Source organism: Lathyrus oleraceus, unplaced genomic scaffold (genome assembly GCF_024323335.1).
Source record: "Lathyrus oleraceus cultivar Zhongwan6 unplaced genomic scaffold, CAAS_Psat_ZW6_1.0 chrUn0011, whole genome shotgun sequence".
NCBI lineage: Eukaryota > Viridiplantae > Streptophyta > Magnoliopsida > Fabales > Fabaceae > Lathyrus > Lathyrus oleraceus.
In genome coordinates, this window is record NW_026112402.1 from 6,745 (window position 1) to 150,923 (window position 144,179).

Consider the following 144,179-nt stretch of genomic DNA (forward strand, 5'->3'; position numbering starts at 1 on the left):
CAAGGATCATAACTTGCTCAATTTTAATGAGATGAAGGTCATCCAAGTTTCATGTTTCAAGATGTCTTCTCCAACTTTTATTCTTTGAGAAATGTCAAATTCAACTTGCAAGGGTGTGTGACAAGAGGAAACATTATAGGTCATTTTGGACCATCATCATTGAACAAGCAATTTTCCTCAGCTTCTAAAATGCATAACTCCCTTATTCCAAATCCAAATGATATGGAATTTGTGACCTAATTGAATCGGGATGAAATAGCTACAACTTTTTTGAAGAAACCATTTTCATTTGGAGCTCATAGCATAAGTTATTCAAGGTGGAGGAAGTGGTGATTTGACTTTGTATTTAGAAAACTTTGCTTGGAAAGTAATTTTTTATGGTGAAAGATTATAGGTCCTTTTGTCGGTGCCCTAGTTAATAGGTCAACTTCCAAGGATCATAACTTGCTGAATTTTTATATGATGAAGGCCATCCAAGTTTTATGTTTCAAGATGTCTTCTCCAACTTTTATTCTTTGAAAAATGTAAAATTCAACTTGCAAGGGCGTGTAACAAGAGGAAACATTATAGGTCATTTTGGACCATCATCATTGAACAAGCAATTTTCCTCAGCTTCTAAAATGCATAACTCCCTTATTCCAAATCCAAATGATGTGGAATTTATGACCTAATTGAATAGGGATGAAATGGCTACAACTTTTTTGAAGAAACCATTTTCATTTGGAGCTCATAGCATAAGTTATTCAAGGTGGAGGAAGTGGTGATTTGACTTTGTACTTAGAAAACTTTGCTTGGAAAGTCATTTTTTATGGTGAAAGATTATAGGTCATTTTGTCGGTGCCCTAGTTAATAGGTCAACTTCCAAGGATCATAACTTGCTCAATTTTTATGAGATGAAGGCCATCCAAGTTTCATGATAAATTTCAAGATGTCTTCTCCAACTTTTATTCTTTGAGAAATGTCAAATTCAACTTGCAAGGGCAAGTGACAAGAGGAAACATCATAGGTCATTTATGACCATCATCATTGAACAAGCAATTTTCCTTAACTTCTAAAATGCATAACTCCCTCATTCCAAATCCAAATGATATTGTGACCCAATTGAATAGGGATGAAATAGCTACAACTTTTATGTTGGAACCATTTTCATTTGGAGCTCATAGCAAAAGTTATTCAAGGTGGGAGAAATGGTCATTTGACTTTGTACTTAGAAAATTTTGCTTGGAAAGTCATTTTTTGTGGTGAAAGATTATAGTTCATTTTGTCATTATAGGTCATTTTGGACCATCATCATTGAACAAGCAATTCTCCTCAGCTTCTAAAATCCATAACTCCCTTATTCCAAATCCAAATGATATGGAATTTGTGACCTAATTGAATCGGGATGAAATAGCTACAACTTTTTTGAAGAAACCATTTTCATTTGGAGCTCATAGAATAAGTTATTCAAGGTGGAGGAAGTGGTGATTTGACTTTGTATTTAGAAAACTTTGCTTGGAAAGTCATTTTTTATGGTGAAAGATTATATGTCATTTTGTTGGTGCCCTAGTTAATAGGTCAACTTCCAAGGATCATAACTTGCTCAATTTTTATATGATGAAGGCCATCCAAGTTTTATGTTTCAAGATGTCTTCTCCGACTTTTATTCTTAGAAAAATGTCAAATTCAACTTGCAAGGGCGTGTGACAAGAGGAAACATTATAGGTCATTTTGGACCATCATCATTGGACACGCAATTTTCCTCAGCTTCTTAAATGCATAACTCCCTTATTCCAAATCCAAATGATGTGGAATTTATGACCTAATTGAATAGGGATGAAATGGATACAACTTTTTTGAAGAAACCATTTTCATTGGGAGCTCATAGAATAAGTTATTCATGGTGGAGGAAGTGGTGATTTGACTTTGTATTTAGAAAACTTTGCTTGGAAAGTCATTTTTTATGGTGAAAGATTATAGGTCATTTTGTCATTATAGGTCATTTTGGACCATCATCATTGAACAAGCAATTCTCCTCAGCTTCTAAAATGCATAACTCCCTTATTCCAAATCCAAATGATATGGAATTTGTGACCTAATCGAATCGGGATGAAATAGCTACAACTTTTTTGGAGAAACCATTTTCATTTGGAGCTCATAGCATAAGTTATTCAAGGTGGAGGAAGTAGTGATTTGACTTTGTATTTAGAAAACTTTGCTTGGAAAGTCATTTTTTATGCTGAAAGATTATAGGTCCCTTTGTCGGTGCCCTAAGTAATAGGTCAACTTCCAAGGATCATAACTTGCTCAATTTTTATATGATGAAGGCCATCCAAGTTTTATGTTTCAAGATGTCTTCTCCAACTTTTATTCTTTGAAAAATGTCAAATTCAACTTGCAAGGGCGTGTGACAAGAGGAAACATTATAGGTCATTTTGGACCATGATCATTGAACACGCAATTTTCCACAGCTTCTTAAATGCATAACTCCCTTATTCCAAATCCAAATGATGTGGAATTTATGACCTAATTGAATAGGGATGAAATGGCTACAACTTTTTTGAAGAAACCATTTTCATCTGGAGCTCATAGCATAAGTTATTCAAGGTGGAGGAAGTGGTGATTTGACTTTGTACTTAGAAAACTTTGCTTGGAAAGTCATTTTTTATGTTGAAAGATTATAGGTCATTTTGTCGGTGCCCTAGTTAATAGGTCAACTTCCAAGGATCATAACTTGCTCAATTTTTATGAGATGAAGGCCATCCAAGTTTCATGATAAATTTCAAGATGTCTTCTCCAACTTTTATTCTTTGAGAAATGTCAAATTCAACTTGCAAGGGCAAGTGACAAGAGGAAACATCATAGGTCATTTTGGACCATCATCATTGAACAAGCAATTTTCCTTAACTTCTAAAATGCATAACTCCCTCATTCCAAATCCAAATGATATTGTGACCCAATTGAATAGGGATGAAATAGCTACAACTTTTATGTTGGAACCATTTTCATTTGGAGCTCATAGCAAAAGTTATTCAAGGTGGGAGAAATGGTCATTTGACTTTGTACTTAGAAAATTTTGCTTGGAAAGTCATTTTTTGTGGTGAAAGATTATAGTTCATTTTGTCATTATAGGTCATTTTGGATCATCATCATTGAACAAGCAATTCTCCTCAGCTTCTAAAATCCATAACTCCCTTATTCCAAATCCAAATGATATGGAATTTGTGACCTAATTGAATCGGGATGAAATAGCTACAACTTTTTTGAAGAAACCATTTTCATTTGGAGCTCATAGAATAAGTTATTCAAGGTGGAGGAAGTGGTGATTTGACTTTGTATTTAGAAAACTTTGCTTGGAAAGTCATTTTTTATGGTGAAAGATTATATGTCATTTTGTTGGTGCCCTAGTTAATAGGTCAACTTCCAAGGATCATAACTTGCTCAATTTTTATATGATGAAGGCCATCCAAGTTTTATGTTTCAAGATGTCTTCTCCGACTTTTATTCTTAGAAAAATGTCAAATTCAACTTGCAAGGGCGTGTGACAAGAGGAAACATTATAGGTCATTTTGGACCATCATCATTGAACACGCAATTTTCCTCAGCTTCTTAAATGCATAACTCCCTTATTCCAAATCCAAATGATGTGGAATTTATGACCTAATTGAATAGGGATGAAATGGATACAACTTTTTTGAAGAAACCATTTTCATTGGGAGCTCATAGAATAAGTTATTCAAGGTGGAGGAAGTGGTGATTTGACTTTGTATTTAGAAAACTTTGCTTGGAAAGTCATTTTTTATGGTGAAAGATTATAGGTCATTTTGTCATTATAGGTCATTTTGGACCATCATCATTGAACAAGCAATTCTCCTCAGCTTCTAAAATGCATAACTCCCTTATTCCAAATCCAAATGATATGGAATTTGTGACCTAATTGAATCGGGATGAAATAGCTACAACTTTTTTGGAGAAACCATTTTCATTTGGAGCTCATAGCATAAGTTATTCAAGGTGGAGGAAGTAGTGATTTGACTTTGTATTTAGAAAACTTTGCTTGGAAAGTCATTTTTTATGCTGAAAGATTATAGGTCCCTTTGTCGGTGCCCTAAGTAATAGGTCAACTTCCAAGGATCATAACTTGCTCAATTTTTATATGATGAAGGCCATCCAAGTTTTATGTTTCAAGATGTCTTCTCCAACTTTTATTCTTTGAAAATGTCAAATTCAACTTGCAAGGGCGTGTGACAAGAGGAAACATTATAGGTCATTTTGGACCATCATCATTGAACAAGCAATTTCCTCAGCTTATAAAATGCATAACTCCCTTATTCCAAATCCAAATGATATGGAATTTGGGCCCTAATTGAATCGGGATGAAATAGCAACAACTTTTTTGAAGAAACCATTTTCATTTGGAGCTCATAGAATAAGTTATTCAAGGTGGAGGAAGTGGTGATTTGACTTTGTATTTAGAAAACTTTGCTTGGAAAGTCATTTTTTATGGTGAAAGATTATAGGTCATTTTGTCGGTGCCCTAGTTAATAGGTCAACTTCCAAGGATCATAACTTGCTCAATTTTTAAATGATGAAGGCCATCCATGTTTTATGTTTCAAGATGTCTTCTCCAACTTTTATTCTTAGAAAAATGTCAAATTCAACTTGCAAGGGCGTGTGACAAGAGGAAACATTATAGGTGATTTTGGACCATCATCATTGAACACGCAATTTTCCTCAGCTTCTTAAATGCATAACTCCCTAATTCCAAATCCAAATGATGTGGAATTTATGACCTAATTGAATAGGGATGAAATGGCTACAACTTTTTTGAAGAAACCATTTTCATTTGGAGCTCATAGAATAAGTTATTCAAGGTGGAGGAAGTGGTGATTTGACTTTGTACTTAGAAAACTTTGCTTGGAAAGTCATTTTTTATGGTGAAAGATTATAGGTCATTTTGTCGGTGCCCTAGTTAATAGGTCAACTTCCAAGGATCATAACTTGCTCAATTTTTATGAGATGAAGGCCATCCAAGTTTCATGATAAATTTCAAGATGTCTTCTCCAACTTTTATTCTTTGAGAAATGTCAAATTCAACTTGCAAGGGCAAGTGACAAGAGGAAACATTATAGGTCATTTTGGACCATCATCATTCAACAAGCAATTTTCCTTAACTTCTAAAATGCATAACTCCCTCATTCCAAATCCAAATGATGTTGTGACCTAATTGAATAGGGATGAAATAGCTACAACTTTTATGAAGGAACCATTTTCATTTGGAGCTCATAGCAAAGTTATTCAAGGTGGGAGAAATGGTCATTTGACATTGTACTTAGAAAATTTTGCTTGGAAAGTCATTTTTTATGGTGAAAGATTATAGGTCATTTTGTCATTATAGGTCATTTTGGCCATCATCATTGAACAAGCAATTTTCCTCAGCTTCTAAAATGCATAACTCCCTTATTCCAAATCCAAATGATATGGAATTTGTGACCTAATTGAATCGGGATGAAATAGCTACAACTTTTTTGAAGAAACCATTTTCATTTGGAGCTCATAGCATAAGTTATTCAAGGTGGAGGAAGTGGTGATTTGACTTTGTATTTAGAAAACTTTGCTTGGAAAGTCATTTTTTATGGTGAAAGATTATAGGTCCTTTTGTCGGTGTCCTAGTTATTAGGTCAACTTCCAAGGATCATAACTTGCTCAATTTTTATATGATGAAGGCCATCCAAGTTTTATGTTTCAAGATGTCTTCTCCAACTTTTATTCTTTGAAAAATGTCAAATTCAACTTGCAAGGGCGTGTGACAAGAGGAAGCATTATAGGTCATTTTGGACCATCATCATTGAACAAGCAATTTTCCTCAGCTTCTTAAATGCATAACTCCGTTATTCCAAATCCAAATGATGTGGAATTTATGACCTAATTGAATAGGGATGAAATGTCTACAACTTTTTTGAAGAAACCATTTTCATTTGGAGCTCATAGCATAAGTTATTCAAGGTGGAGGAAGTGGTGATTTGACTTTGTACTTAGAAAACTTTGCTTGGAAAGTCATTTTTTATGTTGAAAGATTATAGTTCATTTTGTCGGTGCCCTAGTTAATAGGTCAACTTCCAAGGATCATAACTTGCTCAATTTTTATGAGATGAAGGCCATCCAAGTTTCATGATAAATTTCAAGATGTCTTCTCCAACTTTTATTCTTTGAGAAATGTCAAATTCAACTTGCAAGGGCAAGTGACAAGAGGAAACATCATAGGTCATTTATGACCATCATCATTGAACAAGCAATTTTCCTTAACTTCTAAAATGCATAACTCCCTCATTCCAAATCCAAATGATATTGTGACCCAATTGAATAGGGATGAAATAGCTACAACTTTTATGTTGGAACCATTTTCATTTGGAGCTCATAGCAAAAGTTATTCAAGGTGGGAGAAATGGTCATTTGACTTTGTACTTAGAAAATTTTGCTTGGAAAGTCATTTTTTGTGGTGAAAGATTATAGTTCATTTTGTCATTATAGGTCATTTTGGACCATCATCATTGAACAAGCAATTCTCCTCAGCTTCTAAAATCCATAACTCCCTTATTCCAAATCCAAATGATATGGAATTTGTGACCTAATTGAATCGGGATGAAATAGCTACAACTTTTTTGAAGAAACCATTTTCATTTGGAGCTCATAGAATAAGTTATTCAAGGTGGAGGAAGTGGTGATTTGACTTTGTATTTAGAAAACTTTGCTTGGAAAGTCATTTTTTATGGTGAAAGATTATATGTCATTTTGTTGGTGCCCTAGTTAATAGGTCAACTTCCAAGGATCATAACTTGCTCAATTTTTATATGATGAAGGCCATCCAAGTTTTATGTTTCAAGATGTCTTCTCCGACTTTTATTCTTAGAAAAATGTCAAATTCAACTTGCAAGGGCGTGTGACAAGAGGAAACATTATAGGTCATTTTGGACCATCATCATTGGACACGCAATTTTCCTCAGCTTCTTAAATGCATAACTCCCTTATTCCAAATCCAAATGATGTGGAATTTATGACCTAATTGAATAGGGATGAAATGGATACAACTTTTTTGAAGAAACCATTTTCATTGGGAGCTCATAGAATAAGTTATTCATGGTGGAGGAAGTGGTGATTTGACTTTGTATTTAGAAAACATTGCTTGGAAAGTCATTTTTTATGGTGAAAGATTATAGGTCATTTTGTCATTATAGGTCATTTTGGACCATCATCATTGAACAAGCAATTCTCCTCAGCTTCTAAAATGCATAACTCCCTTATTCCAAATCCAAATGATATGGAATTTGTGACCTAATCGAATCGGGATGAAATAGCTACAACTTTTTTGGAGAAACCATTTTCATTTGGAGCTCATAGCATAAGTTATTCAAGGTGGAGGAAGTAGTGATTTGACTTTGTATTTAGAAAACTTTGCTTGGAAAGTCATTTTTTATGCTGAAAGATTATAGGTCCCTTTGTCGGTGCCCTAAGTAATAGGTCAACTTCCAAGGATCATAACTTGCTCAATTTTTATATGATGAAGGCCATCCAAGTTTTATGTTTCAAGATGTCTTCTCCAACTTTTATTCTTTGAAAAATGTCAAATTCAACTTGCAAGGGCGTGTGACAAGAGGAAACATTATAGGTCATTTTGGACCATCATCATTGAACAAGCAATTTTCCTCAGCTTATAAAATGCATAACTCCCTTATTCCAAATCCAAATGATATGGAATTTGGGCCCTAATTGAATCGGGATGAAATAGCAACAACTTTTTTGAAGAAACCATTTTCATTTGGAGCTCATAGAATAAGTTATTCAAGGTGGAGGAAGTGGTGATTTGACTTTGTATTTAGAAAACTTTGCTTGGAAAGTCATTTTTTATGGTGAAAGATTATAGGTCATTTTGTCGGTGCCCTAGTTAATAGGTCAACTTCCAAGGATCATAACTTGCTCAATTTTTAAATGATGAAGGCCATCCATGTTTTATGTTTCAAGATGTCTTCTCCAACTTTTATTCTTAGAAAAATGTCAAATTCAACTTGCAAGGGCGTGTGACAAGAGGAAACATTATAGGTGATTTTGGACCATCATCATTGAACACGCAATTTTCCTCAGCTTCTTAAATGCATAACTCCCTAATTCCAAATCCAAATGATGTGGAATTTATGACCTAATTGAATAGGGATGAAATGGCTACAACTTTTTTGAAGAAACCATTTTCATTTGGAGCTCATAGAATAAGTTATTCAAGGTGGAGGAAGTGGTGATTTGACTTTGTACTTAGAAAACTTTGCTTGGAAAGTCATTTTTTATGGTGAAAGATTATAGGTCATTTTGTCGGTGCCCTAGTTAATAGGTCAACTTCCAAGGATCATAACTTGCTCAATTTTTATGAGATGAAGGCCATCCAAGTTTCATGATAAATTTCAAGATGTCTTCTCCAACTTTTATTCTTTGAGAAATGTCAAATTCAACTTGCAAGGGCAAGTGACAAGAGGAAACATTATAGGTCATTTTGGACCATCATCATTCAACAAGCAATTTTCCTTAACTTCTAAAATGCATAACTCCCTCATTCCAAATCCAAATGATGTTGTGACCTAATTGAATAGGGATGAAATAGCTACAACTTTTATGAAGGAACCATTTTCATTTGGAGCTCATAGCAAAAGTTATTCAAGGTGGGAGAAATGGTCATTTGACATTGTACTTAGAAAATTTTGCTTGGAAAGTCATTTTTTATGGTGAAAGATTATAGGTCATTTTGTCATTATAGGTCATTTTGGCCATCATCATTGAACAAGCAATTTTCCTCAGCTTCTAAAATGCATAACTCCCTTATTCCAAATCCAAATGATATGGAATTTGTGACCTAATTGAATCGGGATGAAATAGCTACAACTTTTTTGAAGAAACCATTTTCATTTGGAGCTCATAGCATAAGTTATTCAAGGTGGAGGAAGTGGTGATTTGACTTTGTATTTAGAAAACTTTGCTTGGAAAGTCATTTTTTATGGTGAAAGATTATAGGTCCTTTTGTCGGTGTCCTAGTTATTAGGTCAACTTCCAAGGATCATAACTTGCTCAATTTTTATATGATGAAGGCCATCCAAGTTTTATGTTTCAAGATGTCTTCTCCAACTTTTATTCTTTGAAAAATGTCAAATTCAACTTGCAAGGGCGTGTGACAAGAGGAAGCATTATAGGTCATTTTGGACCATCATCATTGAACAAGCAATTTTCCTCAGCTTCTTAAATGCATAACTCCGTTATTCCAAATCCAAATGATGTGGAATTTATGACCTAATTGAATAGGGATGAAATGTCTACAACTTTTTTGAAGAAACCATTTTCATTTGGAGCTCATAGCATAAGTTATTCAAGGTGGAGGAAGTGGTGATTTGACTTTGTACTTAGAAAACTTTGCTTGGAAAGTCATTTTTTATGTTGAAAGATTATAGTTCATTTTGTCGGTGCCCTAGTTAATAGGTCAACTTCCAAGGATCATAACTTGCTCAATTTTTATGAGATGAAGGCCATCCAAGTTTCATGATAAATTTCAAGATGTCTTCTCCAACTTTTATTCTTTGAGAAATGTCAAATTCAACTTGCAAGGGCAAGTGACAAGAGGAAACATCATAGGTCATTTATGACCATCATCATTGAACAAGCAATTTTCCTTAACTTCTAAAATGCATAACTCCCTCATTCCAAATCCAAATGATATTGTGACCCAATTGAATAGGGATGAAATAGCTACAACTTTTATGTTGGAACCATTTTCATTTGGAGCTCATAGCAAAAGTTATTCAAGGTGGGAGAAATGGTCATTTGACTTTGTACTTAGAAAATTTTGCTTGGAAAGTCATTTTTTGTGGTGAAAGATTATAGTTCATTTTGTCATTATAGGTCATTTTGGACCATCATCATTGAACAAGCAATTCTCCTCAGCTTCTAAAATCCATAACTCCCTTATTCCAAATCCAAATGATATGGAATTTGTGACCTAATTGAATCGGGATGAAATAGCTACAACTTTTTTGAAGAAACCATTTTCATTTGGAGCTCATAGAATAAGTTATTCAAGGTGGAGGAAGTGGTGATTTGACTTTGTATTTAGAAAACTTTGCTTGGAAAGTCATTTTTTATGGTGAAAGATTATATGTCATTTTGTTGGTGCCCTAGTTAATAGGTCAACTTCCAAGGATCATAACTTGCTCAATTTTTATATGATGAAGGCCATCCAAGTTTTATGTTTCAAGATGTCTTCTCCGACTTTTATTCTTAGAAAAATGTCAAATTCAACTTGCAAGGGCGTGTGACAAGAGGAAACATTATAGGTCATTTTGGACCATCATCATTGGACACGCAATTTTCCTCAGCTTCTTAAATGCATAACTCCCTTATTCCAAATCCAAATGATGTGGAATTTATGACCTAATTGAATAGGGATGAAATGGATACAACTTTTTTGAAGAAACCATTTTCATTGGGAGCTCATAGAATAAGTTATTCATGGTGGAGGAAGTGGTGATTTGACTTTGTATTTAGAAAACATTGCTTGGAAAGTCATTTTTTATGGTGAAAGATTATAGGTCATTTTGTCATTATAGGTCATTTTGGACCATCATCATTGAACAAGCAATTCTCCTCAGCTTCTAAAATGCATAACTCCCTTATTCCAAATCCAAATGATATGGAATTTGTGACCTAATCGAATCGGGATGAAATAGCTACAACTTTTTTGGAGAAACCATTTTCATTTGGAGCTCATAGCATAAGTTATTCAAGGTGGAGGAAGTAGTGATTTGACTTTGTATTTAGAAAACTTTGCTTGGAAAGTCATTTTTTATGCTGAAAGATTATAGGTCCCTTTGTCGGTGCCCTAAGTAATAGGTCAACTTCCAAGGATCATAACTTGCTCAATTTTTATATGATGAAGGCCATCCAAGTTTTATGTTTCAAGATGTCTTCTCCAACTTTTATTCTTTGAAAAATGTCAAATTCAACTTGCAAGGGCGCGTGACAAGAGGAAACATTATAGGTCATTTTGGACCATGATCATTGAACACGCAATTTTCCTCAGCTTCTTAAATGCATAACTCCCTTATTCCAAATCCAAATGATGTGGAATTTATGACCTAATTGAATAGGGATGAAATGGCTACAACTTTTTTGAAGAAACCATTTTCATCTGGAGCTCATAGCATAAGTTATTCAAGGTGGAGGAAGTGGTGATTTGACTTTGTACTTAGAAAACTTTGCTTGGAAAGTCATTTTTTATGTTGAAAGATTATAGGTCATTTTGTCGGTGCCCTAGTTAATAGGTCAACTTCCAAGGATCATAACTTGCTCAATTTTTATGAGATGAAGGCCATCCAAGTTTCATGATAAATTTCAAGATGTCTTCTCCAACTTTTATTCTTTGAGAAATGTCAAATTCAACTTGCAAGGGCAAGTGACAAGAGGAAACATCATAGGTCATTTTGGACCATCATCATTGAACAAGCAATTTTCCTTAACTTCTAAAATGCATAACTCCCTCATTCCAAATCCAAATGATATTGTGACCCAATTGAATAGGGATGAAATAGCTACAACTTTTATGTTGGAACCATTTTCATTTGGAGCTCATAGCAAAAGTTATTCAAGGTGGGAGAAATGGTCATTTGACTTTGTACTTAGAAAATTTTGCTTGGAAAGTCATTTTTTGTGGTGAAAGATTATAGGTCATTTTGTCATTATAGGTCATTTTGGACCATCATCATTGAACAAGCAATTCTCCTCAGCTTCTAAAATGCATAACTCCCTTATTCCAAATCCAAATGATATGGAATTTGTGACCTAATTGAATCGGGATGAAATAGCTACAACTTTTTTGGAGAAACCATTTTCATTTGGAGCTCATAGCATAAGTTATTCAAGGTGGAGGAAGTGGTGATTTGACTTTGTATTTAGAAAACTTTGCTTGGAAACTCATTTTTTATGGTGAAAGATTATAGGTTATTTTGTCGGTGCCCTAGTTAATAGGTAAACTTCCAAGGATCATAACTTGCTCAATTTTTATATGATGAAGGCCATCCAAGTTTTATGTTTCAAGATGTCTTCTCCAACTTTTATTCTTTGAAAAATGTCAAATTCAACTTGCAAGGGCGTGTGACAAGAGGAAACATTATAGGTCATTTTGGACCATCATCATTGAACAAGCAATTCTCCTCAGCTTCTTAAATGCATAACTCCCTTATTCCAAATCCAAATAATGTGGAATTTGGGCCCTAATTGAATCGGGATGAAATAGCTACAACTTTTTTGAAGAAACCATTTTCATTTGGAGCTCATAGAATAAGTTATTCAAGGTGGAGGAAGTGGTGATTTGACTTTGTATTTAGAAAACTTTGCTTGGAAAGTCATTTTTTATGGTGAAAGATTATAGGTCCTTTTGTCGGTGCCCTAGTTAATAGGTCAACTTCCAAGGATCATAACTTGCTCAATTTTAATATGATGAAGGCCATCCAAGTTTTATGTTTCAAGATGTCTTCTCCAACTTTTATTCTTTGAAAAATGTCAAATTCAACTTGCAAGGGCGTGTGACAAGAGGAAACATTATAGGTCATTTTGGACCATCATCATTGAACACGCAATTTTCCTCAGCTTCTTAAATGCATAACTCCCTTATTCCAAATCCAAATGATGTGGAATTTATGACCTAATTGAATAGGGATGAAATGGCTACAACTTTTTTGAAGAAACCATTTTCATTTGGAGCTCATAGCATAAGTTATTCAAGGTGGAGGAAGTGGTGATTTGACTTTGTACTTAGAAAACTTTGCTTGGAAAGTGATTTTTTATGGTGAAAGATTATAGGTCATTTTATCGGTGCCCTAGTTGATAGGTCAACTTCCAAGGATCATAACTTGCTCAATTTTTATGAGATGAAGGCCATCCAAGTTTCATGATAAATTTCAAGATGTCTTCTCCAACTTTTATTGTTTGAGAAATGTCAAATTCAACTTGCAAGGGAAAGTGACAAGAGGAAACATTATAGGTCATTTTGGACCATCATCATTGAACAAGCAATTTTCCTTAACTTCTAAAATGCATAACTCCCTCATTCCAAATCCAAATGATGTTGTGACCCAATTGAATAGGAATGAAATAGCTACAACTTTTATGAAGGAACCATTTTCATTTGGAGCTCATAGCAAAAGTTATTCAAGGTGGGAGAAATGGTCATTTGACTTTGTACTTAGAAAACTTTTCTTGGAAAGTCATTTTTTATGGTGAAAGATTATAGGTTATTTTGTCGGTGCCCTAGTTAATAGGTCAACTTCCAAGGATCATAACTTGCTCAAGTTTTATGAGATGAAGGCCATCCAAGTTTCATGTTTCAAGATGTCTTCTCGAACTTTTATTCTTTGAGAAATGTCAAATTCAACTTGCAAGGGTGTGTGACAAGAGGAAACATTATAGGTCATTTTGGACCATCATCATTGAACAAGCAATTTTCCTCAGCTTCTAAAATGCATAACTCCCTTATTCCAAATCCAAATGATATGGAATTTGGGTGCTAATTGAATCGGGATGAAATAGCTACAACTTTTTTGAAGGAACCATTTTCATTTGGGGCTCATAGAATAAGTTATTCAAGGTGGAGGAAGTGGTGATTTGACTTTGTATTTAGAAAACTTTGCTTGGAAAGTCATTTTTTATGGTGAAAGATTATAGGTCATTTTGTCGGTGCCCTAGTTAATTGGTCAACTTCCCAGAATCATAACTTTCTCAATTTTTATATGATGAAGGCCATCCAAGTTTTATGTTTCAAGATGTCTTCTCCGACTTTTATTCTTAGAAAAATGTCAAATTCAACTTGCAAGGGCGTGTGACAAGAGGAAACATTATAGGTAATTTTGGACCATCATCATTGAACACGCAATTTTCCTCAGCTTCTTAAATGCATAACTCCCTTATTCCAAATCCAAATGATGTGGAATTTATGACCTAATTGAATAGGGATGAAATGGCTACAACTTTTTTGAAGAAACCATTTTCATTTGGAGCTCATAGAATAAGTTATTCAAGGTGGAGGAAGTGGTGATTTGACTTTGTATTTAGAAAACTTTGCTTGGAAAGTCATTTTTTATGGTGAAAGATTATAGGTCATTTTGTCATTATAGGTCATTTTGGACCATCATCATTGAACAAGCAATTCTCCTCAGCTTCTAAAATGCATAACTCCCTTATTCCAAATCCAAATGATATGGAATTTGTGACCTAATTGAATCGGGATGAAATAGCTACAACTTTTTTGGAGAAACCATTTTCATTTGGAGCTCATAGCATAAGTTATTCAAGGTGGAGGAAGTGGTGATTTGACTTTGTATTTAGAAAACTTTGCTTGGAAAGTCATTTTTTATGGTGAAAGATTATAGGTCCTTTTGTCGGTGCCCTAGTTAATAGGTCAACTTCCAAGGATCATAACTTGCTCAATTTTTATATGATGAAGGCCATCCAAGTTTTATGTTTCAAGATGTCTTCTCCAACTTTTATTCTTTGAAAAATATCAAATTCAACTTGCAAGGGCGTGTGACAAGAGGAAACATTATAGGTCATTTTGGACCATCATCATTGAACACGCAATTTTCCTCAGCTTCTTAAATGCATAACTCCCTTATTCCAAATCCAAATGATGTGGAATTTATGACCTAATTGAATAAGGATGAAATGGCTACAACTTTTTTGAAGAAACCATTTTCATTTGGAGCTCATAGCATAAGTTATTCAAGGTGGAGGAAGTGGTGATTTGACTTTGTACTTAGAAAACTTTGCTTGGAAAGTGATTTTTTATGGTGAAAGATTATAGGTCATTTTGTCGGTGCCCTAGTTAATAGGTCAACTTCCAAGGATCATAACTTGCTCAATTTTTATGAGATGAAGGCCATCCAACTTTCATGATAAATTTCAAGATGTCTTCTCCAACTTTTATTGTTTGAGAAATGTCAAATTCAACTTGCAAGGGAAAGTGACAAAAGGAAACATTATAGGTCATTTTGGACCATCATCATTGAACAAGCAATTTTCCTTAACTTCTAAAATGCATAACTCCCTCATTCCAAATCCAAATGATGTTGTGACCCAATTGAATAGGAATGAAATAGCTACAACTTTTATGAAGGAACCATTTTCATTTGGAGCTCATAGCAAAAGTTATTCAAGGTGGGAGAAATGGTCATTTGACTTTGTACTTAGAAAACTTTTCTTGGAAAGTCATTTTTTATGGTGAAAGATGATAGGTTATTTTGTCGGTGCCCTAGTTAATAGGTCAACTTCCAAGGATCATAACTTGCTCAAGTTTTATGAGATGAAGGCCATCCAAGTTTCATGTTTCAAGATGTCTTCTCCAACTTTTATTCTTTGAGAAATGTCAAATTCAACTTGCAAGGGTGTGTGACAAGAGGAAACATTATAGGTCATTTTGGACCATCATCATTGAACAAGCAATTTTCCTCAGCTTCTAAAATGCATAACTCCCTTATTCCAAATCCAAATGATATGGAATTTGGGCGCTAATTGAATCGGGATGAAATAGCTACAACTTTTTTGAAGGAACCATTTTCATTTGGGGCTCATAGAATAAGTTATTCAAGGTGGAGGAAGTGGTGATTTGACTTTGTATTTAGAAAACTTTGCTTGGAAAGTCATTTTTTATGGTGAAAGATTATAGGTCATTTTGTCGGTGCCCTAGTTAATTGGTCAACTTCCCAGAATCATAACTTTCTCAATTTTTATATGATGAAGGCCATCCAAGTTTTATGTTTCAAGATGTCTTCTCCGACTTTTATTCTTAGAAAAATGTCAAATTCAACTTGCAAGGGCGTGTGACAAGAGGAAACATTATAGGTCATTTTGGACCATCATCATTGAACACGCAATTTTCCTCAGCTTCTTAAATGCATAACTCCCTTATTCCAAATCCAAATGATGTGGAATTTATGACCTAATTGAATAGGGATGAAATGGCTACAACTTTTTTGAAGAAACCATTTTCATTTGGAGCTCATAGAATAAGTTATTCAAGGTGGAGGAAGTGGTGATTTGACTTTGTATTTAGAAAACTTTGCTTGGAAAGTCATTTTTTAGGGTGAAAGATTATAGGTCATTTTGTCATTATAGGTCATTTTGGACCATCATCATTGAACAAGCAATTCTCCTCAGCTTCTAAAATGCATAACTCCCTTATTCCAAATCCAAATGATATGGAATTTGTGACCTAATTGAATCGGGATGAAATAGCTACAACTTTTTTGGAGAAACCATTTTCATTTGGAGCTCATAGCATAAGTTATTCAAGGTGGAGGAAGTGGTGATTTGACTTTGTATTTAGAAAACTTTGCTTGGAAAGTCATTTTTTATGGTGAAAGATTATAGGTCCTTTTGTCGGTGCCCTAGTTAATTGGTCAACTTCCCAGAATCATAACTTTCTCAATTTTTATATGATGAAGGCCATCTAAGTTTTATGTTTCAAGATGTCTTCTCCGACTTTTATTCTTAGAAAAATGTCAAATTCAACTTGCAAGGGCGTGTGACAAGAGGAAACATTATAGGTCATTTTGGACCATCATCATTGAACACGCAATTTTCCTCAGCTTCTTAAATGCATAACTCCCTTATTCCAAATCCAAATGATGTGGAATTTATGACCTAATTGAATAGGGATGAAATGGCTACAACTTTTTTGAAGAAACCATTTTCATTTGGAGCTCATAGAATAAGTTATTCAAGGTGGAGGAAGTGGTGATTTGACTTTGTATTTAGAAAACTTTGCTTGGAAAGTCATTTTTTAGGGTGAAAGATTATAGGTCATTTTGTCATTATAGGTCATTTTGGACCATCATCATTGAACAAGCAATTCTCCTCAGCTTCTAAAATGCATAACTCCCTTATTCCAAATCCAAATGATATGGAATTTGTGACCTAATTGAATCGGGATGAAATAGCTACAACTTTTTTGGAGAAACCATTTTCATTTGGAGCTCATAGCATAAGTTATTCAAGGTGGAGGAAGTGGTGATTTAACTTTGTTTTTAGAAAACTTTGCTTGGAAAGTCATTTTTTATGGTGAAAGATTATAGGTCCTTTTGTCGGTGCCCTAGTTAATAGGTCAACTTCCAAGGATCATAACTTGCTCAATTTTTATATGATGAAGGCCATCCAAGTTTTATGTTTCAAGATGTCTTCTCCAACTTTTATTCTTTGAAAAATGTCAAATTCAACTTGCAAGGGCGTGTGACAAGAGGAAACATTATAGGTCATTTTGGACCATCATCATTGAACAAGCAATTCTCCTCAGCTTCTAAAATGCATAACTCCCTTATTCCAAATCCAAATGATATGGAATTTGTGACCTAATTGAATCGGGATGAAATAGCTACAACTTTTTTGGAGAAACCATTTTCATTTGGAGCTCATAGCATAAGTTATTCAAGGTGGAGGAAGTGGTGATTTGACTTTGTTTTTAGAAAACTTTGCTTGGAAAGTCATTTTTTATGGTGAAAGATTATAGGTCCTTTTGTCGGTGCCCTAGTTAATTGGTCAACTTCCCAGAATCATAACTTTCTCAATTTTTATATGATGAAGGCCATCCAAGTTTTATGTTTCAAGATGTCTTCTCCGACTTTTATTCTTAGAAAAATGTCAAATTCAACTTGCAAGGGCGTGTGACAAGAGGAAACATTATAGGTCATTTTGGACCATCATCATTGAACACGCAATTTTCCTCAGCTTCTTAAATGCATAACTCCCTTATTCCAAATCCAAATGATGTGGAATTTATGACCTAATTGAATAGGGATGAAATGGCTACAACTTTTTTGAAGAAACCATTTTAATTTGGAGCTCATAGAATAAGTTATTCAAGGTGGAGGAAGTGGTGATTTGACTTTGTATTTAGAAAACTTTGCTTGGAAAGTCATTTTTTAGGGTGAAAGATTATAGGTCATTTTGTCATTATAGGTCATTTTGGACCATCATCATTGAACAAGCAATTCTCCTCAGCTTCTAAAATGCATAACTCCCTTATTCCAAATCCAAATGATATGGAATTTGTGACCTAATTGAATCGGGATGAAATAGCTACAACTTTTTTGGAGAAACCATTTTCATTTGGAGCTCATAGCATAAGTTATTCAAGGTGGAGGAAGTGGTGATTTGACTTTGTATTTAGAAAACTTTGCTTGGAAAGTCATTTTTTATGGTGAAAGATTATAGGTCCTTTTGTCGGTGCCCTAGTTAATTGGTCAACTTCCCAGAATCATAACTTTCTCAATTTTTATATGATGAAGGCCATCTAAGTTTTATGTTTCAAGATGTCTTCTCCGACTTTTATTCTTAGAAAAATGTCAAATTCAACTTGCAAGGGCGTGTGACAAGAGGAAACATTATAGGTCATTTTGGACCATCATCATTGAACACGCAATTTTCCTCAGCTTCTTAAATGCATAACTCCCTTATTCCAAATCCAAATGATGTGGAATTTATGACCTAATTGAATAGGGATGAAATGGCTACAACTTTTTTGAAGAAACCATTTTCATTTGGAGCTCATAGAATAAGTTATTCAAGGTGGAGGAAGTGGTGATTTGACTTTGTATTTAGAAAACTTTGCTTGGAAAGTCATTTTTTAGGGTGAAAGATTATAGGTCATTTTGTCATTATAGGTCATTTTGGACCATCATCATTGAACAAGCAATTCTCCTCAGCTTCTAAAATGCATAACTCCCTTATTCCAAATCCAAATGATATGGAATTTGTGACCTAATTGAATCGGGATGAAATAGCTACAACTTTTTTGGAGAAACCATTTTCATTTGGAGCTCATAGCATAAGTTATTCAAGGTGGAGGAAGTGGTGATTTAACTTTGTTTTTAGAAAACTTTGCTTGGAAAGTCATTTTTTATGGTGAAAGATTATAGGTCCTTTTGTCGGTGCCCTAGTTAATAGGTCAACTTCCAAGGATCATAACTTGCTCAATTTTTATATGATGAAGGCCATCCAAGTTTTATGTTTCAAGATGTCTTCTCCAACTTTTATTCTTTGAAAAATGTCAAATTCAACTTGCAAGGGCGTGTGACAAGAGGAAACATTATAGGTCATTTTGGACCATCATCATTGAACAAGCAATTCTCCTCAGCTTCTAAAATGCATAACTCCCTTATTCCAAATCCAAATGATATGGAATTTGTGACCTAATTGAATCGGGATGAAATAGCTACAACTTTTTTGGAGAAACCATTTTCATTTGGAGCTCATAGCATAAGTTATTCAAGGTGGAGGAAGTGGTGATTTGACTTTGTTTTTAGAAAACTTTGCTTGGAAAGTCATTTTTTATGGTGAAAGATTATAGGTCCTTTTGTCGGTGCCCTAGTTAATTGGTCAACTTCCCAGAATCATAACTTTCTCAATTTTTATATGATGAAGGCCATCCAAGTTTTATGTTTCAAGATGTCTTCTCCGACTTTTATTCTTAGAAAAATGTCAAATTCAACTTGCAAGGGCGTGTGACAAGAGGAAACATTATAGGTCATTTTGGACCATCATCATTGAACACGCAATTTTCCTCAGCTTCTTAAATGCATAACTCCCTTATTCCAAATCCAAATGATGTGGAATTTATGACCTAATTGAATAGGGATGAAATGGCTACAACTTTTTTGAAGAAACCATTTTAATTTGGAGCTCATAGAATAAGTTATTCAAGGTGGAGGAAGTGGTGATTTGACTTTGTATTTAGAAAACTTTGCTTGGAAAGTCATTTTTTAGGGTGAAAGATTATAGGTCATTTTGTCATTATAGGTCATTTTGGACCATCATCATTGAACAAGCAATTCTCCTCAGCTTCTAAAATGCATAACTCCCTTATTCCAAATCCAAATGATATGGAATTTGTGACCTAATTGAATCGGGATGAAATAGCTACAACTTTTTTGGAGAAACCATTTTCATTTGGAGCTCATAGCATAAGTTATTCAAGGTGGAGGAAGTGGTGATTTGACTTTGTATTTAGAAAACTTTGCTTGGAAAGTCATTTTTTATGGTGAAAGATTATAGGTCCTTTTGTCGGTGCCCTAGTTAATTGGTCAACTTCCCAGAATCATAACTTTCTCAATTTTTATATGATGAAGGCCATCTAAGTTTTATGTTTCAAGATGTCTTCTCCGACTTTTATTCTTAGAAAAATGTCAAATTCAACTTGCAAGGGCGTGTGACAAGAGGAAACATTATAGGTCATTTTGGACCATCATCATTGAACACGCAATTTTCCTCAGCTTCTTAAATGCATAACTCCCTTATTCCAAATCCAAATGATGTGGAATTTATGACCTAATTGAATAGGGATGAAATGGCTACAACTTTTTTGAAGAAACCATTTTCATTTGGAGCTCATAGAATAAGTTATTCAAGGTGGAGGAAGTGGTGATTTGACTTTGTATTTAGAAAACTTTGCTTGGAAAGTCATTTTTTAGGGTGAAAGATTATAGGTCATTTTGTCATTATAGGTCATTTTGGACCATCATCATTGAACAAGCAATTCTCCTCAGCTTCTAAAATGCATAACTCCCTTATTCCAAATCCAAATGATATGGAATTTGTGACCTAATTGAATCGGGATGAAATAGCTACAACTTTTTTGGAGAAACCATTTTCATTTGGAGCTCATAGCATAAGTTATTCAAGGTGGAGGAAGTGGTGATTTAACTTTGTTTTTAGAAAACTTTGCTTGGAAAGTCATTTTTTATGGTGAAAGATTATAGGTCCTTTTGTCGGTGCCCTAGTTAATAGGTCAACTTCCAAGGATCATAACTTGCTCAATTTTTATATGATGAAGGCCATCCAAGTTTTATGTTTCAAGATGTCTTCTCCAACTTTTATTCTTTGAAAAATGTCAAATTCAACTTGCAAGGGCGTGTGACAAGAGGAAACATTATAGGTCATTTTGGACCATCATCATTGAACAAGCAATTCTCCTCAGCTTCTAAAATGCATAACTCCCTTATTCCAAATCCAAATGATATGGAATTTGTGACCTAATTGAATCGGGATGAAATAGCTACAACTTTTTTGGAGAAACCATTTTCATTTGGAGCTCATAGCATAAGTTATTCAAGGTGGAGGAAGTGGTGATTTGACTTTGTTTTTAGAAAACTTTGCTTGGAAAGTCATTTTTTATGGTGAAAGATTATAGGTCCTTTTGTCGGTGCCCTAGTTAATTGGTCAACTTCCCAGAATCATAACTTTCTCAATTTTTATATGATGAAGGCCATCCAAGTTTTATGTTTCAAGATGTCTTCTCCGACTTTTATTCTTAGAAAAATGTCAAATTCAACTTGCAAGGGCGTGTGACAAGAGGAAACATTATAGGTCATTTTGGACCATCATCATTGAACACGCAATTTTCCTCAGCTTCTTAAATGCATAACTCCCTTATTCCAAATCCAAATGATGTGGAATTTATGACCTAATTGAATAGGGATGAAATGGCTACAACTTTTTTGAAGAAACCATTTTCATTTGGAGCTCATAGAATAAGTTATTCAAGGTGGAGGAAGTGGTGATTTGACTTTGTATTTAGAAAACTTTGCTTGGAAAGTCATTTTTTAGGGTGAAAGATTATAGGTCATTTTGTCATTATAGGTCATTTTGGACCATCATCATTGAACAAGCAATTCTCCTCAGCTTCTAAAATGCATAACTCCCTTATTCCAAATCCAAATGATATGGAATTTGTGACCTAATTGAATCGGGATGAAATAGCTACAACTTTTTTGGAGAAACCATTTTCATTTGGAGCTCATAGCATAAGTTATTCAAGGTGGAGGAAGTGGTGATTTAACTTTGTTTTTAGAAAACTTTGCTTGGAAAGTCATTTTTTATGGTGAAAGATTATAGGTCCTTTTGTCGGTGCCCTAGTTAATAGGTCAACTTCCAAGGATCATAACTTGCTCAATTTTTATATGATGAAGGCCATCCAAGTTTTATGTTTCAAGATGTCTTCTCCAACTTTTATTCTTTGAAAAATGTCAAATTCAACTTGCAAGGGCGTGTGACAAGAGGAAACATTATAGGTCATTTTGGACCATCATCATTGAACACGCAATTTTCCTCAGCTTCTTAAATGCATAACTCCCTTATTCCAAATCCAAATGATGTGGAATTTATGACCTAATTGAATAAGGATGAAATGGCTACAACTTTTTTGAAGAAACCATTTTCATTTGGAGCTCATAGCATAAGTTATTCAAGGTGGAGGAAGTGGTGATTTGACTTTGTACTTAGAAAACTTTGCTTGGAAAGTGATTTTTTATGGTGAAAGATTATAGGTCATTTTGTCGGTGCCCTAGTTAATAGGTCAACTTCCAAGGATCATAACTTGCTCAATTTTTATGAGATGAAGGCCATCCAACTTTCATGATAAATTTCAAGATGTCTTCTCCAACTTTTATTGTTTGAGAAATGTCAAATTCAACTTGCAAGGGAAAGTGACAAAAGGAAACATTATAGGTCATTTTGGACCATCATCATTGAACAAGCAATTTTCCTTAACTTCTAAAATGCATAACTCCCTCATTCCAAATCCAAATGATGTTGTGACCCAATTGAATAGGAATGAAATAGCTACAACTTTTATGAAGGAACCATTTTCATTTGGAGCTCATAGCAAAAGTTATTCAAGGTGGGAGAAATGGTCATTTGACTTTGTACTTAGAAAACTTTTCTTGGAAAGTCATTTTTTATGGTGAAAGATGATAGGTTATTTTGTCGGTGCCCTAGTTAATAGGTCAACTTCCAAGGATCATAACTTGCTCAAGTTTTATGAGATGAAGGCCATCCAAGTTTCATGTTTCAAGATGTCTTCTCCAACTTTTATTCTTTGAGAAATGTCAAATTCAACTTGCAAGGGTGTGTGACAAGAGGAAACATTATAGGTCATTTTGGACCATCATCATTGAACAAGCAATTTTCCTCAGCTTCTAAAATGCATAACTCCCTTATTCCAAATCCAAATGATATGGAATTTGGGCGCTAATTGAATCGGGATGAAATAGCTACAACTTTTTTGAAGGAACCATTTTCATTTGGGGCTCATAGAATAAGTTATTCAAGGTGGAGGAAGTGGTGATTTGACTTTGTATTTAGAAAACTTTGCTTGGAAAGTCATTTTTTATGGTGAAAGATTATAGGTCATTTTGTCGGTGCCCTAGTTAATTGGTCAACTTCCCAGAATCATAACTTTCTCAATTTTTATATGATGAAGGCCATCCAAGTTTTATGTTTCAAGATGTCTTCTCCGACTTTTATTCTTAGAAAAATGTCAAATTCAACTTGCAAGGGCGTGTGACAAGAGGAAACATTATAGGTCATTTTGGACCATCATCATTGAACACGCAATTTTCCTCAGCTTCTTAAATGCATAACTCCCTTATTCCAAATCCAAATGATGTGGAATTTATGACCTAATTGAATAGGGATGAAATGGCTACAACTTTTTTGAAGAAACCATTTTCATTTGGAGCTCATAGAATAAGTTATTCAAGGTGGAGGAAGTGGTGATTTGACTTTGTATTTAGAAAACTTTGCTTGGAAAGTCATTTTTTAGGGTGAAAGATTATAGGTCATTTTGTCATTATAGGTCATTTTGGACCATCATCATTGAACAAGCAATTCTCCTCAGCTTCTAAAATGCATAACTCCCTTATTCCAAATCCAAATGATATGGAATTTGTGACCTAATTGAATCGGGATGAAATAGCTACAACTTTTTTGGAGAAACCATTTTCATTTGGAGCTCATAGCATAAGTTATTCAAGGTGGAGGAAGTGGTGATTTAACTTTGTTTTTAGAAAACTTTGCTTGGAAAGTCATTTTTTATGGTGAAAGATTATAGGTCCTTTTGTCGGTGCCCTAGTTAATAGGTCAACTTCCAAGGATCATAACTTGCTCAATTTTTATATGATGAAGGCCATCCAAGTTTTATGTTTCAAGATGTCTTCTCCAACTTTTATTCTTTGAAAAATGTCAAATTCAACTTGCAAGGGCGTGTGACAAGAGGAAACATTATAGGTCATTTTGGACCATCATCATTGAACAAGCAATTCTCCTCAGCTTCTAAAATGCATAACTCCCTTATTCCAAATCCAAATGATATGGAATTTGTGACCTAATTGAATCGGGATGAAATAGCTACAACTTTTTTGGAGAAACCATTTTCATTTGGAGCTCATAGCATAAGTTATTCAAGGTGGAGGAAGTGGTGATTTGACTTTGTTTTTAGAAAACTTTGCTTGGAAAGTCATTTTTTATGGTGAAAGATTATAGGTCCTTTTGTCGGTGCCCTAGTTAATTGGTCAACTTCCCAGAATCATAACTTTCTCAATTTTTATATGATGAAGGCCATCCAAGTTTTATGTTTCAAGATGTCTTCTCCGACTTTTATTCTTAGAAAAATGTCAAATTCAACTTGCAAGGGCGTGTGACAAGAGGAAACATTATAGGTCATTTTGGACCATCATCATTGAACACGCAATTTTCCTCAGCTTCTTAAATGCATAACTCCCTTATTCCAAATCCAAATGATGTGGAATTTATGACCTAATTGAATAGGGATGAAATGGCTACAACTTTTTTGAAGAAACCATTTTCATTTGGAGCTCATAGAATAAGTTATTCAAGGTGGAGGAAGTGGTGATTTGACTTTGTATTTAGAAAACTTTGCTTGGAAAGTCATTTTTTAGGGTGAAAGATTATAGGTCATTTTGTCATTATAGGTCATTTTGGACCATCATCATTGAACAAGCAATTCTCCTCAGCTTCTAAAATGCATAACTCCCTTATTCCAAATCCAAATGATATGGAATTTGTGACCTAATTGAATCGGGATGAAATAGCTACAACTTTTTTGGAGAAACCATTTTCATTTGGAGCTCATAGCATAAGTTATTCAAGGTGGAGGAAGTGGTGATTTGACTTTGTATTTAGAAAACTTTGCTTGGAAAGTCATTTTTTATGGTGAAAGATTATAGGTCCTTTTGTCGGTGCCCTAGTTAATTGGTCAACTTCCCAGAATCATAACTTTCTCAATTTTTATATGATGAAGGCCATCTAAGTTTTATGTTTCAAGATGTCTTCTCCGACTTTTATTCTTAGAAAAATGTCAAATTCAACTTGCAAGGGCGTGTGACAAGAGGAAACATTATAGGTCATTTTGGACCATCATCATTGAACACGCAATTTTCCTCAGCTTCTTAAATGCATAACTCCCTTATTCCAAATCCAAATGATGTGGAATTTATGACCTAATTGAATAGGGATGAAATGGCTACAACTTTTTTGAAGAAACCATTTTCATTTGGAGCTCATAGAATAAGTTATTCAAGGTGGAGGAAGTGGTGATTTGACTTTGTATTTAGAAAACTTTGCTTGGAAAGTCATTTTTTAGGGTGAAAGATTATAGGTCATTTTGTCATTATAGGTCATTTTGGACCATCATCATTGAACAAGCAATTCTCCTCAGCTTCTAAAATGCATAACTCCCTTATTCCAAATCCAAATGATATGGAATTTGTGACCTAATTGAATCGGGATGAAATAGCTACAACTTTTTTGGAGAAACCATTTTCATTTGGAGCTCATAGCATAAGTTATTCAAGGTGGAGGAAGTGGTGATTTAACTTTGTTTTTAGAAAACTTTGCTTGGAAAGTCATTTTTTATGGTGAAAGATTATAGGTCCTTTTGTCGGTGCCCTAGTTAATAGGTCAACTTCCAAGGATCATAACTTGCTCAATTTTTATATGATGAAGGCCATCCAAGTTTTATGTTTCAAGATGTCTTCTCCAACTTTTATTCTTTGAAAAATGTCAAATTCAACTTGCAAGGGCGTGTGACAAGAGGAAACATTATAGGTCATTTTGGACCATCATCATTGAACAAGCAATTCTCCTCAGCTTCTAAAATGCATAACTCCCTTATTCCAAATCCAAATGATATGGAATTTGTGACCTAATTGAATCGGGATGAAATAGCTACAACTTTTTTGGAGAAACCATTTTCATTTGGAGCTCATAGCATAAGTTATTCAAGGTGGAGGAAGTGGTGATTTGACTTTGTTTTTAGAAAACTTTGCTTGGAAAGTCATTTTTTATGGTGAAAGATTATAGGTCCTTTTGTCGGTGCCCTAGTTAATTGGTCCACTTCCCAGAATCATAACTTTCTCAATTTTTATATGATGAAGGCCATCCAAGTTTTATGTTTCAAGATGTCTTCTCCGACTTTTATTCTTAGAAAAATGTCAAATTCAACTTGCAAGGGCGTGTGACAAGAGGAAACATTATAGGTCATTTTGGACCATCATCATTGAACACGCAATTTTCCTCAGCTTCTTAAATGCATAACTCCCTTATTCCAAATCCAAATGATGTGGAATTTATGACCTAATTGAATAGGGATGAAATGGCTACAACTTTTTTGAAGAAACCATTTTCATTTGGAGCTCATAGAATAAGTTATTCAAGGTGGAGGAAGTGGTGATTTGACTTTGTATTTAGAAAACTTTGCTTGGAAAGTCATTTTTTAGGGTGAAAGATTATAGGTCATTTTGTCATTATAGGTCATTTTGGACCATCATCATTGAACAAGCAATTCTCCTCAGCTTCTAAAATGCATAACTCCCTTATTCCAAATCCAAATGATATGGAATTTGTGACCTAATTGAATCGGGATGAAATAGCTACAACTTTTTTGGAGAAACCATTTTCATTTGGAGCTCATAGCATAAGTTATTCAAGGTGGAGGAAGTGGTGATTTAACTTTGTTTTTAGAAAACTTTGCTTGGAAAGTCATTTTTTATGGTGAAAGATTATAGGTCCTTTTGTCGGTGCCCTAGTTAATAGGTCAACTTCCAAGGATCATAACTTGCTCAATTTTTATATGATGAAGGCCATCCAAGTTTTATGTTTCAAGATGTCTTCTCCAACTTTTATTCTTTGAAAAATGTCAAATTCAACTTGCAAGGGCGTGTGACAAGAGGAAACATTATAGGTCATTTTGGACCATCATCATTGAACACGCAATTTTCCTCAGCTTCTTAAATGCATAACTCCCTTATTCCAAATCCAAATGATGTGGAATTTATGACCTAATTGAATAAGGATGAAATGGCTACAACTTTTTTGAAGAAACCATTTTCATTTGGAGCTCATAGCATAAGTTATTCAAGGTGGAGGAAGTGGTGATTTGACTTTGTACTTAGAAAACTTTGCTTGGAAAGTGATTTTTTATGGTGAAAGATTATAGGTCATTTTGTCGGTGCCCTAGTTAATAGGTCAACTTCCAAGGATCATAACTTGCTCAATTTTTATGAGATGAAGGCCATCCAACTTTCATGATAAATTTCAAGATGTCTTCTCCAACTTTTATTGTTTGAGAAATGTCAAATTCAACTTGCAAGGGAAAGTGACAAAAGGAAACATTATAGGTCATTTTGGACCATCATCATTGAACAAGCAATTTTCCTTAACTTCTAAAATGCATAACTCCCTCATTCCAAATCCAAATGATGTTGTGACCCAATTGAATAGGAATGAAATAGCTACAACTTTTATGAAGGAACCATTTTCATTTGGAGCTCATAGCAAAAGTTATTCAAGGTGGGAGAAATGGTCATTTGACTTTGTACTTAGAAAACTTTTCTTGGAAAGTCATTTTTTATGGTGAAAGATGATAGGTTATTTTGTCGGTGCCCTAGTTAATAGGTCAACTTCCAAGGATCATAACTTGCTCAAGTTTTATGAGATGAAGGCCATCCAAGTTTCATGTTTCAAGATGTCTTCTCCAACTTTTATTCTTTGAGAAATGTCAAATTCAACTTGCAAGGGTGTGTGACAAGAGGAAACATTATAGGTCATTTTGGACCATCATCATTGAACAAGCAATTTTCCTCAGCTTCTAAAATGCATAACTCCCTTATTCCAAATCCAAATGATATGGAATTTGGGCGCTAATTGAATCGGGATGAAATAGCTACAACTTTTTTGAAGGAACCATTTTCATTTGGGGCTCATAGAATAAGTTATTCAAGGTGGAGGAAGTGGTGATTTGACTTTGTATTTAGAAAACTTTGCTTGGAAAGTCATTTTTTATGGTGAAAGATTATAGGTCATTTTGTCGGTGCCCTAGTTAATTGGTCAACTTCCCAGAATCATAACTTTCTCAATTTTTATATGATGAAGGCCATCCAAGTTTTATGTTTCAAGATGTCTTCTCCGACTTTTATTCTTAGAAAAATGTCAAATTCAACTTGCAAGGGCGTGTGACAAGAGGAAACATTATAGGTCATTTTGGACCATCATCATTGAACACGCAATTTTCCTCAGCTTCTTAAATGCATAACTCCCTTATTCCAAATCCAAATGATGTGGAATTTATGACCTAATTGAATAGGGATGAAATGGCTACAACTTTTTTGAAGAAACCATTTTCATTTGGAGCTCATAGAATAAGTTATTCAAGGTGGAGGAAGTGGTGATTTGACTTTGTATTTAGAAAACTTTGCTTGGAAAGTCATTTTTTAGGGTGAAAGATTATAGGTCATTTTGTCATTATAGGTCATTTTGGACCATCATCATTGAACAAGCAATTCTCCTCAGCTTCTAAAATGCATAACTCCCTTATTCCAAATCCAAATGATATGGAATTTGTGACCTAATTGAATCGGGATGAAATAGCTACAACTTTTTTGGAGAAACCATTTTCATTTGGAGCTCATAGCATAAGTTATTCAAGGTGGAGGAAGTGGTGATTTGACTTTGTATTTAGAAAACTTTGCTTGGAAAGTCATTTTTTATGGTGAAAGATTATAGGTCCTTTTGTCGGTGCCCTAGTTAATTGGTCAACTTCCCAGAATCATAACTTTCTCAATTTTTATATGATGAAGGCCATCCAAGTTTTATGTTTCAAGATGTCTTCTCCGACTTTTATTCTTAGAAAAATGTCAAATTCAACTTGCAAGGGCGTGTGACAAGAGGAAACATTATAGGTCATTTTGGACCATCATCATTGAACACGCAATTTTCCTCAGCTTCTTAAATGCATAACTCCCTTATTCCAAATCCAAATGATGTGGAATTTATGACCTAATTGAATAGGGATGAAATGCTACAACTTTTTTGAAGAAACCATTTTCATTTGGAGCTCATAGAATAAGTTATTCAAGGTGGAGGAAGTGGTGATTTGACTTTGTATTTAGAAAACTTTGCTTGGAAAGTCATTTTTTAGGGTGAAAGATTATAGGTCATTTTGTCATTATAGGTCATTTTGGACCATCATCATTGAACAAGCAATTCTCCTCAGCTTCTAAAATGCATAACTCCCTTATTCCAAATCCAAATGATATGGAATTTGTGACCTAATTGAATCGGGATGAAATAGCTACAACTTTTTTGGAGAAACCATTTTCATTTGGAGCTCATAGCATAAGTTATTCAAGGTGGAGGAAGTGGTGATTTAACTTTGTTTTTAGAAAACTTTGCTTGGAAAGTCATTTTTTATGGTGAAAGATTATAGGTCCTTTTGTCGGTGCCCTAGTTAATAGGTCAACTTCCAAGGATCATAACTTGCTCAATTTTTATATGATGAAGGCCATCCAAGTTTTATGTTTCAAGATGTCTTCTCCAACTTTTATTCTTTGAAAAATGTCAAATTCAACTTGCAAGGGCGTGTGACAAGAGGAAACATTATAGGTCATTTTGGACCATCATCATTGAACACGCAATTTTCCTCAGCTTCTTAAATGCATAACTCCCTTATTCCAAATCCAAATGATGTGGAATTTATGACCTAATTGAATAAGGATGAAATGGCTACAACTTTTTTGAAGAAACCATTTTCATTTGGAGCTCATAGCATAAGTTATTCAAGGTGGAGGAAGTGGTGATTTGACTTTGTACTTAGAAAACTTTGCTTGGAAAGTGATTTTTTATGGTGAAAGATTATAGGTCATTTTGTCGGTGCCCTAGTTAATAGGTCAACTTCCAAGGATCATAACTTGCTCAATTTTTATGAGATGAAGGCCATCCTACTTTCATGATAAATTTCAAGATGTCTTCTCCAACTTTTATTGTTTGAGAAATGTCAAATTCAACTTGCAAGGGAAAGTGACAAAAGGAAACATTATAGGTCATTTTGGAACATCATCATTGAACAAGCAATTTTCCTTAACTTCTAAAATGCATAACTCCCTCATTCCAAATCCAAATGATGTTGTGACCCAATTGAATAGGAATGAAATAGCTACAACTTTTATGAAGGAACCATTTTCATTTGGAGCTCATAGCAAAAGTTATTCAAGGTGGGAGAAATGGTCATTTGACTTTGTACTTAGAAAACTTTTCTTGGAAAGTCATTTTTTATGGTGAAAGATTATAGGTTATTTTGTCGGTGCCCTAGTTAATAGGTCAACTTCCAAGGATCATAACTTGCTCAATTTTTATGAGATGAAGGACATCCAAGTTTCATGTTTCAAGATGTCTTCTCCAACTTTTATTCTTTGAGAAATGTCAAATTCAACTTGCAAGGGTGTGTGACAAGAGGAAACATTATAGGTCATTTTGGACCATCATCATTGAACAAGCAATTTTCCTCAGCTTCTAAAATGCATAACTCCCTTATTCCAAATCCAAATGATATGGAATTTGGGCGCCAATTGAATCGGGATGAAATAGTTACAACTTTTTTGAAGAAACCATTTTCATTTGGAGCTCATAGAATAAGTTATTCAAGGTGGAGGAAGTGGTGATTTGACTTTGAATTTAGAAAACTTGGCTTGGAAAGTCATTTTTTATGGTGAAAGATTATAGGTCATTTTGTCGGTGCCCTAGTTAATAGGTCAACTTCCAAGGATCATAACTTGCTCAATTTTTATATGATGAAGGCCATCCAAGTTTTATGTTTCAAGATGTCTTCTCCGACTTTTATTCTTAGAAAAATGTCAAATTCAACTTGCAAGGGCATGTGACAAGAGGAAACATTATAGGTCATTTTGGACCATCATCATTGAACACGCAATTTTCCTCAGCTTCTTAAATGCATAACTCCCTTATTCCAAATCCAAATGATGTGGAATTTATGACCTAATTGAATAGGGATGAAATGGCTACAACTTTTTTGAAGAAACCATTTTCATTTGGAGCTCATAGAATAAGTTATTCAAGGTGGAGGAAGTGGTGATTTGACTTTGTATTTAGAAAACTTTGCTTGGAAAGTCATTTTTTATGGTGAAAGATTATAGGTCATTTTGTCATTATAGGTCATTTTGGACCATCATCATTGAACAAGCAATTTTCCTCAGCTTCTAAAATGCATAACTCCCTTATTCCAAATCCAAATGATATGGAATTTGGGCCCTAATTGAATCGGGATGAAATAGCTACAACTTTTTTAAAGAAACCATTTTCATTTGGAGCTCATAGAATAAGTTATTCAAGGTGGAGGAAGTGGTGATTTGACTTTGTATTTAGAAAACTTTGCTTGGAAAGTTATTTTTTATGGTGAAAGATTATAGGTCATTTTGTCGGTGCCCTAGTTAATAGGTCAACTTCCAAGGATCATAACTTGCTCAATTTTTATATGATGAAGGCCATCCAAGTTTTATGTTTCAAGATGTCTTCTCCAACTTTTATTCTTTGAAAAATGTCAAATTCACCTTGCAAGGGCGTGTGACAAGTGGAAACATTATAGGTCATTTTGGACCATCATCATTGAACAAGCAATTTTCCTCAGCTTCTAAAATGCATAACTCCGTTATTCCTAATCAAAATGATGTGGAATTTACGACCTAATTGAATAGGGATGAAATGGCTACAACTTTTTTGAAGAAACCATTTTCATTTGGAGCTCATAGCATATGTTATTCAAGGTGGAGGAAGTGGTGATTAGACTTTGTACTTAGAAAACTTTGCTTGGAAAGTCATTTTTTATGGTGAAAGATTATAGGTCCTTTTGTCGGTGCCCTAGTTAATAGGTCAACTTCCAAGGATCATAACTTGCTCAATTTTTATATGATGAAGGCCATCCAAGTTTTATGTTTCAAGATGTCTTCTCCAACTTTTATTCTTTGAAAAATGTCAAATTCAACTTGCAAGGGCGTGTGACAAGAGGAAACATTATAGGTCATTTTGGACCATCATCATTGAACACGCAATTTTCCTCAGCTTCTTAAATGCATAACTCCCTTATTCCAAATCCAAATGATGTGGAATTTATGACCTAATTGAATAGGGATGAAATGGCTACAACTTCTTTGAAGAAACCATTTTCATTTGGAGCTCATAGCATAAGTTATTCAAGGTGGAGGAAGTGGTGATTTGACTTTGTACTTAGAAAATTTTGCTTGGAAAGTGATTTTTTACGGTGAAAGATTATAGGTCATTTTGTCGGTGCCCTAGTTAATAGGTCAACATCCAAGGATCATAACTTGCTCAATTTTTATGAGATGAAGGCCATCCAACTTTCATGATAAATTTCAAAATGTCTTCTTAAACTTTTATTGTTTGAGAAATGTCAAATTCAACTTGCAAGGGAAAGTGACAAGAGGAAACATTATAGGTCATTTTGGACCATCATCATTGAACACGTAATTTTCCTTAACTTCTAAAATGCATAACTCCCTCATTCCAAATCCAAATGATGTTGTGACCCAATCGAATAGGAATGAAATAGCTACAACTTTTATGAAAGAACCATTTTCATTTGGAGCTCATAGCAAAAGTTATTCAAGGTGGGAGAAATGGTCATTTGACTTTGTACTTAGAAAACTTTTCTTGGAAAGTCATTTTTTATGGTGAAAGATTATAGGTTATTTTGTCGGTGCCCTAGTTAATAGGTTAACTTCCAAGGATCATAACTTGCTCAATTTTTATGAGATGAAGGCCATCCAAGTTTCATGTTTCAAGATGTCTTCTCCAACTTTTATTCTTTGAGAAATGTAAAATTCAACTTGCAAGGGTGTGTGACAAGAGGAAACATTATAGGTCATTTTGGACCATCATCATTGAACAAGCAATTTTCCTCAGCTTCTAAAATGCATAACTCCCTTATTCCAAATCCAAATGATATGGAATTTGGGCCCTAATTGAATCGGGATGAAATAGCTACAACTTTTTTGAAGAAACCATTTTCATTTGGAGCTCATAGAATAAGTTATTCAAGGTGGAGGAAGTGGTGATTTGACTTTGTATTTAGAAAACTTTGCTTGGAAAGTCATTTTTTATGGTGAAAGATTATAGGTCATTTTGTCGGTGCCCTAGTTAATAGGTCAACTTCCAAGGATCATAACCTGCTCAATTTTTATATGATGAAGGCCATCCAAGCTTTATGTTTCAAGATGTCTTCTCCAACTTTTATTCTTTGAAAAATGTCAAATTCAACTTGCAAGGGCGTGTGACAAGAGGAAACATTATAGGTCATTTTGGACCATCATCATTGAACAAGCAATTTTCCTCAGCTTCTAAAATGCATAACTCCATTATTCCTAATCCAAATGATGTGGAATTTATGACCTAATTGAATAGGGACGAAATGGCTACAACTTTTTTGAAGAAACCATTTTCATTTGGAGCTCATAGCATATGTTATTCAAGGTGGATGAAGTGGTGATTAGACTTTGTACATAGAAAACTTTGCTTGGAAAGTCATTTTTTATGGTGAAAGATTATAGGTCATTTTGTCGGTGCCCTAGTTAATAGGTCAACTTTCAAGGATCATAACTTGCTCATGTTTTCTGAGATGAAGGCCAACCAAGTTTCATGATAAATTTCAGGATGTCTTCTCCAACTTTTATTCTTTGAGAAATGTCAAATTCAACTTGCAAGGGCAAGTGACAAGAGGAAACATTATAGGTCATTTTGGACCATCATCATTGAACAAGCAATTTTCCTTAACTTCTAAAATGCATAACTCCCTCATTCCAAATCTAAATGATGTTGTGACCCAATTGAATAGGGATGAAATAGCTACAACTTTTATGAAGGAACCATTTTCATTTGGAGCTCATAGCAAAAGTTATTCAAGGTGGGAGAAATGGTCATTTGACTTTGTACTTAGCAAATTTTGCTTGGAAAGTCATTTTTTATGGTGAAAGATTATAGGTCATTTTGGACCATCATCATTGAACAAGCAATTCTCCTCAGCTTCTAAAATGCATAACTCCCTTATTCCAAATCCAAATGATATGGAATTTGTGACCTAATTGAATCGGGATGAAATGGCTACAACTTTTTTGAAGAAACCATTTTCATTTGGATCTCATAGCATAAGTTATTCAAGGTGGAGGAAGTGGTGATTTGACTTTGTATTTAGAAAACTTTGCTTGGAAAGTCATTTTTTATGGTGAAAGATTATAGGTCCTTTTGTCGGTGCCCTAGTTAATAGGTCAACTTCCAAGGATCATAACTTGCTCAATTTTTATATGATGAAGGCCATCCAAGTTTTATGTTTCAAGATGTCTTCTCCAACTTTTATTCTTTGAAAAATGTCAAATTCAACTTGCAAGGGCGTGTGACAAGAGGAAACATTATAGGTCATTTTGGACCATCATCATTGAACAAGCAATTTTCCTCACCTTCTAAAATGCATAACTCCGTTATTCCAAATCCAAATGATGTGGAATTTATGACATAATTGAATAGGGATGAAATGGCTACAACTTTTTTGAAGAAACCATTTTCATTTGGAGCTCATAGCATATGTTATTCAAGGTGGAGGAAGTGGTGATTAGACTTTGTACTTAGAAAACTTTGCTTGGAAAGTCATTTTTTATGGTGAAAGATTATAGGTCATTTTGTCGGTGCCCTAGTTAATAGGTCAACTTCCAAGGATCATAACTTGCTCAATTTTTATGAGATGAAGGCCATCCATGTTTCATGATAAATTTCAAGATGTCTTCTCCAACTTTTATTCTTTGAGAAATGTCAAATTCAACTTGCAAGGGCAAGTGACAAGAGGAAACATTATAGGTCATTTTGGACCATCATCATTGAACAAGCAATTTTCCTTAACTTCTAAAATGCATAACTCCCTCATTCCAAATCCAAATAATGTCGTGACCCAATTGAATAGGGATGAAATAGCTACAACTTTTATGAAGGAACAATTTTCATTTGGAGCTCATAGCAAAAGTTATTCAAGGTGGGAGAAATGGTCATTTGACTTTGTACTTAGAAAATTTTGCTTGGAAAGTCATTTTTTATGGTGAAAGATTATAGGTCATTTTGTCGGTGCCCTAGTTAATAGGTCAACTTCCAAGGATCATAACTTGCTCTATTTTTATATGATGAAGGCCATCCAAGTTTTATGTTTCAAGATGTCTTCTCCGACTTTTATTCTTAGAAAAACGTCAAATTAAACTTGCAAGGGCGTGTGACAAGAGGAAACATTATAGGTCATTTTGGACCATCATCATTGAACACGCAATTTTCCTCAGCTTCTTAAATGCATAACTCCCTTATTCCAAATCCAAATGATATGGAATTTGGGCCCTAATTGAATCGGGATGAAATAGCTACAACTTTTTTAAAGAAACCATTTTCATTTGGAGCTCATAGAATAAGTTATTCAAGGTGGAGGAAGTGGTGATTTGACTTTGTATTTAGAAAACTTTGCTTGGAAAGTCATTTTTTATGGTGAAAGATTATAGGTCATTTTGTCGGTGCCCTAGTTAATAGGTCAACTTCCAAGGATCATAACCTGCTCAATTTTTATATGATGAAGGCCATCCAAGCTTTATGTTTCAAGATGTCTTCTCCAACTTTTATTCTTTGAAAAATGTCAAATTCAACTTGCAAGGGCGTGTGACAAGAGGAAACATTATAGGTCATTTTGGACCATCATCATTGAACAAGCAATTTTCCTCAGCTTCTAAAATGCATAACTCCATTATTCCTAATCCAAATGATGTGGAATTTATGACCTAATTGAATAGGGATGAAATGGCTACAACTTTTTTGAAGAAACCATTTTCATTTGGAGCTCATAGCATAAGTTATTCAAGGTGGATGAAGTGGTGATTTGACTTTGTACTTAGAAAACTTTGCTTGGAAAGTCATTTTTTATGGTGAAAGATTATAGGTCATTTTGTCGGTGCCCTAGTTAATAGGTCAACTTTCAAGGATCATAACTTGCTCAATTTTTATGAGATGAAGGCCAACCAAGTTTCATGATAAATTTCAAGATGTCTTCTCCAATTTTTATTCTTTGAGAAATGTCAAATTCAACTTGCAAGGGCAAGTGACAAGAGGAAACATTATAGGTCATTTTGGACCATCATCATTGAACAAGCAATTTTCCTTAACTTCTAAAATGCATAACTCCCTCATTCCAAATCCAAATGATGTTGTGACCCAATTGAATAGGGATGAAATAGCTACAACTTTTATGAAGGAACCATTTTCATTTGGAGCTCATAGCAAAAGTTATTCAAGGTGGGAGAAATGGTCATTTGACTTTGTACTTAGAAAATTTTGCTTGGAAAGTCATTTTTTATGGTGAAAGATTATAGGTCATTTTGTCATTATAGGTCATTTTGGACCATCATCATTGAACAAGCAATTCTCCTCAGCTTCTAAAATGCATAACTCCCTTATTCCAAATCCAAATGATATGGAATTTGTGACCTAATTGAATCGGGATGAAATAGCTACAACTTTTTTGGAGAAACCATTTTCATTTGGAGCTCATAGCATAAGTTATTCAAGGTGGAGGAAGTGGTGATTTGACTTTGTATTTAAAAAACTTTGCTTGGAAAGTCATTTTTTATGGTGAAAGATTATAGGTCATTTTGTCGGTGCCCTAGTTAATAGGTCAACTTCCAAGGATCATAACTTGCTCAATTTTTATGAGATGAAGGCCAACCAAGTTTCATGATAAATTTCAAGATGTCTTCTCCAACTTTTATTCTTTGAGAAATGTCAAATTCAACTTGCAAGGGCAAGTGACAAGAGGAAACATTATAGGTCATTTTGGACCATCATCATTGAACAAGCAATTTTCCTTAACTTCTAAAATGCATAACTCCCTCATTCCAAATCCAAATGATGTTGTGACCCAATTGAATAGGGATGAAATAGCTACAACTTTTATGAAGGAACCATTTTCATTTGGAGCTCATAGCAAAAGTTATTCAAGGTGGGAGAAATGGTCATTTGACTTTGTACTTAGAAAATTTTGCTTGGAAAGTCATTTTTTATGGTGAAAGATTATAGGTCATTTTGTCATTATAGGTCATTTTGGACCATCATCATTGAACAAGCAATTCTCATCAGCTTCTAAAATGCATAACTCCCTTATTCCAAATCCAAATGATATGGAATTTGTGACCTAATTGAATCGGGATGAAATAGCTACAACTTTTTTGGAGAAACCATTTTCATTTGGAGCTCATAGCATAAGTTATTCAAGGTGGAGGAAGTGGTGATTTGACTTTGTATTAAAAAACTTTGCTTGGAAAGTCATTTTTTATGGTGAAAGATTATAGGTCATTTTGTCGGTGCCCTAGTTAATAGGTCAACTTCCAAGGATCATAACTTGCTCAATTTTTATGAGATGAAGGCCATCCAAGTTTCATGATAAATTTCAAGATGTCTTCTCCAACTTTTATTCTTTGAGAAAATATCAAATTCAACTTGCAAGGGCAAGTGACAAGAGGAAACATTATAGGTCATTTTGGACCATCATCATTGAACAAGCAATTTTCCTTAACTTCTAAAATGCATAACTCCCTCATTCCAAATCCAAATGATGTTGTGACCCAATTGAATAGGGATGAAATAGCTACAACTTTTATGAAGGAACCATTTTCATTTGGAGCTCATAGCAAAAGTTATTCAAGGTGGGAGAAATGGTCATTTGACTTTGTACTTAGAAATTTTTGCTTGGAAAGTCATTTTTTATGGTGAAAGATTATAGGTCATTTTGTCATTATAGGTCATTTTGGACCATCATCATTGAACAAGCAATTCTCCTCAGCTTCTAAAATGCATAACTCCCTTATTCCAAATCCAAATGATATGGAATTTGTGACCTAATTGAATCGGGATGAAATAGCTACAACTTTTTTGGAGAAACCATTTTCATTTGGAGCTCATAGCATAAGTTATTCAAGGTGGAGGAAGTGGTGATTTGACTTTGTATTTAGGAAACTTTGCTTGGAAAGAATTTTTTATGGTGAAAGATTATAGGTCCTTTTGTCGGTGCCCTAGTTAATAGGTCAACTTCCAAGGATCATAACTTGCTCAATTTTTATATGATGAAGGCCATCCAAGTTTTATGTTTCAAGATGTCTTCTCCAACTTTTATTCTTTGAAAAATGTCAAATTCAACTTGCAAGGGCTTGTGACAAAAGGAAACATTATAGGTCATTTTGGACCATCATCATTGAACAAGCAATTTTCCTCATCTTCTAAAATGCATAACTCCGTTATTCCAAATCCAAATGATGTGGAATTTATGACCTAATTGAATAGGGATGAAATGGCTACAACTTTTTTGAAGAAACCATTTTCATTTGGAGCTCATAGCATAAGTTATTCAAGGTGGAGGAAGTGGTGATTTGACTTTGTATTTAGAAAACTTTGCTTGGAAAGTCATTTTTTATGGTGAAAGATTATAGGTCCTTTTGTCGGTGCCCTAGTTAATAGGTCAACTTCCAAGGATCATAACTTGCTCAATTTTTATATGATGAAGGCCATCCAAGTTTTATGTTTCAAGATGTCTTCTCCAACTTTTATTCTTTGAAAAATGTCAAATTCAACTTGCAAGGGCTTGTGACAAGAGGAAACATTATAGGTCATTTTGGACCATCATCATTGAACAAGCAATTTTCCTCATCTTCTAAAATGCATAACTCCGTTATTCCAAATCCAAATGATGTGGAATTTATGACCTAATTGAATAGGGATGAAATGGCTACAACTTTTTTGAAGAAACCATTTTCATTTGGAGCTCATAGCATAAGTTATTCAAGGTGGAGGAAGTGGTGATTTGACTTTGTATTTAGAAAACTTTGCTTGGAAAGTCATTTTTTATGGTGAAAGATTATAGGTCCTTTTGTCGGTGCCCTAGTTAATAGGTCAACTTCCAAGGATCATAACTTGCTCAATTTTTATATGATGAAGGCCATCCAAGTTTTATGTTTCAAGATGTCTTCTCCAACTTTTATTCTTTGAAAAATGTCAAATTCAACTTGCAAGGGCGTGTGACAAGAGGAAACATTATAGGTCATTTTGGACCATCATCATTGAACAAGCAATTTTCCTCATCTTCTAAAATGCATAACTCCGTTATTCCAAATCCAAATGATGTGGAATTTATGACCTAATTGAATAGGGATGAAATGGCTACAACTTTTTTGAAGAAACAATTTTCATTTGGAGCTCATAGCATAAGTTATTCAAGGTGGAGGAAGTGGTGATTTGACTTTGTACTTAGAAAACTTTGCTTGGAAAGTCATTTTTTATGGTGAAAGATTATAGGTCATTTTGTCGGTGCCCTAGTTAATAGGTCAACTTCCAAGGATCATAACTTGCTCAATTTTTATGAGATGAAGGCCATCCAAGTTTCATGATAAATTTCAAGATGTCTTCTCCAACTTTTATTCTTTGAGAAATGTCAAATTCAACTTGCAAGGGCAAGTGACAAGAGGAAACATTATAGGTCATTTTGGACCATCATCATTGAACATGCAATTTTCCTTAACTTCTAAAATGCATAACTCCCTCATTCCAAATCCAAATGATGTCGTGACCCAATTGAATAGGGATGAAATAGCTACAACTTTTATGAAGGAACAATTTTCATTTGGAGCTCATAGCAAATGTTATTCAAGGTGGGAGAAATGGTCATTTGACTTTGTACTTAGAAAATTTTGCTTGGAAAGTCATTTTTTATGGTGAAAGATTATAGGTCATTTTGTCATTATAGGTCATTTTGGACCATCATCATTGAACAAGCAATTCTCCTCAGCTTCTAAAATGCATAACTCCCTTATTCCAAATCCAAATGATATGGAATTTGTGACCTAATTGAATCGGGATGAAATAGCTACAACTTTTTTGGAGAAACCATTTTCATTTGGAGCTCATAGCATAAGTTATTCAAGGTGGAGGAAGTGGTGATTTGACTTTGTATTTAGAAAACTTTGCTTTAAAAATGTCATTTTTTATGGTGAAAGATTATAGGTCCTTTTGTCGTTGCCCTAGTTAATAGGTCAACTTCCAAGGATCATAACTTGCTCAATTTTTATATGATGAAGGCCATCCAAGTTTTATGTTTCAAGATGTCTTCTCCAACTTTTATTCTTTGAAAAATGTCAAATTCAACTGGCAAGGGCTTGTGACAAGAGGAAACATTATAGGTCATTTTGGACCATCATCATTGAACAAGCAATTTTCCTCATCTTCTAAAATGCATAACTCCGTTATTCCAAATCCAAATGATGTGGAATTTATGACCTAATTGAATAGGGATGAAATGGCTACAACATTTTTGAAGAAACCATTTTCATTTGGAGCTCATAGCATAAGTTATTCAAGGTGGAGGAAGTGGTGATTTGACTTTGTACTTAGAAAACTTTGCTTGGAAAGTGATTTTTTATGGTGAAAGATTATAGGTCACTTTGTCGGTGCCCTAGTTAATAGGTCAACTTCCAAGGATCATAACTTGCTCAATTTTTATGAGATGAAGGCCATCCAAGTTTCATGATAAATTTCAAGATGTCTTCTCCAACTTTTATTCTTTGAGAAATGTCAAATTCAACTTGCAAGGGCAAGTGACAAGAGGAAACATTATAGGTCATTTTGGACCATCATCATTGAACAAGCAATTTTCCTTAACTTCTAAAATGCATAACTCCCTCATTCCAAATCCAAATGATGTTGTGACCCAATTGAATAGGGATGAAATAGCTACAACTTTTATGCTGGAACCATTTTCATTTGGAGCTCATAGCAAAAGTTATTCAAGGTGGGAGAAATGGTCATTTGACTTTGTACTTAGAAAATTTTGCTTGGAAAGTCATTTTTTATGGTGAAAGATTATAGGTCATTTTGTCATTATAGGTCATTTTGGACCATCATCATTGAACAAGCAATTTTCCTTAACTTCTAAAATGCATAACTCCCTCATTCCAAATCCAAATGATGTTGTGACCCAATTGAATAGGGATGAAATAGCTACAACTTTTATGCTGGAACCATTTTCATTTGGAGCTCATAGCAAAAGTTATTCAAGGTGGGAGAAATGGTCATTTGACTTTGTACTTAGAAAATTTTGCTTGGAAAGTCATTTTTTATGGTGAAAGATTATAGGTCATTTTGTCATTATAGGTCATTTTGGACCATCATCATTGAACAAGCAATTCTCCTCAGCTTCTAAAATGCATAACTCCCTTATTCCAAATCCAAATGATATGGAATTTGTGACCTAATTGAATCGGGATGAAATAGCTACAACTTTTTTGGAGAAACCATTTTCATTTGGAGCTCATAGCATAAGTTATTCAAGGTGGAGGAAGTGGTGATTTGAATTTGTATTTAGAAAACTTTGCTTGGAAAGTCATTTTTTATGGTGAAAGATTATAGGTCCTTTTGTCGGTGCCCTAGTTAGTAGGTCAACTTCCAAGGATCATAACTTGCTCAATTTTTATATGATGAAGGCCATCCAAGTTTTATGTTTCAAGATGTCTTCTCCAACTTTTATTCTTTGAAAAATGTCAAATTCAACTTGCAAGGGCGTGTGACAAGAGGAAACATTATAGGTCATTTTGGACCATCATCATTGAACAAGCAATTTTCCTCATCTTCTAAAATGCATAACTCCGTTATTCCAAATCCAAATGATGTGGAATTTATGACCTAATTGAATAGGGATGAAATGGCTACAACTTTTTTGAAGAAACCATTTTCATTTGGAGCTCATAGCATAAGTTATTCAAGGTGGAGGAAGTGGTGATTTGACTTTGTACTTAGAAAACTTTGCTTGGAAAGTCTTTTTTTTGGTGAAAGATTATAGGTCATTTTGTCGGTGCCCTAGTTAATAGGTCAACTTCCAAGGATCATAACTTGCTCAATTTTTATGAGATGAAGGCCATCCAAGTTTCATGATAAATTTCAAGATGTTTTCTCCAACTTTTTTTCCTTGAGAAATGTCAAATTCAACTTGCAAGGGCAAGTGACAAGAGGAAACATTATAGGTCATTTTGGACCATCATCATTGAACAAGCAATTTTCCTTAACTTCTAAAATGCATAACTCCCTCATTCCAAATCCAAATGATGTTGTGACCCAATTGAATAGGGATGAAATAGCTACAACTTTTATGCTGGAACCATTTTCATTTGGAGCTCATAGCAAAAGTTATTCAAGGTGGGAGAAATGGTCATTTGACTTTGTACTTAGAAAATTTTGCTTGGAAAGTCATTTTTTATGGTGAAAGATTATAGGTCATTTTGTCATTATAGGTCATTTTGGACCATCATCATTGAACAAGCAATTCTCCTCAGCTTCTAAAATGCATAACTCCCTTATTCCAAATCCAAATGATATGGAATTTGTGACCTAATTGAATCGGGATGAAATAGCTACAACTTTTTTGGAGAAACCATTTTCATTTGGAGCTCATAGCATAAGTTATTCAAGGTGGAGGAAGTGGTGATTTGAATTTGTATTTAGAAAACTTTGCTTGGAAAGTCATTTTTTATGGTGAAAGATTATAGGTCCTTTTGTCGGTGCCCTAGTTAGTAGGTCAACTTCCAAGGATCATAACTTGCTCAATTTTTATATGATGAAGGCCATCCAAGTTTTATGTTTCAAGATGTCTTCTCCAACTTTTATTCTTTGAAAAATGTCAAATTCAACTTGCAAGGGCGTGTGACAAGAGGAAACATTATAGGTCATTTTGGACCATCATCATTGAACAAGCAATTTTCCTCATCTTCTAAAATGCATAACTCCGTTATTCCAAATCCAAATGATGTGGAATTTATGACCTAATTGAATAGGGATGAAATGGCTACAACTTTTTTGAAGAAACCATTTTCATTTGGAGCTCATAGCATAAGTTATTCAAGGTGGAGGAAGTGGTGATTTGACTTTGTACTTAGAAAACTTTGCTTGGAAAGTCTTTTTTTTGGTGAAAGATTATAGGTCATTTTGTCGGTGCCCTAGTTAATAGGTCAACTTCCAAGGATCATAACTTGCTCAATTTTTATGAGATGAAGGCCATCCAAGTTTCATGATAAATTTCAAGATGTTTCTCCAACTTTTTTCCTTGAGAAATGTCAAATTCAACTTGCAAGGGCAAGTGACAAGAGGAAACATTATAGGTCATTTTGGACCATCATCATTGAACAAGCAATTTTCCTTAACTTCTAAAATGCATAACTCCCTCATTCCAAATCCAAATGATGTTGTGACCCAATTGAATAGGGATGAAATAGCTACAACTTTTATGCGGAACAATTTTCATTTGGAGCTCATAGCAAAAGTTATTCAAGGTGGGAGAAATGGTCATTTGACTTTGTACTTAGAAAATTTTGCTTGGAAAGTCATTTTTTATGGTGAAAGATTATAGGTCATTTTGTCATTATAGGTCATTTTGGACCATCATCATTGAACAAGCAATTCTCCTCAGCTTCTAAAATGCATAACTCCCTTATTCCAAATCCAAATGATATGGAATTTGTGACCTAATTGAATCGGGATGAAATAGCTACAACTTTTTTGGAGAAACCATTTTCATTTGGAGCTCATAGCATAAGTTATTCAAGGTGGAGGAAGTGGTGATTTGAATTTGTATTTAGAAAACTTTGCTTGGAAAGTCATTTTTTATGGTGAAAGATTATAGGTCCTTTTGTCGGTGCCCTAGTTAGTAGGTCAACTTCCAAGGATCATAACTTGCTCAATTTTTATATGATGAAGGCCATCCAAGTTTTATGTTTCAAGATGTCTTCTCCAACTTTTATTCTTTGAAAAATGTCAAATTCAACTTGCAAGGGCGTGTGACAAGAGGAAACATTATAGGTCATTTTGGACCATCATCATTGAACAAGCAATTTTCCTCATCTTCTAAAATGCATAACTCCGTTATTCCAAATCCAAATGATGTGGAATTTATGACCTAATTGAATAGGGATGAAATGGCTACAACTTTTTTGAAGAAACCATTTTCATTTGGAGCTCATAGCATAAGTTATTCAAGGTGGAGGAAGTGGTGATTTGACTTTGTACTTAGAAAACTTTGCTTGGAAAGTCTTTTTTTTTGGTGAAAGATTATAGGTCATTTTGTCGGTGCCCTAGTTAATAGGTCAACTTCCAAGGATCATAACTTGCTCAATTTTTATGAGATGAAGGCCATCCAAGTTTCATGATAAATTTCAAGATGTCTTCTCCAACTTTTTTTCTTTGAGAAATGTCAAATTCAACTTGCAAGGGCAAGTGACAAGAGGAAACATTATAGGTCATTTTGGACCATCATCATTGAACAAGCAATTTTCCTTAACTTCTAAAATGCATAACTCCCTCATTCCAAATCCAAATGATGTTGTGACCCAATTGAATAGGGATGAAATAGCTACAACTTTTATGCTGGAACCATTTTCATTTGGAGCTCATAGCAAAAGTTATTCAAGGTGGGAGAAATGGTCATTTGACTTTGTACTTAGAAAATTTTGCTTGGAAAGTCATTTTTTATGGTGAAAGATTATAGGTCATTTTGTCATTATAGGTCATTTTGGACCATCATCATTGAACAAGCAATTCTCCTCAGCTTCTAAAATGCATAACTCCCTTATTCCAAATCCAAATGATATGGAATTTGTGACCTAATTGAATCGGGATGAAATAGCTACAACTTTTTTGGAGAAACCATTTTCATTTGGAGCTCATAGCATAAGTTATTCAAGGTGGAGGAAGTGGTGATTTGACTTTGTATTTAGAAAACTTTGCTTGGAAAGTCATTTTTTATGGTGAAAGATTATAGGTCCTTTTGTCGGTGCCCTAGTTAGTAGGTCAACTTCCAAGGATCATAACTTGCTCAATTTTTATATGATGAAGGCCATCCAAGTTTTATGTTTCAAGATGTCTTCTCCAACTTTTATTCTTTGAAAAATGTCAAATTCAACTTGCAAGGGCGTGTGACAAGAGGAAACATTATAGGTCATTTTGGACCATCATCATTGAACAAGCAATTTTCCTCATCTTCTAAAATGCATAACTCCGTTATTCCAAATCCAAATGATGTGGAATTTATGACCTAATTGAATAGGGATGAAATGGCTACAACTTTTTTGAAGAAACCATTTTCATTTGGAGCTCATAGCATAAGTTATTCAAGGTGGAGGAAGTGGTGATTTGACTTTGTACTTAGAAAACTTTGCTTGGAAAGTCTTTTTTTTTGGTGAAAGATTATAGGTCATTTTGTCGGTGCCCTAGTTAATAGGTCAACTTCCAAGGATCATAACTTGCTCAATTTTTATGAGATGAAGGCCATCCAAGTTTCATGATAAATTTCAAGATGTCTTCTCCAACTTTTTTTCCTTGAGAAATGTCAAATTCAACTTGCAAGGGCAAGTGACAAGAGGAAACATTATAGGTCATTTTGGACCATCATCATTGAACAAGCAATTTTCCTTAACTTCTAAAATGCATAACTCCCTCATTCCAAATCCAAATGATGTTGTGACCCAATTGAATAGGGATGAAATAGCTACAACTTTTATGCTGGAACCATTTTCATTTGGAGCTCATAGCAAAAGTTATTCAAGGTGGGAGAAATGGTCATTTGACTTTGTACTTAGAAAATTTTGCTTGGAAAGTCATTTTTTATGGTGAAAGATTATAGGTCATTTTGTCATTATAGGTCATTTTGGACCATCATCATTGAACAAGCAATTCTCCTCAGCTTCTAAAATGCATAACTCCCTTATTCCAAATCCAAATGATATGGAATTTGTGACCTAATTGAATCGGGATGAAATAGCTACAACTTTTTTGGAGAAACCATTTTCATTTGGAGCTCATAGCATAAGTTATTCAAGGTGGAGGAAGTGGTGATTTGACTTTGTATTTAGTAAACTTTGCTTGGAAAGTCATTTTTTATGGTGAAAGATTATAGGTCCTTTTGTCGGTGCCCTAGTTAATAGGTCAACTTCCAAGGATCATAACTTGCTCAATTTTTATATGATGAAGGCCATCCAAGTTTTATGTTTCAAGATGTCTTCTCCAACTTTTATTCTTTTAAAAATGTCAAATTCAACTTGCAACGGCGTGTGACAAGAGGAAACATTATAGGTCATTTTGGACCATCATCATTGAACAAGCAATTTTCCTTAACTTCTAAAATGCATAACTCCCTCATTCCTAATCCAAATGATGTTGTGACCCAATTGAATAGGGATGAAATAGCTACAACTTTTATGCTGGAACCATTTTCATTTGGAGCTCATAGCAAAAGTTATTCAAGGTGGGAGAAATGGTCATTTGACTTTGTACTTAGAAAATTTTGCTTGGAAAGTCATTTTTTATGGTGAAAGTTTATAGGTCATTTTGTCATTATAGGTCATTTTGGACCATCATCAGTGAACAAGCAATTCTCCTCAGCTTCTAAAATGCATAACTCCCTTATTCCAAATCCAAATGATATGGAATTTGTGACCTAATTGAATCGGGATGAAATAGCTACAACTTTTTTGGAGAAACCATTTTCATTTGGAGCTCATAGCATAAGTTATTCAAGGTGGAGGAAGTGGTGATTTGAATTTGTATTTAGAAAACTTTGCTTGGAAAGTCATTTTTTATGGTGAAAGATTATAGGTCCTTTTGTCGGTGCCCTAGTTAGTAGGTCAACTTCCAAGGATCATAACTTGCTCAATTTTTATATGATGAAGGCCATCCAAGTTTTATGTTTCAAGATGTCTTCTCCAACTTTTATTCTTTGAAAAATGTCAAATTCAACTTGCAAGGGCGTGTGACAAGAGGAAACATTATAGGTCATTTTGGACCATCATCATTGAACAAGCAATTTTCCTCATCTTCTAAAATGCATAACTCCGTTATTCCAAATCCAAATGATGTGGAATTTATGACCTAATTGAATAGGGATGAAATGGCTACAACTTTTTTGAAGAAACCATTTTCATTTGGAGCTCATAGCATAAGTTATTCAAGGTGGAGGAAGTGGTGATTTGACTTTGTACTTAGAAAACTTTGCTTGGAAAGTCATTTTTTTTTGTGAAAGATTATAGGTCATTTTGTCGGTGCCCTAGTTAATAGGTCAACTTCCAAGGATCATAACTTGCTCAATTTTTATGAGATGAAGGCCATCCAAGTTTCATGATAAATTTCAAGATGTTTTCTCCAACTTTTTTTCCTTGAGAAATGTCAAATTCAACTTGCAAGGGCAATTGACAAGAGGAAACATTATAGGTCATTTTGGACCATCATCATTGAACAAGCAATTTTCCTTAACTTCTAAAATGCATAACTCCCTCATTCCAAATCCAAATGATGTTGTGACCCAATTGAATAGGGATGAAATAGCTACAACTTTTATGCTGGAACCATTTTCATTTGGAGCTCATAGCAAAAGTTATTCAAGGTGGGAGAAATGGTCATTTGACTTTGTACTTAGAAAATTTTGCTTGGAAAGTCATTTTTTATGGTGAAAGATTATAGGTCATTTTGTCATTATAGGTCATTTTGGACCATCATCATTGAACAAGCAATTCTCCTCAGCTTCTAAAATGCATAACTCCCTTATTCCAAATCCAAATGATATGGAATTTGTGACCTAATTGAATCGGGATGAAATAGCTACAACTTTTTTGGAGAAACCATTTTCATTTGGAGCTCATAGCATAAGTTATTCAAGGTGGAGGAAGTGGTGATTTGACTTTGTATTTAGAAAACTTTGCTTGGAAAGTCATTTTTTATGGTGAAAGATTATAGGTCCTTTTGTCGGTGCCCTAGTTAGTAGGTCAACTTCCAAGGATCATAACTTGCTCAATTTTTATATGATGAAGGCCATCCAAGTTTTATGTTTCAAGATGTCTTCTCCAACTTTTATTCTTTGAAAAATGTCAAATTCAACTTGCAAGGGCGTGTGACAAGAGGAAACATTATAGGTCATTTTGGACCATCATCATTGAACAAGCAATTTTCCTCATCTTCTAAAATGCATAACTCCGTTATTCCAAATCCAAATGATGTGGAATTTATGACCTAATTGAATAGGGATGAAATGGCTACAACTTTTTTGAAGAAACGATTTTCATTTGGAGCTCATAGCATAAGTTATTCAAGGTGGAGGAAGTGGTGATTTGACTTTGTACTTAGAAAACTTTGCTTGGAAAGTCTTTTTTTTTGGTGAAAGATTATAGGTCATTTTGTCGGTGCCCTAGTTAATAGGTCAACTTCCAAGGATCATAACTTGCTCAATTTTTATGAGATGAAGGCCATCCAAGTTTCATGATAAATTTCAAGATGTTTTCTCCAACTTTTTTTCCTTGAGAAATGTCAAATTCAACTTGCAAGGGCAATTGACAAGAGGAAACATTATAGGTCATTTTGGACCATCATCATTGAACAAGCAATTTTCCTTAACTTCTAAAATGCATAACTCCCTCATTCCAAATCCAAATGATGTTGTGACCCAATTGAATAGGGATGAAATAGCTACAACTTTTATGCTGGAACCATTTTCATTTGGAGCTCATAGCAAAAGTTATTCAAGGTGGGAGAAATGGTCATTTGACTTTGTACTTAGAAAATTTTGCTTGGAAAGTCATTTTTTATGGTGAAAGATTATAGGTCATTTTGTCATTATAGGTCATTTTGGACCATCATCATTGAACAAGCAATTCTCCTCAGCTTCTAAAATGCATAACTCCCTTATTCCAAATCCAAATGATATGGAATTTGTGACCTAATTGAATCGGGATGAAATAGCTACAACTTTTTTGGAGAAACCATTTTCATTTGGAGCTCATAGCATAAGTTATTCAAGGTGGAGGAAGTGGTGATTTGACTTTGTATTTAGAAAACTTTGCTTGGAAAGTCATTTTTTATGGTGAAAGATTATAGGTCCTTTTGTCGGTGCCCTAGTTAGTAGGTCAACTTCCAAGGATCATAACTTGCTCAATTTTTATATGATGAAGGCCATCCAAGTTTTATGTTTCAAGATGTCTTCTCCAACTTTTATTCTTTGAAAAATGTCAAATTCAACTTGCAAGGGCGTGTGACAAGAGGAAACATTATAGGTCATTTTGGACCATCATCATTGAACAAGCAATTTTCCTCATCTTCTAAAATGCATAACTCCGTTATTCCAAATCCAAATGATGTGGAATTTATGACCTAATTGAATAGGGATGAAATGGCTACAACTTTTTTGAAGAAACCATTTTCATTTGGAGCTCATAGCATAAGTTATTCAAGGTGGAGGAAGTGGTGATTTGACTTTGTACTTAGAAAACTTTGCTTGGAAAGTCATTTTTTTTTGTGAAAGATTATAGGTCATTTTGTCGGTGCCCTAGTTAATAGGTCAACTTCCAAGGATCATAACTTGCTCAATTTTTATGAGATGAAGGCCATCCAAGTTTCATGATAAATTTCAAGATGTTTTCTCCAACTTTTTTTCTTGAGAAATGTCAAATTCAACTTGCAAGGGCAAGTGACAAGAGGAAACATTATAGGTCATTTTGGACCATCATCATTGAACAAGCAATTTTCCTTAACTTCTAAAATGCATAACTCCCTCATTCCAAATCCAAATGATGTTGTGACCCAATTGAATAGGGATGAAATAGCTACAACTTTTATGCTGGAACCATTTTCATTTGGAGCTCATAGCAAAAGTTATTCAAGGTGGGAGAAATGGTCATTTGACTTTGTACTTAGAAAATTTTGCTTGGAAAGTCATTTTTTATGGTGAAAGATTATAGGTCATTTTGTCATTATAGGTCATTTTGGACCATCATCATTGAACAAGCAATTCTCCTCAGCTTCTAAAATGCATAACTCCCTTATTCCAAATCCAAATGATATGGAATTTGTGACCTAATTGAATCGGGATGAAATAGCTACAACTTTTTTGGAGAAACCATTTTCATTTGGAGCTCATAGCATAAGTTATTCAAGGTGGAGGAAGTGGTGATTTGACTTTGTATTTAGAAAACTTTGCTTGGAAAGTCATTTTTTATGGTGAAAGATTATAGGTCCTTTTGTCGGTGCCCTAGTTAATAGGTCAACTTCCAAGGATCATAACTTGCTCAATTTTTATATGATGAAGGCCATCCAAGTTTTATGTTTCAAGATGTCTTCTCCAACTTTTATTCTTTGAAAAATGTCAAATTCAACTTGCAAGGGCGTGTGACAAGAGGAAACATTATAGGTCATTTTGGACCATCATCATTGAACAAGCAATTTTCCTCATCTTCTAAAATGCATAACTCCGTTATTCCAAATCCAAATGATGTGGAATTTATGACCTAATTGAATAGGGATGAAATGGCTACAACTTTTTTGAAGAAACCATTTTCATTTGGAGCTCATAGCATAAGTTATTCAAGGTGGAGGAAGTGGTGATTTGACTTTGTACTTAGAAAACTTTGCTTGGAAAGTGATTTTTTATGGTGAAAGATTATAGGTCATTTTGTCGGTGCCCTAGTTAATAGGTCAACTTCCAAGGATCATAACTTGCTCAATTTTTATGAGATGAAGGCCATCCAAGTTTCATGATAAATTTCAACATGTCTTCTCCAACTTTTATTTTTTGAGAAATGTCAAATTCAACTTGCAAGGGCAAGTGACAAGAGGAAACATTATAGGTCATTTTGGACCATCATCATTGAACAAGCAATTTTCCTTAACTTCTAAAATGCATAACTCCCTCATTCCAAATCCAAATGATGTTGTGACCCAATTGAATAGGGATGAAATAGCTACAACTTTTATGAAGGAACAATTTTCATTTGGAGCTCATAGCAAAAGTTATTCAAGGTGGGAGAAATGGTCATTTGACTTTGTACTTAGAAAATTTTGCTTGGAAAGTCATTTTTTATGGTGAAAGATTATAGGTCATTTTGTCATTATAGGTCATTTTGGACCATCATCATTGAACAAGCAATTCTCCTCAGCTTCTAAAATGCATAACTCCCTTATTCCAAATCCAAATGATATGGAATTTGTGACCTAATTGAATCGGGATGAAATAGCTACAACTTTTTTGGAGAAACCATTTTCATTTGGAGCTCATAGCATAAGTTATTCAAGGTGGAGGAAGTGGTGATTTGACTTTGTATTTAGAAAACTTTGCTTGGAAAGTCATTTTTTATGGTGAAAGATTATAGGTCCTTTTGTCGGTGCCCTAGTTAATAGGTCAACTTCCAAGGATCATAACTTGCTCAATTTTTATATGATGAAGGCCATCCAAGTTTTATGTTTCAAGATGTCTTCTCCAACTTTTATTCTTTGAAAAATGTCAAATTCAACTTGCAAGGGCGTGTGACAAGAGGAAACATTATAGGTCATTTTGGACCATCATCATTGAACAAGCAATTTTCCTCATCTTCTAAAATGCATAACTCCGTTATTCCAAATCCAAATGATGTGGAATTTATGACCTAATTGAATAGGGATGAAATGGCTACAACTTTTTTGAAGAAACCATTTTCATTTGGAGCTCATAGCATAAGTTATTCAAGGTGGAGGAAGTGGTGATTTGACTTTGTACTTAGAAAACTTTGCTTGGAAAGTCATTTTTTATGGTGAAAGATTATAGGTCATTTGGTCGGTGCCCTAGTTAATAGGTCAACTTCCAAGGATCATAACTTGCTCAATTTTTATGAGATGAAGGCCATCCAAGTTTCATGATAAATTTCAAGATGTCTTCTCCAACTTTTATTCTTTGAGAAATGTCAAATTCAACTTGCAAGGGCAAGTGACAAGAGGAAACATTATAGGTCATTTTGGACCATCATCATTGAACAAGCAATTTTCCTTAACTTCTAAAATGCATAACTCCCTCATTCCAAATCCAAATGATGTTGTGACCCAATTGAATAGGGATGAAATAGCTACAACTTTTATGACGGAACCATTTTCATTTGGAGCTCATAGCAAAAGTTATTCAAGGTGGGAGAAATGGTCATTTGACTTTGTACTTAGAAAACTTTGCTTGGAAAGTCATTTTTTATGGTGAAAGATTATAGGTCATTTTGTCATTATAGGTCATTTTGGACCATCATCATTGAACAAGCAATTCTCCTCAGCTTCTAAAATGCATAACTCCCTTATTCCAAATCCAAATGATATGGAATTTGTGACCTAATTGAATCGGGATGAAATAGCTACAACTTTTTTGGAGAAACCATTTTCATTTGGAGCTCATAGCATAAGTTATTCAAGGTGGAGGAAGTGGTGATTTGACTTTGTATTTAGAAAACTTTGCTTGGAAAGTCATTTTTTATGGTGAAAGATTATAGGTCCTTTTGTCGGTGCCCTAGTTAATAGGTCAACTTCCAAGGATCATAACTTGCTCAATTTTTATATGATGAAGGCCATCCAAGTTTTATGTTTCAAGATGTCTTCTCCAACTTTTATTCTTTGAAAAATGTCAAATTCAACTTGCAAGGGCTTGTGACAAGAGGAAACATTATAGGTCATTTTGGACCATCATCATTGAACAAGCAATTTTCCTCATCTTCTAAAATGCATAACTCCGTTATTCCAAATCCAAATGATGTGGAATTTATGACCTAATTGAATAGGGATGAAATGGCTACAACTTTTTTGAAGAAACAATTTTCATTTGGAGCTCATAGCATAAGTTATTCAAGGTGGAGGAAGTGGTGATTTGACTTTGTACTTAGAAAACTTTGCTTGGAAAGTCATTTTTTATGGTGAAAGATTATAGGTCACTTTGTCGGTGCCCTAACTAATAGGTCAACTTCCAAGGATCATAACTTGCTCAATTTTTATGAGATGAAGGCCATCCAAGTTTCATTATAAATTTCAAGATGTCTTCTCCAACTTTTATCCTTTGAGAAATGTCAAATTCAACTTGCAAGGGCAAGTGACAAGAGGAAACATTATAGGTCATTTTGGACCATCATCATTGAACAAGCAATTTTCCTTAACTTCTAAAATGCATAACTCCCTCATTCCAAATCCAAATGATGTTGTGACCCAATTGAATAGGGATGAAATAGCTACAATTTTTATGCTGGAACCATTTTCATTTGGAGCTCATAGCAAAAGTTATTCAAGGTGGGAGAAATGGTCATTTGACTTTGTACTTAGAAAATTTTGCTTGGAAAGTCATTTTTTATGGTGAAAGATTATAGGTCATTTTGTCATTATAGGTCATTTTGGACCATCATCATTGAACAAGCAATTCTCCTCAGCTTCTAAAATGCATAACTCCCTTATTCCAAATCCAAATGATATGGAATTTGTGACCTAATTGAATCGGGATGAAATAGCTACAACTTTTTTGGAGAAACCATTTTCATTTGGAGCTCATAGCATAAGTTATTCAAGGTGGAGGAAGTGGTGATTTGACTTTGTATTTAGAAAACTTTGCTTGGAAAGTCATTTTTTATGGTGAAAGATTATAGGTCCTTTTGTCGGTGCCCTAGTTAATAGGTCAACTTCCAAGGATCATAACTTGCTCAATTTTTATATGATGAAGGCCATCCAAGTTTTATGTTTCAAGATGTCTTCTCCAACTTTTATTCTTTGAAAAATGTCAAATTCAACTTGCAAGGGCGTGTGACAAGAGGAAACATTATAGGTCATTTTGGACCATCATCATTGAACAAGCAATTTTCCTCATCTTCTAAAATGCATAACTCCGTTATTCCAAATCCAAATGATGTGGAATTTATGACCTAATTGAATAGGGATGAAATGGCTACAACTTTTTTGAAGAAACCATTTTCATTTGGAGCTCATAGCATAAGTTATTCAAGGTGGAGGAAGTGGTGATTTGACTTTGTACTTAGAAAACTTTGCTTGGAAAGTCATTTTTTATGGTGAAAGATTATAGGTCATTTGGTCGGTGCCCTAGTTAATAGGTCAACTTCCAAGGATCATAACTTGCTCAATTTTTATGAGATGAAGGCCATCCAAGTTTCATGATAAATTTCAAGATGTCTTCTCCAACTTTTATTCTTTGAGAAATGTCAAATTCAACTTGCAAGGGCAAGTGACAAGAGGAAACATTATAGGTCATTTTGGACCATCATCATTGAACAAGCAATTTTTCCTTAACTTCTAAAATGCATAACTCCCTCATTCCAAATCCAAATGATGTTGTGACCCAATTGAATAGGGATGAAATAACTACAACTTTTATGACGGAACCATTTTAATTTGGAGCTCATAGCATAAGTTATTCAAGGTGGGAGAAATGGTCATTTGACTTTGTACTTAGAAAACTTTGCTTGGAAAGTCATTTTTTATGGTGAAAGATTATAGGTCCTTTTGTCGGTGCCCTAGTTAGTAGGTCAACTTCCAAGGATCATAACTTGCTCAATTTTTATATGATGAAGGCCATCCAAGTTTTATGTTTCAAGATGTCTTCTCCAACTTTTATTCTTTGAAAAATGTCAAATTCAACTTGCAAGGGCGTGTGACAAGAGGAAACATTATAGGTCATTTTGGACCATCATCATTGAACAAGCAATTTTCCTCATCTTCTAAAATGCATAACTCCGTTATTCCAAATCCAAATGATGTGGAATTTATGACCTAATTGAATAGGGATGAAATGGCTACAACTTTTTTGAAGAAACCATTTTCATTTGGAGCTCATAGCATAAGTTATTCAAGGTGGAGGAAGTGGTGATTTGACTTTGTACTTAGAAAACTTTGCTTGGAAAGTCATTTTTTTTGGTGAAAGATTATAGGTCATTTTGTCGGTGCCCTAGTTAATAGGTCAACTTCCAAGGATCATAACTTGCTCAATTTTTATGAGATGAAGGCCATCCAAGTTTCATGATAAATTTCAAGATGTCTTCTCCAACTTTTTTTCCTTGAGAAATGTCAAATTCAACTTGCAAGGGCAAGTGACAAGAGGAAACATTATAGGTCATTTTGGACCATCATCATTGAACAAGCAATTTTCCTTAACTTCTAAAATGCATAACTCCCTCATTCCAAATCCAAATGATGTTGTGACCCAATTGAATAGGGATGAAATAGCTACAACTTTTATGCTGGAACCATTTTCATTTGGAGCTCATAGCAAAAGTTATTCAAGGTGGGAGAAATGGTCATTTGACTTTGTACTTAGAAAATTTTGCTTGGAAAGTCATTTTTTATGGTGAAAGATTATAGGTCATTTTGTCATTATAGGTCATTTTGGACCATCATCATTGAACAAGCAATTCTCCTCAGCTTCTAAAATGCATAACTCCCTTATTCCAAATCCAAATGATATGGAATTTGTGACCTAATTGAATCGGGATGAAATAGCTACAACTTTTTTGGAGAAACCATTTTCATTTGGAGCTCATAGCATAAGTTATTCAAGGTGGAGGAAGTGGTGATTTGACTTTGTATTTAGAAAACTTTGCTTGGAAAGTCATTTTTTATGGTGAAAGATTATAGGTCCTTTTGTCGGTGCCCTAGTTAGTAGGTCAACTTCCAAGGATCATAACTTGCTCAATTTTTATATGATGAAGGCCATCCAAGTTTTATGTTTCAAGATGTCTTCTCCAACTTTTATTCTTTGAAAAATGTCAAATTCAACTTGCAAGGGCGTGTGACAAGAGGAAACATTATAGGTCATTTTGGACCATCATCATTGAACAAGCAATTTTCCTCATCTTCTAAAATGCATAACTCCGTTATTCCAAATCCAAATGATGTGGAATTTATGACCTAATTGAATAGGGATGAAATGGCTACAACTTTTTTGAAGAAACCATTTTCATTTGGAGCTCATAGCATAAGTTATTCAAGGTGGAGGAAGTGGTGATTTGACTTTGTACTTAGAAAACTTTGCTTGGAAAGTCATTTTTTTGGTGAAAGATTATAGGTCATTTTGTCGGTGCCCTAGTTAATAGGTCAACTTCCAAGGATCATAACTTGCTCAATTTTTATGAGATGAAGGCCATCCAAGTTTCATGATAAATTTCAAGATGTCTTCTCCAACTTTTTTCTTGAGAAATGTCAAATTCAACTTGCAAGGGCAAGTGACAAGAGGAAACATTATAGGTCATTTTGGACCATCATCATTGAACAAGCAATTTTCCTTAACTTCTAAAATGCATAACTCCCTCATTCCAAATCCAAATGATGTTGTGACCCAATTGAATAGGGATGAAATAGCTACAACTTTTATGCTGGAACCATTTTCATTTGGAGCTCATAGCAAAAGTTATTCAAGGTGGGAGAAATGGTCATTTGACTTTGTACTTAGAAAATTTTGCTTGGAAAGTCATTTTTTATGGTGAAAGATTATAGGTCATTTTGTCATTATAGGTCATTTTGGACCATCATCATTGAACAAGCAATTCTCCTCAGCTTCTAAAATGCATAACTCCCTTATTCCAAATCCAAATGATATGGAATTTGTGACCTAATTGAATCGGGATGAAATAGCTACAACTTTTTTGGAGAAACCATTTTCATTTGGAGCTCATAGCATAAGTTATTCAAGGTGGAGGAAGTGGTGATTTGACTTTGTATTTAGAAAACTTTGCTTGGAAAGTCATTTTTTATGGTGAAAGATTATAGGTCCTTTTGTCGGTGCCCTAGTTAATAGGTCAACTTCCAAGGATCATAACTTGCTCAATTTTTATATGATGAAGGCCATCCAAGTTTTATGTTTCAAGATGTCTTCTCCAACTTTTATTCTTTGAAAAATGTCAAATTCAACTTGCAAGGGCGTGTGACAAGAGGAAACATTATAGGTCATTTTGGACCATCATCATTGAACAAGCAATTTTCCTCATCTTCTAAAATGCATAACTCCGTTATTCCAAATCCAAATGATGTGGAATTTATGACCTAATTGAATAGGGATGAAATGGCTACAACTTTTTTGAAGAAACCATTTTCATTTGGAGCTCATAGCATAAGTTATTCAAGGTGGAGGAAGTGGTGATTTGACTTTGTACTTAGAAAACTTTGCTTGGAAAGTCATTTTTTATGGTGAAAGATTATAGGTCATTTTGTCGGTGCCCTAGTTAATAGGTCAACTTCCAAGGATCATAACTTGCTCAATTTTTATGAGATGAAGGCCATCCAAGTTTCATGATAAATTTCAAGATGTCTTCTCCAACTTTTATTCTTTGAGAAATGTCAAATTCAACTTGCAAGGGCAAGTGACAAGAGGAAACATTATAGGTCATTTTGGACCATCATCATTGAACAAGCAATTTTCCTTAACTTCTAAAATGCATAACTCCCTCATTCCAAATCCAAATGATGTTGTGACCCAATTGAATAGGGATGAAATAACTACAACTTTTATGAAGGAACCATTTTCATTTGGAGCTCATAGCAAAAGTTATTCAAGGTGGGAGAAATGGTCATTTGACTTTGTACTTAGAAAATTTTGCTTGGAAAGTCATTTTTTATGGTGAAAGATTATAGGTCATTTTGTCATTATAGGTCATTTTGGACCATCATCATTGAACAAGCAATTCTCCTCAGCTTCTAAAATGCATAACTCCCTTATTCCAAATCCAAATGATATGGAATTTGTGACCTAATTGAATCGGGATGAAATAGCTACAACTTTTTTGGAGAAACCATTTTCATTTGGAGCTCATAGCATAAGTTATTCAAGGTGGAGGAAGTGGTGATTTGACTTTGTATTTAGAAAACTTTGCTTGGAAAGTCATTTTTTATGGTGAAAGATTATAGGTCCTTTTGTCGGTGCCCTAGTTAATAGGTCAACTTCCAAGGATCATAACTTGCTCAATTTTTATATGATGAAGGCCATCCAAGTTTTATGTTTCAAGATGTCTTCTCCAACTTTTATTCTTTGAAAAATGTCAAATTCAACTTGCAAGGGCGTGTGACAAGAGGAAACATTATAGGTCATTTTGGACCATCATCATTGAACAAGCAATTTTCCTCATCTTCTAAAATGCATAACTCCGTTATTCCAAATCCAAATGATGTGGAATTTATGACCTAATTGAATAGGGATGAAATGGCTACAACTTTTTTGAAGAAACCATTTTCATTTGGAGCTCATAGCATAAGTTATTCAAGGTGGAGGAAGTGGTGATTTGACTTTGTACTTAGAAAACTTTGCTTGGAAAGTCATTTTTTATGGTGAAAGATTATAGGTCATTTGGTCGGTGCCCTAGTTAATAGGTCAACTTCCAAGGATCATAACTTGCTCAATTTTTATGAGATGAAGGCCATCCAAGTTTCATGATAAATTTCAAGATGTCTTCTCCAACTTTTATTCTTTGAGAAATGTCAAATTCAACTTGCAAGGGCAAGTGACAAGAGGAAACATTATAGGTCATTTTGGACCATCATCATTGAACAAGCAATTTTCCTTAACTTCTAAAATGCATAACTCCCTCATTCCAAATCCAAATGATGTTGTGACCCAATTGAATAGGGATGAAATAGCTACAACTTTTATGACGGAACCATTTTCATTTGGAGCTCATAGCAAAAGTTATTCAAGGTGGGAGAAATGGTCATTTGACTTTGTACTTAGAAAATTTTGCTTGGAAAGTCATTTTTTATGGTGAAAGATTATAGGTCATTTTGTCATTATAGGTCATTTTGGACCATCATCATTGAACAAGCAATTCTCCTCAGCTTCTAAAATGCATAACTCCCTTATTCCAAATCCAAATGATATGGAATTTGTGACCTAATTGAATCGGGATGAAATAGCTACAACTTTTTTGGAGAAACCATTTTCATTTGGAGCTCATAGCATAAGTTATTCAAGGTGGAGGAAGTGGTGATTTGACTTTGTATTTAGAAAACTTTGCTTGGAAAGTCATTTTTTATGGTGAAAGATTATAGGTCCTTTTGTCGGTGCCCTAGTTAATAGGTCAACTTCCAAGGATCATAACTTGCTCAATTTTTATATGATGAAGGCCATCCAAGTTTTATGTTTCAAGATGTCTTCTCCAACTTTTATTCTTTGAAAAATGTCAAATTCAACTTGCAAGGGCGTGTGACAAGAGGAAACATTATAGGTCATTTTGGACCATCATCATTGAACAAGCAATTTTCCTCATCTTCTAAAATGCATAACTCCGTTATTCCAAATCCAAATGATGTGGAATTTATGACCTAATTGAATAGGGATGAAATGGCTACAACTTTTTTGAAGAAACCATTTTCATTTGGAGCTCATAGCATAAGTTATTCAAGGTGGAGGAAGTGGTGATTTGACTTTGTACTTAGAAAACTTTGCTTGGAAAGTCATTTTTTATGGTGAAAGATTATAGGTCATTTGGTCGGTGCCCTAGTTAATAGGTCAACTTCCAAGGATCATAACTTGCTCAATTTTTATGAGATGAAGGCCATCCAAGTTTCATGATAAATTTCAAGATGTCTTCTCCAACTTTTATTCTTTGAGAAATGTCAAATTCAACTTGCAAGGGCAAGTGACAAGAGGAAACATTATAGGTCATTTTGGACCATCATCATTGAACAAGCAATTTTTCCTTAACTTCTAAAATGCATAACTCCCTCATTCCAAATCCAAATGATGTTGTGACCCAATTGAATAGGGATGAAATAACTACAACTTTTATGACGGAACCATTTTAATTTGGAGCTCATAGCAAAAGTTATTCAAGGTGGGAGAAATGGTCATTTGACTTTGTACTTAGAAAACTTTGCTTGGAAAGTCATTTTTTATGGTGAAAGATTATAGGTCATTTTGTCATTATAGGTCATTTTGGACCATCATCATTGAACAAGCAATTCTCCTCAGCTTCTAAAATGCATAACTCCCTTATTCCAAATCCAAATGATATGGAATTTGTGACCTAATTGAATCGGGATGAAATAGCTACAACTTTTTTGGAGAAACCATTTTCATTTGGAGCTCATAGCATAAGTTATTCAAGGTGGAGGAAGTGGTGATTTGACTTTGTATTTAGAAAACTTTGCTTGGAAAGTCATTTTTTATGGTGAAAGATTATAGGTCCTTTTGTCGGTGCCCTAGTTAATAGGTCAACTTCCAAGGATCATAACTTGCTCAATTTTTATATGATGAAGGCCATCCAAGTTTTATGTTTCAAGATGTCTTCTCCAACTTTTATTCTTTGAAAAATGTCAAATTCAACTTGCAAGGGCTTGTGACAAGAGGAAACATTATAGGTCATTTTGGACCATCATCATTGAACAAGCAATTTTCCTCATCTTCTAAAATGCATAACTCCGTTATTCCAAATCCAAATGATGTGGAATTTATGACCTAATTGAATAGGGATGAAATGGCTACAACTTTTTTGAAGAAACCATTTTCATTTGGAGCTCATAGCATAAGTTATTCAAGGTGGAGGAAGTGGTGATTTGACTTTGTACTTAGAAAACTTTGCTTGGAAAGTCATTTTTTATGGTGAAAGATTATAGGTCATTTGTCGGTGCCCTAGTTAATAGGTCAACTTCCAAGGATCATAACTTGCTCAATTTTTATGAGATGAAGGCCATCCAAGTTTCATGATAAATTTCAAGATGTCTTCTCCAACTTTTATTCTTTGAGAAATGTCAAATTCAACTTGCAAGGGCAAGTGACAAGAGGAAACATTATAGGTCATTTTGGACCATCATCATTGAACAAGCAATTTTCCTTAACTTCTAAAATGCATAACTCCCTCATTCCAAATCCAAATGATGTTGTGACCCAATTGAATAGGGATGAAATAGCTACAACTTTTATGCGGAACCATTTTCATTTGGAGCTCATAGCAAAAGTTATTCAAGGTGGGAGAAATGGTCATTTGACTTTGTACTTAGAAAATTTTGCTTGGAAAGTCATTTTTTATGGTGAAAGATTATAGGTCATTTTGTCATTATAGGTCATTTTGGACCATCATCATTGAACAAGCAATTCTCCTCAGCTTCTAAAATGCATAACTCCCTTATTCCAAATCCAAATGATATGGAATTTGTGACCTAATTGAATCGGGATGAAATAGCTACAACTTTTTTGGAGAAACCATTTTCATTTGGAGCTCATAGCATAAGTTATTCAAGGTGGAGGAAGTGGTGATTTGACTTTGTCTTTAGAAAACTTTGCTAGGAAAGTCATTTTTTATGGTGAAAGATTATAGGTCCTTTTGTCGATGCCCTAGTTAATAGGTCAACTTCCAAGGATCATAACTTGCTCAATTTTTATATGATGAAGGCCATCCAAGTTTTATGTTTCAAGATGTCTTCTCCAACTTTTATTCTTTGAAAAATGTCAAATTCAACTTGCAAGGGCGTGTGACAAGAGGAAACATTATAGGTCATTTTGGACCATCATCATTGAACAAGCAATTTTCCTCATCTTCTAAAATGCATAACTCCGTTATTCCAAATCCAAATGATGTGGAATTTATGACCTAATTGAATAGGGATGAAATGGATACAACTTTTTTGAAGAAACCATTTTCATTTGGAGCTCATAGCATAAGTTATTCAAGGTGGAGGAAGTGGTGATTTGACTTTGTACTTAGAAAACTTTGCTTGGAAAGTCATTTTTTATGGTGAAAGATTATAGGTCATTTGGTCGGTGCCCTAGTTAATAGGTCAACTTCCAAGGATCATAACTTGCTCAATTTTTATGAGATGAAGGCCATCCAAGTTTCATGATAAATTTCAAGATGTCTTCTCCAACTTTTATTCTTTGAGAAATGTCAAATTCAACTTGCAAGGGCAAGTGACAAGAGGAAACATTATAGGTCATTTTGGACCATCATCATTGAACAAGCAATTTTTCCTTAACTTCTAAAATGCATAACTCCCTCATTCCAAATCCAAATGATGTTGTGACCCAATTGAATAGGGATGAAATAACTACAACTTTTATGACGGAACCATTTTAATTTGGAGCTCATAGCAAAAGTTATTCAAGGTGGGAGAAATGGTCATTTGACTTTGTACTTAGAAAACTTTGCTTGGAAAGTCATTTTTTATGGTGAAAGATTATAGGTCATTTTGTCATTATAGGTCATTTTGGACCATCATCATTGAACAAGCAATTCTCCTCAGCTTCTAAAATGCATAACTCCCTTATTCCAAATCCAAATGATATGGAATTTGTGACCTAATTGAATCGGGATGAAATAGCTACAACTTTTTTGGAGAAACCATTTTCATTTGGAGCTCATAGCATAAGTTATTCAAGGTGGAGGAAGTGGTGATTTGACTTTGTATTTAGAAAACTTTGCTTGGAAAGTCATTTTTTATGGTGAAAGATTATAGGTCCTTTTGTCGGTGCCCTAGTTAATAGGTCAACTTCCAAGGATCATAACTTGCTCAATTTTTATATGATGAAGGCCATCCAAGTTTTATGTTTCAAGATGTCTTCTCCAACTTTTATTCTTTGAAAAATGTCAAATTCAACTTGCAAGGGCTTGTGACAAGAGGAAACATTATAGGTCATTTTGGACCATCATCATTGAACAAGCAATTTTCCTCATCTTCTAAAATGCATAACTCCGTTATTCCAAATCCAAATGATGTGGAATTTATGACCTAATTGAATAGGGATGAAATGGCTACAACTTTTTTGAAGAAACCATTTTCATTTGGAGCTCATAGCATAAGTTATTCAAGGTGGAGGAAGTGGTGATTTGACTTTGTACTTAGAAAACTTTGCTTGGAAAGTCATTTTTTATGGTGAAAGATTATAGGTCATTTGTCGGTGCCCTAGTTAATAGGTCAACTTCCAAGGATCATAACTTGCTCAATTTTTATGAGATGAAGGCCATCCAAGTTTCATGATAAATTTCAAGATGTCTTCTCCAACTTTTATTCTTTGAGAAATGTCAAATTCAACTTGCAAGGGCAAGTGACAAGAGGAAACATTATAGGTCATTTTGGACCATCATCATTGAACAAGCAATTTTCCTTAACTTCTAAAATGCATAACTCCCTCATTCCAAATCCAAATGATGTTGTGACCCAATTGAATAGGGATGAAATAGCTACAACTTTTATGCGGAACCATTTTCATTTGGAGCTCATAGCAAAAGTTATTCAAGGTGGGAGAAATGGTCATTTGACTTTGTACTTAGAAAATTTTGCTTGGAAAGTCATTTTTTATGGTGAAAGATTATAGGTCATTTTGTCATTATAGGTCATTTTGGACCATCATCATTGAACAAGCAATTCTCCTCAGCTTCTAAAATGCATAACTCCCTTATTCCAAATCCAAATGATATGGAATTTGTGACCTAATTGAATCGGGATGAAATAGCTACAACTTTTTTGGAGAAACCATTTTCATTTGGAGCTCATAGCATAAGTTATTCAAGGTGGAGGAAGTGGTGATTTGACTTTGTATTTAGAAAACTTTGCTTGGAAAGTCATTTTTTATGGTGAAAGATTATAGGTCCTTTTGTCGGTGCCCTAGTTAATAGGTCAACTTCCAAGGATCATAACTTGCTCAATTTTTATATGATGAAGGCCATCCAAGTTTTATGTTTCAAGATGTCTTCTCCAACTTTTATTCTTTGAAAAATGTCAAATTCAACTTGCAAGGGCGTGTGACAAGAGGAAACATTATAGGTCATTTTGGACCATCATCATTGAACAAGCAATTTTCCTCATCTTCTAAAATGCATAACTCCGTTATTCCAAATCCAAATGATGTGGAATTTATGACCTAATTGAATAGGGATGAAATGGCTACAACTTTTTTGAAGAAACCATTTTCATTTGGAGCTCATAGCATAAGTTATTCAAGGTGGAGGAAGTGGTGATTTGACTTTGTACTTAGAAAACTTTGCTTGGAAAGTCATTTTTTATGGTGAAAGATTATAGGTCATTTGGTCGGTGCCCTAGTTAATAGGTCAACTTCCAAGGATCATAACTTGCTCAATTTTTATGAGATGAAGGCCATCCAAGTTTCATGATAAATTTCAAGATGTCTTCTCCAACTTTTATTCTTTGAGAAATGTCAAATTCAACTTGCAAGGGCAAGTGACAAGAGGAAACATTATAGGTCATTTTGGACCATCATCATTGAACAAGCAATTTTTCCTTAACTTCTAAAATGCATAACTCCCTCATTCCAAATCCAAATGATGTTGTGACCCAATTGAATAGGGATGAAATAACTACAACTTTTATGACGGAACCATTTTAATTTGGAGCTCATAGCAAAAGTTATTCAAGGTGGGAGAAATGGTCATATGACTTTGTACTTAGAAAATTTTGCTTGGAAAGTCATTTTTTATGGTGAAAGATTATAGGTCATTTTGTCATTATAGGTCATTTTGGACCATCATCATTGAACAAGCAATTCTCCTCAGCTTCTAAAATGCATAACTCCCTTATTCCAAATCCAAATGATATGGAATTTGTGACCTAATTGAATCGGGAGGAAATAGCTACAACTTTTTTGGAGAAACCATTTTCATTTGGAGCTCATAGCATAAGTTATTCAAGGTGGAGGAAGTGGTGATTTGACTTTGTATTTAGAAAACTTTGCTTGGAAAGTCATTTTTTATGGTGAAAGATTATAGGTCCTTTTGTCGGTGCCCTAGTTAATAGGTCAACTTCCAAGGATCATAACTTGCTCAATTTTTATATGATGAAGGCCATCCAAGTTTTATGTTTCAAGATGTCTTCTCCAACTTTTATTCTTTGAAAAATGTCAAATTCAACTTGCAAGGGCGTGTGACAAGAGGAAACATTATAGGTCATTTTGGACCATCATCATTGAACAAGCAATTTTCCTCATCTTCTAAAATGCATAACTCCGTTATTCCAAATCCAAATGATGTGGAATTTATGACCTAATTGAATAGGGATGAAATGGCTACAACTTTTTTGAAGAAACCATTTTCATTTGGAGCTCATAGCATAAGTTATTCAAGGTGGAGGAAGTGGTGATTTGACTTTGTACTTAGAAAACTTTGCTTGGAAAGTCATTTTTTATGGTGAAAGATTATAGGTCATTTGGTAGTTAATAGGTCAACTTCCAAGGATCATAACTTGCTCAATTTTTATGAGATGAAGGCCATCCAAGTTTCATGATAAATTTCAAGATGTCTTCTCCAACTTTTATTCTTTGAGAAATGTCAAATTCAACTTGCAAGGGCAAGTGACAAGAGGAAACATTATAGGTCATTTTGGACCATCATCATTGAACAAGCAATTTTCCTTAACTTCTAAAATGCATAACTCCCTCATTCCAAATCCAAATGATGTTGTGACCCAATTGAATAGGGATGAAATAGCTACAACTTTTATGACGGAACCATTTTCATTTGGAGCTCATAGCAAAAGTTATTCAAGGTGGGAGAAATGGTCATTTGACTTTGTACTTAGAAAATTTTGCTTGGAAAGTCATTTTTTATGGTGAAAGATTATAGGTCATTTTGTCATTATAGGTCATTTTGGACCATCATCATTGAACAAGCAATTCTCCTCAGCTTCTAAAATGCATAACTCCCTTATTCCAAATCCAAATGATATGGAATTTGTGACCTAATTGAATCGGGATGAAATAGCTACAACTTTTTTGGAGAAACCATTTTCATTTGGAGCTCATAGCATAAGTTATTCAAGGTGGAGGAAGTGGTGATTTGACTTTGTATTTAGAAAACTTTGCTTGGAAAGTCATTTTTTATGGTGAAAGATTATAGGTCCTTTTGTCGGTGCCCTAGTTAATAGGTCAACTTCCAAGGATCATAACTTGCTCAATTTTTATATGATGAAGGCCATCCAAGTTTTATGTTTCAAGATGTCTTCTCCAACTTTTATTCTTTGAAAAATGTCAAATTCAACTTGCAAGGGCGTGTGACAAGAGGAAACATTATAGGTCATTTTGGACCATCATCATTGAACAAGCAATTTTCCTCATCTTCTAAAATGCATAACTCCGTTATTCCAAATCCAAATGATGTGGAATTTATGACCTAATTGAATAGGGATGAAATGGCTACAACTTTTTTGAAGAAACCATTTTCATTTGGAGCTCATAGCATAAGTTATTCAAGGTGGAGGAAGTGGTGATTTGACTTTGTACTTAGAAAACTTTGCTTGGAAAGTCATTTTTTATGGTGAAAGATTATAGGTCATTTGTCGGTGCCCTAGTTAATAGGTCAACTTCCAAGGATCATAACTTGCTCAATTTTTATGAGATGAAGGCCATCCAAGTTTCATGATAAATTTCAAGATGTCTTCTCCAACTTTTATTCTTTGAGAAATGTCAAATTCAACTTGCAAGGGCAAGTGACAAGAGGAAACATTATAGGTCATTTTGGACCATCATCATTGAACAAGCAATTTTCCTTAACTTCTAAAATGCATAACTCCCTCATTCCAAATCCAAATGATGTTGTGACCCAATTGAATAGGGATGAAATAACTACAACTTTTATGACGGAACCATTTTATTTGGAGCTCATAGCAAAAGTTATTCAAGGTGGGAGAAATGGTCATTTGACTTTGTACTTAGAAAATTTTGCTTGGAAAGTCATTTTTTATGGTGAAAGATTATAGGTCATTTTGTCATTATAGGTCATTTTGGACCATCATCATTGAACAAGCAATTCTCCTCAGCTTCTAAAATGCATAACTCCCTTATTCCAAATCCAAATGATATGGAATTTGTGACCTAATTGAATCGGGATGAAATAGCTACAACTTTTTTGGAGAAACCATTTTCATTTGGAGCTCATAGCATAAGTTATTCAAGGTGGAGGAAGTGGTGATTTGACTTTGTATTTAGAAAACTTTGCTTGGAAAGTCATTTTTTATGGTGAAAGATTATAGGTCCTTTTGTCGGTGCCCTAGTTAATAGGTCAACTTCCAAGGATCATAACTTGCTCAATTTTTATATGATGAAGGCCATCCAAGTTTTATGTTTCAAGATGTCTTCTCCAACTTTTATTCTTTGAAAAATGTCAAATTCAACTTGCAAGGGCTTGTGACAAGAGGAAACATTATAGGTCATTTTGGACCATCATCATTGAACAAGCAATTTTCCTCATCTTCTAAAATGCATAACTCCGTTATTCCAAATCCAAATGATGTGGAATTTATGACCTAATTGAATAGGGATGAAATGGCTACAACTTTTTTGAAGAAACCATTTTCATTTGGAGCTCATAGCATAAGTTATTCAAGGTGGAGGAAGTGGTGATTTGACTTTGTACTTAGAAAACTTTGCTTGGAAAGTCATTTTTTATGGTGAAAGATTATAGGTCATTTGGTCGGTGCCCTAGTTAATAGGTCAACTTCCAAGGATCATAACTTGCTCAATTTTTATGAGATGAAGGCCATCCAAGTTTCATGATAAATTTCAAGATGTCTTCTCCAACTTTTATTCTTTGAGAAATGTCAAATTCAACTTGCAAGGGCAAGTGACAAGAGGAAACATTATAGGTCATTTTGGACCATCATCATTGAACAAGCAATTTTCCTTAACTTCTAAAATGCATAACTCCCTCATTCCAAATCCAAATGATGTTGTGACCCAATTGAATAGGGATGAAATAGCTACAACTTTTATGACGGAACCATTTTCATTTGGAGCTCATAGCAAAAGTTATTCAAGGTGGGAGAAATGGTCATTTGACTTTGTACTTAGAAAATTTTGCTTGGAAAGTCATTTTTTATGGTGAAAGATTATAGGTCATTTTGTCATTATAGGTCATTTTGGACCATCATCATTGAACAAGCAATTCTCCTCAGCTTCTAAAATGCATAACTCCCTTATTCCAAATCCAAATGATATGGAATTTGTGACCTAATTGAATCGGGATGAAATAGCTACAACTTTTTTGGAGAAACCATTTTCATTTGGAGCTCATAGCATAAGTTATTCAAGGTGGAGGAAGTGGTGATTTGACTTTGTATTTAGAAAACTTTGCTTGGAAAGTCATTTTTTATGGTGAAAGATTATAGGTCCTTTTGTCGGTGCCCTAGTTAATAGGTCAACTTCCAAGGATCATAACTTGCTCAATTTTTATATGATGAAGGCCATCCAAGTTTTATGTTTCAAGATGTCTTCTCCAACTTTTATTCTTTGAAAAATGTCAAATTCAACTTGCAAGGGCGTGTGACAAGAGGAAACATTATAGGTCATTTTGGACCATCATCATTGAACAAGCAATTTTCCTCATCTTCTAAAATGCATAACTCCGTTATTCCAAATCCAAATGATGTGGAATTTATGACCTAATTGAATAGGGATGAAATGGCTACAACTTTTTTGAAGAAACCATTTTCATTTGGAGCTCATAGCATAAGTTATTCAAGGTGGAGGAAGTGGTGATTTGACTTTGTACTTAGAAAACTTTGCTTGGAAAGTCATTTTTTATGGTGAAAGATTATAGGTCATTTGGTCGGTGCCCTAGTTAATAGGTCAACTTCCAAGGATCATAACTTGCTCAATTTTTATGAGATGAAGGCCATCCAAGTTTCATGATAAATTTCAAGATGTCTTCTCCAACTTTTATTCTTTGAGAAATGTCAAATTCAACTTGCAAGGGCAAGTGACAAGAGGAAACATTATAGGTCATTTTGGACCATCATCATTGAACAAGCAATTTTCCTTAACTTCTAAAATGCATAACTCCCTCATTCCAAATCCAAATGATGTTGTGACCCAATTGAATAGGGATGAAATAACTACAACTTTTATGACGGAACCATTTTCATTTGGAGCTCATAGCAAAAGTTATTCAAGGTGGGAGAAATGGTCATTTGACTTTGTACTTAGAAAATTTTGCTTGGAAAGTCATTTTTTATGGTGAAAGATTATAGGTCATTTTGTCATTATAGGTCATTTTGGACCATCATCATTGAACAAGCAATTCTCCTCAGCTTCTAAAATGCATAACTCCCTTATTCCAAATCCAAATGATATGGAATTTGTGACCTAATTGAATCGGGATGAAATAGCTACAACTTTTTTGGAGAAACCATTTTCATTTGGAGCTCATAGCATAAGTTATTCAAGGTGGAGGAAGTGGTGATTTGACTTTGTATTTAGAAAACTTTGCTTGGAAAGTCATTTTTTATGGTGAAAGATTATAGGTCCTTTTGTCGGTGCCCTAGTTAATAGGTCAACTTCCAAGGATCATAACTTGCTCAATTTTTATATGATGAAGGCCATCCAAGTTTTATGTTTCAAGATGTCTTCTCCAACTTTTATTCTTTGAAAAATGTCAAATTCAACTTGCAAGGGCTTGTGACAAGAGGAAACATTATAGGTCATTTTGGACCATCATCATTGAACAAGCAATTTTCCTCATCTTCTAAAATGCATAACTCCGTTATTCCAAATCCAAATGATGTGGAATTTATGACCTAATTGAATAGGGATGAAATGGCTACAACTTTTTTGAAGAAACCATTTTCATTTGGAGCTCATAGCATAAGTTATTCAAGGTGGAGGAAGTGGTGATTTGACTTTGTACTTAGAAAACTTTGCTTGGAAAGTCATTTTTTATGGTGAAAGATTATAGGTCATTTGGTCGGTGCCCTAGTTAATAGGTCAACTTCCAAGGATCATAACTTGCTCAATTTTTATGAGATGAAGGCCATCCAAGTTTCATGATAAATTTCAAGATGTCTTCTCCAACTTTTATTCTTTGAGAAATGTCAAAGTCAACTTGCAAGGGCAAGTGACAAGAGGAAACATTATAGGTCATTTTGGACCATCATCATTGAACAAGCAATTTTCCTTAACTTCTAAAATGCATAACTCCCTCATTCCAAATCCAAATGATGTTGTGACCCAATTGAATAGGGATGAAATAGCTACAACTTTTATGACGGAACCATTTTCATTTGGAGCTCATAGCAAAAGTTATTCAAGGTGGGAGAAATGGTCATTTGACTTTGTACTTAGAAAATTTTGCTTGGAAAGTCATTTTTTATGGTGAAAGATTATAGGTCATTTTGGACCATCATCATTGAACAAGCAATTCTCCTCAGCTTCTAAAATGCATAACTCCCTTATTCCAAATCCAAATGATATGGAATTTGTGACCTAATTGAATCGGGATGAAATAGCTACAACTTTTTTGGAGAAACCATTTTCATTTGGAGCTCATAGCATAAGTTATTCAAGGTGGAGGAAGTGGTGATTTGAATTTGTATTTAGAAAACTTTGCTTGGAAAGTCATTTTTTATGGTGAAAGATTATAGGTCCTTTTGTCGGTGCCCTAGTTAGTAGGTCAACTTCCAAGGATCATAACTTGCTCAATTTTTATATGATGAAGGCCATCCAAGTTTTATGTTTCAAGATGTCTTCTCCAACTTTTATTCTTTGAAAAATGTCAAATTCAACTTGCAAGGGCGTGTGACAAGAGGAAACATTATAGGTCATTTTGGACCATCATCATTGAACAAGCAATTTTCCTCATCTTCTAAAATGCATAACTCCGTTATTCCAAATCCAAATGATGTGGAATTTATGACCTAATTGAATAGGGATGAAATGGCTACAACTTTTTTGAAGAAACCATTTTCATTTGGAGCTCATAGCATAAGTTATTCAAGGTGGAGGAAGTGGTGATTTGACTTTGTACTTAGAAAACTTTGCTTGGAAAGTCATTTTTTATGGTGAAAGATTATAGGTCATTTGTCGGTGCCCTAGTTAATAGGTCAACTTCCAAGGATCATAACTTGCTCAATTTTTATGAGATGAAGGCCATCCAAGTTTCATGATAAATTTCAAGATGTCTTCTCCAACTTTTATTCTTTGAGAAATGTCAAATTCAACTTGCAAGGGCAAGTGACAAGAGGAAACATTATAGGTCATTTTGGACCATCATCATTGAACAAGCAATTTTCCTTAACTTCTAAAATGCATAACTCCCTCATTCCAAATCCAAATGATGTTGTGACCCAATTGAATAGGGATGAAATAGCTACAACTTTTATGACGGAACCATTTTCATTTGGAGCTCATAGCAAAAGTTATTCAAGGTGGGAGAAATGGTCATTTGACTTTGTACTTAGAAAATTTTGCTTGGAAAGTCATTTTTTATGGTGAAAGATTATAGGTCATTTTGTCATTATAGGTCATTTTGGACCATCATCATTGAACAAGCAATTCTCCTCAGCTTCTAAAATGCATAACTCCCTTATTCCAAATCCAAATGATATGGAATTTGTGACCTAATTGAATCGGGATGAAATAGCTACAACTTTTTTGGAGAAACCATTTTCATTTGGAGCTCATAGCATAAGTTATTCAAGGTGGAGGAAGTGGTGATTTGACTTTGTATTTAGAAAACTTTGCTTGGAAAGTCATTTTTTATGGTGAAAGATTATAGGTCCTTTTGTCGGTGCCCTAGTTAGTAGGTCAACTTCCAAGGATCATAACTTGCTCAATTTTTATATGATGAAGGCCATCCAAGTTTTATGTTTCAAGATGTCTTCTCCAACTTTTATTCTTTGAAAAATGTCAAATTCAACTTGCAAGGGCGTGTGACAAGAGGAAACATTATAGGTCATTTTGGACCATCATCATTGAACAAGCAATTTTCCTCATCTTCTAAAATGCATAACTCCGTTATTCCAAATCCAAATGATGTGGAATTTATGACCTAATTGAATAGGGATGAAATGGCTACAACTTTTTTGAAGAAACCATTTTCATTTGGAGCTCATAGCATAAGTTATTCAAGGTGGAGGAAGTGGTGATTTGACTTTGTACTTAGAAAACTTTGCTTGGAAAGTCATTTTTTATGGTGAAAGATTATAGGTCATTTGGTCGGTGCCCTAGTTAATAGGTCAACTTCCAAGGATCATAACTTGCTCAATTTTTATGAGATGAAGGCCATCCAAGTTTCATGATAAATTTCAAGATGTCTTCTCCAACTTTTATTCTTTGAGAAATGTCAAATTCAACTTGCAAGGGCAAGTGACAAGAGGAAACATTATAGGTCATTTTGGACCATCATCATTGAACAAGCAATTTTCCTTAACTTCTAAAATGCATAACTCCCTCATTCCAAATCCAAATGATGTTGTGACCCAATTGAATAGGGATGAAATAGCTACAACTTTTATGACGGAACCATTTTCATTTGGAGCTCATAGCAAAAGTTATTCAAGGTGGGAGAAATGGTCATTTGACTTTGTACTTAGAAAATTTTGCTTGGAAAGTCATTTTTTATGGTGAAAGATTATAGGTCATTTTGTCATTATAGGTCATTTTGGACCATCATCATTGAACAAGCAATTCTCCTCAGCTTCTAAAATGCATAACTCCCTTATTCCAAATCCAAATGATATGGAATTTGTGACCTAATTGAATCGGGATGAAATAGCTACAACTTTTTTGGAGAAACCATTTTCATTTGGAGCTCATAGCATAAGTTATTCAAGGTGGAGGAAGTGGTGATTTGACTTTGTATTTAGAAAACTTTGCTTGGAAAGTCATTTTTTATGGTGAAAGATTATAGGTCCTTTTGTCGGTGCCCTAGTTAATAGGTCAACTTCCAAGGATCATAACTTGCTCAATTTTTATATGATGAAGGCCATCCAAGTTTTATGTTTCAAGATGTCTTCTCCAACTTTTATTCTTTGAAAAATGTCAAATTCAACTTGCAAGGGCGTGTGACAAGAGGAAACATTATAGGTCATTTTGGACCATCATCATTGAACAAGCAATTTTCCTCATCTTCTAAAATGCATAACTCCCTTATTCCAAATCCAAATGATGTGGAATTTATGACCTAATTGAATAGGGATGAAATGGCTACAACTTTTTTGAAGAAACCATTTTCATTTGGAGCTCATAGCATAAGTTATTCAAGGTGGAGGAAGTGGTGATTTGACTTTGTATTTAGAAAACTTTGCTTGGAAAGTCATTTTTTATGGTGAAAGATTATAGGTCCTTTTGTCGGTGCCCTAGTTAATAGGTCAACTTCCAAGGATCATAACTTGCTCAATTTTTATGATGAAGGCCATCCAAGTTTTATGTTTCAAGATGTCTTCTCCAACTTTTATTCTTTGAAAAATGTCAAATTCAACTTGCAAGGGCGTGTGACAAGAGGAAACATTATAGGTCATTTTGGACCATCATCATTGAACAAGCAATTTTCCTCAGCTTCTAAAATGCATAACTCCCTTATTCCAAATCCAAATGATGTGGAATTTATGACCTAATTGAATAGGGATGAAATGGCTACAACTTTTTTGAAGAAACCATTTTCATTTGGAGCTCATAGCATAAGTTATTCAAGGTGGAGGAAGTGGTGATTTGACTTTGTATTTAGAAAACTTTGCTTGGAAAGTCATTTTTTATGGTGAAAGATTATAGGTCATTTTGTCGGTGCCCTAGTTAATAGGTCAACTTCCAAGGATCATAACTTGCTCAATTTTTATATGATGAAGGCCATCCAAGTTTTATGTTTCAAGATGTCTTCTCCAACTTTTATTCTTTGAAAAATGTCAAATTCAACTTGCAAGGGCTTGTGACAAGAGGAAACATTATAGGTCATTTTGGACCATCATCATTGAACAAGCAATTTTCCTCAGCTTCTTAAATGCATAACTCCCTTATTCCAAATCCAAATGATGTGGAATTTATGACCTAATTGAATAGGGATGAAATGGCTACAACTTTTTTGAAGAAACCATTTTCATTTGGAGCTCATAGCATAAGTTATTCAAGGTGGAGGAAGTGGTGATTTGACTTTGTATTTAGAAAACTTTGCTTGGAAAGTCATTTTTTATGGTGAAAGATTATAGGTCCTTTTGTCGGTGCCCTAGTTAATAGGTCAACTTCCAAGGATCATAACTTGCTCAATTTTTATATGATGAAGGCCATCCAAGTTTTATGTTTCAAGATGTCTTCTCCAACTTTTATTCTTTGAAAAATGTCAAATTCAACTTGCAAGGGCGTGTGACAAGAGGAAACATTATAGGTCATTTTGGACCATCATCATTGAACAAGCAATTTTCCTCAGCTTCTAAAATGCATAACTCCCTTATTCCAAATCCAAATGATGTGGAATTTATGACCTAATTGAATAGGGATGAAATGGCTACAACTTTTTTGAAGAAACCATTTTCATTTGGAGCTCATAGCATAAGTTATTCAAGGTGGAGGAAGTGGTGATTTGACTTTGTATTTAGAAAACATTGCTTGGAAAGTAATTTTTTATGGTGAAAGATTATAGGTCATTTTGTAGGTGCCCTAGTTAATAGGTCAACTTCTAAGGATCATAACTTGCTCAATTTTTATATGATGAAGGCCATCCAAGTTTTATGTTTCAAGATGTCTTCTCCAACTTTTATTCTTTGAAAAATGTCAAATTCAACTTGCAAGGGCTTGTGACAAGAGGAAACATTATAGGTCATTTTGGACCATCATCATTGAACAAGCAATTTCCTCAGCTTCTAAAATGCATAACTCCCTTATTCCAAATCCAAATGATGTGGAATTTATGACCTAATTGAATAGGGATGAAATGGCTACAACTTTTTTGAAGAAACCATTTTCATTTGGAGCTCATAGCATAAGTTATTCAAGGTGGAGGAAGTGGTGATTTGACTTTGTATTTAGAAAACTTTGGTTGGAAAGTCATTTTTTATGGTGAAAGATTATAGGTCCTTTTGTCGGTGCCCTAGTTAGTAGGTCAACTTCCAAGGATCATAACTTGCTCAATTTTTATATGATGAAGGCCATCCAAGTTTTATGTTTCAAGATGTCTTCTCCAACTTTTATTCTTTGAAAAATGTCAAATTCAACTTGCAAGGGCGTGTGACAAGAGGAAACATTATAGGTCATTTTGGACCATCATCATTGAACAAGCAATTTTCCTCATCTTCTAAAATGCATAACTCCGTTATTCCAAATCCAAATGATGTGGAATTTATGACCTAATTGAATAGGGATGAAATGGCTACAACTTTTTTGAAGAAACCATTTTCATTTGGAGCTCATAGCATAAGTTATTCAAGGTGGAGGAAGTGGTGATTTGACTTTGTACTTAGAAAACTTTGCTTGGAAAGTCATTTTTTATGGTGAAAGATTATAGGTCATTTGGTCGGTGCCCTAGTTAATAGGTCAACTTCCAAGGATCATAACTTGCTCAATTTTTATGAGATGAAGGCCATCCAAGTTTCATGATAAATTTCAAGATGTCTTCTCCAACTTTTATTCTTTGAGAAATGTCAAATTCAACTTGCAAGGGCAAGTGACAAGAGGAAACATTATAGGTCATTTTGGACCATCATCATTGAACAAGCAATTTTCCTTAACTTCTAAAATGCATAACTCCCTCATTCCAAATCCAAATGATGTTGTGACCCAATTGAATAGGGATGAAATAGCTACAACTTTTATGACGGAACCATTTTCATTTGGAGCTCATAGCAAAAGTTATTCAAGGTGGGAGAAATGGTCATTTGACTTTGTACTTAGAAAATTTTGCTTGGAAAGTCATTTTTTATGGTGAAAGATTATAGGTCATTTTGTCATTATAGGTCATTTTGGACCATCATCATTGAACAAGCAATTCTCCTCAGCTTCTAAAATGCATAACTCCCTTATTCCAAATCCAAATGATATGGAATTTGTGACCTAATTGAATCGGGATGAAATAGCTACAACTTTTTTGGAGAAACCATTTTCATTTGGAGCTCATAGCATAAGTTATTCAAGGTGGAGGAAGTGGTGATTTGAATTTGTATTTAGAAAACTTTGCTTGGAAAGTCATTTTTTATGGTGAAAGATTATAGGTCCTTTTGTCGGTGCCCTAGTTAGTAGGTCAACTTCCAAGGATCATAACTTGCTCAATTTTTATATGATGAAGGCCATCCAAGTTTTATGTTTCAAGATGTCTTCTCCAACTTTTATTCTTTGAAAAATGTCAAATTCAACTTGCAAGGGCGTGTGACAAGAGGAAACATTATAGGTCATTTTGGACCATCATCATTGAACAAGCAATTTTCCTCATCTTCTAAAATGCATAACTCCGTTATTCCAAATCCAAATGATGTGGAATTTATGACCTAATTGAATAGGGATGAAATGGCTACAACTTTTTTGAAGAAACCATTTTCATTTGGAGCTCATAGCATAAGTTATTCAAGGTGGAGGAAGTGGTGATTTGACTTTGTACTTAGAAAACTTTGCTTGGAAAGTCATTTTTTTGGTGAAAGATTATAGGTCATTTGTCGGTGCCCTAGTTAATAGGTCAACTTCCAAGGATCATAACTTGCTCAATTTTTATGAGATGAAGGCCATCCAAGTTTCATGATAAATTTCAAGATGTCTTCTCCAACTTTTATTCTTTGAGAAATGTCAAATTCAACTTGCAAGGGCAAGTGACAAGAGGAAACATTATAGGTCATTTTGGACCATCATCATTGAACAAGCAATTTTCCTTAACTTCTAAAATGCATAACTCCCTCATTCCAAATCCAAATGATGTTGTGACCCAATTGAATAGGGATGAAATAGCTACAACTTTTATGACGGAACCATTTTCATTTGGAGCTCATAGCAAAAGTTATTCAAGGTGGGAGAAATGGTCATTTGACTTTGTACTTAGAAAATTTTGCTTGGAAAGTCATTTTTTATGGTGAAAGATTATAGGTCATTTTGTCATTATAGGTCATTTTGGACCATCATCATTGAACAAGCAATTCTCCTCAGCTTCTAAAATGCATAACTCCCTTATTCCAAATCCAAATGATATGGAATTTGTGACCTAATTGAATCGGGATGAAATAGCTACAACTTTTTTGGAGAAACCATTTTCATTTGGAGCTCATAGCATAAGTTATTCAAGGTGGAGGAAGTGGTGATTTGACTTTGTATTTAGAAAACTTTGCTTGGAAAGTCATTTTTTATGGTGAAAGATTATAGGTCCTTTTGTCGGTGCCCTAGTTAGTAGGTCAACTTCCAAGGATCATAACTTGCTCAATTTTTATATGATGAAGGCCATCCAAGTTTTATGTTTCAAGATGTCTTCTCCAACTTTTATTCTTTGAAAAATGTCAAATTCAACTTGCAAGGGCGTGTGACAAGAGGAAACATTATAGGTCATTTTGGACCATCATCATTGAACAAGCAATTTTCCTCATCTTCTAAAATGCATAACTCCGTTATTCCAAATCCAAATGATGTGGAATTTATGACCTAATTGAATAGGGATGAAATGGCTACAACTTTTTTGAAGAAACCATTTTCATTTGGAGCTCATAGCATAAGTTATTCAAGGTGGAGGAAGTGGTGATTTGACTTTGTACTTAGAAAACTTTGCTTGGAAAGTCATTTTTTATGGTGAAAGATTATAGGTCATTTTGTCGGTGCCCTAGTTAATAGGTCAACTTCCAAGGATCATAACTTGCTCAATTTTTATGAGATGAAGGCCATCCAAGTTTCATGATAAATTTCAAGATGTCTTCTCCAACTTTTATTCTTTGAGAAATGTCAAATTCAACTTGCAAGGGCAAGTGACAAGAGGAAACATTATAGGTCATTTTGGACCATCATCATTGAACAAGCAATTTTCCTTAACTTCTAAAATGCATAACTCCCTCATTCCAAATCCAAATGATGTTGTGACCCAATTGAATAGGGATGAAATAGCTACAACTTTTATGACGGAACCATTTTCATTTGGAGCTCATAGCAAAAGTTATTCAAGGTGGGAGAAATGGTCATTTGACTTTGTACTTAGAAAATTTTGCTTGGAAAGTCATTTTTTATGGTGAAAGATTATAGGTCATTTTGTCATTATAGGTCATTTTGGACCATCATCATTGAACAAGCAATTCTCCTCAGCTTCTAAAATGCATAACTCCCTTATTCCAAATCCAAATGATATGGAATTTGTGACCTAATTGAATCGGGATGAAATAGCTACAACTTTTTTGGAGAAACCATTTTCATTTGGAGCTCATAGCATAAGTTATTCAAGGTGGAGGAAGTGGTGATTTGACTTTGTATTTAGAAAACTTTGCTTGGAAAGTCATTTTTTATGGTGAAAGATTATAGGTCCTTTTGTCGGTGCCCTAGTTAGTAGGTCAACTTCCAAGGATCATAACTTGCTCAATTTTTATATGATGAAGGCCATCCAAGTTTTATGTTTCAAGATGTCTTCTCCAACTTTTATTCTTTGAAAAATGTCAAATTCAACTTGCAAGGGCGTGTGACAAGAGGAAACATTATAGGTCATTTTGGACCATCATCATTGAACAAGCAATTTTCCTCATCTTCTAAAATGCATAACTCCGTTATTCCAAATCCAAATGATGTGGAATTTATGACCTAATTGAATAGGGATGAAATGGCTACAACTTTTTTGAAGAAACCATTTTCATTTGGAGCTCATAGCATAAGTTATTCAAGGTGGAGGAAGTGGTGATTTGACTTTGTACTTAGAAAACTTTGCTTGGAAAGTCATTTTTTTTGGTGAAAGATTATAGGTCATTTTGTCGGTGCCCTAGTTAATAGGTCAACTTCCAAGGATCATAACTTGCTCAATTTTTATGAGATGAAGGCCATCCAAGTTTCATGATAAATTTCAAGATGTCTTCTCCAACTTTTATTCTTTGAGAAATGTCAAAGTCAACTTGCAAGGGCAAGTGACAAGAGGAAACATTATAGGTCATTTTGGACCATCATCATTGAACAAGCAATTTTCCTTAACTTCTAAAATGCATAACTCCCTCATTCCAAATCCAAATGATGTTGTGACCCAATTGAATAGGGATGAAATAGCTACAACTTTTATGACGGAACCATTTTCATTTGGAGCTCATAGCAAAAGTTATTCAAGGTGGGAGAAATGGTCATTTGACTTTGTACTTAGAAAATTTTGCTTGGAAAGTCATTTTTTATGGTGAAAGATTATAGGTCATTTTGTCATTATAGGTCATTTTGGACCATCATCATTGAACAAGCAATTCTCCTCAGCTTCTAAAATGCATAACTCCCTTATTCCAAATCCAAATGATATGGAATTTGTGACCTAATTGAATCGGGATGAAATAGCTACAACTTTTTTGGAGAAACCATTTTCATTTGGAGCTCATAGCATAAGTTATTCAAGGTGGAGGAAGTGGTGATTTGACTTTGTATTTAGAAAACTTTGCTTGGAAAGTCATTTTTTATGGTGAAAGATTATAGGTCCTTTTGTCGGTGCCCTAGTTAGTAGGTCAACTTCCAAGGATCATAACTTGCTCAATTTTTATATGATGAAGGCCATCCAAGTTTTATGTTTCAAGATGTCTTCTCCAACTTTTATTCTTTGAAAAATGTCAAATTCAACTTGCAAGGGCGTGTGACAAGAGGAAACATTATAGGTCATTTTGGACCATCATCATTGAACAAGCAATTTTCCTCATCTTCTAAAATGCATAACTCCGTTATTCCAAATCCAAATGATGTGGAATTTATGACCTAATTGAATAGGGATGAAATGGCTACAACTTTTTTGAAGAAACCATTTTCATTTGGAGCTCATAGCATAAGTTATTCAAGGTGGAGGAAGTGGTGATTTGACTTTGTACTTAGAAAACTTTGCTTGGAAAGTCATTTTTTATGGTGAAAGATTATAGGTCATTTTGTCGGTGCCCTAGTTAATAGGTCAACTTCCAAGGATCATAACTTGCTCAATTTTTATGAGATGAAGGCCATCCAAGTTTCATGATAAATTTCAAGATGTCTTCTCCAACTTTTATTCTTTGAGAAATGTCAAATTCAACTTGCAAGGGCAAGTGACAAGAGGAAACATTATAGGTCATTTTGGACCATCATCATTGAACAAGCAATTTTCCTTAACTTCTAAAATGCATAACTCCCTCATTCCAAATCCAAATGATGTTGTGACCCAATTGAATAGGGATGAAATAGCTACAACTTTTATGAAGGAACCATTTTCATTTGGAGCTCATAGCAAAAGTTATTCAAGGTGGGAGAAATGGTCATTTGACTTTGTACTTAGAAAATTTTGCTTGGAAAGTCATTTTTTATGGTGAAAGATTATAGGTCATTTTGTCATTATAGGTCATTTTGGACCATCATCATTGAACAAGCAATTCTCCTCAGCTTCTAAAATGCATAACTCCCTTATTCCAAATCCAAATGATATGGAATTTGTGACCTAATTGAATCGGGATGAAATAGCTACAACTTTTTTGGAGAAACCATTTTCATTTGGAGCTCATAGCATAAGTTATTCAAGGTGGAGGAAGTGGTGATTTGACTTTGTATTTAGGAAACTTTGCTTGGAAAGTAATTTTTTATGGTGAAAGATTATAGGTCTTTTTGTAGGTGCCCTAGTTAATAGGTCAACTTCACAGGATCATAACTTGCTCAATTTTTATATGATGAAGGCCATCCAAGTTTTATGTTTCAAGATGTCTTCTCCAACTTTTATTCTTTGAAAAATGTCAAATTCAACTTGCAAGGGCGTGTGACAAGAGGAAACATTATAGGTCATTTTGGACCATCATCATTGAACACGCAATTTTCCTCAGCTTCTTAAATGCATAACTCCCTTATTCCAAATCCAAATGATGTGGAATTTATGACCTAATTGAATAGGGATGAAATGGCTACAACTTTTTTGAAGAAACCATTTTCATTTGGAGCTCATAGCATAAGTTATTCAAGGTGGAGGAAGTGGTGATTTGACTTTGTATTTAGAAAACATTGCTTGGAAAGTAATTTTTTATGGTGAAAGATGATAGGTCCTTTTGTAGGTGCCCTAGTTAATAGGTCAACTTCCAAGGATCATAACTTGCTCAATTTTTATATGATGAAGGCCATCCAAGTTTTATGTTTCAAGATGTCTTCTCCAACTTTTATTCTTTGAAAAATGTCAAATTCAACTTGCAAGGGCGTGTGACAAGAGGAAACATTATAGGTCATTTTGGACCATCATCATTGAACACGCAATTTTCCTCAGCTTCTTAAATGCATAACTCCCTTATTCCAAATCCAAATGATGTGGAATTTATGACCTAATTGAATAGGGATGAAATGGCTACAACTTTTTTGAAGAAACCATTTTCATTTGGAGCTCATAGCATAAGTTATTCAAGGTGGAGGAAGTGGTGATTTGACTTTGTACTTAGAAAACTTTGCTTGGAAAGTCATTTTTTATGGTGAAAGATTATAGGTCATTTTGTCGGTGCCCTAGTTAATAGGTCAACTTCCAAGGATCATAACTTGCTCAATTTTTATGAGATGAAGGCCATCCAAGTTTCATGATAAATTTCAAGATGTCTTCTCCAACTTTTATTCTTTGAGAAATGTCAAATTCAACTTGCAAGGGCAAGTGACAAGAGGAAACATTATAGGTCATTTTGGACCATCATCATTGAACAAGCAATTTTCCTTAACTTCTAAAATGCATAACTCCCTCATTCCAAATCCAAATGATGTTGTGACCCAATTGAATAGGGATGAAATAGCTACAACTTTTATGAAGGAACCATTTTCATTTGGAGCTCATAGCAAAAGTTATTCAAGGTGGGAGAAATGGTCATTTGACTTTGTACTTAGAAAATTTTGCTTGGAAAGTCATTTTTTATCGTGAAAGATTATAGGTCATTTTGTCATTATAGGTCATTTTGGACCATCATCATTAAACAAGCAATTCTCCTCAGCTTCTAAAATGCATAACTCCCTTATTCCAAATCCAAATGATATGGAATTTGTGACCTAATTGAATCGGGATGAAATAGCTACAACTTTTTTGGAGAAACCATTTTCATTTGGAGCTCATAGCATAAGTTATTCCAGGTGGAGGAAGTGGTGATTTGACTTTGTATTTAGAAAACTTTGCTTGGAAAGTCATTTTTTATGGTGAAAGATTATAGGTCCTTTTGTCGGTGCCCTAGTTAGTAGGTCAACTTCCAAGGATCATAACTTGCTCAATTTTTATATGATGAAGGCCATCCAAGTTTTATGTTTCAAGATGTCTTCTCCAACTTTTATTCTTTGAAAAATGTCAAATTCAACTTGCAACGGCGTGTGACAAGAGGAAACATTATAGGTCATTTTGGACCATCATCATTGAACAAGCAATTTTCCTCATCTTCTAAAATGCATAACTCCGTTATTCCAAATCCAAATGATGTGGAATTTATGACCTAATTGAATAGGGATGAAATGGCTACAACTTTTTTGAAGAAACCATTTTCATTTGGAGCTCATAGCATAAGTTATTCAAGGTGGAGGAAGTGGTGATTTGACTTTGTACTTAGAAAACTTTGCTTGGAAAGTCATTTTTTATGGTGAAAGATTATAGGTCATTTTGTCGGTGCCCTAGTTAATAGGTCAACTTCCAAGGATCATAACTTGCTCAATTTTTATGAGATGAAGGCCATCCAAGTTTCATGATAAATTTCAAGATGTCTTCTCCAACTTTTATTCTTTGAGAAATGTCAAATTCAACTTGCAAGGGCAAGTGACAAGAGGAAACATTATAGGTCATTTTGGCCCATCATCATTGAACAAGCAATTTTCCTTAACTTCTAAAATGCATAACTCCCTCATTCCAAATCGAAATGATGTTGTGACCCAATTGAATAGGGATGAAATAGCTACAACTTTTATGAAGGAACCATTTTCATTTGGAGCTCATAGCAAAAGTTATTCAAGGTGGGAGAAATGGTCATTTGACTTTGTACTTAGAAAATTTTGCTTGGAAAGTCATTTTTTATCGTGAAAGATTATAGGTCATTTTGTCATTATAGGTCATTTTGGACCATCATCATTGAACAAGCAATTCTCCTCAGCTTCTAAAATGCATAACTCCCTTATTCCAAATCCAAATGATATGGAATTTGTGACCTAATTGAATCGGGATGAAATAGCTACAACTTTTTTGGAGAAACCATTTTCATTTGGAGCTCATAGCATAAGTTATTCAAGGTGGAGGAAGTGGTGATTTGACTTTGTATTTAGGAAACTTTGCTTGGAAAGTAATTTTTTATGGTGAAAGATTATAGGTCTTTTTGTAGGTGCCCTAGTTAATAGGTCAACTTCACAGGATCATAAGTTGCTCAATTTTTATATGATGAAGGCCATCCAAGTTTTATGTTTCAAGATGTCTTCTCCAACTTTTATTCTTTGAAAAATGTCAAATTCAACTTGCAAGGGCGTGTGACAAGAGGAAACATTATAGGTCATTTTGGACCATCATCATTGAACACGCAATTTTCCTCAGCTTCTTAAATGCATAACTCCCTTATTCCAAATCCAAATGATATGGAATTTATGACCTAATTGAATAGGGATGAAATGGCTACAACTTTTTTGAAGAAACCATTTTCATTTGGAGCTCATAGCATAAGTTATTCAAGGTGGAGGAAGTGGTGATTTGACTTTGTATTTAGAAAACATTGCTTGGAAAGTAATTTTTTATGGTGAAAGATGATAGGTCCTTTTGTAGGTGCCCTAGTTAATAGGTCAACTTCCAAGGATCATAACTTGCTCAATTTTTATATGATGAAGGCCATCCAAGTTTTATGTTTCAAGATGTCTTCTCCAACTTTTATTCTTTGAAAAATGTCAAATTCAACTTGCAAGGACGTGTGACAAGAGGAAACATTATAGGTCATTTTGGACCATCATCATTGAACACGCAATTTTCCTCAGCTTCTTAAATGCATAACTCCCTTATTCCAAATCCAAATGATGTGGAATTTATGACCTAATTGAATAGGGATGAAATGGCTACAACTTTTTTGAAGAAACCATTTTCATTTGGAGCTCATAGCATAAGTTATTCAAGGTGGAGGAAGTGGTGATTTGACTTTGTACTTAGAAAACTTTGCTTGGAAAGTCATTTTTTATGGTGAAAGATTATAGGTCATTTTGTCGGTGCCCTAGTTAATAGGTCAACTTCCAAGGATCATAACTTGCTCAATTTTTATGAGATGAAGGCCATCCAAGTTTCATGATAAATTTCAAGATGTCTTCTCCAACTTTTATTCTTTGAGAAATGTCAAATTCAACTTGCAAGGGCAAGTGACAAGAGGAAACATTATAGGTCATTTTGGACCATCATCATTGAACAAGCAATTTTCCTTAACTTCTAAAATGCATAACTCCCTCATTCCAAATCCAAATGATGTTGTGACCCAATTGAATAGGGATGAAATAGCTACAACTTTTATGAAGGAACCATTTTCATTTGGAGCTCATAGCAAAAGTTATTCAAGGTGGGAGAAATGGTCATTTGACTTTGTACTTAGAAAATTTTGCTTGGAAAGTCATTTTTTATGGTGAAAGATTATAGGTCATTTTGTCATTATAGGTCATTTTGGACCATCATCATTAAACAAGCAATTCTCCTCAGCTTCTAAAATGCATAACTCCCTTATTCCAAATCCAAATGATATGGAATTTGTGACCTAATTGAATCGGGATGAAATAGCTACAACTTTTTTGGAGAAACCATTTTCATTTGGAGCTCATAGCATAAGTTATTCCAGGTGGAGGAAGTGGTGATTTGACTTTGTATTTAGAAAACTTTGCTTGGAAAGTCATTTTTTATGGTGAAAGATTATAGGTCCTTTTGTCGGTGCCCTAGTTAGTAGGTCAACTTCCAAGGATCATAACTTGCTCAATTTTTATATGATGAAGGCCATCCAAGTTTTATGTTTCAAGATGTCTTCTCCAACTTTTATTCTTTGAAAAATGTCAAATTCAACTTGCAACGGCGTGTGACAAGAGGAAACATTATAGGTCATTTTGGACCATCATCATTGAACAAGCAATTTTCCTCATCTTCTAAAATGCATAACTCCGTTATTCCAAATCCAAATGATGTGGAATTTATGACCTAATTGAATAGGGATGAAATGGCTACAACTTTTTTGAAGAAACCATTTTCATTTGGAGCTCATAGCATAAGTTATTCAAGGTGGAGGAAGTGGTGATTTGACTTTGTACTTAGAAAACTTTGCTTGGAAAGTCATTTTTTATGGTGAAAGATTATAGGTCATTTGGTCGGTGCCCTAGTTAATAGGTCAACTTCCAAGGATCATAACTTGCTCAATTTTTATGAGATGAAGGCCATCCAAGTTTCATGATAAATTTCAAGATGTCTTCTCCAACTTTTATTCTTTGAGAAATGTCAAATTCAACTTGCAAGGGCAAGTGACAAGAGGAAACATTATAGGTCATTTTGGACCATCATCATTGAACAAGCAATTTTCCTTAACTTCTAAAATGCATAACTCCCTCATTTCAAATCCAAATGATGTTGTGACCCAATTGAATAGGGATGAAATAGCTACAACTTTTATGAAGGAACCATTTTCATTTGGAGCTCATAGCAAAAGTTATTCAAGGTGGGAGAAATGGTCATTTGACTTTGTACTTAGAAAATTTTGCTTGGAAAGTCATTTTTTATCGTGAAAGATTATAGGTCATTTTGTCATTATAGGTCATTTTGGACCATCATCATTGAACAAGCAATTCTCCTCAGCTTCTAAAATGCATAACTCCCTTATTCCAAATCCAAATGATATGGAATTTGTGACCTAATTGAATCGGGATGAAATAGCTACAACTTTTTTGGAGAAACCATTTTCATTTGGAGCTCATAGCATAAGTTATTCAAGGTGGAGGAAGTGGTGATTTGACTTTGTATTTAGGAAACTTTGCTTGGAAAGTAATTTTTTATGGTGAAAGATTATAGGTCTTTTTGTAGGTGCCCTAGTTAATAGGTCAACTTCACAGGATCATAAGTTGCTCAATTTTTATATGATGAAGGCCATCCAAGTTTTATGTTTCAAGATGTCTTCTCCAACTTTTATTCTTTGAAAAATGTCAAATTCAACTTGCAAGGGCGTGTGACAAGAGGAAACATTATAGGTCATTTTGGACCATCATCATTGAACACGCAATTTTCCTCAGCTTCTTAAATGCATAACTCCCTTATTCCAAATCCAAATGATGTGGAATTTATGACCTAATTGAATAGGGATGAAATGGCTACAACTTTTTTGAAGAAACCATTTTCATTTGGAGCTCATAGCATAAGTTATTCAAGGTGGAGGAAGTGGTGATTTGACTTTGTATTTAGAAAACATTGCTTGGAAAGTATGTTTTTATGGTGAAAGATGATAGGTCCTTTTGTAGGTGCCCTAGTTAATAGGTCAACTTCCAAGGATCATAACTTGCTCAATTTTTATATGATGAAGGCCATCCAAGTTTTATGTTTCAAGATGTCTTCTCCAACTTTTATTCTTTGAAAAATGTCAAATTCAACTTGCAAGGACGTGTGACAAGAGGAAACATTATAGGTCATTTTGGACCATCATCATTGAACACGCAATTTTCCTCAGCTTCTTAAATGCATAACTCCCTTATTCCAAATCCAAATGATGTGGAATTTATGACCTAATTGAATAGGGATGAAATGGCTACAACTTTTTTGAAGAAACCATTTTCATTTGGAGCTCATAGCATAAGTTATTCAAGGTGGAGGAAGTGGTGATTTGACTTTGTATTTAGAAAACATTGCTTGGAAAGTAATTTTTTATGGTGAAAGATTATAGGTCATTTTGTAGGTGCCCTAGTTAATAGGTCAACTTCTAAGGATCATAACTTGCTCAATTTTTATATGATGAAGGCCATCCAAGTTTTATGTTTCAAGATGTCTTCTCCAACTTTTATTCTTTGAAAAATGTCAAATTCAACTTGCAAGGGCTTGTGACAAGAGGAAACATTATAGGTCATTTTGGACCATCATCATTGAACACGCAATTTTCCTCAGCTTCTTAAATGCATAACTCCCTTATTCCAAATCCAAATGATGTGGAATTTATGACCTAATTGAATAGGGATGAAATGGCTACAACTTTTTTGAAGAAACCATTTTCATTTGGAGCTCATAGCATAAGTTATTCAAGGTGGAGGAAGTTGTGATTTGACTTTGTACTTAGAAAACTTTGCTTGGAAAGTCATTTTTTATGGTGAAAGATTATAGGTCATTTTGTCATTATAGGTCATTTTGGACCATCATCATTGAACAAGCAATTCTCCTCAGCTTCTAAAATGCATAACTCCCTTATTCCAAATCCAAATGATATGGAATTTGTGACCTAATTGAATCGGGATGAAATAGCTACAACTTTTTTGGAGAAACCATTTTCATTTGGAGCTCATAGCATAAGTTATTCAAGGTGGAGGAAGTGGTGATTTGACTTTGTATTTAGAAAACTTTGCTTGGAAAGTAATTTTTTATGGTGAAAGATTATAGGTCCTTTTGTAAGTGCCCTAGTTAATAGGTCAACTTCCAAGGATCATAACTTGCTCAATTTTTATATGATGAAGGCCATCCAAGTTTTATGTTTCAAGATGTCTTCTCCAACTTTTATTCTTTGAAAAATGTCAAATTCAACTTGCAAGGGCGTGTGACAAGAGGAAACATTATAGGTCATTTTGGACCATCATCATTGAACACGCAACTTTCCTCAGCTTCTTAAATGCATAACTCCCTTATTCCAAATCCAAATGATATGGAATTTATGACCTAATTGAATAGGGATGAAATGGCTACAACTTTTTTGAAGAAACCATTTTCATTTGGAGCTAATAGCATAAGTTATTCAAGGTGGAGGAAGTGGTGATTTGACTTTGTATTTAGAAAACATTGCTTGGAAAGTAATTTTTTATGGTGAAAGATTATAGGTCATTTTGTAGGTGCCCTTGTTAATAGGTCAACTTCTAAGGATCATAACTTGCTCAATTTTGATATGATGAAGGCCATCCAAGTTTTATGTTTCAAGATGTCTTCTCCAACTTTTATTCATTGAAAAATGTCAAATTCAACTTGCAAGGGCTTGTGACAAGAGGAAACATTATAGGTCATTTTGGACCATCATCATTGAACACGCAATTTTCCTCAGCTTCTTAAATGCATAACTCCCTTATTCCAAATCCAAATGATATGGAATTTATGACCTAATTGAATAGGGATGAAATGGCTACAACTTTTTTGAAGAAACCATTTTCATTTGGAGCTCATAGCATAAGTTATTCAAGGTGGAGGAAGTGGTGATTTGACTTTGTACTTAGAAAACTTTGCTTGGAAAGTCATTTTTTATGGTGAAAGATTATAGGTCATTTTGTCGGTGCCCTAGTTAATAGGTCAACTTCCAAGGACCATAACTTGCTCAATTTTTATGAGATGAAGGCCATCCAAGTTTCATGATAAATTTCAAGAGGTCTTCTCCAGTTTTTATTCTTTGAGAAATGTCAAATTCAACTTGCAAGGGAAAGTGACAAGAGGAAACATTATAGGTCATTTTGGACCATCATCATTGAACAAGCAATTTTCCTTAACTTCTAAAATGCTTAACTCCCTCATTCCAAATCCAAATGATGTTGTGACCCAATTGAATAGGAATGAAATTGCTACAACTTTTATGAAGAAACCATTTTCATTTGGAGCTCATAGTAAAAGTTATTCAAGGTGGAAGAAATGGTCATTTGACTTTGTACTTAGAAAATTTTGCTTGGAAAGTCATTTTTTATGGTGAAAGATTATAGGTCATTTTGTCGGTGCCCTAGTTAATAGGTCAACTTCCAAGGATCATAACTTGCTCAATTTTTATATGAAGAAGGCCATCCAAGTTTTAGGTTTCAAGATGTCTTCTCCAACTTTTATTCTTTGAGAAATGTCAAATTCAACTTGCAAGGGTGTGTGACAAGAGGAAACATTGTAGGTCATTTTGGACCATTATCATTGAACAAGCAATTTTCCTCAGCTTCTAAAATGCATAACTCCGTTATTCCAAATCCAAATGATGTGGAATTTATGACCTAATTGAATAGGGATGAAATGGCTACAACTTTTTTGAAGAAACCATTTTCATTTGGAGCTCATAGCATAAGTTATTCAGGGTGGAGGAAGTGGTGATTTGACTTTATACTTAGAAAACTTTGCTTGGAAAGTCATTTTTTATGGTGAAAGATTATAGGTCATTTTGTCGGTGCCCTAGTTAGTAGGTCAACTTCCAAGGATCATAACTTGCTCAATTTTTATGAGATGAAGGCCATCCAAGTTTTATGATAAAATTCAAGATGTCTTCTCCAACTTTTATTCTTTGAGAAATATCAAATTCAACTTGCAAGGGTAAGTGACAAGAGGAAACATTATAGGTCATTTTGGACCATCATCATTGAACAAGCAATTTTCCTTAACTTCTAAAATGCATAACTCCCTCATTCCAAATCCAAATGATGTTGTGACCCAATTGAATAGGGATGAAATAACTACAACTTTTATGAAGGAACCATTTTCATTTGGAGCTCATAGCAAAAGTTATTCAAGGTGGGAGAAATGGTCATTTGACTTTGTACTTAGAAAATTTTGCTTGGAAAGTCATTTTTTATGGTGAAAGATTATAGGTCATTTTGTCATTATAGGTCATTTTGGACCATCATCATGGAACAAGCAATTTTCCTCAAATTTTAAAATGCATAACTCCCTCATTCCAAATCCATATGATATGGAATTTGTGACCCAATTGAAGAGGGATGAAATAGCTACAACTTTTTTGAAGAAACCATTTTCATTTGGAGCTCATTGCATAAGTTATTCAAGGTGGAGGAAGTGGTGATTTGACTTTGTATTTAGAAAACTTTGCTTGGAAAGTAATTTTTTATGGTGAAAGATTATAGGTCCTTTTGTCAGTGCCCTAGTTAATAGGTCAACTTCCAAGGATCATAACTTGCTCAATTTTTATATGATGAAGGCCATCCAAGTTTTATGTTTCAAGATGTCTTCTCCAACTTTTATTCTTTGAAAAATGTTAAATTCAACTTGCAAGGGCGTGTGACAAGAGGAAACATTATAGGTCATTTTGGACCATCATCATTGAACACGCAATTTTCCTCAGCTTCTTAAATGCATAACTCCGTTATTCCAAATCCAAATGATGTGGAATTTATGACCTAATTGAATAGGGATGAAATGGCTACAACTTTTTTGAAGAAACCATTTTCATTTGGAGCTCATAGCATAAGTTATTAAAGGTGGAGGAAGTGGTGATTTGACTTTGTACTTAGAAAACTTTGCTTGGAAAGTCATTTTTTTTGGTGAAAGATTATAGGTCATTTTGTCGGTGCCCTAGTTAATAGGTCAACTTCCAAGGATCATAACTTGCTCAATTTTTATGACATGAAGGCCATCCAAGTTTCAAGATAAATTTCAAGATGTCTTCTCCAACTTTTATTCTTTGAGAAATGTCAAATTCAACTTGCAAGGGAAAGTGACAAGACGAAACATTATAGGTCATTTTGGACCATCATCATTGAACAAGCAATTTTCCTCAACTTCTAAAATGCATAAATCCCTCATTCCAAATCCAAATGATGTTGTGACCCAATTGAATAGGGATGAAATAGCTATAACTTTTGAGAAGAAACCATTTTCATTTGGAGCTCATAGTAAAAGTTATTCAAGGTGGAAGAAATGGTCATTTAACTTTGTACTTAGAAATTTTTTCTTGGAAAGCCATTTTTTATGGTGAAAGATTATAGGTCATTTTGTCGGTGCCCTAGTTAATAGGTCAACTTCCACGGATCATAACTTGCTCAATTTTTATGAGATGAAGGCCATCCAAGTTTCATGATCAATTTCAAGATGTCTTCTCCAACTTTTATTCTTTGATAAATGTCAAATTCAACTTGCAAGGGCATGTGAAAGAGGAAACATTATAGGTCATTTTGGACCATCATCATTGAACAAGCAATTTTCTTCAACTTCTAAAATGCATAAATCCCTTATTCCAAATCCAAATGATTCGGAATTTGTGACCCAATTGAAGAGGGATGAAATAGCTACAACTTTTGTGAAGAAACCAATTTCATTTGGAGCTCGTAGCAAAATTTATTCAAGGTAGAAGAAGTGGTCATTTGAGTTTGTACTTAGAAAAGTTTGCTTGGAATGTCATTTTTTATAGTGAAAGATTATAGGTCATTTTGTCGGTGCCCTAGATAATAGGTTAACTTCCAAGGATCATAACTTGCTCAATTTTTATGAGATGAAGGTTATCCAAGTTTCATGATCAATTTCAAGATGTCTTCCCCAACTTTTATTCTTTGCAAAATTTGAAATTCAACTTGCAAGGGCATGTGCCAAGAGGAAACATTATAGGTCATTTTGGACCATCATCATCGAACAAGCAATTTTGCTTAACTTCTAAAATGCATAACTCCCTTATTCCAAATCCAAATGATGTGGAATTTATGACCTAATTGAATAGGGATGAAATGGCTACAACTTTTTTGAAGAAACCATTTTCATTTGGAGCTCATAGAATAAGTTATTCAAGGTGGAGGAAGTGGTGATTTGACTTTGTACTTAGAAAACTTTGATTGGAAAGTCATTTTTTATGGTGAAAGATTATAGGTCATTTTGTCGGTGCCCTAGTTAATAGGTCAACTTCCAAGGATCATAACTTGCTCAATTTTTATGAGATGAAGGCCATCCAAGTTTCATGATAAATTTCAAGATGTCTTCTCCAATTTTTATTCTTTGAGAAATGTCAAATTCAACTTGCAAGGGCAAGTGACAAGAGGAAACATTATAGGTCATTTTGGACCATCATCATTGAACAAGCAATTTTCCTTAACTTCTAAAATGCATAACTCCCTCATTCCAAATCCAAATGATGTTGTGACCCAACTGAATAGGGATGAAATAACTACAACTTTTATGAAGGAACCATTTTCATTTGGAGCTCATAGCAAAAGTTATTCAAGGTGGGAGAAATGGTCATTTGACTTTGTACTTAGAAAATTTTGCTTGGAAAGTCATTTTTTATGGTGAAAGATTATAGGTCATTTTGTCATTATAGGTCATTTTGGACCATCATCATTGAACAAGCAATTTTCCTCAGCTTCTAAAATGCATAACTCCCTTATTCCAAATCCAAATGATATGGAATTTGTGACCTAATTGAATCGGGATGAAATAGCTACAACTTTTTTGAAGAAACCATTTTCATTTGGCTCTCATAGCATAAGTTATTCAAGGTGGAGGAAGTGGTGATTTGACTTTGTATTTAGAAAACTTTGCTTGGAAAGTAATTTTTTATGGTGAAAGATTATAGGTCCTTTTGTCGGTGCCCTAGTTAATAGGTCAACTTCCAAGGATCATAACTTGCTCAATTTTTATATGATGAAGGCCATCCAAGTTTTATGTTTCAAGATGTCTTCTCCAACTTTTATTCTTTGAAAAATGTTAAATTCAACTTGCAAGGGCGTGTGACAAGAGGAAACATTATAGGTCATTTTGGACCATCATCATTGAACACGCAATTTTCCTCAGCTTCTTAAATGCATAACTCCGTTATTCCAAATCCAAATGATGTGGAATTTATGACCTAATTGAATAGGGATGAAATGGCTACAACTTTTTTGAAGAAACCATTTTCATTTGGAGCTCATAGCATAAGTTATTAAAGGTGGAGGAAGTGGTGATTTGACTTTGTACTTAGAAAACTTTGCTTGGAAAGTCATTTTTTTTGGTGAAAGATTATAGGTCATTTTGTCGGTGCCCTAGTTAATAGGTCAACTTCCAAGGATCATAACTTGCTCAATTTTTATGACATGAAGGCCATCCAAGTTTCAAGATAAATTTCAAGATGTCTTCTCCAACATTTATTCTTTGAGAAATGTCAAATTCAACTTGCAAGGGCAAGTGACAAGAGGAAACATTATAGGTCATTTTGGACCATCATCATTGAACAAGCAATTTTCCTCAACTTCTAAAATGCATAAATCCCTCATTCCAAATCCAAATGATGTTGTGACCCAATTGAATAGGGATGAAATAGCTATAACTTTTGAGAAGAAACCATTTTCATTTGGAGCTCATAGTAAAAGTTATTCAAGGTGGAAGAAATGGTCATTTAACTTTGTACTTAGAAATTTTTTCTTGGAAAGCCATTTTTTATGGTGAAAGATTATAGGTCATTTTGTCGGTGCCCTAGTTAATAGGTCAACTTCCAAGGATCATAACTTGCTCAATTTTTATGAGATGAAGGCCATCCAAGTTTCATGATCAATTTCAAGATGTCTTCTCCAACTTTTATTCTTTGATAAATGTCAAATTCAATTTGCAAGGGCATGTGAAAGAGGAAACATTATAGGTCATTTTGGACCATCATCATTGAACAAGCAATTTTCCTCAACTTCTAAAATGCATAAATCCCTTATTCCAAATCCAAATGATTCGGAATTTGTGACCCAATTGAAGAGGGATGAAATAGCTACAACTTTTGTGAAGAAACCAATTTCATTTGGAGCTCGTAGCAAAATTTATTCAAGGTAGAAGAAGTGGTCATTTGACTTTGTACTTAGAAAACTTTGCTTGGAATGTCATTTTTTATAGTGAAAGATTATAGGTCATTTTGTCGGTGCCCTAGATAATAGGTTAACTTCCAAGGATCATAACTTGCTCAATTTTTATGAGATGAAGGTTATCCAAGTTTCATGATCAATTTCAAGATGTCTTCCCCAACTTTTATTCTTTGCAAAATTTGAAATTCAACTTGCAAGGGCATGTGCCAAGAGGAAACATTATAGGTCATTTTGGACCATCATCATTGAACAAGCAATTTTTCTTAACTTCTAAAATGCATAACTCCCTTATTCCAAATCCAAATGATGTGGAATTTATGACCTAATTGAATAAGGATGAAATGGCTACAACTTTTTTGAAGAAACCATTTTCATTTGGAGCTCATAGCATAAGTTATTCAAGGTGGAGGAAGTGGTGATTTGACTTTGTACTTAGAAAACTTTGATTAGAAAGTCATTTTATATGGTGAAAGATTATAGGTCATTTTGTCGGTGCCCTAGTTAATAGGTCAACTTCCAAGGATCATAACTTGCTCAATTTTTATGAGATGAAGGCCATCCAAGTTTCATGATAAATTTCAAGATGTCTTCTCCAATTTTTATTCTTTGAGAAATGTCAAATTCAACCTGCAAGGGCAAGTGACAAGAGGAAACATTATAGGTCATTTTGGACCATCATCATTGAACAAGCAATTTTCCTTAACTTCTAAAATGCATAACTCCCTCATTCCAAATCCAAATGATGTTGTGACCCAATTGAATAGGGATGAAATAACTACAACTTTTATGAAGGAACCATTTTCATTTGGAGCTCATAGCAAAAGTTATTCAAGGTGGGAGAAATGGTCATTTGACTTTGTACTTAGAAAATTTTGCTTGGAAAGTCATTTTTATGGTGAAAGATTATAGGTCATTTTGTCATTATAGGTCATTTTGGACCATCATCATTGAACAAGCAATTTTCCTCAGCTTCTAAAATGCATAACTCCCTTATTCCAAATCCAAATGATATGGAATTTGTGACCTAATTGAATCGGGATGAAATAGCTACAACTTTTTTGAAGAAACCATTTTCATTTGGCTCTCATAGCATAAGTTATTCAAGGTGGAGGAAGTGGTGATTTGACTTTGTATTTAGAAAACTTTGCTTGGAAAGTAATTTTTTATGGTGAAAGATTATAGGTCCTTTTGTCGGTGCCCTAGTTAATAGGTCAACTTCCAAGGATCATAACTTGCTCAATTTTTATATGATGAAGGCCATCCAAGTTTTATGTTTCAAGATGTCTTCTCCAACTTTTATTCTTTGAAAAATGTTAAATTCAACTTGCAAGGGCGTGTGACAAGAGGAAACATTATAGGTCATTTTGGACCATCATCATTGAACACGCAATTTTCCTCAGCTTCTTAAATGCATAACTCCGTTATTCCAAATCCAAATGATGTGGAATTTATGACCTAATTGAATAGGGATGAAATGGCTACAACTTTTTTGAAGAAACCATTTTCATTTGGAGCTCATAGCATAAGTTATTCAAGGTGGAGGAAGTGGTGATTTGACTTTGTACTTAGAAAACTTTGCTTGGAAAGTCATTTTTTTGGTGAAAGATTATAGGTCATTTTGTCGGTGCCCTAGTTAATAGGTCAACTTCCAAGGATCATAACTTGCTCAATTTTTATGAGATGAAGGCCATCCAAGTTTCATGATAAATTTCAAGATGTCTTCTCCAACTTTTATTCTTTGAGAAATGTCAAATTCAACTTGCAAGGGCAAGTGACAAGAGGAAACATTATAGGTCATTTTGGACCATCATCATTGAACAAGCAATTTTCCTCAACTTCTAAAATGCATAAATCCCTCATTCCAAATCCAAATGATGTTGTGACCCAATTGAATAGGGATGAAATAGCTATAACTTTTGAGAAGAAACCATTTTCATTTGGAGCTCATAGTAAAAGTTATTCAAGGTGGAAGAAATGGTCATTTAACTTTGTACTTAGAAAATTTTTCTTGGAAAGCCATTTTTTATGGTGAAAGATTATAGGTCATTTTGTCGGTGCCCTAGTTAATAGGTCAACTTCCAAGGATCATAACTTGCTCAATTTTTATGAGATGAAGGCCATCCAAGTTTCATGATCAATTTCAAGATGTCTTCTCCAACTTTTATTCTTTGATAAATGTCAAATTCAATTTGCAAGGGCATGTGAAAGAGGAAACATTATAGGTCATTTTGGACCATCATCATTGAACAAGCAATTTTCCTCAACTTCTAAAATGCATAAATCCCTTATTCCAAATCCAAATGATTCGGAATTTGTGACCCAATTGAAGAGGGATGAAATAGCTACAACATTTGTGAAGAAACCATTTTCATTTGGAGCTCATAGCAAAATTATTCAAGGTAGAAGAAGTGGTCATTTGACTTTGTACTTAGAAAACTTTGCTTGGAATGTCATTTTTTATGGTGAAAGATTATAGGTCATTTTGTCGGTGCCCTAGTTAATAGGTTAACTTCCAAGGATCATAACTTGCTCAATTTTTATGAGATGAAGGCCATCCAAGTTTCATGATCAATTTCAAGATGTCTTCCCCAACTTTTATTCTTTGCAAATTTGAAATTCAACTTGCAAGGGCATGTGCCAAGAGGAAACATTATAGGTCATTTTGGACCATCATCATTGAACAAGCAATTTTCTTCACTTCTAAAATGCATAACTCCCTTATTCCAAATCCAAATGATGTGGAATTTATGACCTAATTGAATAAGGATGAAATGGCTACAACTTTTTTGAAGAAACCATTTTCATTTGGAGCTCATAGCATAAGTTATTCAAGGTGGAGGAAGTGGTGATTTGACTTTGTACTTAGAAAACTTTGCTTAGAAAGTCATTTTATATGGTGAAAGATTATAGGTCATTTTGTCGGCGCCCTAGTTAATAGGTCAACTTCCAAGGATCATAACTTGCTCAATTTTTATGAGATGAAGGCCATCCAAGTTTCAAGATAAATTTCAAGATGTCTTCTCCAACATTTATTCTTTGAGAAATGTCAAATTCAACTTGCAAGGGCAAGTGACAAGAGGAAACATTATAGGTCATTTTGGACCATCATCATTGAACAAGCAATTTTCCTCAACTTCTAAAATGCATAAATCCCTCATTCCAAATCCAAATGATGTTGTGACCCAATTGAATAGGGATGAAATAGCTATAACTTTTGAGAAGAAACCATTTTCATTTGGAGCTCATAGTAAAAGTTATTCAAGGTGGAAGAAATGGTCATTTAACTTTGTACTTAGAAATTTTTTCTTGGAAAGCCATTTTTTATGGTGAAAGATTATAGGTCATTTTGTCGGTGCCCTAGTTAATAGGTCAACTTCCAAGGATCATAACTTGCTCAATTTTTATGAGATGAAGGCCATCCAAGTTTCATGATCAATTTCAAGATGTCTTCTCCAACTTTTATTCTTTGATAAATGTCAAATTCAATTTGCAAGGGCATGTGAAAGAGGAAACATTATAGGTCATTTTGGACCATCATCATTGAACAAGCAATTTTCCTCAACTTCTAAAATGCATAAATCCCTTATTCCAAATCCAAATGATTCGAATTTGTGACCCAATTGAAGAGGGATGAAATAGCTACAACTTTTGTGAAGAAACCAATTTCATTTGGAGCTCATAGCAAAATTTATTCAAGGTGGAAGAAGTGGTCATTTGACTTTGTACTTAGAAAACTTTGCTTGGAAAGTCATTTTTTATAGTGAAAGATTATAGGTCATTTTGTCGGTGCCCTAGATAATAGGTTAACTTCCAAGGATCATAACTTGCTCAATTTTTATAAGATGAAGGTTATCCAAGTTTCATGATCAATTTCAAGATGTCTTCCCCAACTTTTATTCTTTGCAAAATTTGAAATTCAACTTGCAAGGGCATGTGCCAAGAGGAAACATTATAGGTCATTTTGGACCATCATCATTGAACAAGCAATTTTTCTTAACTTCTAAAATGCATAACTCCCTTATTCCAAATCCAAATGATGTGGAATTTATGACCTAATTGAATAAGGATGAAATGGCTACAACTTTTTTGAAGAAACCATTTTCATTTGGAGCTCATAGCATAAGTTATTCAAGGTGGAGGAAGTGGTGATTTGACTTTGTACTTAGAAAACTTTGATTAGAAAGTCATTTTATATGGTGAAAGATTATAGGTCATTTTGTCGGTGCCCTAGTTAATAGGTCAACTTCCAAGGATCATAACTTGCTCAATTTTTATGAGATGAAGGCCATCCAAGTTTCATGATAAATTTCAAGATGTCTTCTCCAATTTTTATTCTTTGAGAAATGTCAAATTCAACCTGCAAGGGCAAGTGACAAGAGGAAACATTATAGGTCATTTTGGACCATCATCATTGAACAAGCAATTTTCCTTAACTTCTAAAATGCATAACTCCCTCATTCCAAATCCAAATGATGTTGTGACCCAATTGAATAGGGATGAAATAACTACAACTTTTATGAAGGAACCATTTTCATTTGGAGCTCATAGCAAAAGTTATTCAAGGTGGGAGAAATGGTCATTTGACTTTGTACTTAGAAAATTTTGCTTGGAAAGTCATTTTTTATGGTGAAAGATTATAGGTCATTTTGTCATTATAGGTCATTTTGGACCATCATCATTGAACAAGCAATTTTCCTCAGCTTCTAAAATGCATAACTCCCTTATTCCAAATCCAAATGATATGGAATTTGTGACCTAATTGAATCGGGATGAAATAGCTACAACTTTTTTGAAGAAACCATTTTCATTTGGCTCTCATAGCATAAGTTATTCAAGGTGGAGGAAGTGGTGATTTGACTTTGTATTTAGAAAACTTTGCTTGGAAAGTAATTTTTTATGGTGAAAGATTATAGGTCCTTTTGTCGGTGCCCTAGTTAATAGGTCAACTTCCAAGGATCATAACTTGCTCAATTTTTATATGATGAAGGCCATCCAAGTTTTATGTTTCAAGATGTCTTCTCCAACTTTTATTCTTTGAAAAATGTCAAATTCAACTTGCAAGGGCGTGTGACAAGAGAAACATTATAGGTCATTTTGGACCATCATCATTGAACACGCAATTTTCCTCAGCTTCTAAATGCATAACTCCGTTATTCCAAATCCAAATGATGTGGAATTTATGACCTAATTGAATAGGGATGAAATGGCTACAACTTTTTTGAAGAAACCATTTTCATTTGGAGCTCATAGCATAAGTTATTCAAGGTGGAGGAAGTGGTGATTTGACTTTGTACTTAGAAAACTTTGCTTGGAAAGTCATTTTTTTTGGTGAAAGATTATAGGTCATTTTGTCGGTGCCCTAGTTAATAGGTCAACTTCCAAGGATCATAACTTGCTCAATTTTTATGAGATGAAGGCCATCCAAGTTTCAAGATAAATTTCAAGATGTCTTCTCCAACTTTTATTCTTTGAGAAATGTCAAATTCAACTTGCAAGGGCAAGTGACAAGAGGAAACATTATAGGTCATTTTGGACCATCATCATTGAACAAGCAATTTTCCTCAACTTCTAAAATGCATAAATCCCTCATTCCAAATCCAAATGATGTTGTGACCCAATTGAATAGGGATGAAATAGCTATAACTTTTGAGAAGAAACCATTTTCATTTGGAGCTCATAGTAAAAGTTATTCAAGGTGGAAGAAATGGTCATTTAACTTTGTACTTAGAAATTTTTTCTTGGAAAGCATTTTTTATGGTGAAAGATTATAGGTCATTTTGTCGGTGCCCTAGTTAATAGGTCAACTTCCAAGGATCATAACTTGCTCAATTTTTATGAGATGAAGGCCATCCAAGTTTCATGATCAATTTCAAGATGTCTTCTCCAACTTTTATTCTTTGATAAATGTCAAATTCAATTTGCAAGGGCATGTGAAAGAGGAAACATTATAGGTCATTTTGGACCATCATCATTGAACAAGCAATTTTCCTCAACTTCTAAAATGCATAAATCCCTTATTCCAAATCCAAATGATTCGGAATTTGTGACCCAATTGAAGAGGGATGAAATAGCTACAACTTTTGTGAAGAAACCAATTTCATTTGGAGCTCGTAGCAAAATTTATTCAAGGTAGAAGAAGTGGTCATTTGACTTTGTACTTAGAAAACTTTGCTTGTAATGTAATTTTTTATAGTGAAAGATTATAGGTCATTTTGTCGGTGCCCTAGTTAATAGGTCAACTTCCAAGGATCATAACTTGCTCAATTTTTATGAGATGAAGGCCATCCAAGTTTCATGATCAATTTCAAGATGTCTTCCCCAACTTTTATTCTTTGCAAAATTTGAAATTCAACTTGCAAGGGCATGTGCCAAGAGGAAACATTATAGGTCATTTTGGACCATCATCATTGAACAAGCAATTTTCCTCAACTTCTAAAATGCATAACTCCCTTATTCCAAATCCAAATGATGTGGAATTTATGACCTAATTGAATAGGGATGAAATGGCTACAACTTTTTTGAAGAAACCATTTTCATTTGGAGCTCATAGCATAAGTTATTCAAGGTGGAGGAAGTGGTGATTTGACTTTGTACTTAGAAAACTTTGATTAAAGTCATTTTTTATGGTGAAAGATTATAGGTCATTTTGTCGGTGCCCTAGTTAATAGGTCAACTTCCAAGGATCATAACTTGCTCAATTTTTATGAGATGAAGGCCATCCAAGTTTCATGTTAAATTTCAAGATGTCTTCTCCAACTTTTATTATTTGAGAAATGTCAAATTCAACTTGCAAGGGCAAGTGACAAGAGGAAACATTATAGGTCATTTTGGACCATCATCATTGAACAAGCAATTTTCCTCAACTTCTAAAATGCATAACTCCCTCATTCCAAATCCAAATGATGTTGTGACCCAATTGAATAGGGATGAAATAGCTACAACTTTTGAGAAGAAACCATTTTCATTTGGAGCTCATAGCAAAAGTTATTCAAGGTGGAAGAAATGGTCATTTGACTTTGTACTTAGAAATTTTGCTTGGAAAGTCATTTTTTATGGTGAAAGATTATAGGTCATTTTGTCATTATAGGTCATTTTGGACCATCATCATTGAACAAGCAATTTTCCTCAACTTCTAAAATGCATAACTCCCTTATTCCAAATCCAAATGATGGAATTTGTGACCCAATTGAAGAGGGATGAAATAGCTACAACTTTTTTGAAGAAACCATTTCATTTGGAGCTCATAGCAAAAGTTATTCAAGGTGGAAGAAGTGGTCATTTGACTTTGTACTTAGAAAACTTTGCTTGGAAAGTCATTTTTTATGGTGAAAGATTATAGGTCATTTTGTCGGTGCCCTAGTTAATAGGTCAACTTCCAAGGATCATAACTTGCTCAATTTTTATAGATGAAGGCCATCCAAGTTTCATGATCAATTTCAAGATGTCTTCCCAACTTTTATTCTTTGAAAATTTCAAATTCAACTTGCAAGGGCATGTGCCAAGAGGAAACATTATAGGTCATTTTGGACCATCATCATTGAACAAGCAATTTTCCTAACTTCTAAAATGCATAACTCCCTTATTCCAAATCCAAATGATGTGGAATTTATGACCTAATTGAATAGGGATGAAATGGCTACAACTTTTTTGAAGAAACCATTTTCATTTGGAGCTCATAGCATAAGTTATTCAAGGTGGAGGAAGTGGTGATTTGACTTTGTACTTAGAAAACTTTGCTTGGAAAGTCATTTTTTATGGTGAAAGATTATAGGTCATTTTGTCGGTGCCCTAGTTAATAGGTCAACTTCCAAGGATCATAACTTGCTCAATTTTTATGAGATGAAGGCCATCCAAGTTTCATGATAAATTTCAAGATGTCTTCTCCAACTTTTATTCTTTGAGAAATGTCAAATTCAACTTGCAAGGGCAAGTGACAAGAGGAAACATTATAGGTCATTTTGGACCATCATCATTGAACAAGCAATTTTCCTCACTTCTAAAATGCATAACTCCCTCATTCCAAATCCAAATGATGTTGTGACCCAATTGAATAGGGATGAAATAGCTACAACTTTTATGAAGGAACCATTTTCATTTGGAGCTCATGGCAAAAGTTATTCAAGGTGGGAGAAATGGTCATTTGACTTTGTACTTAGAAAATTTTACTTGGAAAGTCATTTTTTATGGTGAAAGATTATAGGTCATTTTGTCGGTGCCCTAGTTAATAGGTCAACTTCCAAGGATCATAACTTGCTCAATTTTTATGAGATGAAGGCCATCCAAGTTTCATGATCAATTTCAAGATGTCTTCTCCAACTTTTATTCTTTGATAAATGTCAAATTCAATTTGCAAGGGCATGTGAAAGAGGAAACATTATAGGTCATTTTGGACCATCATCATTGAACAAGCAATTTTCCTCAACTTCTAAAATGCATAACTCCCTCATTCCAAATCCAAATGATGTGGAATTTATGACCCAATAGAATAGGGATAAAATAGCTACAACTTTTTTGAAGAAACCATTTTCATTTGGAGCTCATAGCAAAAGTTATTCAAGGTGGAGGAAGTGGTCATTTGACTTTGTACTTAGAAAACTTTGCTTGAAAGTCATTTTTATGGTGAAAGATTATAGGTCATTTTGTCGGTGCCCTAGTTAATAGGTCAACTTCCAAGGATCATAACTTGCTCAATTTTTATGAGATGAAGGCCATCCAAGTTTCATGATCAATTTCAAGATGTCTTCTCCAACTTTTATTCTTTGAGAAATGTCAAATTCAACTTGCAAGGGCAAGTGACAAGAGGAAACATTATAGGTCATTTTGGACCATCATCATTGAACAAGCAATTTTCCTCAACTTCTAAAATGCATAACTCCCTCATTCCAAATCCAAATGATGTTGTGACCCAATTGAATAGGGATGAAATAGCTACAACTTTTATGAAGGAACCATTTTCATTTGGAGCTCATAGCAAAAGTTATTCAAGGTGGAGAAATGGTCATTTGACTTTGTACTTAGAAAATTTGCTTGGAAAGTCATTTTTTATGGTGAAAGATTATAGGTCATTTTGTCATTATAGGTCATTTGGACCATCATCATTGAACAAGCAATTTTCCTCAGCTTCTAAAATGCATAACTCCCTTATTCCAAATCCAAATGATATGGAATTTGTGACCTAATTGAATCGGGATGAAATAGCTACAACTTTTTGAAGAAACCATTTTCATTTGGCTCTCATAGCAAAAGTTATTCAAGGTGGAGGAAGTGGTCATTTGACTTTGTACTTAGAAAACTTTGCTTGGAAAGTCATTTTTTATGGTGAAAGATTATAGGTCATTTTGTCGGTGCCCTAGTTAATAGGTCAACTTCCAAGGATCATAACTTGCTCAATTTTTATAGATGAAGGCCATCCAAGTTTTATGTTTCAAGATGTCTTCTCCAACTTTTATTCTTTGAAAAATGTCAAATTCAACTTGCAAGGGCATGTGACAAGAGGAAACATTATAGGTCATTTTGGACCATCATCATTGAACAACAATTTTCCTCAACTTCTAAAATGCATAACTCCCTTATTCCAAATCCAAATGATGTGGAATTTGTGACCCAATTGAATAGGGATGAAATAGCTACAACTTTTTTGAAGAAACCATTTTCATTTGGAGCTCATAGCAAAGTTATTCAAGGTGGAAGAAGTGGTCATTTGACTTTGTACTTAGAAAACTTTGCTTGGAAAGTCATTTTTTTTGGTGAAAGATTATAGGTCATTTTGTCGGTGCCCTAGTTAATAGGTCAACTTCCAAGGATCATAACTTGCTCAATTTTTATGAGATGAAGGCCATCCAAGTTTCATGATCAATTTCAAGATGTCTTCTCCAACTTTTATTCTTTGAGAAATGTCAAATTCAACTTGCAAGGGCATGTGAAGAGGAAACATTATAGGTCATTTTGGACCATCATCATTGAACAAGCAATTTTCCTCAACTTCTAAAATGCATAACTCCCTCATTCCAAATCCAAATGATGTTGTGACCCAATTGAATAGGGATGAAATAGCTACAACTTTTGTGAAGAAACCATTTTCATTTGGAGCTCATAGCAAAAGTTATTCAAGGTGGAAGAAGTGGTCATTTGACTTTGTACTTAGAAAATTTTGCTTGGAAAGTCATTTTTTATGGTGAAAGATTATAGGTCATTTTGTCGGTGCCCTAGTTAATAGGTCAACTTCCAAGGATCATAACTTGCTCAATTTTTATGAGATGAAGGCCATCCAAGTTTCATGATCAATTTCAAGATGTCTTCTCCAACTTTTATTCTTTGAGAAATGTCAAATTCAACTTGCAAGGGCATGTGCCAAGAGGAAACATTATAGGTCATTTTGGACCATCATCATTGAACAAGCAATTTTCCTCAACTTCTAAAATGCATAACTCCCTCATTCCAAATCCAAATGATGTGGAATTTGTGACCCAATTGAATAGGGATGAAATAGCTACAACTTTTGTGAAGAAACCATTTTCATTTGGAGCTCATAGCAAAAGTTATTCAAGGTGGAAGAAGTGGTCATTTGACTTTGTACTTAGAAAATTTTGCTTGGAAAGTCATTTTTTATGGTGAAAGATTATAGGTCATTTTGTCGGTGCCCTAGTTAATAGGTCAACTTCCAAGGATCATAACTTGCTCAATTTTTATGAGATGAAGGCCATCCAAGTTTCATGATCAATTTCAAGATGCCTTCCCCAACTTTTATTCTTTGCAAATTTTGAAATTCAACTTGCAAGGGCATGTGCCAAGAGGAAACATTATAGGTCATTTTGGACCATCATCATTGAACAAGCAATTTTCCTCAACTTCTAAAATGCATAACTCCCTCATTCCAAATCCAAATGATGTGAATTGTGACCCAATTTAAGAGGGATGAAATAGCCACAACTTTTGTGAAGAAACCATTTTCATTTGGAGCTCATAGAAAAAGTTATTCAAGGTGGAAGAAGTGGTCATTTGACTTTGTACTTAGAAAATTTTGCTTGGAAAGTCATTTTTTATGGTGAAAGATTATAGGTCATTTTGTCGGTGCCCTAGTTAATAGGTCAACTTCCAAGGATCATAACTTGCTCAATTTTTATAAGATGAAGGCCATCCAAGTTTCATGATCAATTTCAAGATGTCTTCCCCAACTTTTATTCTTTGCGAAATTTGAAATTCAACTTGCAAGGGAATGTGCCAAGAGGAAACATTATAGGTCATTTTGGACCATCATCATTGAACAAGCAATTTTCCTCAACTTCTAAAATGCATAACTCCCTAATTCCAAATCCAAATGATGTGAAATTTGTGAACCAAATGAATAGGGATGAAATAGCTACAACTTTTGTGAAGAAACCATTTTCATTTGGAGCTCATAGCAAAAGTTATTCAAGGTGGAAGAAGTGGTCATTTGACTTTGTACTTAGAAAACTTTGCTTGGAAAGTCATTTTTTATGGTGAAAGATTATAGGTCATTTTGTCGGTGCCTAGTTAATAGGTCAACTTCCAAGGATCATAACTTGCTCAATTTTTATGTGATGAAGGCCATCCAAGTTTCATGATCAATTTCAAGATGTCTTCCCAACTTTTATTCTTTGAGAAATTCAAATTCAACTTGCAAGGGCATGTGCCAAGAGGAAACATTATAGGTCATTTTGGACCATCATCATTGAACAAGCAATTTTCCTCAACTTCTAAAATGCATAACTCCCTCATTCCAAATCCAAATGATGTTGTGACCCAATTCAATAGAGATGAAATAGCTACAACTTTTATGAAGAAACCATTTTCATGTGGAGCTCATAGCAAAAGTTATTCAAGGTGGAAGAAGTGGTCATTTGACTTTGTACTTAGAAAATTTTGCTTGGAAAGTCATTTTTTATGGTGAAAGATTATAGGTCATTTTGTCGTGCCCTAGTTAATAGGTCAACTTCCAAGGATCATAACTTGCTCAATTTTTATGAGATGAAGGCCATCCAAGTTTCATGATCAATTTCAAGATGTCTTCCCCAACTTTTATTCTTTGCGAATTTCAAATTCAACTTGCAAGGGCATGTGCCAAGAGGAAACATTATAGGTCATTTTGGACCATCATCATTGAACAAGCAATTTTCCTCAACTTCTAAAATGCATAACTCCTCATTCCAAATCCAAATGATGTAGAATTTGTGACCCAATTGAATAGGGATGAAATAGCTACAACTTTTTGAAGAAACCATTTTCATTTGGAGCTCATAGCAAAAGTTATTCAAGGTGGAAGAAGTGGTCATTTGACTTTGTACTTAGAAAACTTTGCTTGGAAAGTCATTTTTTATGGTGAAAGATTATAGGTCATTTTGTCGGTGCCCTAGTTAATAGGTCAACTTCCAAGGATCATAACTTGCTCAATTTTTATGAGATGAAGGCCATCCAAGTTTCATGTTCAATTTCAAGATGTCTTCTCCAACTTTTATTCTTTGAGAAATGTCAAATTCAACTTGCAAGGGCATGTGAAAGAGGAAACATTATAGGTCATTTTGGACCATCATCATTGAACAAGCAATTTTCCTCAACTTCTAAAATGCATAACTCCCTCATTCCAAATCCAAATGATGTGGAATTTGTGACCCAATTGAATAGGGATGAAATAGCTACAACTTTTGTGAAGAAACCATTTTCATTTGGAGCTCATAGCAAAAGTTATTCAAGGTGGAAGAAGTGGTCATTTGACTTTGTACTTAGAAAATTTTGCTTGGAAAGTCATTTTTTATGGTGAAAGATTATAGGTCATTTTGTCGGTGCCCTAGTTAATAGGTCAACTTCCAAGGATCATAACTTGCTCAATTTTTATGAGATGAAGGCCATCCAAGTTTCATGATCAATTTCAAGATGTCTTCTCCAACTTTTATTCTTTGAGAAATGTCAAATTCAACTTGCAAGGTCATGTGCCAAGAGGAAACATTATAGGTCATTTTGGACCATCATCATTGAACAAGCAATTTTCCTCAACTTCTAAAATGCATAAATCCCTCATTCCAAATCCAAATGATGTGGAATTTGTGACCCAATTTAAGAGGGATGAAATAGCTACAACATTTGTGAAGAAACCATTTTCATTTGGAGCTCATAGCAAAAGTTATTCAAGGTGTAAGAAGTGGTCATTTGACTTTGTACTTATAAAATTTTGCTTGGAAAGTCATTTTTTATGGTGAAAGATTATAGGTCATTTTTTTATGTGCCCTAGTTAATAGTTCAACTTCCAAGGTTCATAATTTGCTCAATTTTTATAAGATGAAGGCCATCCAAGTTTCATGATCAATTTCAAGATGTCTTCTCCAACTTTTATTCTTTGAGAAATATCAAATTCAACTTGCAAGGTCATGTGCCAAGAGGAAGCATTATAGGTCATTTTGGACCATCATCATTGAACAAGCAATTTTCCTCAACTTCTAAAATGCATAACTCCCTCATTCCAAATCCAAATGATGTGTAATTTGTGACCCAATTAAATAGGGATGAAATAGCTAGAATTTTTTTGAAGAAACCATTTTCATTTGGAGCTCATGGGAAAAGTTATTCAAGGTGGAAGAAGTGGTTATTTCACTTTGTATATAGAAAACTTTGCTTGGAATGTCATTTTTTATTGTGAAAGATTATAGGTCATTTTGTCGGTGCCCTAATTAATAGGTCAACTTCTGAGGATCATAATTTACTCATTTTTTGTAAGATGAAGGCCGTCCATGTTTTATGATCAATTTCAAGATGTCTTCTCCAACTTTTATTCTTTGAGAAATGTCAAATTCAACTTGCACGGTCATGTGTCAAGAGGAAACATTATAGGTCATTTTGGACCATCATCATTGAACAAGAAATTTTCCTTAACTTCTAAAATGCATAACTTCCTCATTCCAAATCCAAATGATGTGAAATTTGTGACCCAAATGAATAGGGATGAAATAGCTACAACTTTTGTGAGGAAACCATTTTCATTTGGAGCTAATAGCGAAAGTTATTCAAGGTGGAAGAAGTGGTCATTTTACTTTGTACTTAGAAAACTTTGCTTGGAAAGTCATTTTTTATGGTGAAAAATTGTAGGTCATTTTGTCAGTGGCCTAGTTAATAGGTCCACTTCCAAGGATCATAACTTGCTCAATTTTTATTTGATGAATGCCATCCATGTTTCATATTTCCAGATGTCTTCTCCAACTTTTATTCTTTGAGAAATGTCAAATTCAACTTGCAAGGGCATGTGCCAAGAGGAAACATTATAGGTCATTTTGGACCATCATCATTGAAAAGCAATTTTCCTCAACCTCTAAAATGCATAACTCCCTATTCCAAATCCAAATGATGTGGAATTTGTGACCCAATTGAATAGGGATGAAATAGCTACAACTTTGGTGAAGAAACCATTTTCATTTGGAGCTCATAGCAAAAGTTATTCAAGGTGGAAGAAGTGGTCATTTGACTTTGTACTTAGAAAATTTGCTTGGAAAGTCATTTTTTATGGTGAAAGATTATAGGTCATTTTGTCGGTGCCCTAGTTAATAGGTCAACTTCCAAGGATCATAACTTGCTCAATTTTTATGAGATGAAGGCCATCCAAGTTTCATGATCAATTTCAAGATGTCTTCCCCAACTTTTATTCTTTGGAAATTTCAAATTCAACTTGCAAGGGCATGTGGAAGAGGAAACATTATAGGTCATTTTGGCCCATCATCATTGAACAAGCAATATTCCTCAACTTCTAAAATGCATAACTCCCTCATTCCAAATCCAAATGATGTTGTGACCCAATTCAATAGAGATGAAATATCTACAACTTTTATGAAGAAACCATTTTCATGTGGAGCTCATAGCAAAAGTTATTCAAGGTGGAAGAAATAGTCTTTGACTTGTACTTAGAAAATTTTGCTTGGAAAGTCATTTTTTATGGTGAAAGATTATAGGTCATTTTGTCGTTGCCCTAGTTAATAGGTTAACTTCCAAGGATCATAACTTGCTCAATTTTTATGAGATGAAGGCCATCCAAGTTTCATGATCAATTTCAAGATGTCTTCCCCAAAATTTTATTCTTTGCGAAATTTGAAATTCAATTTGCAAGGGCATGTGCCAAGAGGAAACATTATAGGACATTTTGGACCATCATCATTGAACAAGAAATATTCCTCAAGTTCTAAAATGCATAACTCCTTCATTCCAAATCCAAATTATGTAGAATTTGTGACCCAATTGAATAGGGATAAAATAGCTACAACTTTTTTGAAGAAACCATTTTCATTTGGAGCTTATAGCAAAAGTTATTCAAGGTGGAAGAAGTGGCATTTGACTTTGTACTTAGAAAACTTTGCTTGTAATGTCATTTTTTATGGTGAAAGATTATAGGTCATTTTGTCGGTGCCCTAGTTAATAGGTCAACTTCCAAGGATCATAACTTGCTCAATTTTTATGAGATGAAGGCCATCCAAGTTTCATGATCAATTTCAAGATGTCTTCTCCAACTTTTATTCTTTGAGAAATGTCAAATTCAACTTGCAAGGTCATGTGCCAAGAGGAAACATTATAGGTCATTTTGGACCATCATCATTGAACAAGCAATTTTCCTCAACTTCTAAAATGCATAACTCCCTCATTCCAAATCCAAATGATATGGAATTTGTGACCCAATTAAATAGGGATGAAATAGCTAGAAGTTTTTGAAGAAACCATTTTCATTTGGAGCTCATAGAAAAAGTTATTCAAGGTGTAAGAAGTGGTCATTTGACTTTGTACTTATAAAATTTTGCTTGGAAAGTCATTTTTTATGGTGAAAGATTATAGGTCATTTTTTCGGTGCCCTAGTTAATAGTTCAAATTCCAAGGTTCATAATTTGCTCAATTTTTATAAGATGAAGGCCATCCAAGTTTCATGATCAATTTCAAGATGTCTTCCCCAACTTTTATTCTTTGAGAAATGTCAAATTCAACTTGCAAGGGAATGTGCCAAGAGGAAACATTATAGGTCATTTTGGACCATCATCATTGAACAAGCAATTTTCCTCAACTTCTAAAATGCATAACTCCCTCATTCCAAATCCAAATGATGTGGAATTTGTGACCCAATTAAATAGGGATGAAATAGCTACAACTTTTTTGAAGAAACCATTTTCATTTGGAGCTCATAGCAAAAGTTATTCAAGGTTGAAGAAGTGGTCATTTGACTTTGTACTTAGAAAACTTTGCTTGTAATGTAATTTTTTATAGTGAAAGATTATAGGTCATTTTGTCGGTGCCCTAGTTAATAGGTCAACTTCCAAGGATCATAACTTGCTCAATTTTTATAAGATGAAGGCCATCCAAGTTTCATGATCAATTTCAAGATGTCTTCCCCAACTTTTATTCTTTGCGAAATTTGAAATTCAACTTGCAAGGGAATGTGCCAAGAGGAAACATTATAGGTCATTTTGGACCATCATCATTGAACAAGCAATTTTCCTAAACTTCTAAAATGCATAACTCCCTCATTCCAAATCCAAATGATGTGAATTTGTGACCCAATGAATAGGGATGAAATAGCTACAACTTTTGTGAAGAAACCATTTTCATTTGGAGCTCATAGCAAAAGTTATTCAAGGTGGAAGAAGTGGTCATTTGACTTTGTACTTAGAAAACTTTGCTTGGAAAGTCATTTTTTATGGTGAAAGATTATAGGTCATTTTGCCAGTGGCCTAGTTAATAGGTCAACTTCCAAGGATCATAACTTGCTCAATTTTTATTTGATCAAGGCCATCCAAGTTTCATATTTCAAGATGTCTTCTCCAACTTTTATTCTTTGAGAAATGTCAAATTCAACTTGCAAGGGCATGTGCCAAGAGGAAACATTATAGGTCATTTTGGACCATCATCATTGAAAAGCAATTTTCCTCAACTTCTAAAATGCATAACTCCCTTATTCCAAATCCAAATGATGTGGAATTTGTGACCCAATGAATAGGGATGAAATAGCTACAACTTTGGTGAAGAAACCATTTTCATTTGGAGCTCATAGCAAAAGTTATTCAAGGTGGAAGAAGTGGTCATTTGACTTTGTACTTAGAAAACTTTGCTTGGAAAGTCATTTTTTATGGTGAAAGATTATAGGTCATTTTGTCGGTGCCCTAGTTAATAGGTCAACTTCCAAGGATCATAACTTGCTCAATTTTTATGAGATGAAGGCCATCCAAGTTTCATGATCAATTTCAAGATGTCTTCCCAACTTTTATTCTTTGGAAATTTCAAATTCAACTTGCAAGGGCATGTGGAAGAGGAAACATTATAGGTCATTTTGGACCATCATCATTGAAAAAGCAATTTTCCTCAACTTCTAAAATGCATAACTCCCTCATTCCAAATCCAAATGATGTTGTGACCCAATTGAATAGGGATGAAATAGCTACAACTTTTATGAAGAAACCATTTTCATTTGGAGCTCATAGCAAAAGTTATTCAAGGTGGAAGAAGTGGTCATTTGACTCTGTACTTAGAAATTTTTGCTTGGAAAGTCATTTTTTATGGTGAAAGATTATAGGTCATTTTGTCGGTTCCCTAGTTAATAGGTCAACTTCCAAGGTTCATAACTTGCTCAATTTTTATGAGATGAAGGCCATCCAAGTTTCATGATCAATTTCAAGATGTCTTCCCCAACTTTTATTCTTTGCGAAATTTGAAATTCAACTTGCAAGGGCATGTGCCAAGAGGAAACATTATAGGTCATTTTGGACCATCATCATTGAACAAGCAATTTTCCTCAACTTCTAAAATGCATAACTCCCTCATTCCAAATCCAAATGATATGGAATTTGTGACCCAATTGAATAGGGATGAAATAGCTACAACTTTTTTGAAGAAACCATTTTCATTTGGAGCTCATAGCAAAAGTTATTCAAGGTGGAAGAAGTGGTCATTTGACTTTGTACTTAGAAAACTTTGCTTGTAATGTAATTTTTTATAGTGAAAGATTATAGGTCATTTTGTCGGTGCCCTAGTTAATAGGTCAACTTCCAAGGATCATAACTTGCTCAATTTTTATGAGATGAAGGCCATCCAAGTTTCATGATCAATTTCAAGATGTCTTCTCCAACTTTTATTCTTTGAGAAATGTCAAATTAACCTTGCAAGGTCATGTGCCAAGAGGAAACATTATAGGTCATTTTGGACCATCATCATTGAACAAGCAATTTTCCTCAACTTCTAAAATGCATAACTCCCTCATTCCAAATCCAAATGATGTGGAATTTGTGACCCAATTAAATAGGGATGAAATAGCTACAACTTTTTTGAAGAAACCATTTTCATTTGGAGCTCATAGCAAAAGTTATTCAAGGTGGAAGAAGTGGTCATTTGACTTTGTACTTAGAAAACTTTGCTTGGAAAGTCATTTTTTATGGTGAAAGATTATAGGTCATTTTGTTGGTGCCCTAGTTAATAGGTCAACTTCCAAGGATCATAACTTGCTCAATTTTTATAAGATGAAGGCCATCCAAGTTTCATGATCAATTTCAAGATGTCTTCCCCAACTTTTATTCTTTGCGAAATTTGAAATTCAACTTGCAAGGGCATGTGCCAAGAGGAAACATTATAGGTCATTTTGGACCATCATCATTGAACAAGCAATTTTCCTTAACTTCTAAAATGCATAACTCCCTCATTCCAAATCCAAATGATGTGAAATTTGTGACCCAAATGAATAGGGATGAAATAGCTACAACTTTTGTGAGGAAACCATTTTCATTTGGAGCTAATAGCGAAAGTTATTCAAGGTGGAAGAAGTGGTCATTTTACTTTGTACTTAGAAAACTTTGCTTGGAAAGTCATTTTTTATGGTGAAAAATTGTAGGTCATTTTGCCAGTGGCCTAGTTAATAGGTCCACTTCCAAGGATCATAACTTGCTCAATTTTTATTTGATCAATGCCATCCATGTTTCATATTTCCAGATGTCTTCTCCAACTTTTATTCTTTGAGAAATGTCAAATTCAACTTGCAAGGGCATGTGCCAAGAGGAAACATTATTGGTCATTTTGGACCATCATCAATGAAAAGGCAATTTTCCTCAACCTCTAAAATGCATAACTCCCTTATTCCAAATCCAAATGATGTGGAATTTGTGACCCATATGAATAGGGATGAAATAGCTACAACTTTGGTGAAGAAACAATTTTCATTTGGAGCTCATAGCAAAAGTTATTCAAGGTGGAATAAGTGGTCTTTTGACTTTGTACTTAGAAAAGTTTGCTTGGAAAGTCATTTTTTATGGTGAAAGATTATAGGTCATTTTGTCGGTGCCCTAGTTAATAGGTCAACTTCCAAGGATCATAACTTGCTCAATTTTTATGAGATGAAGGCCATCCAAGTTTCATGATCAATTTCAAGATGTCTTCCCCAACTTTTATTCTTTGGGAAATTTCAAATTCAACTTGCAAGGGCATGTGGAAGGAGGAAACATTATAGGTCATTTTTCACCATCATCATTGAAAAAGAATTTTCCTCAACTTCTAAAATGCATAACTCCCTCATTCCAAATCCAAATAATGTTGTGACCCAATTCAGTAGGGATGAAATATCTACAACTTTTATGAAGAAACCATTTTCATTTGGAGCTCATAGCAATAATTATTCAAGGTGGAAGAAATAGTCTTTGACTTGTACTTAGAAAATTTTGCTTGGAAAGCCATTTTTTATGGTGAAAGATTATAGGTCATTTTGTCGGTTACCTAGTTAATAGGTTAACTTCCAAGGATCATAACTTGCTCAATTTTTATGAGATGAAGGCCATCCAAGTTTCATGATCAATTTCAAGATGTCTTCCCCAACTTTTATTCTTTGCGAAAGTTGAAATTCAATTTGCAAGGGCATGTGCCAAGAGGAAACATTATAGGTCATTTTGGACCATCATCATTGAACAAGAAATATTCCTCAAGTTCTAAAATGCATAACTCCTTCATTCCAAATCCAAATATATGGAATTTGTGACCCAATTGAATAGGGATGAAATAGCTACAACTTTTTTGAAGAAACCATTTTCATTTCGAGCTTATAGCAAAAGTTATTCAAGGTGGATGAAGTGGCATTTGACTTTGTACTTAGAAAACTTTGCCTGGAAAGTCATTTTTTATGGTGAAAGATTATAGGTCATTTTGTCGGAGCCCTAGTTAATATGTCAACTTCCATGGATCATAACTTGCTCAATTTTTATGAGATGAAGGCCATCCAAGTTTCATGATCAATTTCAAGATGTCTTCTCCAACTTTTATTCTTTGAGAAATGTCAAATTCAACTTGCAAGGTCATGTGCCAAGAGGAAACATTATAGGTCATTTTGGACCATCATCATTGAACAAGCAATTTTCCTCAACTTCTAAAATGCATAACTCCCTCATTCCAAATCCAAATGATATGGAATTTGTGACCCAATTAAATAGGGATGAAATAGCTAGAAGTTTTTTGAAGAAACCATTTTCATTTGAAGCTCATAGCAAAAGTTATTCAAGGTGGAAGAAGTGGTCATTTGACTTTGTACTTATAAAATTTTGCTTGGAAAGTCATTTTTTATGGTGAAAGATTATAGTTCATTTTTTTATGTACCCTAGTTAATAGTTCAACTTCCAAGGTTCATAATTTGCTCAATTTTTATAAGATGAAGGCCATCCAAGTTTCATGATCAATTTCAAGATGTCTTCTCCAACTTTTATTCTTTGAGAAATGTCAAATTCAACTTACAAGGTCATGTGCCAAGAGGAAACATTATAGGTCATTTTGGACCATCATCATTGAACAAGCAATTTTCCTCAACTTCTAAAATGCATAACTCCCTCATTCCAAATCCAAATGATGTGGAATTTGTGACCCAATTAAATAGGGATGAAATAGCTAGAAGTTTTTTGAAGAAACCATTTTCATTTGGAGCTCATAGCAAAAGTTATTCAAGGTGGAAGAAGTGGTCATTTCACTTTGTACATAGAAAACTTTGCTTGGAATGTCATTTTTTATGGTGAAAGATTAAATGTCATTTTGTTGGTGCCCTAATTAATAGGTCAACTTCCAAGGATCATAACTTGCTCAATTTTTATAAGATGAAGGCCATCCAAGCTTCATGATCAATTTCAAGATGTCTTCCCCAACTTTTATTCTTTGCGAAATTTGAAATTCAACTTGCAAGCGCATGTGCTAAGAGAAAACATTATAGGTCATTTTGGACCATCATCATTGAACAAGCAATTTTCCTTAACTTCTAAAATGCATAACTCCCTCATTCCAAATCCAAATGATGTGAAATTTGTGACCCAAATGAATAGGGATGAAATAGCTACAACTTTTGTGAAGAAACCATTTTCATTTGGAGCTAATATCAAAAGTTATTCAAGGTGGAAGAAGTGGTCATTTGACTTTGTACTTAGAAAACTTTGCTTGGAAATTCATTTTTTATAGTGAAAAATTGTAGGTCATTTTGCCAGTGGCCTAGTTAATAGGTCCACTTCCAAGGATCATAACTTGCTCAATTTTTATTTGATCAATGCCATCCATGTTTCATATTTCCAGATGTCTTCTCCAACTTTTATTCTTTGAGAAATGTCAAATTCAACTTGCAAGGGCATGTGCCAAGAGGAAACATTATTGGTCATTTTGGACCATCATCAATGAAAAGGCAATTTTCCTCAACCTCTAAAATGCATAACTCCCTTATTCCAAATCCAAATGATGTGGAATTTGTGACCCATATGAATAGGGATGAAATAGCTACAACTTTGGTGAAGAAACAATTTTCATTTGGAGCTCATAGCAAAAGTTATTCAAGGTGGAATAAGTGGTCTTTTGACTTTGTACTTAGAAAAGTTTGCTTGGAAAGTCATTTTTTATGGTGAAAGATTATAGGTCATTTTGTCGGTGCCCTAGTTAATAGGTCAACTTCCAAGGATCATAACCTGCTCAATTTTTATGAGATGAAGGCCATCCAAGTTTCATGATCAATTTCAAGATGTCTTCCCCAACTTTTATTCTTTGGGAAATTTCAAATTCAACTTGCAAGGGCATGTGGAAGGAGGAAACATTATAGGTCATTTTTCCCCATCATCATTGAAAAAGAATTTTCCTCAACTTCTAAAATGCATAACTCCCTCATTCCAAATCCAAATAATGTTGTGACCCAATTCAATAGGGATGAAATATCTACAACTTTTATGAAGAAACCATTTTCATTTGGAGCTCATAGCAATAATTATTCAAGGTGGAAGAAATAGTCTTTGACTTGTACTTAGAATTTTTTGCTTGGAAAGCCATTTTTTATGGTGAAAGATTATAGGCCATTTTGTCGGTTCCCTAGTTAATAGGTTAACTTCCAAGGATCATAACTTGCTCAATTTTTATGAGATGAAGGCCATCCAAGTTTCATGATCAATTTCAAGATGTCTTCCCCAACTTTTATTCTTTGCGAAAGTTGAAATTCAATTTGCAAGGGCATGTGCCAAGAGGAAACATTATAGGTCATTTTGGACCATCATCATTGAATAAGAAATATTCCTCAACTTATAAAATGCATAACTCCCTTATTCCAAATCCAAATTATATGGAATTTGTGACCCAATTGAATAGGGATGAAATAGCTACAAGTTTTTTGAAGAAACCATTTTCATTTCGAGCTTATAGCAAAAGTTATTCAAGGTGGATGAAGTGGCATTTGACTTTGTACTTAGAAAACTTTGCCTGGAAAGTCATTTTTTATGGTGAAAGATTATAGGTCATTTTGTCGGAGCCCTAGTTAATATGTCAACTTCTGTGGATCATAACTTGCTCAATTTTTATGAGATGAAGGCCATCCAAGTTTCATGATCAATTTCAAGATGTCTTCTCCAACTTTTATTCTTTGAGAAATGTCAAATTCAACTTGCAAGGTCATGTGCCAAGAGGAAACATTATAGGTCATTTTGGACCATCATCATTGAACAAGCAATTTTCCTCAACTTCTAAAATGCATAACTCCCTCATTCCAAATCCAAATGATATGGAATTTGTGACCCAATTAAATAGGGATGAAATAGCTAGAAGTTTTTTGAAGAAACCATTTTCATTTGGAGCTCATAGCAAAAGTTATTCAAGGTGGAAGAAGTGGTCATTTGACTTTGTACTTATAAAATTTTGCTTGGAAAGTCATTTTTTATGGTGAAAGATTATAGTTCATTTTTTTATGTACCCTAGTTAAGAGTTCAACTTCCAAGGTTCATAATTTGCTCAATTTTTATAAGATGAAGGCAATCCAAGTTTCATGATCAATTTCAAGATGTCTTCTCCAACTTTTATTCTTTGAGAAATGTCAAATTCAACTTACAAGGTCATGTGCCAAGAGGAAACATTATAGGTCATTTTGGACCATCATCATTGAACAAGCAATTTTCCTCAACTTCTAAAATGCATAACTCCCTCATTCCAAATTTAAATGATGTGGAATTTGTGACCCAATTAAATAGGGATGAAATAGCTAGAAGTTTTTTGAAGAAACCATTTTCATTTGGAGCTCATAGCAAAAGTTATTCAAGGTGGAAGAAGTGGTCATTTCACTTTGTACATAGAAAACTTTGCTTGGAATGTCATTTTTTATGGTGAAAGATTAAATGTCATTTTGTTGGTGCCCTAATTAATAGGTCAACTTCCAAGGATCATAACTTGCTCAATTTTTATAAGATGAAGGCCATCCAAGCTTCATGATCAATTTCAAGATGTCTTCCCCAACTTTTATTCTTTGCGAAATTTGAAATTCAACTTGCAAGCGCATGTGCTAAGAGAAACATTATAGGTCATTTTGGACCATCATCATTGAACAAGCAATTTTCCTTAACTTCTAAAATGCATAACTCCCTCATTCCAAATCCAAATGATGTGAAATTTGTGACCCAAATGAATAGGGATGAAATAGCTACAACTTTTGTGAAGAAACCATTTTCATTTGGAGCTAATAGCAAAAGTTATTCAAGGTGGAAGAAGTGGTCATTTGACTTTGTACTTAGAAAACTTTGCTTGGAAAGTCATTTTTTATAGTGAAAAATTGTAGGTCATTTTGCCAGTGGCCTAGTTAATAGGTCCACTTCCAAGGATCATAACTTGCTCAATTTTTATGTGATCAATGCCATCCAAGTTTCATATTTCAAGATGTCTTCTCCAACTTTTATTCTTTGAGAAATGTCAAATTCAACTTGCAAGGGCATGTGCCAAGAGGAAACGTTATAGGTCATTTTGGACCATCATCAATGAAAAGGAAATTTTACTCAACCTCTAAAATGCATAACTCCCTCATTCCAAATCCAAATGATGTGGAATTTGTGACCCATATGAATAGGGATGAAATAGCTACAACTTTGGTGAAGAAACGATTTTCATTTGGAGCTCAGAGCGAAAGTTATTCAATGTTGAAGAAGTGGTCATTTCACTTTGTACATAGAAAACTTTGCTTGGAATGTCATTTTTTATGGTGAAAGATTATATGTCATTTTGTTGGTGCCCTAATTAATAGGTCAACTTCCAAGGATCATTACTTGCTCAATTTTTATAAGATGAAGGCCATCCAAGCTTCATGATCAATTTCAAGATGTCTTCCCCAACTTTTATTCTTTGCGAAATTTCAAATTCAACTTGCAAGGCATGTGCCAAGAGAAACATTATAGGTCATTTTGGACCATCATCATTGAACAAGCAATTTTCCTCAACTTCTAAAATGCATAACTCCCTCATTCCAAATCCAAAAGATGTGGAATTTGTGACCCAATTAAATAGGGATGAAATAGCTAAAACTTTTTTGAAGAAACCATTTTCATTTGGAGCTCATAGCAAAAGTTATTCAAGGTGGAAGAAGTGGTCATTTGACTTTGTACTTATAAAATTTTGCTTGGAAAGTCATTTTTTATGGTGAAAGATTATAGCTCATTTTTTAGGTACCCTAGTTAAGAGTTCAACTTCCAAGGATCATAATTTGCTCAATTTTTATAAGATGAAGGCCATCCAAGTTTCATGATCAATTTCAAGATGTCTTCTCCAACTTTTATTCTTTGAGAAATGTCAAATTCAACTTACAAGGTCATGTGCCAAGAGGAAACATTATAGGTCATTTTGGACCATCATCATTGAACAAGCAATTTTCCTCAACTTCTAAAATGCATAACTCCCTCATTCCAAATTTAAATGATGTGGAATTTGTGACCCAATTAAATAGGGATGAAATAGCTAGAAGTTTTTTGAAGAAACCATTTTCATTTGGAGCTCATAGCAAAAGTTATTCAAGGTGGAAGAAGTGGTCATTTGACTTTGTACTTAGAAAACTTTGCTTGGAAAGTCATTTTTTATGGTGAAAGATTATAGGTCATTTTGTTGGTGCCCTAGTTAATAGGTCAACTTCCAAGGATCATAATTTGCTCAATTTTTATGAGATGAAGGCCATCCAAGTTTCATGATCAATTTCAAGATGTCTTCCCCAACTTTTATTCTTTGCGAAATTTGAAATTCAACTTGCAAGGGCATGTGCTAAGAGAAAACATTATAGGTCATTTTGGACCATCATCATTGAACAAGCAATTTTCCTTAACTTCTAAAATGCATAACTCCCTCATTCCAAATCCAAATGATGTGAAATTTGTGACCCAAATGAATAGGGATGAAATAGCTACAACTTTTGTGAAGAAACCATTTTCATTTGGAGCTAATAGCAAAAGTTATTCAAGGTGGAAGAAGTGGTCATTTGACTTTGTACTTAGAAAACTTTGCTTGGAAAGTCATTTTTTATAGTGAAAAATTGTAGGTCATTTTGCCAGTGGCCTAGTTAATAGGTCCACTTCCAAGGATCATAACTTGCTCAATTTTTATGTGATCAATGCCATCCAAGTTTCATATTTCAAGATGTCTTCTCCAACTTTTATTCTTTGAGAAATGTCAAATTCAACTTGCAAGGGCATGTGCCAAGAGGAAACGTTATAGGTCATTTTGGACCATCATCAATGAAAAGGAAATTTTACTCAACCTCTAAAATGCATAACTCCCTCATTCCAAATCCAAATGATGTGGAATTTGTGACCCATATGAATAGGGATGAAATAGCTACAACTTTTTTGAAGAAACCATTTTCATGTGGAGCTCATAGCAAAAGTTATTCAAGGTTGAAGAAGTGGTCATTTGACTTTGTACTTAGAAAACTTTGCTTGTAATGTCATTTTTTATGGTGAAAGATTATAGGTCATTTTGTTGGTGCCCTAATTAATAGGTCAACTTCCAAGGATCATTACTTGCTCAATTTTTATAAGATGAAGGCCATCCAAGCTTCATGATCAATTTCAAGATGTCTTCCCCAACTTTTATTCTTTGCGAAATTTGAAATTCAACTTGAAAGCGCATGTGCCAAGAGAAAACATTATAGGTCATTTTGGACCATCATCATTGAACAAGCAATTTTCCTTAACTTCTAAAATGCATAACTCCCTCATTCCAAATCCAAAAGATGTGGAATTTGTGACCCAATTAAATAGGGATGAAATAGCTACAACTTTTGTGAAGAAACCATTTTCATTTGGAGCTCATAGCAAAAGTTATTCAAGGTTGAAGAAGTGGTCATTTGACTTTGTACTTAGAAAACTTTGCTTGTAATGTAATTTTTTATAGTGAAAGATTATAGGTCATTTTGTCGGTGCCCTAGTTAATAGGTCAACTTCCAAGGATCATAACTTGCTCAATTTTTATGAGATGAAGGCCATCCAAGTTTCATGTTCAATTTCAAGATGTCTTCTCCAACTTTTATTCTTTGAGAAATGTCAAATTCAACTTGCAAGGGCATGTGCCAAGAGGAAACGTTATAGGTCATTTTGGACCATCATCAATGAAAAGGAAATTTTACTCAACCTCTAAAATGCATAACTCCCTCATTCCAAATCCAAATGATGTGGAATTTGTGACCCATATGAATAGGGATGAAATAGCTACAACTTTGGTGAAGAAACGATTTTCATTTGGAGCTCAGAGCGAAAGTTATTCAATGGTGAAGAAGTGGTCATTTGACTTTGTACTTAGAAAACTTTGCTTGGAATGTAATTTTTTATAGTGAAAGATTATAGGTCATTTTGTCGGTGCCCTAGTTAATAGGTCAACTTCCAAGGATCATTACTTGCTCAATTTTTATAAGATGAAGGCCATCCAAGCTTCATGATCAATTTCAAGATGTCTTCCCCAACTTTTATTCTTTGCGAAATTTGAAATTCAACTTGAAAGCGCATGTGCCAAGAGAAAACATTATAGGTCATTTTGGACCATCATCATTGAACAAGCAATTTTCCTTAACTTCTAAAATGCATAACTCCCTCATTCCAAATCCAAAAGATGTGGAATTTGTGACCCAATTAAATAGGGATGAAATAGCTAAAACTTTTTTGAAGAAACCATTTTCATTTGGAGCTCATAGCAAAAGTTATTCAAGGTGGAAGAAGTGGTCATTTGACTTTGTACTTATAAAATTTTGCTTGGAAAGTCATTTTTTATGGTGAAAGATTATAGTTCATTTTTTTATGTACCCTAGTTAAGAGTTCAACTTCCAAGGTTCATAATTTGCTCAATTTTTATAAGATGAAGGCAATCCAAGTTTCATGATCAATTTCAAGATGTCTTCTCCAACTTTTATTCTTTGAGAAATGTCAAATTCAACTTGCAAGGTCATGTGCCAAGAGGAAACATTATAGGTCATTTTGGACCATCATCATTGAACAAGCAATTTTCCTCAACTTCTAAAATGCATAACTCCCTCATTCCAAATCCAAATGATGTGGAATTTGTGACCCAATTAAATAGGGATGAAATAGCTACAACTTTTTTGAAGAAACCATTTTCATTTGGAGCTCATAGCAAAAGTTATTCAAGGTGGAAGAAGTGGTCATTTGACTTTGTACTTAGAAAACTTTGCTTGGAAAGTCATTTTTTATGGTGAAAGATTATAGGTCATTTTGTTGGTGCCCTAGTTAATAGGTCAACTTCCAAGGATCATAACTTGCTCAATTTTTATAAGATGAAGGCCATCCAAGTTTCATGATCAATTTCAAGATGTCTTCCCCAACTTTTATTCTTTGCGAAATTTCAAATTCAACTTGCAAGCGCATGTGCTAAGAGAAAACATTATAGGTCATTTTGGACCATCATCATTGAACAAGCAATTTTCCTCAACTTCTAAAATGCATAACTCCCTCATTCCAAATCCAAATGATGTGAAATTTGTGACCCAAATGAATAGGGATGAAATAGCTACAACTTTTGTGAAGAAACCATTTTCATTTGGAGCTCATAGCAAAAGTTATTCAAGGTGGAAGAAGTGGTCATTTGACTTTGTACTTAGAAAACTTTGCTTGGAAAGTCATTTTTTATGGTGAAAAATTATAGGTCATTTTGCCGGTGGCCTAGTTAATAGGTCCACTTCCAAGGATCATAACTTGCTCAATTTTTATGTGATGAAGGCCATCCAAGTTTCATATTTCAAGATGTCTTCTCCAACTTTTATTCTTTGAGAAATGTCAAATTCAACTTGCAAGGGCATGTGCCAAGAGGAAACGTTATAGGTCATTTTGGACCATCATCAATGAAAAGGAAATTTTACTCAACCTCTAAAATGCATAACTCCCTCATTCCAAATCCAAATGATGTGGAATTTGTGACCCATATGAATAGGGATGAAATAGCTACAACTTTGGTGAAGAAACGATTTTCATTTGGAGCTCAGAGCGAAAGTTATTCAATGTTGAAGAAGTGGTCATTTCACTTTGTACATAGAAAACTTTGCTTGGAATGTCATTTTTTATGGTGAAAGATTATATGTCATTTTGTTGGTGCCCTAATTAATAGGTCAACTTCCAAGGATCATTACTTCCTCAATTTTTATAAGATGAAGGCCATCCAAGCTTCATGATCAATTTCAAGATGTCTTCCCCAACTTTTATTCTTTGCGAAATTTGAAATTCAACTTGAAAGCGCATGTGCCAAGAGAAAACATTATAGGTCATTTTGGACCATCATCATTGAACAAGCAATTTTCCTCAACTTCTAAAATGCATAACTCCCTCATTCCAAATCCAAATGATGTGGAATTTGTGACCCAATTAATAGGGATGAAATAGCTACAACTTTTTTGAAGAAACCATTTTCATTTGGAGCTCATAGCAAAAGTTATTCAAGGTGGAAGAAGTGGTCATTTGACTTTGTACTTATAAAATTTTGCTTGGAAAGTCATTTTTTATGGTGAAAGATTATAGTTCATTTTTTTATGTACCCTAGTTAAGAGTTCAACTTCCAAGGATCATAACTTGCTCAATTTTTATGTGATCAATGCCATCCAAGTTTCATATTTCAAGATGTCTTCTCCAACTTTTATTCTTTGAGAAATGTCAAATTCAACTTGCAAGGGCATGTGCCAAGAGGAAACATTATAGGTCATTTTGGACCATCATCAATGAAAAGGAAATTTTACTCAACCTCTAAAATGCATAACTCCCTCATTCCAAATCCAAATGATGTGGAATTTGTGACCCATATGAATAGGGATGAAATAGCTACAACTTTGGTGAAGAAACGATTTTCATTTGGAGCTCAGAGCAAAAGTTATTCAATGTTGAAGAAGTGGTCATTTGACTTTGTACTTATAAAATTTTGCTTGGAAAGTCATTTTTTATGGTGAAAGATTATAGGTCATTTTGCCGGTTCCCTAGTTAAAAGGTTAACTTCCAAGGATTATAACTTGCTCAAATTTTATGATATGAAGGCCATCCAAGTTTCATGATCAATTTCAAGATGTCTTCCCCAACTTTTATTCTTTGTGAAATATAAAATTCAATTTGCAAGGGCATGTGCCAAGAGGAAACATTATAGGTCATTTTGGACCATTATCATTGAACAAGAAATATTCCTCAACTTATAAAATGCATAACTCCCTCATTCCAAATCCAAATTATGTGGAATTTGTGACCCAATTGAATAGGGATGAAATAGCTACAACTTTTTTGAAGAAACCATTTTCATTTAAAGCTTATAGCAAAAGTTATTCAAGGTGGACGAAGTGGCATTTGACTTTCTACTTAGAAAACTTTGCTTGGAAAGTCATTTTTTATGGTGAAAGATTATAGGTCATTTTGTCGGAGCCCTAGTTAATATGTCAACTTCCATGGATCATAACTTGCTCAATTTTTATGAGATGAAGGCCATCCAAGTTTCATGATCAATTTCAAGATGTCTTCTCCAACTTTTATTATTTGATAAATGTCAAATTTAACTTGCAAGGGCATGTGAAAGAGGAAACATTATAGTCCATCCAAGTTTCATGTTCAATTTCAAGATGTCTTCCCTAACTTTTATTCTTTGGGAAATTTCAAATTCAACTTGCAAGGGCATGTGGCAAGAGGAAACATTATAGGTAATTTTGCACCATCATCATTGTACAAGCAATTTTCCTCAACTTCTAAAATGCATAACTCCCTCATTCCAAATCCAAATGATGTTGTGACCCAATTGAATAGGGATGAAATAGCTACAACTTTTATGAAGACACCATTTTCATTTGGAGCTCATAGCAAAAGTTATTCAAGGTGGAAAAAATGGTCTTTGACTTTGTACTTAGAAAATTTTGCTGGAAAGTCATTTTTTAGGGTGAAAGATTATAGGTCATTTTGTCGGTGCCCTAGTTAATAGGTCAACTTCCAAGGATCATAACTTGCTCAATTTTTATGAGATGAAGGCCATCCAAGTTTCATGATCAATTTCAAGATGTCTTCCCAAACTTTTATTCTTTGGGAAATTTCAAATTCAACTTGCAATGGCATGTGGCAAGAGGAAACATTATAGGTCATTTTTCCCCATCATCATTGAACAAGCAATTTTCCTCGACTCCTAAAATGCATAACTCCCTCATTCCAAATCCAAATGATGTTGTGACCCAATTCAATAGAGATGAAATATCTTCAATTTTTATGAAGAAACCATTTTCATTTGGAGCTCATAGCAAAAGTTATTCAAGGTGGAAGAAATAGTCTTTGACTTGTACTTAGAAAATTTTGCTTGGAAATCATTTTTTATGGTGAAAGATTATAGGTCATTTTCTCGGTTCCCTGGTTAATAGGTCAACTTCCAAGGATCATAACTTGCTCAATTTTTATGATATGAAGGCCATCCAAGTTTCATGATCAATTTCGAGATGTCTTCCCCACCTTTTATTCTTTGCGAAATGTCAAATTCAACTTGCAAGGGCATGTGCCAAGAGGAAACATTATAGGTCATTTTGGACCATTATCGTTGAACAAGAAATATTCCTCAACTTATAAAATGCATAACTCCCTCATTCCAAATCCAAATTATGTGGAATTTGTGACCCAATTGAATAGGGATGAAATAGCTACAACTTTTTTGAAGAAACCATTTTCATTTGGAGCTCATAGCAAAAGTTATTCAAGGTGGAAGAAGTGGTCATTTGACTTTGTACTTAGAAAACTTTGCTTGTAATGTAATTTTTTATAGTGAAAGATTATAGGTCATTTTGTCGGTGCCCTAGTTAATAGGTCAACTTCCAAGGATCATAACTTGCTCAATTTTTATGAGATGAAGGCCATCCAAGTTTCATGATCAATTTCAAGATGTCTTCTCCAACTTTTATTCTTTGATAAATGTCAAATTCAACTTGCAAGGGCATGTGAAAGAGGAAACATTATAGGTCATTTTGGACCATCATCATTGAACAAGCAATTTTCCTCAACTTCTAAAATGCATAACTCCCTCATTCCAAATCCAAATGATGTGGAATTTGTGACCCAATTGAAGAGGGATGAAATAGCTACAACTTTTGTGAAGAAACGATTTTCAGTTGGAGCTCGTAGCAAAAGTTATTCAAGGTGGAAGAAGTGGTCATTTGACTTTGTACTTATAAATTTTTTGCTTGGAAAGTCATTTTTTATGGTGAAAGATTATAGTTTATTTTGTCGGTGCCCTAGTTAATAGGTTAACTTCCAAGGATCCTAAGTTGCTCAATTTTTATGAGATGAAGGCCATCCAAGTTTCATGATCAATTTCAAGATGGCTTCTCCAACTTTTATTCTTTGATAAATGTCAAATTCAACTTGCAAGGGCATGTGATAAGAGGAAACATTATAGGTCATTTTGGACCATCATCATGGAACAAGCAATTTTCCTCAACTTTAAAATGCATAACTCCCTCATTCCAAATCCAAATGATGGAATTTGTGACCCAATTAAAGAGGGATGAAATAGCTACAACTTTTGTGAAGAAACCATTTTCATTTGGAGCTCATAGCAAAAGTTATTCAAGGTTGAAGAAGTGGTCATTTGACTTTGTACTTAGAAAACTTTGCTTGGAAAGTCATTTTTTATGTTGAAAGATTATAGGTCATTTTGTCGGTACCCTAGTTAATAGGTCAAATTCCGAGGATCATAACTTGCTCAATTTTTATGAGATGAAGGCCATCCAAGTTTCATGATCGATTTCAAGATGTCTTCTCCAACTTTTATTCTTTGAGAAATCTCAAATTCAGATTGCATGGTCATGTGCCAAGAGGAAACATTATACGTCATTTTGGACCATCATCATTGAACAAGCAATTTTCCTCAACTTCTAAAATGCATAACTCCCTCATTCCAAATCCAAATGATGTGGAATTTGTGACCCAATTAAATAGGGATGAAATAGCTACAACTTTTTTGAAGAAACCATTTTCATTTGGAGCTCATAGCAAAAGTTATTCAAGGTGGAAGAAGTGGTCATTTGACTTTGTACTTAGAAAACTTTGCTTGGAAAGTCATTTTTTATGGTGAAAGATTATAGGTCATTTTGTCGGTACCCTAGTTAATAGGTTAACTTCCAAGGATCATAACTTGCTCAATTTTTATAAGATGAAGGCCATCCATGTTTCATGATCAATTTCAAGATGTCTTCTCCAACTTTTATTCTTTGATAAATGTCAAATTCAACTTGCAAGGGCATGTGATAAGAGGAAACATTATAGGTCATTTTGGACCATCATCATTGAACAAGCAATTTTCCTCAACTTCTAAAATGCATAACTCCCTCATTCCAAATCCAAATGATGTGGAATTTGTGACCCAATTAATAGGGATGAAATAGCTACAACTTTTTTGAAGAAACCATTTTCATTTGGAGCTCATAGCAAAAGTTATTCAAGGTGGAAGAAGTGGTCATTTGACTTTGTACTTATAAAATTTTGCTTGGAAAGTCATTTTTTATGGTGAAAGATTATAGGTCATTTTGTCGGTACCCTAGTTAATAGGTTAACTTCCAAGGATCATAATTTGCTCATTTTTGTAAGATGAAGGCCATCCATGTTTCATGATCAATTTCAAGATGTCTTCTCCAACTTTTATTCTTTGAGAAATGTCAAATTCAACTTGCAAGGTCATGTGCCAAGAGGAAACATTATAGGTCATTTTGGACCATCATCATTGAACAAGCAATTTTCCTCAACTTCTAAAATGCATAACTCCCTCATTCCAAATCCAAATGATGTGGAATTTGTGACCCAATTAAATAGGGATGAAATAGCTACAACTTTTTTGAAGAAACCATTTTCATTTGGAGCTCATAGCAAAAGTTATTCAAGGTGGAAGAAGTGGTCATTTGACTTTGTACTTATAAAATTTTGCTTGGAAAGTCATTTTTTATGGTGAAAGATTATAGGTCATTTTGTCGGTACCCTAGTTAATAGGTCAACTTCCAAGGATCATAACTTGCTCAATTTTCATAGATGAAGGCCATCCATGTTTCATGATCAATTTCAAGATGTCTTCTCCAACTTTTATTCTTTGATAAATGTCAAATTCAACTTGCAAGGGCATGTGATAAGAGGAAACATTATAGGTCATTTTGGACCATCATCATTGAACAAGCAATTTTCCTCAACTTCTAAAATGCATAACTCCCTCATTCCAAATCCAAATGATATGGAATTTGTGACCCAATTGAAGAGGGATGAAATAGCTACAACTTTTGTGAAGAAACCATTTTCATTTGGAGCTCATAGCAAAAGTTATTCAAGGTTGAAGAAGTGGTCATTTGACTTTGTACTTAGAAAACTTTGCTTGTAATGTAATTTTTTATAGTGAAAGATTATAGGTCATTTTGTCGGTGCCCTAGTTAATAGGTCAACTTCCAAGGATCATAACTTGCTCAATTTTTATGAGATGAAGGCCATCCAAGTTTCATGATCAATTTCAAGATGTCTTCTCCAACTTTTATTATTTGAGAAATGTCAAACTAACCTTGGAAGGTCATGTGCCAATAGGAAACATTATAGGTCATTTTGGACCATCATCATTGAACAAGCAATTTTCCTCAACTTCTAAAATGCATAACTCCCTTATTCCAAATCCAAATGATATGGAATTTGTGACCCAATTGAAGAGGGATGAAATAGCTACAACTTTTTTGAAGAAACCATTTTCATTTGGAGCTCATAGCAAAAGTTATTCAAGGTTGAAGAAGTGGTCATTTTCATTTGGAAAGTCATTTTTTATGGTGAAAGATTATAGGTCATTTTGTCGGTACCCTAGTTAGTAGGTTAACTTCCAAGGATCATAACTTGCTCAATTTTCATAAGATGAAGGCCATCCATGTTTCATGATCAATTTCAAGATGTCTTCTCCAACTTTTATTCTTTGATAAATGTCAAATTCAACTTGCGAGGGCATGTGATAAGAGGAAACATTATAGGTCATTTTGGACCATCATCATGGAACAAGCAATTTTCCTCAAATTTTAAAATGCATAAACTCCCTTATTCCAAATCATAATGATATGGAATTTGTGACCCAATTGAAGAGGGATGAAATAGCTACAACTTTTGTGAAGAAACCATTTTCATTTGCAGCTCATAGCGAAAGTTATTCAATGTGGAAGAAGTGATCATTTGACTTTGTACTTATAAAACTTTGCTTGGAAAGTAATTTTTTATGGTGAAAGATTATAGGTCATTTTGTCGGTACCCTAGTTAATTGGTTAACTTCCGAGGATCATAATTGCTCAATTTTTGTAAGATGAAGGCCATCCATGTTTCATGATCAATTTCAAGATGTCTTCTCCAACTTTTATTCTTTGAGAAATGTTAAATTCAACTTGCAAGTTCATGTGCCAAGAGGAAACATTATAGCTCATTTTGGACCATCATCATTGAACAAGCAATTTTCCTCAACTTCTAAAATGCATAACTCCCTCATTCCAAATCCAAATGATGTGGAATTTGTGACCCAATTAAATAGGGATGAAATAGCTACAACTTTTTTGAAGAAACCATTTTCATTTGGAGCTCATAGCAAAAGTTATTCAAGGTGGAAGAAGTGGTCATTTGACTTTGTACTTATAAAATTTTGCTTGGAAAGTCATTTTTTATGGTGAAAGATTATAGGTCATTTTGTCGGTACCCTAGTTAATAGGTTAACTTCCAAGGATCATAACTTGCTCAATTTTCATAAGATGAAGGCCATCCATGTTTCATGATCAATTTCAAGATGTCTTCTCCAACTTTTATTCTTTGATAAATGTCAAATTCAACTTGCAAGGGCATGTGCCAATAGGAAACATTATAGGTCATTTTGGACCATCATCATTGAACAAGCAATTTTCCTCAACTTCTAAAATGCATAACTCCCTCATTCCAAATCCAAATGATATGGAATTTGTGACCCAATTGAAGAGGGATGAAATAGCTACAACTTTTTGAAGAAACCATTTTCATTTGGAGCTCATAGCAAAAGTTATTCAAGGTGGAAGAAGTGGTCATTTGACTTAGTACTTATAAAATTTTGCTTGGAAAGTCATTTTTTATGGTGAAAGATTATAGGTCATTTTGTCGGTACCCTAGTTAATAGGTTAACTTCCGAGGATCATAATTTACTCAATTTTTGTAAGATGAAGGCCATCCATGTTTCATGATCAATTTCAAGATGTCTTCAACAACTTTTATTCTTTGAGAAATGTCAAATTCAACTTGCAAGGTCATGTGCCAAGAGGAACCATTATAGGTCATTTTGGACCATCATCATTGAACAAGCAATTTTCCTCAACTTCTAAAATGCATAACTCCCTCATTCCAAATCCAAATGATGTGGAATTTGTGACCCAATTAAATAGGGATGAAATAGCTACAACTTTTTGAAGAAACCATTTTCATTTGGAGCTCATAGCAAAAGTTATTCAAGGTGGAAGAAGTGGTCATTTGACTTTGTACTTATAAAATTTTGCTTGGAAAGTCATTTTTTATGGTGAAAGATTATAGGTCATTTTGTCGGTACCCTAGTTAATAGGTCAACTTCCAAGGATCATAACTTGCTCAATTTTTATAAGATGAAGGCCATCCATGTTTCATGATCAATTTCAAGATGTCTTCTCCAACTTTTATTCTTTGAGAAATGTCAAATTCAACTTGCAAGGTCATGTGCCAAGAGGAAACATTATAGGTCATTTTGGACCATCATCATTGAACAAGCAATTTTCCTCAACTTCTAAAATGCATAACTCCCTCATTCCAAATCCAAATGATGTGGAATTTGTGACCCAATTAAATAGGGATGAAATAGCTACAACTTTTTGAAGAAACCATTTTCATTTGGAGCTCATAGCAAAAGTTATTCAAGGTGGAAGAAGTGGTCATTTGACTTTGTACTTATAAAATTTTGCTTGGAAAGTCATTTTTTATGGTGAAAGATTATAGGTCATTTTGTCGGTACCCTAGTTAATAGGTCAACTTCCAAGGATCATAACTTGCTCAATTTTCATAAGATGAAGGCCATCCATGTTTCATGATCAATTTCAAGATGTCTTCTCCAACTTTTATTCTTTGATAAATGTCAAATTCAACTTGCAAGGGCATGTGATAAGAGGAAACATTATAGGTCATTTTGGACCATCATCATTGAACAAGCAATTTTCCTCAACTTCTAAAATGCATAACTCCCTCATTCCAAATCCAAATGATATGGAATTTGTGACCCAATTGAAGAGGGATGAAATAGCTACAACTTTTTTGAAGAAACCATTTTCATTTGGAGCTCATAGCAAAAGTTATTCAAGGTGGAAGAAGTGGTCATTTGACTTTGTACTTATAAAATTTTGCTTGGAAAGTCATTTTTTATGGTGAAAGATTATAGGTCATTTTGTCGGTACCCTAGTTAATAGGTTAACTTCCGAGGATCATAATTTACTCAATTTTTGTAAGATGAAGGCCATCCATGTTTCATGATCAATTTCAAGATGTCTTCAACAACTTTTATTCTTTGAGAAATGTCAAATTCAACTTGCAAGGTCATGTGCCAAGAGGAACCATTATAGGTCATTTTGGACCATCATCATTGAACAAGCAATTTTCCTCAACTTCTAAAATGCATAACTCCCTCATTCCAAATCCAAATGATGTGGAATTTGTGACCCAATTAAATAGGGATGAAATAGCTACAACTTTTTTGAAGAAACCATTTTCATTTGGAGCTCATAGCAAAAGTTATTCAAGGTGGAAGAAGTGGTCATTTGACTTTGTACTTATAAAATTTTGCTTGGAAAGTCATTTTTTATGGTGAAAGATTATAGCTCATTTTGTCGGTACCCTAGTTAATAGGTCAACTTCCAAGGATCATAACTTGCTCAATTTTCATAAGATGAAGGCCATCCATGTTTCATGATCAATTTCAAGATGTCTTCTCCAACTTTTATTCTTTGATAAATGTCAAATTCAACTTGCAAGGGCATGTGATAAGAGGAAACATTATAGGTCATTTTGGACCATCATCATTGAACAAGCAATTTTCCTCAACTTCTAAAATGCATAACTCCCTCATTCCAAATCCAAATGATGTGGAATTTGTGACCCAATTAAGTAGGGATGAAATAGCTACAACTTTTTTGAAGAAACCATTTTCATTTGGAGCTCATAGCAAAAGTTATTCAAGGTGGAAGAAGTGGTCATTTGACTTTGTACTTATAAAATTTTGCTTGGAAAGTCATTTTTTATGGTGAAAGATTATAGGTCATTTTGTCGGTACCCTAGTTAATAGGTTAACTTCCGAGGATCATAATTTACTCAATTTTTGTAAGATGAAGGCCATCCATGTTTCATGATCAATTTCAAGATGTCTTCAACAACTTTTATTCTTTGAGAAATGTCAAATTCAACTTGCAAGGTCATGTGCCAAGAGGAACCATTATAGGTCATTTTGGACCATCATCATTGAACAAGCAATTTTCCTCAACTTCTAAAATGCATAACTCCCTCATTCCAAATCCAAATGATGTGGAATTTGTGACCCAATTAAATAGGGATGAAATAGCTACAACTTTTTTGAAGAAACCATTTTCATTTGGAGCTCATAGCAAAAGTTATTCAAGGTGGAAGAAGTGGTCATTTGACTTTGTACTTATAAAATTTTGCTTGGAAAGTCATTTTTTATGGTGAAAGATTATAGGTCATTTTGTCGGTACCCTAGTTAATAGGTCAACTTCCAAGGATCATAACTTGCTCAATTTTCATAAGATGAAGGCCATCCATGTTTCATGATCAATTTCAAGATGTCTTCTCCAACTTTTATTCTTTGATAAATGTCAAATTCAACTTGCAAGGGCATGTGATAAGAGGAAACATTATAGGTCATTTTGGACCATCATCATTGAACAAGCAATTTTCCTCAACTTCTAAAATGCATAACTCCCTCATTCCAAATCCAAATGATGTGGAATTTGTGACCCAATTAAGTAGGGATGAAATAGCTACAACTTTTTTGAAGAAACCATTTTCATTTGGAGCTCATAGCAAAAGTTATTCAAGGTGGAAGAAGTGGTCATTTGACTTTGTACTTATAAAATTTTGCTTGGAAAGTCATTTTTTATGGTGAAAGATTATAGGTCATTTTGTCGGTACCCTAGTTAATAGGTTAACTTCCAAGGATCATAACTTGCTCAATTTTTGTAAGATGAAGGCCATCCATGTTTCATGATCAATTTCAAGATGTCTTCAACAACTTTTATTCTTTGAGAAATGTCAAATTCAACTTGCAAGGTCATGTGCCAAGAGGAACCATTATAGGTCATTTTGGACCATCATCATTGAACAAGCAATTTTCCTCAACTTCTAAAATGCATAACTCCCTCATTCCAAATCCAAATGATGTGGAATTTGTGACCCAATTAAATAGGGATGAAATAGCTACAACTTTTTTGAAGAAACCATTTTCATTTGGAGCTCATAGCAAAAGTTATTCAAGGTGGAAGAAGTGGTCATTTGACTTTGTACTTATAAAATTTTGCTTGGAAAGTCATTTTTTATGGTGAAAGATTATAGGTCATTTTGTCGGTACCCTAGTTAATAGGTCAACTTCCAAGGATCATAACTTGCTCAATTTTCATAAGATGAAGGCCATCCATGTTTCATGATCAATTTCAAGATGTCTTCTCCAACTTTTATTCTTTGATAAATGTCAAATTCAACTTGCAAGGGCATGTGATAAGAGGAAACATTATAGGTCATTTTGGACCATCATCATTGAACAAGCAATTTTCCTCAACTTCTAAAATGCATAACTCCCTCATTCCAAATCCAAATGATGTGGAATTTGTGACCCAATTAAGAGGGATGAAATAGCTACAACTTTTTTGAAGAAACCATTTTCATTTGGAGCTCATAGCAAAAGTTATTCAAGGTGGAAGAAGTGGTCATTTGACTTTGTACTTATAAAATTTTGCTTGGAAAGTCATTTTTTATGGTGAAAGATTATAGGTCATTTTGTCGGTACCCTAGTTAATAGGTTAACTTCCGAGGATCATAATTGCTCAATTTTTGTAAGATGAAGGCCATCCATGTTTCATGATCAATTTCAAGATGTCTTCTCCAACTTTTATTCTTTGAGAAATGTCAAATTCAACTTGCAAGGTCATGTGCCAAGAGGAACATTATAGGTCATTTTGGACCATCATCATTGAACAAGCAATTTTCCTCAACTTCTAAAATGCATAACTCCCTCATTCCAAATCCAAATGATGTGGAATTTGTGACCCAATTAAATAGGGATGAAATAGCTACAACTTTTTTGAAGAAACCATTTTCATTTGGAGCTCATAGCAAAAGTTATTCAAGGTGGAAGAAGTGGTCATTTGACTTTGTACTTATAAAATTTTGCTTGGAAAGTCATTTTTTACGGTGAAAGATTATAGCTCATTTTGTCGGTACCCTAGTTAATAGGTCAACTTCCAAGGATCATAACTTGCTCAATTTTCATAAGATGAAGGCCATCCATGTTTCATGATCAATTTCAAGATGTCTTCTCCAACTTTTATTCTTTGATAAATGTCAAATTCAACTTGCAAGGGCATGTGATAAGAGGAAACATTATAGGTCATTTTGGACCATCATCATTGAACAAGCAATTTTCCTCAACTTCTAAAATGCATAACTCCCTCATTCCAAATCCAAATGATGTGGAATTTGTGACCCAATTAAGTAGGGATGAAATAGCTACAACTTTTTTGAAGAAACCATTTTCATTTGGAGCTCATAGCAAAAGTTATTCAAGGTGGAAGAAGTGGTCATTTGACTTTGTACTTATAAAATTTTGCTTGGAAAGTCATTTTTTATGGTGAAAGATTATAGGTCATTTTGTCGGTGCCCTAGTTAATAGGTCAACTTCCAAGGATCATAACTTGCTCAATTTTTATGAGATGAAGGCCATCCAAGTTTCATGATCAATTTCAAGATGTCTTCTCCAACTTTTATTCTTTGAGAAATGTCAAATTCAACTTGCAAGGTCATGTGCCAAGAGGAAACATTATAGGTCATTTTGGACCATCATCATTGAACAAGCAATTTTCCTCAACTTCTAAAATGCATAACTCCCTCATTCCAAATCCAAATGATATGGAATTTGTGACCCAATTGAAGAGGGATGAAATAGCTACAACTTTTTGAAGAAACCATTTTCATTTGGAGCTCATAGCAAAAGTTATTCAAGGTGGAAGAAGTGGTCATTTGACTTTGTACTTATAAAATTTTGCTTGGAAAGTCATTTTTTATGGTGAAAGATTATAGGTCATTTTGTCGGTACCCTAGTTAATAGGTTAACTTCCGAGGATCATAACTTGCTCAATTTTCATAAGATGAAGGCCATCCATGTTTCATGATCAATTTCAAGATGTCTTCTCCAACTTTTATTCTTTGATAAATGTCAAATTCAACTTGCGAGGGCATGTGATAAGAGGAAACATTATAGGTCATTTTGGACCATCATCATTGAACAAGCAATTTTCCTCAACTTCTAAAATGCATAACTCCCTCATTCCAAATCCAAATGATATGGAATTTGTGACCCAATTGAAGAGGGATGAAATAGCTACAACTTTTTTGAAGAAACCATTTTCATTTGGAGCTCATAGCAAAAGTTATTCAAGGTGGAAGAAGTGGTCATTTGACTTTGTACTTATAAAATTTTGCTTGGAAAGTCATTTTTTATGGTGAAAGATTATAGGTCATTTTGTCGGTACCCTAGTTAATAGGTTAACTTCCGAGGATCATAATTTACTCAATTTTTGTAAGATGAAGGCCATCCATGTTTCATGATCAATTTCAAGATGTCTTCAACAACTTTTATTCTTTGAGAAATGTCAAATTCAACTTGCACAGTCATGTGCCAAGAGGAACCATTATAGGTCATTTTGGACCATCATCATTGAACAAGCAATTTTCCTCAACTTCTAAAATGCATAACTCCCTCATTCCAAATCCAAATGATGTGGAATTTGTGACCCAATTAAATAGGGATGAAATAGCTACAACTTTTTTGAAGAAACCATTTTCATTTGGAGCTCATAGCAAAAGTTATTCAAGGTGGAAGAAGTGGTCATTTGACTTTGTACTTATAAAATTTTGCTTGGAAAGTCATTTTTTACGGTGAAAGATTATAGCTCATTTTGTCGGTACCCTAGTTAATAGGTCAACTTCCAAGGATCATAACTTGCTCAATTTTCATAAGATGAAGGCCATCCATGTTTCATGATCAATTTCAAGATGTCTTCTCCAACTTTTATTCTTTGATAAATGTCAAATTCAACTTGCAAGGGCATGTGATAAGAGGAAACATTATAGGTCATTTTGGACCATCATCATTGAACAAGCAATTTTCCTCAACTTCTAAAATGCATAACTCCCTCATTCCAAATCCAAATGATGTGGAATTTGTGACCCAATTAAGTAGGGATGAAATAGCTACAACTTTTTTGAAGAAACCATTTTCATTTGGAGCTCATAGCAAAAGTTATTCAAGGTGGAAGAAGTGGTCATTTGACTTTGTACTTATAAAATTTTGCTTGGAAAGTCATTTTTTATGGTGAAAGATTATAGGTCATTTTGTCGGTACCCTAGTTAATAGGTTAACTTCCGAGGATCATAACTTGCTCAATTTTTGTAAGATGAAGGCCATCCATGTTTCATGATCAATTTCAAGATGTCTTCTCCAACTTTTATTCTTTGAGAAATGTCAAATTCAACTTGCAAGGTCATGTGCCAAGAGGAAACATTATAGGTCATTTTGGACCATCATCATTGAACAAGCAATTTTCCTCAACTTCTAAAATGCATAACTCCCTCATTCCAAATCCAAATGATGTGGAATTTGTGACCCAATTAAATAGGGATGAAATAGCTACAACTTTTTTGAAGAAACCATTTTCATTTGGAGCTCATAGCAAAAGTTATTCAAGGTGGAAGAAGTGGTCATTTGACTTTGTACTTATAAAATTTTGCTTGGAAAGTCATTTTTTATGGTGAAAGATTATAGGTCATTTTGTCGGTACCCTAGTTAATAGGTCAACTTCCAAGGATCATAACTTGCTCAATTTTCATAAGATGAAGGCCATCCATGTTTCATGATCAATTTCAAGATGTCTTCTCCAACTTTTATTCTTTGATAAATGTCAAATTCAACTTGCAAGGGCATGTGATAAGAGGAAACATTATAGGTCATTTTGGACCATCATCATTGAACAAGCAATTTTCCTCAACTTCTAAAATGCATAACTCCCTCATTCCAAATCCAAATGATATGGAATTTGTGACCCAATTGAAGAGGGATGAAATAGCTACAACTTTTTTGAAGAAACCATTTTCATTTGGAGCTCATAGCAAAAGTTATTCAAGGTGGAAGAAGTGGTCATTTGACTTTGTACTTATAAAATTTTGCTTGGAAAGTCATTTTTTATGGTGAAAGATTATAGGTCATTTTGTCGGTACCCTAGTTAATAGGTTAACTTCCAAGGATCATAACTTGCTCAATTTTGTAAGATGAAGGCCATCCATGTTTCATGATCAATTTCAAGATGTCTTCTCCAACTTTTATTCTTTGAGAAATGTCAAATTCAACTTGCAAGTCATGTGCCAAGAGGAAACATTATAGGTCATTTTGGACCATCATCATTGAACAAGCAATTTTCCTCAACTTCTAAAATGCATAACTCCCTCATTCCAAATCCAAATGATGTGGAATTTGTGACCCAATTAAATAGGGATGAAATAGCTACAACTTTTTTGAAGAAACCATTTTCATTTGGAGCTCATAGCAAAAGTTATTCAAGGTGGAAGAAGTGGTCATTTGACTTTGTACTTATAAAATTTTGCTTGGAAAGTCATTTTTTATGGTGAAAGATTATAGGTCATTTTGTCGGTACCCTAGTTAATAGGTCAACTTCCAAGGATCATAACTTGCTCAATTTTCATAAGATGAAGGCCATCCATGTTTCATGATCAATTTCAAGATGTCTTCTCCAACTTTTATTCTTTGATAAATGTCAAATTCAACTTGCAAGGGCATGTGATAAGAGGAAACATTATAGGTCATTTTGGACCATCATCATTGAACAAGCAATTTTCCTCAACTTCTAAAATGCATAACTCCCTCATTCCAAATCCAAATGATGTGGAATTTGTGACCCAATTAAGAGGGATGAAATAGCTACAACTTTTTTGAAGAAACCATTTTCATTTGGAGCTCATAGCAAAAGTTATTCAAGGTGGAAGAAGTGGTCATTTGACTTTGTACTTATAAAATTTTGCTTGGAAAGTCATTTTTTATGGTGAAAGATTATAGGTCATTTTGTCGGTACCCTAGTTAATAGGTTAACTTCCAAGGATCATAACTTGCTCAATTTTTGTAAGATGAAGGCCATCCATGTTTCATGATCAATTTCAAGATGTCTTCTCCAACTTTTATTCTTTGAGAAATGTCAAATTCAACTTGCAAGGTCATGTGCCAAGAGGAAACATTATAGGTCATTTTGGACCATCATCATTGAACAAGCAATTTTCCTCAACTTCTAAAATGCATAACTCCCTCATTCCAAATCCAAATGATGTGGAATTTGTGACCCAATTAAATAGGGATGAAATAGCTACAACTTTTTTGAAGAAACCATTTTCATTTGGAGCTCATAGCAAAAGTTATTCAAGGTGGAAGAAGTGGTCATTTGACTTTGTACTTATAAAATTTTGCTTGGAAAGTCATTTTTTATGGTGAAAGATTATAGGTCATTTTGTCGGTACCCTAGTTAATAGGTTAACTTCCGAGGATCATAATTTACTCAATTTTTGTAAGATGAAGGCCATCCATGTTTCATGATCAATTTCAAGATGTCTTCTCCAACTTTTATTCTTTGAGAAATGTCAAATTCAACTTGCAAGGTCATGTGCCAAGAGGAAACATTATAGGTCATTTTGGACCATCATCATTGAACAAGCAATTTTCCTCAACTTCTAAAATGCATAACTCCCTCATTCCAAATCCAAATGATGTGGAATTTGTGACCCAATTAAATAGGGATGAAATAGCTACAACTTTTTTGAAGAAACCATTTTCATTTGGAGCTCATAGCAAAAGTTATTCAAGGTGGAAGAAGTGGTCATTTGACTTTGTACTTATAAAATTTTGCTTGGAAAGTCATTTTTTACGGTGAAAGATTATAGGTCATTTTGTCGGTACCCTAGTTAATAGGTCAACTTCCAAGGATCATAACTTGCTCAATTTTCATAAGATGAAGGCCATCCATGTTTCATGATCAATTTCAAGATGTCTTCTCCAACTTTTATTCTTTGATAAATGTCAAATTCAACTTGCAAGGGCATGTGATAAGAGGAAACATTATAGGTCATTTTGGACCATCATCATTGAACAAGCAATTTTCCTCAACTTCTAAAATGCATAACTCCCTCATTCCAAATCCAAATGATGTGGAATTTGTGACCCAATTAAGAGGGATGAAATAGCTACAACTTTTTTGAAGAAACCATTTTCATTTGGAGCTCATAGCAAAAGTTATTCAAGGTGGAAGAAGTGGTCATTTGACTTTGTACTTATAAAATTTTGCTTGGAAAGTCATTTTTTATGGTGAAAGATTATAGGTCATTTTGTCGGTACCCTAGTTAATAGGTTAACTTCCAAGGATCATAACTTGCTCAATTTTTGTAAGATGAAGGCCATCCATGTTTCATGATCAATTTCAAGATGTCTTCTCCAACTTTTATTCTTTGAGAAATGTCAAATTCAACTTGCAAGGTCATGTGCCAAGAGGAAACATTATAGGTCATTTTGGACCATCATCATTGAACAAGCAATTTTCCTCAACTTCTAAAATGCATAACTCCCTCATTCCAAATCCAAATGATGTGGAATTTGTGACCCAATTGAATAGGGATGAAATAGCTACAACTTTTTTGAAGAAACCATTTTCATTTGGAGCTCATAGCAAAAGTTATTCAAGGTGGAAGAAGTGGTCATTTGACTTTGTACTTATAAAATTTTGCTTGGAAAGTCATTTTTTATGGTGAAAGATTATAGGTCATTTTGTCGGTACCCTAGTTAATAGGTCAACTTCCAAGGATCATAACTTGCTCAATTTTCATAAGATGAAGGCCATCCATGTTTCATGATCAATTTCAAGATGTCTTCTCCAACTTTTATTCTTTGATAAATGTCAAATTCAACTTGCAAGGGCATGTGATAAGAGGAAACATTATAGGTCATTTTGGACCATCATCATTGAACAAGCAATTTTCCTCAACTTCTAAAATGCATAACTCCCTCATTCCAAATCCAAATGATGTGGAATTTGTGACCCAATTGAAGAGGGATGAAATAGCTACAACTTTTTTGAAGAAACCATTTTCATTTGGAGCTCATAGCAAAAGTTATTCAAGGTGGAAGAAGTGGTCATTTGACTTTGTACTTATAAAATTTTGCTTGGAAAGTCATTTTTTATGGTGAAAGATTATAGGTCATTTTGTCGGTACCCTAGTTAATAGGTTAACTTCCAAGGATCATAACTTGCTCAATTTTTATGAGATGAAGGCCATCCAAGTTTCATGTTCAATTTCAAGATGTCTTCTCCAACTTTTATTATTTGAGAAATGTCAAATTCAACTTGCAAGGTCATGTGCCAAGAGGAAACATTATAGGTCATTTTGGACCATCATCATTGAACAAGCAATTTTCCTCAACTTCTAAAATGCATAACTCCCTCATTCCAAATCCAAATGATGTGGAATTTGTGACCCAATTAAATAGGGATGAAATAGCTACAACTTTTTTGAAGAAACCATTTTCATTTGGAGCTCATAGCAAAAGTTATTCAAGGTGGAAGAAGTGGTCATTTGACTTTGTACTTATAAAATTTTGCTTGGAAAGTCATTTTTTATGGTGAAAGATTATAGGTCATTTTGTCGGTACCCTAGTTAATAGGTCAACTTCCAAGGATCATAACTTGCTCAATTTTCATAAGATGAAGGCCATCCATGTTTCATGATCAATTTCAAGATGTCTTCTCCAACTTTTATTCTTTGATAAATGTCAAATTCAACTTGCAAGGGCATGTGATAAGAGGAAACATTATAGGTCATTTTGGACCATCATCATTGAACAAGCAATTTTCCTCAACTTCTAAAATGCATAACTCCCTCATTCCAAATCCAAATGATGTGGAATTTGTGACCCAATTGAAGAGGGATGAAATAGCTACAACTTTTTTGAAGAAACCATTTTCATTTGGAGCTCATAGCAAAAGTTATTCAAGGTGGAAGAAGTGGTCATTTGACTTTGTACTTATAAAATTTTGCTTGGAAAGTCATTTTTTATGGTGAAAGATTATAGGTCATTTTGTCGGTACCCTAGTTAATAGGTTAACTTCCAAGGATCATAACTTGCTCAATTTTTGTAAGATGAAGGCCATCCATGTTTCATGATCAATTTCAAGATGTCTTCTCCAACTTTTATTCTTTGAGAAATGTCAAATTCAACTTGCAAGGTCATGTGCCAAGAGGAAACATTATAGGTCATTTTGGACCATCATCATTGAACAAGCAATTTTCCTCAACTTCTAAAATGCATAACTCCCTCATTCCAAATCCAAATGATGTGGAATTTGTGACCCAATTGAATAGGGATGAAATAGCTACAACTTTTTTGAAGAAACCATTTTCATTTGGAGCTCATAGCAAAAGTTATTCAAGGTGGAAGAAGTGGTCATTTGACTTTGTACTTATAAAATTTTGCTTGGAAAGTCATTTTTTATGGTGAAAGATTATAGGTCATTTTGTCGGTACCCTAGTTAATAGGTCAACTTCCAAGGATCATAACTTGCTCAATTTTCATAAGATGAAGGCCATCCATGTTTCATGATCAATTTCAAGATGTCTTCTCCAACTTTTATTCTTTGATAAATGTCAAATTCAACTTGCAAGGGCATGTGATAAGAGGAAACATTATAGGTCATTTTGGACCATCATCATTGAACAAGCAATTTTCCTCAACTTCTAAAATGCATAACTCCCTCATTCCAAATCCAAATGATGTGGAATTTGTGACCCAATTAAGAGGGATGAAATAGCTACAACTTTTTTGAAGAAACCATTTTCATTTGGAGCTCATAGCAAAAGTTATTCAAGGTGGAAGAAGTGGTCATTTGACTTTGTACTTATAAAATTTTGCTTGGAAAGTCATTTTTTATGGTGAAAGATTATAGGTCATTTTGTCGGTACCCTAGTTAATAGGTTAACTTCCAAGGATCATAACTTGCTCAATTTTTATGAGATGAAGGCCATCCAAGTTTCATGATCAATTTCAAGATGTCTTCTCCAACTTTTATTCTTTGAGAAATGTCAAATTCAACTTGCAAGGTCATGTGCCAAGAGGAAACATTATAGGTCATTTTGGACCATCATCATTGAACAAGCAATTTTCCTCAACTTCTAAAATGCATAACTCCCTCATTCCAAATCCAAATGATGTGGAATTTGTGACCCAATTGAATAGGGATGAAATAGCTACAACTTTTTTGAAGAAACCATTTTCATTTGGAGCTCATAGCAAAAGTTATTCAAGGTGGAAGAAGTGGTCATTTGACTTTGTACTTATAAAATTTTGCTTGGAAAGTCATTTTTTATGGTGAAAGATTATAGGTCATTTTGTCGGTACCCTAGTTAATAGGTTAACTTCCAAGGATCATAACTTGCTCAATTTTCATAAGATGAAGGCCATCCATGTTTCATGATCAATTTCAAGATGTCTTCTCCAACTTTTATTCTTTGATAAATGTCAAATTCAACTTGCAAGGGCATGTGATAAGAGGAAACATTATAGGTCATTTTGGACCATCATCATTGAACAAGCAATTTTCCTCAACTTCTAAAATGCATAACTCCCTCATTCCAAATCCAAATGATATGGAATTTGTGACCCAATTGAAGAGGGATGAAATAGCTACAACTTTTTTGAAGAAACCATTTTCATTTGGAGCTCATAGCAAAAGTTATTCAAGGTGGAAGAAGTGGTCATTTGACTTTGTACTTATAAAATTTTGCTTGGAAAGTCATTTTTTATGGTGAAAGATTATAGGTCATTTTGTCGGTACCCTAGTTAATAGGTTAACTTCCAAGGATCATAACTTGCTCAATTTTTGTAAGATGAAGGCCATCCATGTTTCATGATCAATTTCAAGATGTCTTCTCCAACTTTTATTCTTTGAGAAATGTCAAATTCAACTTGCAAGGTCATGTGCCAAGAGGAAACATTATAGGTCATTTTGGACCATCATCATTGAACAAGCAATTTTCCTCAACTTCTAAAATGCATAACTCCCTCATTCCAAATCCAAATGATGTGGAATTTGTGACCCAATTGAATAGGGATGAAATAGCTACAACTTTTTTGAAGAAACCATTTTCATTTGGAGCTCATAGCAAAAGTTATTCAAGGTGGAAGAAGTGGTCATTTGACTTTGTACTTATAAAATTTTGCTTGGAAAGTCATTTTTTATGGTGAAAGATTATAGGTCATTTTGTCGGTACCCTAGTTAATAGGTTAACTTCCAAGGATCATAACTTGCTCAATTTTCATAAGATGAAGGCCATCCATGTTTCATGATCAATTTCAAGATGTCTTCTCCAACTTTTATTCTTTGATAAATGTCAAATTCAACTTGCAAGGGCATGTGATAAGAGGAAACATTATAGGTCATTTTGGACCATCATCATTGAACAAGCAATTTTCCTCAACTTCTAAAATGCATAACTCCCTCATTCCAAATCCAAATGATATGGAATTTGTGACCCAATTAAGAGGGATGAAATAGCTACAACTTTTTTGAAGAAACCATTTTCATTTGGAGCTCATAGCAAAAGTTATTCAAGGTGGAAGAAGTGGTCATTTGACTTTGTACTTATAAAATTTTGCTTGGAAAGTCATTTTTTATGGTGAAAGATTATAGGTCATTTTGTCGGTACCCTAGTTAATAGGTTAACTTCCAAGGATCATAACTTGCTCAATTTTTGTAAGATGAAGGCCATCCATGTTTCATGATCAATTTCAAGATGTCTTCTCCAACTTTTATTCTTTGAGAAATGTCAAATTCAACTTGCAAGGTCATGTGCCAAGAGGAAACATTATAGGTCATTTTGGACCATCATCATTGAACAAGCAATTTTCCTCAACTTCTAAAATGCATAACTCCCTCATTCCAAATCCAAATGATGTGGAATTTGTGACCCAATTAAGAGGGATGAAATAGCTACAACTTTTTTGAAGAAACCATTTTCATTTGGAGCTCATAGCAAAAGTTATTCAAGGTGGAAGAAGTGGTCATTTGACTTTGTACTTATAAAATTTTGCTTGGAAAGTCATTTTTTATGGTGAAAGATTATAGGTCATTTTGTCGGTACCCTAGTTAATAGGTTAACTTCCAAGGATCATAACTTGCTCAATTTTTATAAGATGAGGCCATCCAAGTTTCATGATCAATTTCAAGATGTCTTCTCCAACTTTTATTCTTTGATAAATGTCAAATTCAACTTGCAAGGGCATGTGACAAGAGGAAACATTATAGGTCATTTTGGACCATCATCATTGAACAAGCAATTTTCCTCAACTTCTAAAATGCATAACTCCCTTATTCCAAATCCAAATGATGTGGAATTTGTGACCCAATTGAAGTGGGATGAAATAGATACAACTTTTCTGAAGAAACCATTTTCATTTGGAGCTCATAGCAAAAGTTATT